The 144,179-nt window shown below is 38.9% G+C and overlaps 7 protein-coding genes across 7 annotated transcripts in view; 2 read left to right on the forward strand and 5 right to left on the reverse strand.

Moving 5' to 3' along the window:
- Positions 1 to 1,490: 1,490 nt before the first annotated feature.
- LOC309476331 (cortexin-1-like) lies at positions 1,491 to 3,730 on the forward strand. Its single transcript, XM_082139626.1, has one exon. It carries the CDS (start codon positions 2,366 to 2,368, stop codon positions 2,627 to 2,629), a length of 264 nt encoding a protein of 87 aa, XP_081995752.1. The 5' UTR covers positions 1,491 to 2,365; the 3' UTR covers positions 2,630 to 3,730.
- Positions 3,731 to 6,054: 2,324 nt separating this feature from the next.
- On the reverse strand, positions 6,055 to 72,394 carry LOC309475945 (fibrillin-2-like). The gene is given in 67 exon segments (XM_082138929.1): positions 6,055 to 7,807; positions 7,942 to 8,101; positions 10,119 to 10,350; positions 10,440 to 10,559; positions 10,755 to 10,883; positions 10,991 to 11,107; positions 11,751 to 11,873; positions 11,983 to 12,108; positions 12,249 to 12,455; positions 13,070 to 13,195; positions 14,307 to 14,438; positions 14,528 to 14,650; positions 15,888 to 16,007; positions 16,208 to 16,333; positions 16,420 to 16,482; positions 17,025 to 17,177; positions 18,567 to 18,692; positions 19,445 to 19,564; positions 20,630 to 20,758; positions 21,720 to 21,836; positions 21,922 to 22,047; positions 23,650 to 23,775; positions 23,858 to 23,983; positions 24,121 to 24,192; positions 24,279 to 24,428; positions 24,944 to 25,069; positions 25,317 to 25,442; positions 25,527 to 25,595; positions 26,439 to 26,600; positions 27,418 to 27,540; positions 27,803 to 27,925; positions 28,455 to 28,580; positions 28,688 to 28,810; positions 30,114 to 30,236; positions 30,326 to 30,451; positions 31,382 to 31,507; positions 31,584 to 31,706; positions 33,057 to 33,182; positions 33,558 to 33,633; positions 33,636 to 33,689; positions 33,691 to 33,710; positions 34,389 to 34,517; positions 34,611 to 34,736; positions 35,728 to 35,955; positions 36,421 to 36,546; positions 36,627 to 36,677; positions 37,275 to 37,412; positions 37,948 to 38,067; positions 38,144 to 38,269; positions 38,428 to 38,553; positions 38,945 to 38,998; positions 39,113 to 39,388; positions 40,390 to 40,512; positions 40,744 to 40,869; positions 41,734 to 41,853; positions 44,490 to 44,630; positions 44,719 to 44,931; positions 46,516 to 46,668; positions 50,731 to 50,856; positions 54,108 to 54,233; positions 55,529 to 55,726; positions 60,278 to 60,373; positions 60,620 to 60,715; positions 64,824 to 64,922; positions 65,599 to 65,681; positions 70,026 to 70,324; positions 72,066 to 72,394. Coding segments are annotated over 66 exon segments (8,652 nt in total). The 5' UTR covers positions 70,202 to 70,324; positions 72,066 to 72,394; the 3' UTR covers positions 6,055 to 7,432.
- Positions 72,395 to 98,344: 25,950 nt separating this feature from the next.
- Positions 98,345 to 112,694, forward strand: cers4a (ceramide synthase 4a). Its single transcript, XM_082139231.1, has 11 exons — positions 98,345 to 98,478; positions 99,483 to 99,662; positions 102,363 to 102,480; positions 103,410 to 103,528; positions 103,613 to 103,670; positions 104,853 to 104,903; positions 105,783 to 105,875; positions 105,960 to 106,088; positions 111,691 to 111,797; positions 111,922 to 112,078; positions 112,195 to 112,694. Coding segments are annotated over exons 1-11 (1,206 nt in total). The 5' UTR covers positions 98,345 to 98,476; the 3' UTR covers positions 112,387 to 112,694.
- Positions 112,695 to 113,188: 494 nt separating this feature from the next.
- On the reverse strand, positions 113,189 to 117,128 carry LOC309476011 (kelch-like protein 24). Its single transcript, XM_082139085.1, has 3 exons — positions 115,171 to 117,128; positions 114,164 to 114,572; positions 113,189 to 113,875 (listed from the first exon to the last, which is right to left on the reverse strand). Exons 1-3 carry the CDS (start codon positions 116,177 to 116,179, stop codon positions 113,569 to 113,571), a joined length of 1,725 nt encoding a protein of 574 aa, XP_081995211.1. The 5' UTR covers positions 116,180 to 117,128; the 3' UTR covers positions 113,189 to 113,568.
- Positions 117,129 to 117,253: 125 nt separating this feature from the next.
- rad23ab (RAD23 homolog A, nucleotide excision repair protein b) lies at positions 117,254 to 127,766 on the reverse strand. The gene is made up of 10 exons (XM_082139226.1): positions 127,327 to 127,766; positions 125,636 to 125,717; positions 125,380 to 125,459; positions 124,253 to 124,527; positions 124,126 to 124,172; positions 123,928 to 124,055; positions 122,737 to 122,890; positions 121,156 to 121,313; positions 119,324 to 119,473; positions 117,254 to 118,735 (listed from the first exon to the last, which is right to left on the reverse strand). Exons 1-10 carry the CDS (start codon positions 127,393 to 127,395, stop codon positions 118,622 to 118,624), a joined length of 1,257 nt encoding a protein of 418 aa, XP_081995352.1. The 5' UTR covers positions 127,396 to 127,766; the 3' UTR covers positions 117,254 to 118,621.
- Positions 127,767 to 128,455: 689 nt separating this feature from the next.
- calr3a (calreticulin 3a) lies at positions 128,456 to 132,820 on the reverse strand. The gene is made up of 9 exons (XM_082137603.1): positions 132,626 to 132,820; positions 131,972 to 132,073; positions 131,646 to 131,849; positions 131,429 to 131,523; positions 130,540 to 130,749; positions 130,290 to 130,403; positions 129,689 to 129,832; positions 129,056 to 129,148; positions 128,456 to 128,967 (listed from the first exon to the last, which is right to left on the reverse strand). Exons 1-9 carry the CDS (start codon positions 132,714 to 132,716, stop codon positions 128,761 to 128,763), a joined length of 1,260 nt encoding a protein of 419 aa, XP_081993729.1. The 5' UTR covers positions 132,717 to 132,820; the 3' UTR covers positions 128,456 to 128,760.
- Positions 132,821 to 135,055: 2,235 nt separating this feature from the next.
- The window catches only part of LOC309474946 (uncharacterized protein), a gene marked incomplete at its 3' end in the record, with an annotated part of 99,198 nt that continues 90,074 nt past the window's right edge, over positions 135,056 to 144,179 (reverse strand). The window contains exons 2-3 of the mRNA XM_082137564.1: positions 135,875 to 136,186; positions 135,056 to 135,387 (exon numbers count right to left, since the gene is read on the reverse strand). Coding sequence (XP_081993690.1) covers positions 135,056 to 135,387; positions 135,875 to 136,186 — 644 coding nt within the window. The remainder of the gene's footprint in view (positions 135,388 to 135,874; positions 136,187 to 144,179) is intronic.

A 144,179-nucleotide genomic window follows, 5' to 3' on the forward strand; every position in this document is an offset into this window, starting at 1 on the left:
TTTTTTAATGAATTATTATTATTAGTATTTTTGTTTGATTTCTTCTTCCATTATGACGTGTTCTCTGAGTGTTTGTCTCTGTTCAGTGAGTCTGATGAAGCCCTGATTGATTAAGTCCAGTTGATGAAGTGGCCGAGAGAGAGAGAGCGCCACACAGATCTTCACATCTTCCTCTCATTCATCATGACACTGAGACGCGTCCATTCAGCGCCAGCCACTTCTGTGCCCACCATCCATCTTTCCCCTCGTCTTCGTCCGATCGCTTTAATCACGCCGTCGCTGTTCAGCTTTAAGATAATCGTCTGCTGACATTTCGTATCCCGTGATCCCAGACTAGCGACAGCCTAACTCGTATTATTCATGAATGGTTGTTTGGTTTCCTCCAACAGTCGGCTAATGCTTCGTTAAAACGCCTCACTGACGGATAAAGACGACATTTACAACACACAGTTTTGCTGGTATCACCGTTTTGTAATCAGTTTCACCGTTACGCAGAATGTCAGGGTAATTATGGGAGTTTTGATTGGATTCGTTGAAACACTCATTCACTCTATCCTAATGGATGATTGACTTTCTAAAGCCTCCACATCATTAACATGATTAACACCGTACTGAAACACCTGCTATATGTGGTTTTCATGTCCTTTGCCCTCTTAGTCTTTTCTGGAAATATGACTTTTTATAGCATATCATATATCCGAAATATTCCATTTTTGAAGAGAAATCTTTGACTTATTTCACTCAGGGTTATTTTAGTTAACTGGGCCTAAAACCATTAAAAAAAGATTTTTTTGTTGTTGTTTGAAATAAAATAAATATAAAATATATAAAAACATATTTTATTTCAGCTAGTTGACATGGCAATATTTCTCTTTTTCATTTAGTTTAACTTGATCTACTTAAACTAAAACTGAAATAAAAATGGTATAGACATATTTTATAAAAACAAAAACTTGAAACTTGTTTTATAAAAATGACAAACACAACAAAATGACTGAAAGTTTAAAATAAAAACGAAAAATATAAAACTAACTCAAAATATTATAACACTGATTTCACTTTTATATGGTTATATTGTTAATGTTTTATATTTACATTGATATTTCAAAATAATTACTCTAACGCATGCTTACTTAATATTTTGTATGATGGTTTAAAGAAAATGTATCTGTGTGTCATTTGTATTAATATTCCTAATACATTTATTTATATGGATATAAATTGAAATGGTTCAAATATTTAATAATACATTATTTTTCAGTTTAGATTAATATGCATTTAAAAACATGTTTTTGTGTGTTAATTTAAATAGTGTTACTTACAAGTAATAAATAGTATATAAAACATGCCTTGATTATTTCTTACTTGAGTTTTTTTTCTTCAGAACTTCCAAAAAACTAAACATGAAAAATGTACTTATTTTATATATTTTGTGTTAAGATTCAGTAGACAGTCTTTTAAGGTAAAAAGCATATAATCTTGCTTCACTTTGAGGTTTTGGCTAGGAACAGTTAATAGTCATGCCACTAGGCTGAATTAAATGTTGAATATGTGTATGTTGTGTGTTAACAGGTTGAAGTACAACAGACCAGAGGCCAAACACACTGCAGCGAAGGCGTCATTTCCTTGACTCTGTGCTGTCCGCCTACATCTGATCCCAACCCGATCGATAGTACCAACCTTGCAAGACGTTTCTGTGTGAGAAAACGCGTTCAGAGGCAAGCAAGAAGGAGCAGATCATCCGATTTACCAACCTAATGGACAGACAGCAGCTCACTAATCAAACTGGCTCTGAAAACGGCTCATTTAATGCTCGCAGCGGTTCGCATGTTGATCTAGTGCCCTGCTGATCCGATAAGGTGCCTGAAATTCTTCTGTCTGCCACTTTCTGCACAAGCCAGAAATGAGAAACTTGCCGTCGGTGCAAATTTTGCTTTAGTGTAAAGTGGCGCCCAACGTGGGGCACAACACCTGCATACCGCGTCCCATCTGGATCCAATTAGCCCTAGCCCTGCAGCGAAGAGCCACGAGGAACGAGTGTGTGACTCGAGTCCCTGCACGCGCTGCTGTTTTTATCCACCGTGGCAGCCTGTTGTGTCATGTCCCATCGACTTGCGCCGTGCCACTTGAGGGTCAGATCAGATGTGACAGGTCTGAAATAAACAGGCCTGTCGTTTTGAGCAGCGAAGTCCCGGATTGCTCCACTTGTGTCAGTTTGCGTGTCCGTCACGCGGGCAGAAGTGTCGGGAGGGTTGACTTTGGCCTCGGTTGTCCACATCGAGGTCACTGTACCAATCTGGCCAACCTCTCAGTCCAACCCACCCTCCAGACAGCTTGCAAGTTCTGCCGTCGCCCTCCTTGGAGGATGAGCGATGTGTCCACACTGGACTATGAGCTGCTTTTGCCGGGGCCTTCGTTCGCTGGGGTTCCCAGCAGCCCACCTTTTGGAGGAGACTCCGAGCAAAGGACGGCCTTCGCGTTCGTTGGTCTCCTGATGCTGTTTTTGATTTTCCTGTTGGTGCGTTGCTTCCGGATATTGCTGGATCCCTACAGCCGAATGCCCTCTTCCTCTTGGACCGATCATAAAGACGGCTTCGAGCGGGGCCAGTTTGACTATGCCTTGGTGTAGTCACATGACCGAGAGAGCCTTAGCCCAACCTGTAGCTCATGGCGCCGACTACGCCAAAGGCAAAGCACCTTGAAAGTCGCGCATACCAATTGCGTCAATGTACGCTACTTTCCCAACACATCTTAATTAACAGGGTCGTCCATTTCTTCCGCTGTAGCTACATCCTCAGGACGGTCTACAACGAATGCACGCGGAGCATGAAGTCAGTGGTTCAAGGTGCCCAACACGACACTCACTGTGAACTGTTACTACCCTACACAAAGTCGACGACTGTACATATTTCATTGTTGATGTAGATATATCTTAATTGTAAAAGATGATGAATCTTCTCAATGGACCTTAGTAGGTGGCATATTTAATTTAACACAACTGAAAATAAGGATAGATGATGCACCATCGATCGTTCAGCCAATGAAACATTGATCAAAATTTATTTACAAGTACAAATAGGGAATTCAGTAACACTTTTGTGTTAAGAGGAACTTTAATAGTTTAAAAAAAAAAATATACCAACGCATTTCGGCTTAATAGCCTTCCTCAGGGTGCACAACAGACACAATGCATGAAGATTTTAAAACATCTACATTTCGAGTTACTCACACGAAGAAAGTTAAAAACAGTTTACAAGCTCCACTCAAGCCGTCACTCTAATAGGTGAAAAAGGTTAATTATCAAAATGAAACAGTCACCCAATCAGAACACATCCTCATCAAGTTTGCATGTTTTACCCATTTCTACATTATAAAAAATTGAGTCATCAAATAACAAGGTCACATCTTCCATAAAAAAAATAAAAAAAGATTCATACAATAAACATCACAGAAACTTAAAGACAAAAGTACTCATTCATACCTTCAAAGCCTCTTTAGTTTTTTCCTCACATAATCAGTGTTTCCATTTCTTGTACTGTTTTATCTTTTCAATACCAAGAAAGAAAAAAGATGATATTTTATGGTTACACTCACAAAAAAGTCTTGCAACAGGACTCTTTCGATCCTTTCCATTTATTGCACTTCTATGTTCTCTTATCCTCTCTTTTAATGAACAAGATTTTCACATTGAATCATAAATCAAATTTTTTGTCTTACATGTTATAAAACTCTTTATATATATATATATATATATATATATATATATAGGACTCTTATTTCCAAGATGATTAAAAAACGTAACATTATTATAATTTTTTTGTAAATTGATGATTACCACATTTGAAATGACCAAATAGAGTTTGACCTAGAGTTATTTTGTGATGTTTGTTTTGTAGGACAGGCTTTTACAGCTCTATTTTTTATATTACTGGCCCTTTTATAAACAATTACTGGTACCTTATTAAATGTCCCATTTAGTTTTGGATCATCTTTAAGAACACACCAATTCTTTAATACAATATCTTTAATATTAGTTGTTCTATGAGTATATGCAGTGCAGAAAATAAGATCTGGATTGACTTGAGATATTTTGATAGAATTCACAAGCATATCTCGACTGGCAACTGGTTGATAACTGTTGGTGTGTAAAAGTGTATTTCTGTCTGTAGGTTTATATGTATAAACATAACTATGTATTTAGAAAAAAAATCCAGTGGACAAAAAAAAAAAAATGAAACCTAAAAAAAAATTGTAAAAAACGAAATTGTGTTAAATTTTTTTACGATTACATGATTTAGGAACGTGAGACCTGTTGAGCCATAAGTTTTTATGAAATTTGTTCATGAATCGAACAATTGAAAAGTTTAACGAACAATTTACACCGAAATCTGTCGCTAAATTGTTAATCACTGCATTTGAATGAAGAAATTGCGCAAGAAGCGGATTTGCAAACAATTTACACTTTGTTCTACTCGTGTTTTATAAACCATTTCCACCTTCACAGCCTCATTTTTTGTTTGTGTCAAATAAAATATGCCATCTACCCTGATTATGGTCCATTAAGTATGATTTTTGTCTATTTAGCATGATCTTGTGCTAAAAACATCTTCAGCGTTGTTGGAAAGCCCTAGGATTGTCCAACATACCTGCTGCCTTCGACAGATCCACTCTAAACTCTGTGCTTTATATTTCCTGAGGATTTGGAACAAAAAAAACCCCTTTAAGACTCCAGAACTGAGTGTCAATCCTTGTATTGCCTTTTAGACTCTTTCCTGTCCTTTGTCTTCTTTGACTAGATGTATATAAGCCATATGTTCTCGTATCTCTAAGGTGTTCGTGTCTTTGGTTGTTTGTTTGCCAATCTGCCGAGCTCTCTGAATCTGTCGTGAGCTAAGAGAGCGTTAGAAACTAGTGAAAGCTTTATTTTTATATCCTGACTCAAGATTTGGAGTTCCCTTTTTGCTAACGTGTCATCTCGAATTTGTTTCTGTCATTTGGACTTGATGTGCAAAGAGTGCTAATGTGCCAGGAAACGGATGAGCCTGCATTTGCTTTGTGAGTTTTGTAAGTAGATTGGATATTTTCCTAATTCCTTTTTGTCTGAAATAAAAACTGAGTTTATTCACTTAAGGCTTTCTGTATCTTCAGGACAAAGTGTGCCGAAGTGCCTTCCACTCCCCGGAGATCAATAAGCCATTTCTACTCCGATGCACTCGCTGAATCTCTTCAACTTGGCTAAAAATGGCTTTTGCACGCAGAGAACAGAAAGACAAAAGGTTTAAAAATATAACCCATGTTTTATTGCCATTTGTTGTTTCATACAGATGTTTACGAACATTGTGCGGATCACTCGGATCTGACAGATGGATGCATCCAATCGAAAACAGTATAAAAACAATGCATTTTGAATTACTCATTAGCAGTGTTCTGGGTGCTCAGGTTTCTCCGTCATGGATCTTTATGGCTCAAAAAATTCATACAGACGCCGTTATCAATGCAACTTAGAGATTTATCAGAACTGACATTTATCCTGAGCGACCTGGTCCACTTTCTTTGGTCTGAAGTTTGTAACTCAACACCAGCTTGATGACTATTTCAAGTTTGCTGTTGATTTTTGACATACAGTACAGTCACGCACATTCGCTCTTTTACATGTAGTGGCATCAATAAAAACAGAAAAGATATGTAAAGTATACAAAGTTCCCATGTTAGACAAATGGTTATGCATAAATATAGCTCAGGCTGTCATACAGTGCAGTTACTTTGATGTTCAAGAAACTATTTCATCATTCTAGCACCAGAACTTGTATATGTCCAAATTACTTGTTTAAATCAAATGTCCTGAAGATTAAATTCAGGGCACAGCCTTTGAAAACAGTCCAATGTTGCTGATCGTCGCAGTAAACAACAGTATTATTCAAATTATGCGTTCAGATGATCGATGGACAGGCTCATGTAAACAGTGACGTCTGTCACGTAGTGCTCAGTGACAGTTAATTAAGGACGCTGTGATCATTAATTGTCCGTCTTCAGAGGAAAAACAAAGTCAACAGCTCTTAAAGGCTATTTATCTAATGTTTACAAGTAAATATTTGGTTTGGCAGTCTTGATGCTCAAGAATACACAAAAAGAAATACAAACGAAATCTACATTTCACTTTAAAATATACAATTTAAATTTTCAACAAGCTTTGATAGTATTGATTTTTTTTTTTCAGCATTGAGACAGTACAAAAGACAATCACACAAAATAAAAAATAAAACACAAAAGACCTTTTGAAAAAAAAAAATGTCACGTTTGAAATCCACAAATCAAGCATGTTCGTAGTACAACGGAAGTTGGAATCATAGCACCTTGCGATTTACTGAGAAACTAAGAAACGAGGGTCGTTTTTTTTCCGTTCCCACACTGAAGTTGAAAAGTTGTGTTTGCATGTCCACATCTGGAGTGTTTCGGAGGACAGCTTGCCAAACAGTCCTTATGTACCATTGAGACCGCACGTCTCCAGCTGCAATCAAAAATGGCATCTGGTTGGTTTACCCAGCAGGCTTTCAATTCTCCATTCATATATGCTCTGTTTGCTCTGTTTGTGTCTTTGCCAAATACAAAGACGAGCACTCTGAGCACACAAGTATGGAGAAGAAATGGTTCGAATTTGTATGTTCGAATGTTTGTTCTACATCACATGCATATTCGAAAACCCTTTGGGTGTTGCCATTTTTGGAATGAAATTTCCCTGATTTAAAAACGCAGAGGAGTCCCAGTGCAAATTGAGCGTTTAGCACAACTCCTGTCCTAACTGCTGTACGTATATGTGTGTGAAATGAGGTAACGCGATGTGGCAGCTCATGCAAACACTCCAGAAAATCCCAGAAACCTAAAAGTACGTTTAGTATCAGTTTCGAGAACCATAAGCCGTTTGAACGCTCAACTCTCATTTAAACCTGAAAAATAGCCGTAGTTGCTACAGTCCTTTCTGTGACCTCTTTTTTTCATCGTTAACAGTACAATACTGGACTCTAAATACTGAATGGAATAAACTTTGACCCCAGTTTGCATTGAGATAATGAGGTGTGTGAAAAGTCATATTTTTCTTCATCATCTATAATGCAGTGTTTTATGTGCACTAAAGACTGAAATGTCATTTCATGATAAATTTGACCGTTTTGTAACAGCCGTACTAAAATTTAATCGTCCTCACGACTAATATTTCTGATTGTCTCTCTTGTAAAAGTGGGTGCTAATACTAGTGCTAACGCACTCCTGCTAATTTAAAATGGTATGTGTACATTTTCCACCAAACTTGGTAGAATCAGTGGGCGTTGACATGAAAGGATGGCAAATAAAAACAAATCCGAAACATGGCGGTAAATGGAGACAGTTTCTCAGAGCTTACGCCCTGCAGTGAAGGGCACGGGGTCAAGGGTCAGTCTCAGTGCAGGTGGACGTGCAGCTTGATGCGCAGTGCATCACCGATCTCGCCCAGCAAGTAGTCGCTGTCATGCTGGTCCTCCAGGTCCTGAAGTTTGCGGGGACCAAACAGGCGCAAGCTGGCGATCTCCAGGCGGTACAAACCTGGAGTGGGTGGTTTCCGGCCCAGCCGCAGAACGCTCTTCCCGTCGCGGCGCTCAAGGATACGGAAGTGTTCGCCCTGGTTTCCGTGCGTTATGACGTAGCGCACGCGGTGCTCAAGTGGCTCCAGAGCTGGAAGCAACTCAAGAAGGGGTTCCTTGTTTTGTAGCTGCGCCAGACTCAGGTTCATGGGGATGGAGGTCTGAACATCCATGCTGGCCATGCTCACCGTCTCCTGAGGGCAGAATAGAACAGGTTGAAACTCTTGATATACTTTTATACCCTTAATTTAGAGTTAGAGATAAGGTAAGTGATAGCAGAGTGTATGTGGCCATAGTGTTAGCAACACAACCACGGCCTCAAAAGTACCTTGAGCTCATTATCACCAGCATTGCGCCTATGACGGCCTTTCTTTCCCAGGTCACCATTGATCTTGCATTCATAGCAGGCCTCCGGTGAGAGTGACTCTTCGTCATCCCCTCCCTCCGAGCCGAACTGACCCTGGAAGCCCACTCCTGTGATGCAGTGCCTAGAGAAGAAAAGGGTGAAACATTACACTTGCTTTAATATTACATTTAAGCCAGTGATTTCCAATCCTGGTCCTAGAAGTCCAGAGTTTAGCTCCAACTTGTCCCACCATATTTGGGGGAATTTTGTAGTCATCCTGAAGACCTTTATTACCTTGGCTCAGGTTTTTAATTGGGGCTAAACTCTTCAGGACAGTGGCTTTCCATGAGCAGGATTCAACACCCCTGGTTTATTCCTTGCCCCAAATAGCGCACTTAATATGCTTTCTCTACCTGCATAGCTCTATGGAGACCACAAGATCATAGATTATCCCGTTTTATGGTCCAGAAGGGTGCTTGCACCCATGTTAAGACCATGCTAGTGCAGACTCCTGCTCGACAATCTGTGCGTCATCAAACTTGGACAATGGCCTTCGGATGAGACGTTAAACCGAGGTCCTGACTCTCTGTGGTCATTAAAAATCCCAGGATGTCTTTCGAAAGAGTAGGGGTGTAACCCCGGCATCCTGGCCAAATTTGCCCCTTGGCCTCTGTCCATCATGGCCTCCTAATCATCCTCATATACTTATTGGCTTCATCACTGTCTCCTCTCCACTAGTAAGCTGGTGTGTGGTGGGCGTTCTGGCGCAATATGGCTGCCTTCGCATCATCCAAGTGGATGCTGCACATTGGTGGTGGTTGAGGAGATTCCCCTCCTTCTATGTAAAGCGCTTTGAGTGCCGAGAAAAGCGCTATATAAATGTAATGAATTATTATTATTATTATAAAGACTTGACAAGGGTTAAGGTTGGAATTTATTCACACTTTCAGGCAAGCAAATGGATCTATACTGCATTGTAAAAGTATGTAGACATCCCCTTCTAATTAACAGGTCTGGTCTGGCCTACTCCAAGGCGAGACCTGAACCTTCTTTAACACGTTTGGAATGATTTGGGATGTCAATTACAAACCAATCCCTTACAAAGATCAATACCAGACATCACTGATGCTGAGAAAAGTGGAAGCTGCCAATGTTTCTGAATGCTGATGCTGAGAAAATTGGAAGCTGGCAATGTTTCTGAATGCTCAAGAAAGTTTAGGTGTCAACATACTTGGCTATATAGTGTATGTTAAAACAATTTGAGTGTCCAATCTTGTTCCTGAAAGACCACCTTCCTACAGACTTTAGCTCCTGAACTAGCAAATAAAGGTCTTTAGGGTTACTAGAAACATCCAGACATTTGTGCTGGAGAAGGTTGGACTGAAACTCTGTATAAAAGCGGCCCTCCGGGAGCAGCATTGGACACTTCTGGCATAAAATGAACTCTGTAGGAAGGAAATATTTGAACATTGCGAGTTAACTGGATTATCTGAGTTTAGCTCCTGAACTAGCTAATGAAGGTCTTTAGGGTTACTAGAAAAGTCCAGGCATGTGTGCTGGAGAAGGTTGAACTGAAACTCTGCATAAAAGCGGGAGCATGATTGGACACTTCTGGCATAAAGTAAACTTACAATGTTCAAAACGAACCTTCCTATAAAGTCCAGACATGTGTGCTGTAGAAGGTTGGACTGAAACTCTGCATAAAAGCGGGAGCAGGATTGGACACTCCTGGCACTAAGGCAAACTCTGGTAATCCAGAGTTAAATTGCAATTTTTAAATAAGAACCTTCCTACAGACTTTAGCTCCTGAAGGTAGGGTTGCTAGAAAAGTCCAGGCATGTGTGCTGGAGAAGGTTGGACTGAAACTTTGCATAAAAGCGGGCCTCCGGGAGCATGATTGGACACTTCTTGCATAAAGTAAACTTAAAATGTTCAAAAAGAACCTTCCTATAGACTTTAGCTCCTGAACCAACTAATGATGGTTTTTAGGGTTGCTAGAAACGTCCAGACAGGTGTGCTGGTGAAGGTTGGACTGAAACTCTGCATAAAAGCATCCCTCCGGAAGCAGGATTGCACACTCCTGGCATAATGAACTGTGATAATCCAGAGTTTAACATGCAATGTTCAAATGAGAATAGAACTTTAGCCTAAATACTCACCCTTGTCCTGCTCGGTAGAAGCCTCCAGGACATCCGCACAAGTATCCGCCATCTGTGTTGGAACAGCCATAGCTGCAAGGGTTATTGCCCTGGGAGCATTCATTAACATCCTGGCAGCCGCCAGCAGAAGACTCAAAGTCGAAACCTGATGGGCACACGCACTTAAAGCTGCCCAGAGTGTTATAGCAAGACGCCGACCCACAGAGTTGGTTCCCGGCACATTCGTTCTCATCTGGGTGAAAGGAAGACAGAGAAATTAGCAATCCGCAATGAAAAAACTGCTGTGCTTTTATGTTGCGTCATTCATGCAGAAGGACTTACCCACACACTGGTTCCACTGGTAGTGTTGAACGTAACCCTGCGGGCAGCCGCAGCGATAACCTCCCAGCATGTTCTGGCAACCGTGTTGGCACCGGTGGTTTCCGCCACATTCATCAACATCTGTAAGAAACCAAAAAAAAAAAAAAAAGATCATAAACTGATCTCAGGTTGGCATGTGCTTCTAATATAGCCGGGTTGGTTCTAGGGTCAATCTCATGAATAAACATTGGGGTCATAGTATGGGCCCTTAGCAAGATTAGTGCCAATACCATAAGCGCAAAAATATTTAATCTGAGCCCAAAATGGGAGACTAACCATCACAGTTGTGTCCAGTGTCGTCCAGAGAGAAGCCTTTCTGACACTCGCAGTTGAAGCTGCCGGGAGTGTTCAGGCAGGAGGCGCGGGAACCGCACACATTTGGCTGATTGCCGCATTCGTTGTTGTCTAAGAGATGAAGCATGGGGGCAATTTTAGCTCCAAATGACCTGCTCAATTATTTAGGCTCTGGGCTAGGCATGTTAGCGGGGCGGTTTTGAGTTCATATCACTCACCTATGCAAGCCGTCTGGTGCTGCGTGAAGCCCGTGGGGCATTTACAGGTGAAACCACCGATCGTGTTGACGCATAGGAACTGACAGTTGTGTTGCTTGGTTGAGCACTCGTCCAAATCTGGGAAAAAATAAGTAATACAGTCAATTGTTCAGTTATTCAGACACATTCAACATTTCTCACATTATCACTATTTATTCGCTATAGTTTAGAAAATGGTATTCAAATATGACAAGAACTCAGAGTTATCAAATCAGTTGGTTTTGTCCATCCTTCTGTTAGACTGTCTTACAAATGAATTATGTTGAATATCTGTCAGCTCTTAAATTTAACTACACAATTAGATAATACCAGTTTAGCTCAACCAGTTACCAAGCAATGCTTCATTTTGTTCAGTCTGTGTGTAAAAAGATCACATTAGCAATCCAAGAAAAAACACATAACATGGTCAGATCAAAGTGTCTGAATAATTTTTGGTTTATAAATGTCACTGGTAGTCACTGTATGAAGAATTTTTGGGTATAATATGTCACAGTTCACTTTATTTTACTATCCTCACGTACATAAATGAACTATAGTGTCCTGCACCCACTAGTAAAAAAATTAGATCTGGTGTCTGAATAATTTTTGTTTTGACTGTATTTCATATTAGCACATGTTTTGAAATTGGGTTTGTCATTGGGATGGATTATTACTAGGACTAGATTTATAAGCTGATGTTATCCCGACAAGTAGGAATGGTACCCATTAATTATAAACTAACCTTTGCAGGTCTTCCCATCAGGCTGTAGGATGTATCCTCTGGGACATGAGCACAGGTAACTGCCTTCAGTGTTCTTGCACAAGAAGTTACACGGTTTGGGCGACTGAGAGCATTCGTCCATATCTAATTTAAAAGACATCAATGGGAAAAGGCATGAAGTATTACAATATTTAGCTGATATTGCATCAAAAAACAGGCTTAATATGGGTTACAGTGAGCGAGGACAACGTACCGACACAGGAAGTGCTAGTAAAGTCATTGGTGTAACCCACGTTGCAATGGCAGCGGAAGGAGCCGACACTGTTGATGCACTGGCCGTTCTTACACAGGTCGGGCATCACCTCACACTCATTGATGTCTGCAAAACACATCCAATATGGTAAAAAGATCCACATATACAGTACATGTCAAATCTACCAAAGGAATGGCTACTGAACATCTTTTGCACATTGCTGTTGTATGAAGTCTCTCAGAAGAGTAGTGTGTTGTGTCTCTGACCTCTGCCGTCAGTGGTGTATCCCGGGCCGAGCGGACACATCCTCTTGTACTGAACGGTGCCGGGCAGAGGACACAGCTCACACAGCGAGCCCCATCCTCGACCCCCGTTACAGCAGCACTCAGACTTGGTGACGGTGTTTCGGTTAGTGGACGACTGCTGGCACATCGTCTGCAGGACCTCCGTGAAACAGAAGCCCTTCCTGTTATCTGACGACAACAAGAGTTCGAGAACAGTTAGACAACGGGAGGAATCAGCTACTGTCAAACCAGACGCCTTCAACATTTCTCACATTCAGTTATAAAATATGACAAGAACTCAGAGTTATAAAATCAGTTGATATTTGACTGGTTTTGTCCATCCTTCTGTTAGACTGTCTCACAAATGAGTTATGTTGAATATCTGTCAGATGTTAAATTTAACAACACAATTAGATAATACCAGTTTAGCTCAACCAATCACCAAGCAATGCTTCATTTTGTTCAGTCTGTGTGTAAAAAGGTCGCATTAGCAATTAAAGAAAAAACACTTCAGCAAAACATGATCAGCTCAAAGTGTCTGAATAAATTTTACTGGTAATCACTGTATGAAGAATTTTTGGTTATAATATGTCAGTTTATTTTGCTCTCTTCACTTAACATAAATGAACTATAGTGTCCTGCATCTACTGGTAAAAAAGTATCAAAAATGATATCTGGTGTCTGAATAATTCTTGGTTTGACTGTATTTGATTCGAATGGATGTAAAACTGGTGATTCAGTTTCACGTGAACACGTGTGAGCCGTCGCCGTCAGCTGCGTTCTGATTGGCCGCTTGTTCTTACCGATGCACTCAGTGCCCGTGGAGCTCGACTCGAAGCCCTCGTTACACTCGCAGCGGTAACTCCCCACAGTGTTCACACAGCGGCCGTTCTTACAGATCCCAGGCTTACTGCGACACTCGTTCAGGTCTGAGAGAGAGAGAGAGAGAGAGAGAAGGATGATCCAGTGATCTGAGGAGGCTTATGCAACAAGAGAGCTGGCTAATGCACAATGTGCATACTATGTAAAAGTGACAAAATTACTTGAAATTTGAATTATATCAAGCAAGCAATACAGAAAATGGTTTAGATAACATTAAATAAAAATATTAGAGATTTTAATTGCATAATATTGCTCAAAATATTACAAATTATGATGATTATAATTTTATAAATAATATATACATTTTATTTACTGTGATTTATTTTATATGAATATTCCATTAAATATTATATATTACTATTATTACCCTATTCTAGTAAATATAGTTTGACAAAATGCAATAGTTACTGCATTTATTTTCTGAAGACTACGCATTTACTCTATAAAAGTGACAAAATTACTTAAATGTTTTAATTATATCAAGCACACAGTATAGAAAATGGTTTTGACAACATAAAATAAAAATATTCTAGATTTTAGTTGCATAATATTGCTCAAAATGTTACTTAGTAATAATAATAATTATATAAAATAAAATATGATTCATATTGTATTTGCTATTATATTCATATATCATAAATGAGTTAATTTTTATATAAATGAATTACTATTATATTTTTGTTATTAATATTGCATAAAATATCAGATTATTTTATTTTATAAATATTCTTAAAATACACATTCAAATTTACCCAAGTAAATATAATTTGACAAAATACTATATTAACAATAATGCTACATTCACTGTTACTCCAATTTTCTGAAGAAAAATGTGAGTGTTTGCTCATGCTGAAATTGTCACCACAATGTTGCTGTTGCTATGCGGTTGCTAAGATGTTGCAAAATGGTTGCTAAGGTGTCCTGGGTGGTTGTCAAGTGTCAAGTTTCTGTAATATAGTCTGTAGACATGTATTTTTAAATCCCGTTTTAGGTGGAAATTGTAAGTTCACTTGAATTATCGTATATTTTTCCAATGACAACATAGAGGCCTCATTCTATCTTTAGAGCCTCTCTTAGTATGTCAGACACATTCTCTCTCACACACACACACACACACACACACACACACACACACACACGCGCGCGCTGGTTTCTCACCCATGCAGCCTTCTCCATCAGGACGACGGGTCATGCCCGGTGGACAGATGCACATGAAGGTGCCGATCTGGTTTTTGCAGGCCATGCCTCTGGACGCACAGTCATCGAGGCCTTCAGCGCACTCGTCCTGGTCTGAGGTGAGAGAGTATGAATATGAATATGAATATGAATATGAATATGAATATTTCCGTGCTGTGAACAGGAGTGGAGTCTGGTCTCACCTCGGCACATGCGGTTGTCGTCGCGCAGCACGTATCCCGTGGGACACATGCACTCGTACGAGCCGAAGGTGTTGACGCAGCGGAAGGCGCAGAGGAGCGGGTTCACAGCGCACTCGTTGATGTCTGACACACACATGAACAACAGTGTGAACTATACTGACAGAGAGCAATCTATAATCTATATATAGTTGTTGTGTTGTTGTATAGTATATCTTCACAATTATGCTCTATCTGTCTATCTATCTGTGTGTCTATCTACCTATTGTGTATCTATCTATCATGTATCTATCTATCTAGCTATCGTGTATCTATCTATCTATCTATCTATCTATCTATCGTGTATCTATCTATCTATCGTGTATCTTTCTATCTACCTATTGTGTTTCTATCTATCTATCTATCTATCTATCGTGTATGTATCTATCTATCTATCTATCGTGTATCTATCTATCTACCTATTGTGTATCTATCTATCATGTATCGATCTATCTAGCTATCGTGTATCTATCTATCTATCGTGTATCTATCTATCTATCTATCGTGTATCTATCTATCTACCTATTGTGTATCGATCTATCTAGCTATCGTGTATCTATCTATCTATCTATCGTGTATCTATCTATCTACCTATTGTGTTTCTATCTATCTATCTATCTATCTATCGTGTATCTATCTATCTACCTATTGTGTTTCTATCTATCTATCTATCTATCTATCTATCTATCCATTGTGTATCTATCTATCTATCATGTATCTATCTATCCATCTATCGTGTATCTATCTATCTACCTATTGTGTTTCTATCTATCTATCTATTGTGTATCTATCTATCTATCTATCTATCATGTATCTATCTATCTATCTATCTATCTATCTATCGTGTATCTATCTATCTACCTATTGTGTTTCTATCTATCTATCTATTGTGTATCTATCTATCATGTATCTATCTATCTATCTATCTATCTATCTATCTATCGTGTATCTATCTATCTACCAATTGTGTTTCTATCTATCTATCTATTGTGTATCTATCTATCTATCATGTATCTATCTATCTATCTATCTATCTATCTATCTATCGTGTATCTATCTATCTACCTATTGTGTTTCTATCTATCTATCTATCTATCTATCATGTATCTATCTATCTATCTATCTATCTATCGTGTATCTATCTATCTACCTATTGTGTTTCTATCTATCTATCTATCGTGTATCTATCTATCTATCTGTCTGTTGTGTTTCTATCTATCTATCTGTCTGTTGTGTTTCTATCTTTCTATCTGTCTGTTGCATAATTGTGTTTTTTTTTCAGAGTATATATTGTGAAACACACTTTAGCTCATATCTAGTGTACCTTCACAGGTCATCATGGGTCCGGGTTCAAATCCCTCCTGACAGGAACACTCAAATCCGCCAGGAACGTTTGAGCACGTCCCGTTTCCACAAGGGTTTCCGATAGAGCACTCGTCCGTATCTGGGAAGAGGACAAATCAACCATCAGCTCAAGAACCATCATCAAAGGTGCGCTTCACAAGACATATGACTTATTGGGTTGATAGTTGAAGTGGACAATCCTCTTGTAACTATGGGATTTGAACCTACATCGTTCCCGCTTTGATCGAGGAGAGCGAACATGCTTGTGTGTTTAGGACATTAGTTTGCAGGGGAACTCACCCACGCAGTTGACGCCGGTGTAGTCCAGGTTGTATCCGAAGGGACACTCGCAGCGGAACGAGCCGTCGGTGTTGATGCACAGGCCGTTTCCGCAGATTCCCGGGTTCTCCACACACTCGTTCATGTCTGTGGAGGCAGAGATGACGTTATATCACCAGTGTTGGTGGAAGGAGAAGTGCTTTAGTTGGCAGAAGTTGAGCAGGTTTTCTCACCCTCGCGTCCTCCAGAGCTCGGGACGGCCTCGTGACCGTAGGGACACAACGTGTGAAACGCAGCTGCGGGTGAGAAGGGACAAAAACATGTCAAACACACACACAGAAGATATTCTCATGTTTATTAAAATATGGGAACATGAAAAATTGATCTTGGAAGAGTTCAACATGCTAAAATCCAAATTCTATAAAACTCTTTTTCCAGATGTTTTCTATTAAATGAAATGATGAAATTTAAAAACTACTTTTTTAGACCAAAAATTATTCAGACACTGTTTTGCTGAAGTGTTTTTTTCTTTTCTTTAATTGCTAATGCGAATTTTTTACACACAGACTGAACAAAATGAAGCATTGCTTGGTAACTGGTTGAGCTAAACTGGTATTATCTAATTGTGTAGTTCAATTTAAGAGCTGACAGATATTCAACATAACTCATGTGTGAGACAGTCTAACAGAAGGACGGACAAAACCAGTCAAATATCAACTGAGTTTAGATGTTCAGTTTTCATGTTCTATGAGTTCTTGTCATATTTTATTAACATTTTCTAAACTATAGCGAATAAACTGTGATAATGTGAGAAATGTTGGTTTGAACTGTGACGTACCCTCGGTCTCGCGCGGGCACAGTTCGCAGGGGTCGCCCCATCCCTCTCCGGGCATCAGACTGCAGCAACACTTGGCTTTAGTGGTGTTCAGTGGTTTGGGCACAGAGCATTTACCCGCTTCAAAGCGCGTGAAACAGAAGCTCTCGCGCGTGTCTGAGGGCATCAAAACACACATTCATGTTCATTATAAACCAATAAAACACCATACTTTACATACAGAAAATAACCGCTATAAATGGCAACGTATTGTATGAAACATTGGTAACACTCTATATTAGCTGACATGAACTAACAATAAAAAGACAATCTAAAGCATTAATATTATCAACCCTTAGTAATACATTATTAAAATTATTAAAAGTTGTCTGTAATTTTTTTTGAAGTCCCCTTGTGGTGAAAATCCAGCGTTTAATGTTGTTTATGTGTCTATGTGGTGTTTTTAATACGCTTTAAGACAAACCATGTGTAAGTTCATAAGTCGACAGCATTGCTGAGTAAAACTGCAGTGAACCAAAGACAGTCTCAAACACACGCTTTGAAATCGCTGGTGTTTCTGACGTCACAAACTACCTTGTAACCAATCAGGGGTGCGTTTCCCGTACAACTATATAGCTCGCTGCTTAACTACCATAGTACGATGCATCGTTGGATAAATCAACTAGCTAGTCACGACTGTTTCCCGAAACCGTCTGTCGCAAAGTATCGTTCAACCACGTTGGTTTATGACGTCTCGCACGTGGTGGACTAATAACTTATTTTAATTAATCTGTTTAAGATCGAATTAACGCTAGATTTTGTCATATAAGTTACAGACATGGCATCTGAAGACCATTTCTAATTTTTCTCAGTTATTTTGCTTTATTACCAGACTCAATATTTGGCTCGTTCTTACATAGTAGAGCACGTTCGCACATGCGCAGTCTTCAAAAACGGTGCTTTAAATCTCTTGACAAACTAAAAGACATAAATTACATTTGTATGTATTCTAAATAAATAACACGGGTTGTACTGAATGTCAGCTTGCTTATTTTGCTAAAGATAAGGATTTATTCAGTCTACATCTAATGTAAACTAGAAACTATGCTTCTAACGACAGCTCGAGAGCTGTCGTTCCAACCACACAAGTTTGCGATGCCGTTTGCGAACGTTCGTTTGAACGATGGTTTCGGGAAACACCAAATCGTTGAACTATGCTGATAACGACGGAACTTGCGACCATAGTTGGCTAACGATGCTTTCGGGAAACGCACCCCAGATCAACGTGTGATCGTCAACCAGTGGATCTCTGAGCTGAGTGAGTGAGTGGAGGCGGGGCTCATTTGCATATTCATAGAACCGCACATACTAAATGAGACACAGGTGTCGAGTTACAATCAAGCTATTTTAAGGCATAAAAAAAAAAAAAAAAAATCCAAAACAGATTTCTGCAATAAAAAACACACTCAGAACTATTAAATAAGATGACAGGAGTCTGGCTTCGCCCAATCAGATTTCAGAGACGTCCTGTTCTCCAGGAACGTGTGGATGGGCGTGGGATCTTACCGAAACAGCGGCGCCCGTTGTCGGACAGGACGAATCCGGGCTGACAGATGCACTGGAAGCTTCCCGGCGTGTTCTTACACGAGCCGAACTGACAGATGTTGGGCTCCACGTTGCACTCGTTGATGTCTGAGGAAGAAGAGCACAGAGAGAGAGGTGGAAGAACACACAGATCACGATGACAGACGATCATGTGTGCAGGAGGTTTGTAACTATATATCGTGACACAATATATCAACAATGTAACAATGTCGTGTCACAATATATCAACAATATAACAATATATCGTGACAATATATCAACAATATAACAATATATCGTGACAATATATCAACAATATAACAATAACAATATATCATGTCACAATATATCGCATTACAAAAATGCAACAATATGTATTGTGTCTAGTTCACCCAAAATGAAAATGACTGTGCATTCGAGTTTTAGTGTCAGTACAACGTTAAACTACTATATATAATGTTGAATATAATGTATAATAATGCAATGGGGGAAATATTTGTGTGTCCTGATAATGCCAGATGTCTGATGTTACCAGTTAAAAGTGCTACATTATTTTAAATATATCTAGTCAGTGACAGAGATCAAGCATATATTCATCTACAATAATTCAGTATTTTCAGCTTCAGCTTCAGAATCATGAATATTGTTATTCTGGTGTCTCTATTGTCCTGAGCTTTGGGTTTCCAGCACCAAGTTCAAGACTATTCATTTACACACAGTGTATCAAATTTAGCATTTTAATCAACAGCACATTTTTTGTTAACATTTTGTCTTGGAGTATCACAATAATATCGTATCGCGAGTTCAGTATCGTGATATGTATCGAATGGTTACACCCCTAGTAAATACATCACTCTTACCCACACACTTGTCGTTCTGCACCTCGTATCCCGCAGGACAGATGCAGCGGAAGGATCCGTCCAGGTTCTGGCATGTTCCCGGCTGGCAGGCGCCCGGCAGCGTCACACACTCGTTGATATCTGACCCGTCACACACATATACACCGGATTACACACGGATCCATGTGGGGAAGCTACTCCGAAACTAGCTAACCGCATTACACAATAATCAGACACTTTACACTGTATATACACTAATCAACATTTGAAGTGGATCAAAACTTTTCATCAAAGTTATACATGAACTTTGAACAATACCAGATCTTGTCTCAGGACAACTTTGATGAACTTTTTTGATCCACTTCAAATGTTGACTACTATATATATAGTATATATAAAGTATAAAGCTTCTGATTATTATATAACATTTAATACCTTTACACTAGGTTCACTTTATATACATCAAATAGTTACAAATGGCAACATATTTATTATTAACAAAAATATTTATAAATAAAATTTATATGCATATTATATGTTTATGTAAAACATTCATTTATGCGAAATACAATAATAAAACATTTGCAAAATATCAATATTTACAGAGTGTAAATTTATAAATAGTTTAAATATTAATTTAATAAATAGTATTTTATTTGTAAATATTTACCTACTGGCAAAATATATAAAACATAAAAGACATGATATATATATATATATATATATATATATATATACAATATATATATATATATATATATATATATATATATATATATATATATATATATATACATACATACATGCAGTGTGTATCTATATTTATATAAATTCATGCTAATTAAACTAATAAAACAACAATAAAAAAATAATTCAATTGCAAAATAATATTTTTTAAAAAGTACTTATGAACAATTATATTTTATGTATAAACTGTAAATATTAATATTTATTTTGCTAACATAAAAAATAAAAATAAAACATTGCTGTGTAAGGACTCTTATTTTAAAATAATAAGACTTTTATTTTGTCACAGTATAACTCAGTGTTTGTTTCCCCTGGAGATCTGCTAGCTCTTCCCTGATGGACTGTATGGATCTTTAGGTGTAATTAACTCTGTTACGGTCAGTCTGCAGGATGAACTGGAAAGGTTAGTTGGTCAATAGGAAGGTTTTAGGGATCTATGGAAGGTTAATCGGCTCTTACCGACACAGTTCTTGCCGTCCGGCGTCAGGTTATACCCGTCCAGACACAAACACCTGAAGGAGCCCATGCTGTTGATGCACTGGCCGTTTCTGCACACCTGACTGGAGTGAACACTGCACTCGTCGACATCTGTCAATCACACACACCTGTCAGAACTCTGACCCCTCCGCTTTCATGAACTACACACAGTCTGATGCTAAACCCACAGTTACTAGTAGAATCAAAGATGAATGAGGATCAATACTGTGAAACTTCATGTTCATTAACATCCTAAATAATATCCAACATGACGTTATCTTCGCCGTTTACACTGCACATTATTGGCTCACACACAGCATTTAGCATAATATCTCATATTTCAAAATCCTACATTTTGGATTTTGCTTCTTAATTGAGTGCTTATACTAATTAGACATCCTTAATGCCAACATATATTCTCTCTTTGGCTTTTTAAGGGGCATTTTAGCCGATGAAAAGGCAGAAAGCAAGAGAATTTATATTATATATTTATATTTATTATAAAATAGATTTTCTCTTTAGATATTTTGTCTTAAAATAAATGCACATGCTTTGTCTTTTTTAGTAAATATTTTGTAAAAAAAAAAAAAATATATATATATATAAAATGGATAAATGCAAAAATATATTTTCTCATTGGCATTTTAAAATGCATTTTAGCTTAAAAAATGCAGAAAATGTAGATTTAATCAAATAAAAGCAAAAATATATTCTATCTTTGGCATTTTAATGGGTATTTTATCTTAAGAAAATGCAAAAAGCATGAGCATTTATTATATTAAATCTTTTGTAAAAAATCTTAAAAAAAAATAAATGCAAAAATATATTTTCTCTTTGGTTGTTTTATCTTAAAATGCGCCGTGACCCGCTAAATGGCCGGTAACTTAAAAATGTAGAAGCCAAATTGGCCGGTGAGTGAAAAAAGTTAATTTCAAACCCTGGTGGCAACATGTTAAGGCCATGTAATTCATGTTCAAACAGTAGTGTAAATGTGATTGGTGTGATTGCTGTGATGGCTGTGATTGGTGTGATTGGTGTGATTTTGTGATTGGTGTGATTGCGTGTGACTCACCCATGCAGTCGTTGTTGTGCGTGAGCTCGAATCCGGGGAAGCACAGGCAGTTGTACGAGCCCACGGTGTTCTTACACGTGCCGTTTCCACACGGCTGCCGGTCACACTCGTCGATATCTGCCGGACACAATGACATCACAGTCAGGATCCGCGTCAGAGCGCTTCCCGCGGGAAAAGCAGCGCGGCGTGAACGCTCACTCACCCATGCACATGGTCTGGTCCGGCGTGGTCTTGAAGCCGTTGTGGCACAGACAGCGGAAGCTGCCCTGAGTGTCGATACACTCTCCGTGACTGCAGACGTTCGGGATCTCCTGACACTCGTTGCGGTCTGAGGAACAGGCAGTTCACTTGCATTCATATTTTTCAGTTTCATTTTTAGTAATTTCAGTATGTGCTTTTGTCATTTTATTATTATTATTATTATTATTTAAAAATATTTAAGTATTTTAAGAGCGTAGACTCTCTGAACAATCATTTCACTTGTTTTCATATTTATATATTTTTTTATATTTTTCATTTTCATGTTAGTTTAAGTTAAATTTTTAGTCATTTCGTTATGCGCTTTTTCAGCAGGCGTTGGTTCCGGAAGTTTTTTTTCTCAAAATATTTAAGTATTTTGAGAGAGTACACAATTATGTCATTCGCAGTGTTTCAGTGGAATTTTCTGAACAGCATCATGGGTAATGTAGCTTTTCACCACGAATTCCACTGTTGAACGCGATTATTTTAAAACTAAGTTGAAATAATGAGGGCTAAAAAAGGCTTTTGAACTGAAATAAAGCTGAAATAAAATATAAATATTAGATGAAAAACCCTGGCAACTAATTGAAATAAAATGAGTTAAAATTATTAAAACGGAAATAAATTAAAGCTAAATAGAAAAAATACAAATACAAAAGAATAAAATTAGAAAAAAGGAAAACCAAAAATATAAAAATAAAATAAATATTATAATAGTTTTTAAATTATATAAAAATATATTAAAAGTTCTATTTTAGTAGTACTATTTTACACTTTACAGTTAAACAAAGAGTTTTGCGAGAAAATTTTTACACAAGTGCAGAAACAATTTAGTAAATTATAACAGCTTCAATTATTTTATTTAGTTTTATTTATTTTGCCGCATTTTATTATGACACTATCTAGCGCATTCTGTTAAGGCGCATTTTATAACGGTGCATTCTATTACGGCGCATTATGGCACATTCTATTATGGTGCATTCTAAAAAGACATTCTAATGCATTCTATTACGGTGAATTATGGTGCATTATAATATAGTGCATTCTATAATGGCACATTCTAGTGCATTCTTTTACGGCATTTTATAATGCTGCATTCTATTATGGCACAGAGTATTCTGGTGCATAATGGTGAATTGAGATCAAAACGGCAGAAAAAGTTAAGTAAATTATGACTGCTTAAATTATTTTATTTTGGTGCATTCTATTATGAGCCTCATTTGCATTAAAAGGTGTTTTTCCTCCGAAAAAATGGCAGTAGTGTTTAACACTTTATAATACAGACACTGCAATATAATACCAGCACAGATAGTTAAACGAAGAGTTTTATAATGGTGCGTTCTGGCGCATTCAATTATAGTGCATTTTATAACGGTGCATTCTGGTGCATTCTAGCACGTTCTATTATGGCACATTTTATAACTGCGCATTCTATTATGACACATTCTAGTGCATTCTATTACGGCGCATTATGGTGCAGTTTATAATGGTGCCTTCTGGTGCATTCAATTATAGTGCATTTTATAATGGTGCATTCTATTATGGCACATTCTAGTGTATTCTAAAATGACACAATATAGCGCAGTTTATTATGGTGCATTGTGAGCAAAATTGCAGAAATCGTTGAGTAAATCATGAGTGCTTAAATTATTTTATCATGCCGCATTCTATGATGCCGCTGAAGACTCACCCACACACGCTCCGCTGGGCGACAGCTTGAATCCGGCTGAACACTCGCAGCGGTAGCTCCCGGGGATGTTGATGCAGTTAGCGTTGCGCTGGCACAGGTTGTCGCCGCTATTGCACTCGTCGATATCTGTGGTGGAAAAAGCCCAGAAGGCGTTGAGTCGAGAAATACGAGAACAATCTTTGGTAAAATGCGTCAGGAGCGTCGTTACCTTCACATATGAGCAGGATGTTGTTGTAGCTGAAGCCCATGGGACACTCGCAGCGGAAGCTCCCGATCTGGTTGATGCACACGCCGTTAGCGCAGAGGCCCGAGATCTCGCGACACTCGTCGATATCTGGAAAAGTTTGTGTGATCAGGAGTGCGTTTCCCGTACAATGACGTAACTCGCTTACCTTTCATGGTACGAGACACTGTTGAAGAAATCAACAAGCTAGTCACGTGAAATGTGAGGTTCAGGTCGAACTCACTCACCGATAGGTTTTCCAGTGTGGATGTCGATGATGAAACCAGGAGCCAGATATCCACACAGAAGCTGGTACTCGGCTACAGGAGACAGAAATACACAGATCTGTGTGAATATTGAAACTAGCAGCAGGTTCAGGTATATCTTCCCGTTGAGAGACACTCACTGGTGGCCGGGGTCGGACAGGCCTCACACGGTCTGTTCCAGGCTTTGCCCACGTTATACGAGCAACAGCACATCTTCTTGGTCATGTTGAAGGGCAGCTCGTTCTCGCAGGTGTCGTTGAAGTTGCGATAACACACGCTTTTCCTCATATCTGCACATCCAGGACATCCAAAAGTACACAAAATGACTCCAAAGGCCCCCGATTAAAGGGATAGTTCACCCAAAAATGAAAATTAGCCCATGATTTACTCACCCTCAAGTCATCCTAGGTGTATATGACATTCTTCTTTCAGACGAATACAATCAGAGTTATATTAAAAAATGTCCTGGCTCTTCCAAGCTTTATAATGGCAGTGAATGGGTTTTTGTTTTTGGAAGTCCATCAAGTGCATCTATCCATGATAATGCACTTTTATGATGGACAGATGCACTTTTATGATGGACAGATGCACTTTGATGGACTTCCAAAAACAAAAACCCATTCACTGCCATTATAAAGCTTGGAAGAGCCAGGACATTTTTTAATATAACTCTGATTGTATTCGTCTGAAAGAAGAATGTCATATACACCTAGGATGACTCGAGGGTGAGTAAATCATGGGCTAATTTTCATTTTTGCGTGAACTGTTCCTTTAAGAGCCAGAACAGTAGATGGCGAGGTCTTACCCATGCAGTTGTTTCCTCCGTTGACCTGCATGTATTCGGGTGGACAGACACAGGTGTAGTTTCCCAGCGTGTTGTAGCAGGTTCCCGGGCCACAGATGCCGATGTGTGCCGTACATTCATCAATATCTGTGTGAGAATCGGTCAAAAATATCAGTATTCAGCCACTCAAACCACTCAAACTCTGGTTGCTCCCTTTTGTTGATGTTTGCTGAAATTCAGATTATTACATAAAATATCAATTTAGTATAATATTTAATTGAAATATTAATACAAATATTTAGTTAAAAATCATTAATTCATAATAAATGAATTGGGGTTACTAAACATGAAGATAAATGGATGGAATAAAGGAGTTTTCAGCAGCTCAGATGACCTTCACAGATGCGCGTCTCCTCGTTGAGGTAGTATCCGGCGGGACACTCGCACTGGAAGCTGCCGAAGGTGTTGACACAGTTTCCCCCCTGACACAGGCCGGGCAGCTCCTGGCATTCGTCTATGTCTGATGTGGGACAGAGAGAGAGAGCGTTATTACTGCAAACCCCCCAGGCTTCATCCCGCTGCCCGCTGCCCGATCCACACTTACCCTCCAGGATGACCGTGATGGGGTTCGGCCGGAAGCCTTCTCCTCCGGGACACAGGGTTTTGTACTCGGCTGTGAGGAGACAGAATTCATCAGGGCGTTTGCTCATGTTTGCTCACGGCACAAAGACTCTGTTTGGGGTTTTCCACTGTCATGTGTTTTTAAATGGTTAATATAGAGTATATGGTAACACTTTACAATAAGGTTTAACATTAGTTTACTGCTTTAGTTAACATGAAAAGTAACTAAGTAACGCTATTAGTTACTTTTTTTGGGAGTAACACAATATTGTAATGCATTACTTTTAAAAGTAACTTTCCCCAACACTGTTTGGGAGAGATTCTTCTTTTTTAATACAGCAGTGAGTGTGTGTGTGACAGCAGTGAGTGTGTGTGTGTATGACAGCAGTGAGTGTGTGTGTGTCCGTACAGGAGTTGACGAGAGGGCAGTGAGTGTGTGTGTGTGTGTGTGTGTGTGTGTGTCCGTACAGGAGTTGACGAGAGGGCAGTGTGTGTGTGTGTGTGTGTGTGTGTGTGTGTGTGTGTGTGTGTGTGTGTGTGTGTGTGTGTGTGTGTGTGTGTGTGTGTGTCCGTACAGGAGTTGACGAGAGGGCAGTGAGTGTGTGTGTGTATGACAGCAGTGAGTGTGTGTGTGTCCGTACAGGAGTTGACGAGAGGGCAGTGTGTGTGTGTGTGTATGACAGCAGTGAGTGTGTGTGTGTCCATACAGGAGTTGACGAGAGGGCAGTGAGTGTGTGTGTGTGTATGACAGCAGTGAGTGTGTGTGTGTCCGTACAGGAGTTGACGAGAGGGCAGTGTGTGTGTGTGTGTGTATGACAGCAGTGAGTGTGTGTGTGTCCATACAGGAGTTGACGAGAGGGCAGTGAGTGTGTGTGTGTGTGTGTGTGACACATACAGGAGTTGACGAGAGGGCAGAGTTCACACGGGTTGCCCCAGGCTCCGCCCAGCGAGCAGCAGCAGGACGCGCGGGTCACGCCCACTCCGATCTCAGCGCTGCAGGAGATCCCGCCGTCGCCCCGGTCCAGAGTGTCCAGGAAACAGTTTCCCACACGCGTGTCTGTCCGAGGGGAGAGGATCACGGCTCTTTAGTGTCGCGCGTATCACAGTACATGAGAGGCATGAGGAGGGGCGGGTATCGTTTCAATTTTATTGATTCCTAATTTCGATTCCAATATGTAAAAAAACTTAAAAACTTAGATATCATTCACATTTAGTCTTATTGTAAAACATTTAATTGTATCTGAATATCATGAATAACAGTCAACAGGCTAAAGAACACTTACACAAGTACCACAGAAAAACAACTAGCCGAACTAATATAAATGTAAAGCATTATTAAAGACAAGTAAACCCTAAGGAATTAAAAAAGAACAAATAAAAAACTAGCAATCACAACTAATAGATACAACTGAACAAAGAAATGACTGAAATAAACAGTGTTTTAAGATTTCCAGGTGTTCAGGTACAGAAACTGTGATCAAATGTGAAATAACACTGCACTTTATAAATAAAATATACATTACAAATATGCTTTCAAAAGTTATTCAGTCAAGAACGAGTGCATTTTCTCTTTATCTTTTGTAGTTTGATCAGTGTTACTATAGAGACGGCGTCAGGAATATTAGGCTGCTGTCACTTTAAGAGCTGCACAGATCCAGTATACTGATACACACTCCTGCAGAACTGAAAACAGCGCGCGTCTCTCTTGAATGGTTAAAGTCACATTGAAATGCTCACAAAGGAATCAATCAATAAGAGGAATCGAAATGTACATTTTATTTACATTTTACATTTTAAACAAGTATCCGATTCCTGATTTGGAAAGGATTTTCGACTCTCAACCCTAGTAATGAGGCGCTGAGTGTGTGACGTACCGACACAGCCGACTCCGGACGGGTTGAGCTCGAAGTCCGGCGGGCAGTTGCACAGGTAGCTCCCGGGCAGGTTCACACACACTCCGTTGATGCAGTTCACCGGGTCGAAACACTCGTTGATGTCTAAGGCAGACGGAGACAGTGTGAGACAGAACTGAGAAATAACACACACTCTCTGTGTTTCCAGTGGGATTAGAGGCCGTGACAACCGAAACTCATTCAGTGCCTCTTCTAAGAATAACATTATTACAGTTAAGTTATATATTAAATTACACAAATAAATACTGTAGATGAGGTTCACACTGAGGCACTTTTGTAGATGTTTGCTGAAATGAACTGATGATCTGCAGGTTGAAGATCGTGTGTGTGTGTGTGTGTGTGTCACCTGTGCAGTTTCCTCCACTGCGGTCCAGCTCGTAGCCGTAGTCACAGACGCAGCGGAACATCCCCGGCAGGTTCTGACACGACCCGAACACACAGATGTTCTGGAAGTTGCACTCGTCGATATCTGACGGAGGACACACAGCGCTGTGAGTGAGTGAGAGTTACTGTAGATGTGTGTGTGTGTTACTGTAAGTGTGTGTGTTACTGTCGTGTGAGTGAGTGTGTTACTGTAGGTGTGTGTGTGTGTTACTGTAGGTATGTGTGTGTGTTACTGTAAGTGTGTGTGTGTGAGTGTGTACACAATGTTTTTCTATCCCAGTGGGGACTTCAACCTGAATGCACACAGACTCATAGTGACGTGTGTCACAGTGGGGACCTAAATGTGGATCTCCATGAGGAAACAAGCTTATTAATCACACAGAATGAGTTTTCTGTGTGTGTGTGTGTGTGTGTGTGTGTGTGTCTGATGGGTAGGGTCAGTGTAAGGAAAGAGAATATACAGTTTGTACAGTATAAAAACAGTACAGTGAGTGAGTGTGTGTGTGTGTATGTGTTACTGTAGAGTGTGTGTGTGTTTGAGTGTGTTACTGTAGAGGTGTATGCGTGTGTGTGTGTGTGTGTGTGTGTGTGTGTGTGAGAGTGTGTGTGTTTACCCTGGCAGGCCTTGCTGTCCTCAGTCGGGGTGAAGCCCATCTCACACTCGCAGCGGTATCCGCCCGGGGCGTTCAGGCACTGGCCGTTCTCACACAGATTCACGTTATCCGCGCACTCGTCCATGTCTACAGGCACACAGACAGGAATCTCAACCACATCTCAGAACAATCGTGTGATTTCTGTCTGTTTTATAGGATAATTGCACTGTAATAGAGTCAGGTGTGAGCTGTACCGGAGCAGGTGAAGCCGTCTCCGTTGAATCCCTCTTTACAGGTGCAGCGGTACGAGCCCGGCGTGTTCATGCACTCGGCGTTGGGGTTACAGTTGTGCTCTTCAGTGACACACTCGTCCACATCTGCAGAGACACAATCAGAACTGAACTCAGACTACGTTCAGAGCAGAGACTGGAAAAAAAGATGGACGACCCCATTCACTCTCTTCTACTGGTGAAAGTGAAGCCTCCTAATATGTCCTAATATGGCGCAGACATGATTTTGCGTTTAGTAAAACGTGAAATGGAACTGCGATATCAAGGCCCCGCCCACACTCTCACACACACACACACACACACATACACACACACACACACACACACACACACGCAGAAACTGTTAGCAAAGTTTACTGCAGAGCAACTCATTAAGTCAGTGTGAAATAAACAGTTATAATAATAATAATAATTCATTACATTTATATAGCGCTTTTCTCGACACTCAAAGCGCTTTACATAGAAGGGGGGAATCTCCTCAACCACCACCAATGTGCAGCATCCACTTGGATGATGCGACGGCAGCCATATTGCGCCAGAACGCCCACCACACACCAGCTTACTGGTGGAGAGGAGACAGTGATGAAGCCAATCAGTATATGGGGATGATTAGGAGGCCATGATGGACAGAGGCCAAGGGGCAAATTTGGCCAGGACACCGGGGTTACACCCCTACTCTTTCGAAAGACATCCTGGGATTTTTAATGACCACAGAGAGTCAGGACCTCGGTTTAACGTCTCATCCGAAGGACGGTGCTCTTTGACAGTATAGTGTCCCCATCACTATACTGGGGCGTTAGGACCCACACAGACCACAGGGTGAGCGCCCCCTGCTGGCCTCACTAACACCTCTTCCAGCAGCAACCTGGTTTTCTCAGGAGGTCTCCCATCCAGGTACTAACCAGGCTCAGCCCTGCTTAGCTTCAGTGGGCAACCAGTCTTGGGCTACAGGGTGACATGGCTGCTGACAATGTAGTTATGGACATGTAGAAATTAAAGAAAATCCCCCAAAAGTCCATTGGTGCTTCAGTGACTTCATTTAGAGAAGCTGTCAATCACAGCTGTCAATCATGACGTCACATTCCCGTTAATCAAATAACTAACTAAGAACAAACTTATTTAAAAAAACGAACACTTAAACTTACATCAGCGTGATCAAAACTACCTAAAATTATCGAAAACATCTTCGGAAAAAATTTATTTGAGGTGTAATTTGATTGTTTAGTTTCGCTCGTGTCCCATTAATCTTGATGGGGAGTCGGGGTTTATGAGCTATACTGGGACCAGCCACCAGGGGGGCGATCGAGACGCTTTGGCTTCACTTTTCAGGACTTGTGCGGCACGCTTGGTTCAGAGAGGAACGTGACCCTGATGATCGTTTGACACTCACCGATGCATTTGATCCCGTCTCCTTCCCAGCCGTCGCGACAGCGGCACTTGAAGCTCCCAGGAACGTTGACGCACGCCGCGTGCATGTCGCAGTTATGAGCGCCGATCTCACATTCATCGATATCTGGAGAAGAAAAAAATCACTTCGTACCAGCAAGCATGTTCCAAAAACCAGCCTGACTTAAGCTGGTTTGAGGGTCTGGACTCTCGTACCTGTGCATCCGGTGGAGCCTTTCTTGACGAAGTATCCCAGCTGACAGTGGCAGATGAAGGATCCTTTAGTGTTCTCACAGTCGCCGTGGAGACAGATGTTGGGGTTCAGGTCGCACTCATTGACATCTGGACCATAACATCAGGAAATGATACCAACAAACAGCACAATATCATTAGTAAATACTAGAATAAAAATATGTTACACATAAATAACAAAAAAATGGATGAAATAAAATATTCATAAAAAAAAAAATATATATATATATATATATATATATATATATATATATATATATCAAGATGACTTAACAATATAAATTATTTCATAAAATGTAATTATTATATATATTTTTAAATAATAAATCAAGATGTTTAAAAGTAAATTAATCAAATTAAATAATAATACAAAAAACAAATCAAGGTTACTACACATTAAAATGAAGTAATACCCAAATTATTTTATTAAAAGTAAATAAGTACTTAAAATAAACAAATTGATCCAATTAAATCATTCATTAACAATTCATTTATAAATAAATGTAATAAATTATGCAACTTTTAATTGAAAGTAAATTACACAAAAAAACACAAATTAAATAATAAAAAATTTAATAAATACATAAACGCATAAATAAAATAAAATCAATAAAAGAATGTACATTTTAATTAAATGTAAATTACTCAAACAAACAAATTAAATAATTTGAAAAAATCATAAAACAAATCAAAATGAAATTATGTGAAATGATTTACTTAAAAGTAAATTGTTACTTGTAATATTTTTTATTATTTAATTAAATCTAAACTACACTAACAAACAAATTCAAATTATTTAAAATAAATTACTTTTTTAATAATTTAAAAGTGATATATAATCAAACGTATATATAAGTTTAGTCTCTTGTCTTCACACACGTATGAACTGAAGTTACACACTATAAATATATTAAATTACTTTAATATTTTTATATCATTTAAAGGTCTACACAAACGTGTGTGTACATTGCGTGTCTCGTCCTCACACACACACATATACACTGATGCTGTGTGTCTCACCGATGCAGGTCCTCATGTCCATGGAGGCCATGAACCCGTCGTAGCAGAGGCAGCGATATTCTCCGGGGATGTTCGTACACTGGCCGCCGTCGCAGATGTCGGGAGAGTCTTCGCACTCGTCGATGTCTACGGAAAGAGCCGAGGGTCAGTCTGAGAGGACGTCCCGTGTGTGTGTGTGTGTGTGTGTGTGTGTGTGTCTCACCGGCGCAGGTCCTGAGGTCGGGCATGAGCGCGTAACCTTCGCTGCAGCTGCATTCGTAACTTCCCTCTGAGTTCGTGCAGTGTGTGTCGCAGCCGCCGTTCATGATGGTGCACTCGTCGATATCTGTCACAAAACACACTTTCGTTAGTGAGTCTCCTTACAGAAGGCAGCATGATTACTTATTCTTGTTTCATAACAGTAAATCACACAAACAAACAAATAATATAATTAATACAAAAATTAGCGAACAAAGCAAGATTACTAAGCATTAAAATGAAATAATATAAAGTTGAATACTTATTTGTTTTTTAATTCAAAGTAAATTACAATTACAAAAGTTCAGAAGTTTGCGGATGTTTGAGGATGTTTTGGGATATTTCCGGATGTTTGGGAAGGTTTGGGGATGTTTGCAGATGTTGCTGGATGTTTGGGAATGTTTTGGGGAAATTTGGGAATGTTAGTGGATGTTTGGAAATGTTTTGGGAATGTTTGGGGATGTTTTAAAATGTTTTGCAGATGTTTGGGAATGTTTGAAGATGTTTGTAGATGTTTGGGGATGTTTGTAGATGTTTGGGAATGTTTGATGATGTTTGGGAATATTTGGGGATGTTTGGGAATGTTTGAGGATGTTTGCAGATGTTAGGGATGTTCAGGGATGTTTGGGAATGTTTGAAGTTGTCTGAGGATGTTTGCAGATGTTTTGGAATGTTTGCAGATGTTTTGGAATGTTTGAGGATGTTTGCAGATGTTTTGTGGATGTTTGGGAATGTTTGCAGATGTTTGGGAATATTTGAGGATGTTTTGGAATGTTTGCAGATGTTTGGGAATGTTTGCAGATGTTTGGGAATGTTTGCGGATGTTTGGGAATATTTGAGGATGTTTGGGAATGTTTGCAGATGTTGGGAATGTTTGCAGATGAATGGGAATGTTTGCAGATGTATGGGAATGTTTGAGGATGTTTGCGGATGTTTGGGAATGTTTGCAGATGTTTGGGAATGTTTGCAGATGTTTGTGGATGTTTGCAGATGTTGTGGGAAGTTTGCAGATGTTTGGGAATGTTTGCGGATATTTGGGAATGTTTGCAGATGTTTGTGGATGTTTGCAGATGTTTGGGGAAGTTTGCGGATGTTTGCAGATGTTTGGGAATGTTTGCGGATGTTTTGGGGGATGTTTGGGAATGTTTGCGGATGTTTACAGATGTTTGAGGATCTTTGGGAATGTAAACAGATGTTTGGGAATATTTGGGAATGTTTGCGGATGTTTTGGGGATGTTTGGGAATGTTTGCAGATGTTTGGGAATATTTGGGAATGTTTGCAGATGTTTGGGAATGTTTGCAGATGTTTTGGGGGATGTTTGGTAATATTTTGGAATGTTTGCAGATGTTTGGGAATATTTTGGAATGTTTGCAGATGTTTGGGAATGTTTGCAGATGTTTTGGGAATGTTTGCAGATGTTTGAGGATGTTTGCTCACCCACACAGCCCTGTCTGTCGGGCGTCACCTGGTATCCCGTGTTGCAGGAGCACTGGTAGGTTCCCACCATGTTCACACACTGACCGTTCTTACACAGGGTATCGCTCAGCTGACACTCATTCACATCTGAAAACAATTATAATAAAGTAGAGAAAAAAGGTTTGATTTATAATATATTAATAACAATAATAATTTATTTTAATATTTTATTTTAATACTATAATTTAAAAAAAAATCTATTTAAATAAACTACTAACAAAACTAAGAAAATAAAAGATTAGTTTTTTAATTAAATATGAATTGGTAAAAATATGAAATATTAATAAATGGAAAAAAAAATTACTGGATAAAGTAATATTAAAGTGAAATGATATAAATAGGTTTTTTAGTTGATAAACAGAATGTATTCACACACATACTCACTCACTCACTCACTCACTCACTCACTCACTCACTCACACACATATTGAGTAAATGTGTGTGTGTTTGTAGCTTGTGTACCTTCACAGGCAGATGCTTCAGTGCTCAGCTGGTGTCCTGGAGGACAGTCACACTCATAACTGCCCTCAGTGTTCAGCACTCATAACTGCCCTCAGTGTTCAGACACTCGCCTCCACGACACAGCAGAGGGTCCCCGCTCACACTCGTCCACGTCTGAGGGAGGAGAGACAGAGACAGAGAGAGAGAGAGAGAGAGAGAGAGACAGAGAGAGAGAGAGAGAGAGAGAGAGAGAGAGAGAGAGAGAGAGGAGAGAGAGAGAGAGAAAGAGAGAGAGAGGGGAGAGAGAGAGAGGAGAGAGAGAGAGAGAGAGAGGAGAGAGGAGAGAGAGAGGGAGAGAGAGAGAAAGAGAGAGAGAGGGGAGAGAGAGAGAGGAGAGAGAGAGAGAGAGAGAGAGAGAGAGAGAGGAGAGAGAGAGAGGGGGGAGAGAGAGAGAGAGAGACAGAGAGAGAGAGAGAGAGAGGGAGAGAGAGAGAGAGAGACAGAGAGAGCGAGAGAGAGAGAGAGAGAGAGAGGGGAGAGATAGAGAGAGAGAGAGGGAGATGAGAGAGAGAGAGAGGTGGGCTTAGTCAAAATAGCAAACATAAAGTTGTCACTGTCTAAACCCAGTTGTAACTAAATAAGCCTATCAAAAGAAGGTCTTTCCTGAAGGACTTTTTTTTACTTTTAAAACAATTTAATTTACAGACACTAAGAAATCAAACCAAAAAAACAAAACAAATAAACAATAACAATTCTTATTACCAATGAAATACCATATTCCCTGATTCACTTGTAGTCACAGTAAAGAGAGCGAGAGACACTGTGACTGTATAAAGGCCTCTGGTGTCTCACCCATGCAGTTCTTCATCATCATGAAGCCGGACTCGTAGCCGTCGGCACACTCGCACTCGAAGCTGCCCGGAGTGTTGACACAGACGCCGTGTCCACACAGGTCAGGAGAGATGGTGCACTCGTCGATATCTGCCGGATGAAGGGGAACCGCGTGAGCCATGCACAGAAACACATGGAGTGTGTGTGTGTGTGTGTGTGTGTGTGTGTGTGTGAGATGTGGACCTGTGCAGTTCCTCTCCTCCATGGTGAGGGCGAAACCACTGTCACAGCGACACTTGAAGCTCCCGATGGTGTTTCGGCACGTCCCGTGAGTGCACAGGCCTTTGAACACCTTACATTCGTTCACATCTACAGGAGAAAACAGGCTTTAAGACAAAGTCCCATCTTTCAAACGCTCAGTTTCAGTCGCGCAAGTACAGCCTCTGTGTCACACGAGTGCAGCGTCTTCCTATATCTGAAGTCTTTGAGTATGACATCATTATCACACACTCACAAATATGAGTAATCTTAAATTATACTGTCTGATTTGTGTATGTCAGTGTGATTGTAAAAGTGATATTTTGACAAAACTGCAGAAAAATCTGTAAAATTGGTGTGCAGATAAAGGTAAATAATTTGGTTAAACTTTATTTTAAGGTGTAATTATATATTTAAATACTGTGTAGTAATATAATAATTTCTTTTAAATACTATTTCTGTTAACTTATAAACTGTAACTTTGGGTATAACTTAACTAATAAAATAAACTAATAAGACTAATGTTATTTAATTATAAGTGAAGTTTTAATAATTGAGCTAGTTTTAATAAAGTGTAAAAGTTTTGATTTAAAGACATATTAATCTTTAATAAAATTATGTATTATGCTGTTGGTAACCAAAAAAAATCTACATCTAAATCTATATCTAAATATATAAGTACATCTAAGTACATTTTTATATAATTTTAATATACTTTTTTTTTTTTTTAAGAAACATTTTTAAATTTTAGGTAATATATATATATATATATTAAAGTTGTAAAGCCCAAATATAGATAATGCATAAAAGAATATGCAATAAAGAAGGATAAATAAGTGTTATTCCCGATGTTCCCAAACTTCTTGGTTCATTGGTTCAGTTGAAAAAAATAAAACAAGAAAATATTTTTATATAAAATACTTATTTTAGGGATAGTTTGGTCTTGTCTGAAAATAATCATAATCTTGTGTTTTTAAAATGATCGTCTGAAAACAATGTTTTCAAATGTTGATGTATAATATCGGCAATATCCAAAACAGTTATCGTTATCACATCGGTCAATATTTCTATATACTTAGATAAATCTCTATGAATAAATGACCTTTATAGAAGGGTCTCCCAGTCAGGATGTCTCCTCGGTTGGCGATCCCGGGTCCACGAGGGCAGATGCTTTTATATTCGGGAGTGTTTGGTTTGGGACACGCCTCACAGTCGACGCCCCACGCCGCTCCCACCGTACAACAGCACATATCCGCCCGGTAACGGCCCGGTAACGGCTCCACGCACTCGTCCTCGTCCCATTTCATGTAACACTGCTCGCTTCGGATGTCTGCGGGACACACACAACCAGTTTACATCACTGCTTTGGATCAAGACCTCCGTTAGGGAAAGTTTGATTTAGTAAAGCCAGGTTCACACTGTACATTTTGGCCGTCTGAGATAAATTTATGCAAATCCTAAAAGATTCCTCTGATCCTATAGGCTAAAATCTGAAGTCTTTGATCGTTAGTTTGACATGTTCACCGTCAGCCGATTAATGACCGTTACGATCGAATTTGACCTCAGATAAAATTCAAGAGAAGCCATGACCAAAATGAACGTTAAAGATTTCTTTGTAGCCGCCATTTCAATCCCGCGTTGTAATGCAGCTCATATCACTAAACACGTCATTGATTGATGATGTAAAACTTTAATAAATCGCACAGTGTGCACCCGGCTAAAGTGATGATGATTTTTATACTTTTGTAAATAAGTCAGATGAAATATTGAATATATAAATGTTCAGTTCACAGACCAACACATGTTCGTCCGGCTCCGTCCAGCGTGAGACCCTCGGGACACTCGCACCGGAACGAGCCCTGGGTGTTCACACACCGGCCGTTTGTGCACACGCCGGGGAACACCTCACACTCGTTAATATCTGAAGATGGAGCAGAGAAGTTATGCATCGTCATGCAGCGCACCAGGTGAATGCAGCAAGGGATTGTGGGTAGCACGTACCTTCACACACAAGACCTTTCATGCGAGCGAAACCTTTCGAACAGGCAGGATCTGTAGACATAAGGTCAAAAACATGTTTAATAAAAACAAACACTCGTCAATACGGTTTACTATGTGTATGTGAGCGTGTTTTTAAGATAATGATACTTCGGAGACAAAATCACAGCGAAATGTATAAACAGCATATGTATATATATGCTAAAGTTATGTGTCAAATAATTTTCAAAAATACATGTATTTAAATTTTTTTTAAATGATAAAAATTTGTTATAAATTATAATAAAAATACACATAAAATTATATATATATAAGCAAAAGTCATATATCAAATGTTAAAAAAAGTTTATGTATTCTAATATAACTTATAATAAAAAATGAAAATAAGATTATATATAAGCAGGTTATATATTAAATATTATATTTTTTTGTAAGTGATAAAAAATATATATAAATTATAATAAAAAATACAAATACAATTGTATGTATATAAGCAAAAGTTATATATAAAAAAATTTCAAACATTTATATATATATATATATATATATATATATATATATATATATAAAATGATAATTATATAATTATATTTTTATTTTCTTCAATTGTGTAATATATCATGTTTTGGTTGTTTTTGCATATGAACTAACCAATTTCACAGCGTTCACATGGGCTTCCCCAGGCCGCCCCCAGCGTAGAGCAGCACTCGGACTTCAGCGTGGCCCCGTTTATATTCACCTCACAGCGGCCGTCCTGGATGTTCAGCCAGCAGGTTCCTTTCATGCTGTCTGCATGAGGCAAATACGTGCAAGAGAACCAAGAAAGTGTGACAATGACAAATGGACGTTGTGACATTTGAAGCGACTCCCCTGTGGAGAATCGATGCATTTCTGCAGATATATAAAAACCAACTTGGATATCTAGCGGGATGAGATCACAGTGGGCATTCATCCTGAAAGCACAAGCGCGTGACCTATTGCCTTCATACTCCATTAATTTCAATCAAACGATGTTCAGTTTCAGACAAAGAATGAAAACCGCCTGGCTAGAAATGGATAAAAGTAGCAGACTGTTATCCAGTTACCTTTAAAATGGAAATAAACAACATTGACATATGCTAATGTCGCACAATAAAAAAAATTTATAAAAAGAAGTGGTTGGTTGCTTGTTTAGCATCTTCTGTGCAATTTTTTAAAACATTTTATAGCCACTAAACTATCCATAAGTGATTAACCAATCAAAACTCGCTGTGGACACATTTCTGCTAGCATAAAACCGCGTTGTTAGCATATGTGCTAGCCTAAAACGAATGTTCGTACTTACCTACGCAGATGGTGTTGGTGGAGTCCAGCTTGCTGCCGTGGGAACATTCACAATTGAAGGAACCGGCTATGTTGCGGCACACGCCGTTGATGCAGGGGTTGGAGTCGCACTCGTTGATGTCTGAGCGAAATGTATGACATTATGATATAAATTTATGAAAAAAGATACGATTTTTTTGTTTTGGAGTCGGAGTTACCTTCGCATGTCTCAGAATCGGCTTTGAAGGAGAATCCTTTGGGGCAAGAGCAAGTGTAACTTCCGGGCGTGTTTCTACACATGCCGTTGTCGCACAACAACCGATTCACCAAACACTCGTTAATGTCTGAAATATGCGCAAAAAATTCACGAAATTAATCAAACTACTTTTGCTAGGTGTTGAGCATGTTGTTCAAATGTTGTTCAAAATGTATTTTGTACATAAAACAAAACAGTAGTAGAAGCTACGTCTTGCGTAATTAAAAAAAAAGTAACGCAACTCACCCACGCAATTCTTTCCGCTAGTGTCAGACTCGTAGCCGATGTTACAGATGCAACGGTAGCTCCCGCGCAAGTTCTCGCAGATACCGTTTTGACAGATGTCTGGATCCAAAGCACATTCATTGATGTCTACGAAGAAATCGAATACAGTTTGTTAGCATTTAGCATTCGCAAAGAAGTCAAATACAGTTCGTTAGCATTTAGCATTTGCAAAGAAATCTAATACAGTCCGTTAGCATTTAGCATTCGCAAAGAAGTCAAATACAGCCCGTTAGCGTATAGCATTCGCAAATAAATCTAATACAGTTCGTTAGCATTTAGCTTTCGCAAAGAAGTCAAATACAGCCGTTAGCGTATAGCATTCGCAAATAAATCTAATACAGTTCGTTAGCATTTAGCTTTCGCAAAGAAATCTAATTACTGTGATTACAGTTCATTAGCATTTAGCATTCGCAAAGAAATCTAATACAGTCTGTTAGCATTGGCAAACGTACTAGCATAGTAGCGAAGACAGACTTACCTCGTCCATCTGCTGTGATTCCAGGTCCACTGCTGCACACCGCCTGAAACTCGGCTGAGGACAAACAAAACACGTTAGCTACCTGTTAGCACACAAGTCAAAGCTAACGTATGTTTCGTTAATATTAAAATATCGTTCTGGACTGGAAGGTGTATCCCTGCAGTCTACCTGAGTTGAACGCCGGGCAGGGTTGGCAGGGTTCTCCGAAGCCGTGTTCTGGGTTGGCGCAACAGCATTCAGACTTCGTCACCGCCCCGGGGAACGGGCGCGAACACGTGCCCATCTTTATTGCGCCGTAACATGTGGTGCGCATGTGGGTATCTATGCAGACACGCCCGTCCACGCCGATGGCCAAGCCTGGCGGGCACTCACAGCGGAAAGAGCCCTCGGTGTTCATGCAGCGGCCGTTCATACAGATGCCCGAGGTCTGGCATTCATCAATGTCTGTCAGGGTGAAACGGAGGAAATGGCGTAGAACGTTAGCAAACAACACGTCAATAACAAACGGTCATGAGATGAGCACAAACGACATCTGACTTGACATGAAAACTAGCCTCATATGTCTTGAGGCATTAGGTTTGACATCAATGACAACAAATGTCATTGGTTCTTGTGTCTTAAGACTTGTCGCCAATTGACGAACATGCACCACTGATGTGCATATATATGTGAACGCAAATTAGATTTGTTTTTTTTTTCAGAGAATAACAACTTAAATTTTGGTCATTAAAGACTTCTTTGACAAATAGTCACCAGATGTGAGAACCAAAGATGCATCACATCAGATTTGATGTCAAACTTGCAAAAAATGCACAAATTAGATTTTAGCAATTTGCCATCTGTTTCTCACATAAAACTATCGTATGAGAGATTTTTTTTTTGAAAATAACGACTTAAAGTTTGATCATTAAAGACTTCATTGACAAATGGTCACCATTTGAACCGAAGACGTCGCAAGAAGCGTTACGTAAGATTTGACGTCAAACTTGCACATGCAAATGAGATTTTAGCGATTTCTTGCACAAAACTAACGTACGACTTCAGGAGACTTGAAATGTAGCGATTGAATAGTTGCACTGAGGGAACAATTTTCAAAGAATAACGACTTAAATTTTGGTCATTAAAGACTTCATTGAAAAATGGTTACCAGACCAAAGACGTGTGACGTAAGATTTTATGACAAATTACGTCAGATTTTAACTATTTACCATCTGTTTCTCACACAAAATTTTATTTTAGCGATTTTACAAAACTATCATATGACTTCAGAGGACTCGGAATATAGCATATAGACTCGGAATATGCCACACAAGTTACTAAACTATTTTCTTGGCACTTTTATTTAGTTGTTTTTTGGTCATTTTTTGGCGATTGACAGACATGAGGGTGAGTAAACCATTTCTGGGGTTTAATAATCCGTCAAAGTAACTCCCACACATGCTCACCGGTGCAGTAGCGTCCATTGGGTGCCAACGCAAAACCAGGTTTGCAGATGCACTTGAAGCTTCCGTCTTCGTTGATGCACATGCCGTTGAGGCACATGTTGGTGGTGGCACATTCATCATGGTCTGGAGGACAAGAAAACACCATTAGACTATAAAAACAAATGGTGGATATTGAGTCGTGTTTATTTGTCAAAGTCATTAATGAAAAACTATTATGTTGACCTTTTAACACCCTCCACCAACCTGTGGTGTATATATAAATAAATAAATAAATATATATATATATATATATATATATAAGGCTATTCAGATTGCACAACCAGAGTATGTTAAAGTGGCAGTTTAAGCACTTACCAACACAGTTCTTCCCATCAGGGCTGATTTCAAAGCCAGCGTTACAGATGCACTGGAAACTTCCATCGGTGTTCACACAGCGTCCGTTTCGGCACATAACACCGTTCACGATACACTCGTCAATGTCTGAAGCAACAGGAATGTATTAGTAACAGTGTCCACCAGAGGGCGCTAGGCCGTGTAAAGTTGAAATTGTGGCCATTTAAAGTTGAAAAAAAAATTATGACTGACTTTGAAATAACCATGAAAATTCATTGAAAATGGATTATTCACATTAAACTGTCATAGTCACATTATTTGGTCATTTTTTTGTCTGTTTAGTGTGTAACGCAAGATAACTTTAAAAATGTCGAATGTTTAAAAAAAAAATTCAAGTGTTGCAAATAACATTAAAACTATTAAAAATTATATTTGATAACTAAAATAAAGTTGAAATTAAATACAATATCAATAATAAATAATAAATATCATAATTTAATTAAAAAAAAACTAAATAACAAAAGCACAACAAAATTACTGAAACTTAAACTAAAATTAAATTAAAAACTAAAAATATAAAAATTTAAGTTATTTAAAATATTAATAAATACTATAATAGTATAATACTAAATCATATAAATAATACTAAAATAAGTAATAGCCATCTTGCCTTACAGAATTAAAAAAATATCTAAAATTCAAATTTTTCTGAAATAAAAATATGTATTTACTGTCTATGTAGTATTTTAAAAAAAAAGTGTTATAAGTATAATTGTTAGTTATAGTTTGAGTAAAAAAAAAATGCTTAAAATATTTATAAGAAAAAAAAATGATAACAATCTAGGCACGAAGCATGAAACTAAATAATGAAATAAAAAAAAATATATAATTAAGGCTGTTTTTTAGCTATTTTTTGGGGGGGTTTTCAAACCTTTTAAATGTAAAAATGTTTGGCATTAAACGAGTTTTTGGCATAAAATAGGTTTTAGACCAGAATAACAAGCAACAAACCAATGCAGGCCTGTTTGGTGGGCGTTCCCTGGTATCCCTCGTGACATTTGCAGTGATACGATCCTTGCGTGTTGACGCAGTCTCCGTTCACACACGGGTTACTGTTGCACTCGTCCACGTCTGAGGGTAGAAGGCAGATGTATGAGAACCTATAAGCACTATTAATCAATTATAGTTGAAGTTGAAATTAGTTGAAATTCTGGCAGTCAAGCCTGATGTTTTCCAACCACTACAACCCACCTACAGATGGCAGCAGAGGACGCTTTAGACCATAGCAGAAGCAGAAGAGTAGACAAGCTTTGGGACAAACTATCACGTCATAAATGGTGTCTTTAATGGTTGCTCTCGGTCACTTAGTTACACGCATCCTGTCACGCAAACTGACCTGTCAATCATCTTGTCAAAGATAAAATCCTCCACATTTCATTTCCTACCGTATCGGAGAGAAATGCAGAATCACGTTGATCTGCAGTCGCGGGTCTTTCATACGGAGACTCTCCTCATTAATGCATAATGATGCATTTAAAAGTTAATGGCCAAACGGATCTTTATAATAGTCCACATTGTTATTGCAGATGAAATATAACACGGATAACATTAAATAAATATTTCTCTATCAGGTTAAACTTTGATTAGTCACTCAAAACTTTATCCAAACCTCTCACCATCGGTCGTGCATATCCGCCATGTTTTGTAGTTTTTTTTTTACACTTTTTACTCGTGTTTGTAGTTCTGAACTGAATCCTCCTCCAAAACGCAATGGATTGTGGGTAATATTATCTGTTATAGTGAGTATGAATCCACACTTCTGAAAATCCACCGGAAATAGTAGACCATCCGGGGACTTCTGACCTACTCTTTTAAACATACTATGCTTTGGGACACACTTATTTGGATAGTATGGACATTGAGACGCACGGCATGTCTATATTTGTCAGTTCAGGAAACTTTTTTCCTGACTTTTCGGCCACATCCACACGAAGCCAGAGCTTTCCCTATCCGATCTTTTTTCCCCTCGTTCTAAAAAAAACTCGGCGTAAACACGGCGTCGTCTCAATAAATATCTGCGTACACACGAAACCACTGAAACCATCATCGTCCACATATACGGATTGGCCATACACACGAAAACGCAAGGGTGTCGTTTTCAGATTTATCCACACTGGGATCCAGTTTAAAAAAATAGTGCCTTTCCACTGCACACGACAAACGACAGCCGTCGGACCGGAAGTCATTCATTTCCATTGGACAGTAGTACGGGAGCTGCGTGGAGCTCCGATCATATGCGTATGCGGTAATTTCGGATCCGATTTGAGCTTCGAATGCATTGAAATATCGGAACTTCTGCGGCCAGACCGAATGCGACCGGTCGACCGGATGTGAAACTATGAGCGTGAAGATATAATTACCAATATTTTAACACTTTAACGTCATTATGTAAATGCTATTTATGTAAAATGTCGGTTATTAATAATTATGGAAGAAAAAATTATTTTATAATTATTAAATCAATAGTTATATTGATTAGCTCTATAAAATCTACTATTTTTTTATTTTAGATGTATTGAGGGTCATTTGTTTAGTGTGGATATATTAATGCATGCATTACATTAATTAAAATCATTGATTTTACCATTGAGAATAGCCGAGGGTAACGGTTGCTTCACGGCCAATTTCAAAGTTCCGTGCGACTGACACTAGGGGGCGAAATGCGACAATCGTATGCGAATGTCGTGTGCAGTGGAAAGGCGGCTTTAGGCTCCCAAAGCGCCGGATCCGTCTGGACGAAACGCCGATACGATACAAAATTCGTACGTATACAGCTAAACACGTCTCCGCGTGGACAAGGCATTAGATGCAAATGATACTTAGGGCCCTATTTTAACGATCTGAAACGCAAGTAACTTTGTGGGCGGGTCTTGGGCGCTGTTGCTATTATACCAGCAGGATAAATGACTCTTGCGCCCGACGCAAATCTAAAATGGGTTGGTCTGAAGTAGCTTCATTACTCATAGGTGTGGTTTGGGCGTAACGTGAATAAACCAATCAGAGCGTCATCTCACATTCCCTTTAAGAGCAGGCGCGCTTGTTCCATGGCGGTTTGCTATTATAACGGCGGATTTGCCAGACGCACGCCAGGAGCAGTTCACAGCCGAGGAGACCGACGTTCTCGTCAGGGCCGTAACACACAGAGAAGTGACATTGTATGGGGATGGAGAAACACACCCAAATTAGCTTCGGTTAAACAGGTGTATAAAAATTTGGGTAAATGTGTAAGCTAGATTTATGCCTAGGCCTATTTTTTCACATCTTCACTGACACAACAATGATTTCCCTCATGTGTTCATATTTTTCCTTGTAATAATGTATGATTTTCTAAAAATGAGAACTGCTGCGTCTGTGTGTAGATGACACACTACATTGGCACACACTACATTGATTATGGCCAAGCATGCGCCCTTAAAATAGCATCTGAATAACATTCGCAACGCGCCACTGACTTTAGACGAGGTTTTTCCTGGTCAGTGGCGGAATTGTTTTCTAAACCTGCAAAATAGCACCAGGGAACGTTTGCGCCGGAACACGCCTCCTCTTTGTGCTGAACCACCCCCGGAAGCGCAAGTTAATTTCCTAGTTTACCGACGTGCGTCTGTGGAGGGAAAAGTCCGCTGTGCGCGGGTGCAAAATAGGAATGATACATGCGTCGGTGTACAAAGTCAATTGCGCTGGGTGCAAGATAGGGCCCTTAGACTCACCAATGCACTCCCCGCGCACGTCCTGCCTGTATCCCATGTTGCATTCGCAGCGGTAGTTGGTCGGCGTGGGAATGCAGCGGCCGTTCAGGCACAGGTTGGTGAAATGCTTGCACACGTCGATCGTGGTCTCGTTCAGTTGGCCTGAGCACAAACGAAAACACACCGCTCATTTCTCAGCTTCGAACACGCGAGTCATTTCACTGGGAAAAATCCGGCAACTTCAACTCACTGATTTGAATTTTCTGGCCATTTCCGTTTCCGTTTCCGTGTCCGTTTCCATTGGTGTGTTCGCCGCCGTAAATGTAGCCACCGCCGTTGTTTCCGTTCTGCGACGGCCCTTTGCCGTAACCGCCAATGTTCAGGCCGCCGTTACCGTCGTGGATGCCGCCGCCATTGCCGGTGCCAAAAGGAAGCCTCTGGATGCACAGTCGCCTGTATTCGTCTGGAAATCAACAATAGACACTGTAACAAGATGCTAATTACAGGAAGACATCGTTTTTTAAATTGCAATTTACAGTCAAACCAAAAATTCTTCAGACACCAGATATAAATGTATATATTTTTTTAGTTACGACACTATAGTTAATTTATGTAAGTAAAGGTTTTGCTAAATAAAATAAACTGTGACATATTATACCCAAAAATTCTTCATACAGTGACTACCAGTCAAATTTGGGACCAAATATTATCCAGACACTTTGACCTCTGACTATACTTTGCTCAAAGTTATCGGACATTATCAAGATGAATTTGTTCTGACAGTTTAACTCTGAGTTCTTGATTACCTTTTTCTAAACAATAGCGAATAAACTGCGATAATGTGAGAAATGTTGAAGGTGTCTGAATCTGAATTTTGGTTGGATTGTATATCATGTTGCAATTGTGCCTACTTTGAATGCCAACTAATACATTTTATATATGTTGCTCAACTCAACATGAAAAACAAGTAGGTAATGCGCAGACTGAGCTCTACTTGTACACTGAATAAAAGTTGAAAAATCGAGGTGTTAGCCGCAGATTTGGCAGCCGTCTGGCTCGCGCATTCCTGCGGATGAAACATGACGGTGTCAAAGAGGAGGGAAGAGCGTAAAACACTCGGGTGTGAAGGCGTGGGACTGAAAGAGAGCGTTTTATTATCCTGAGAGAAGATCGCTCTGCTGACCTGACACGTGTTTATCGTGATTCTGCAGTGAGGTACAGCACGTCTGGAGCGATTCTTCAAAGGGTCAAACATCAGAAGAAATTCCTCCTTTTGAAATGATGTTTTTGTTGTAATGCGGTCCGAGAAGAGTCAGCACTCATGACAGGATCATAATGTCATTTAAAGTTTGTGCGGTTCAGAACTACATTAAAATACCACATAAAAACTGTATTGATGCACATCCTGTTGAAAAAGGGAAGTCTGGGACTTTAGAAATAGCTAACTAACATTTCAACCGTTAACTACGCTACTTGCTATCGCTATTCAGACGTCCTCATTCAAGAAACCATTTTATTGGACAAAATGCAGGATGATGTCATCAGTATTTTTGGAAATGTACTAATTTTAATACTTTCTAACTATCTTTTAGGGGTATGCTAGCATACAGATGCTAGCCTTAAAACTAACAGACATGAGTCCCAAATGACATGTTACACACTACGCATATATTTGATAAGGTTATTTAGTCATTCAACACCAGCCTGTTAGCCCCTCCCTCTTGCCTTATAAGGAAAGCTGTGACAGTTGAGCGCATTAGGCGTCCAACATTCCACAACATTCCATTTCCGGTTAGTTAAGTGCATCATTTAAAGTGCACTTTATCTTTTTGGAATGTTCAGAATTTTTGGAATTTTCAGTATGAACAGTGGAATCTTCACATTTCACACTATTTATACTACAAACGGCACAGAATAGGGGATAAATAAGCTAACTGGGATGCCATTAAAAAGGACTAAAAACTTCTAAAAAGTGCTGATATTAGCAATAGTAGAAGTAACGTTTGACTTAGCAAACACTGCTAGTGATTAGCATTAGCCTACTCACCAGATCCTCTGACGGGGCACATCTCTGGGATGTGTCCGAGGGCCCAGCAGCGGCCCGTGTCGCAGCAACACTGTCCTTTGGTGTACTGACCGGACAATTCAGCCGCGCAGCGGCCGTTCGCCAAAGACGAGAAACACGTACCGACCCGATGATCTGTGACAGAGAGCGAGAGAGAGAGATCAGCATACTATGCATACTGTTTACAATATGTGAATTTTATACCGTAACACTTTACAATAACGTTCATTAGTTAATGTATTAACTAACATGAACTAACCATGAGCAATCCATTTGTAACTGTATTTGTTCATCTTTGTTAACGTAACGTACAGTTGTTCATTGTTAGTTCATGTTAGTTCACAGTGCATTAACTTATGTTAACAAGATTTTAATAAAGTAGTAGTAAATGTTGAAATTAACATTAACAAAGATTAACAAATGCTGTATACGTGCAGTTTATTATTAGTTCATGTTAACTAATGTAGTTAACCAATGTTAACTAACAAACCTTATTGTAAAGTGTTACCTTTTATACTATATGTGACCCTGGATCACAAAACCAGTCACATGGTATATTTGTGGCAATAGTCAACAAATACATTGTATGGGTCAAAATTATCTATTTTTCTTTTATGCCAAAAATCATTAGGATATTAAGTAAAGACCATGTTCCATTAAGATATTTTGTAAATTTCCTACCGTAAATATATAAAACATTTATTTTTGTGACTGAATGCAGCACAATCGCCAACATAAATGGAGAACTTTAAAGGAGATTTTCTCAATGTTTCGATTTGTTTGCACCTTCAGATTCCAAACCATACATCAATGAAAAGCTTATTTATTCAGCTTTCAGATGATGTATAAACCTCAATTTCAGAAAATGGACCCATGTGACTGGTTTTGTGGTCCAGGGTTACATATACAGAATAAGTTGTTTATAAATTCTACTATTCAATTGTGCATTAACCTCCAAATACCAGAAATGCTTTTCTCGAGAGTACAGTCACACTTCACAGGAAGTCAGGCCCATGCATGCCCTTTACACAGTCCCCTAGCAGGAAGTAAATTTATGAGGTGGGAGCTTGGGAAGGCCACTGGGGGACTAAAAGCATGGATCGGGAACAAGGTTGAGATAGGACGCTTTAGCCAGTCAAGGTCAACGAGCGGGCTGGTTGAGACCGGGTATATACTAGTTTGCATACAATGCTACATTAGTGCTTCTGAACCATGTGGAAAAGGAGGGTGAAAGTCGATTAACTCGGCTAATGAGCCAGCACTCTGCCATAAATCAAGTCCATGTGGAGTAATCTTGGCCAATTACGTCGGACACAAGAAACCCTCCGTCTGGAGGTTCCAGGCGCTCTCTCCAGAACTACAACCCCCTGGGATCGACCCGGCCGGGGGGTTTCGCAAGCGTGGTGATGGGAATGCTGGCTTCAATTGGAACCAGACCTTCTGACGTGAGATTTCTCGTGTTCGTACATGGCTCGACGGTGCATTAACGCTGATTAGCGTCAGGCTAGATGACTCCCTACGGCCTGGTTCTGTGCGATACAGAGCACTAGCCAGGGGGGCGAACGCAAAGATAGCACAAAACTTTTCCGCCGTTGGTTTCTGGCCTAAAACAATGTCTGAGCAGCTAGTTGGCATTTGCAGCTTCTTTGGAATAACTTGCACTGATGAAATGCTCACAATGGCTACGTCTACCGATGCATTTGAAAACGACGTCCACGCTAGCGCTTTCCAAAGGTTTCTCATCCACACTGAAACATCGGTAAATGCTTAAATCATCTTCCTGTGCATGCGTAAAATGCAATAAATTGGTCAATAAATACAATTATTGGTCTAAAACACAAATTCCCTCATGTTTTGCAATTTTTTTGGTCATTTTTGCATGAATGCAATATGATATGAATGTAATATATTATTTTTAACAACATTATCAATAGCAGGCACAACAATACCGATATAACTATAATATCTATAGGTATAAAATGTGTCGCATGACTAAACATCCGTCATCGTTTTCGAAAACCTCAGTTTTCACAGTCCGCACTACAAAGCGAAAACGGTTTTAAAATTGAACCACTTAGAAGAGCGTCAGTTTTCGCAGGACAAAAAACGATGTCTTGGTGAGGACAGACGGCCAAAATGTGAAGAAAAGATGCATTTTCAGATGTTTTTTTCAGTAACTAATAACACTCATTACGAGAGTAATAGTAATGTGGTCATATTTGATTTCATGCCAAATTTCCAAATGTTCCAAAATCTCCCAAAAACATTTTTGGCTTCTTACTACAATCTTTATTGTGTATGTCAACAACATCCAGAAAAACATCCAGATTGCCCGTGTTCTCCACCATGACGGGATCCATATGTTCACTAAACATTTGCTGCAAATCCAGACGGGTTTCTGGGAATGTATGAGGGCCACGTCAACGCGTCATCCAGGGCCGGTATCTCACGTTTCTTTATTCGCACCCGGGGACCTGTCGGATCAGGGGGTTACGAGAGACATATGGGCTGGCCGGAGTGAGAAACTCAAGACGGCGTGTATAAAAAGAGATGGATATACACAGATATATATAGAGAGAGAGAAGGGAGTGTGAGGGAAAAGGGACAGTGAAGGGAAAAGACAAAGGCCCTGCCAGAGTCAACAATGTCTTTGCCTCACTGTACTGGAATGTTAGCAGGAGGAAATAGCATCCATGTGGCTGAATTTTCACCATTGTCCTCTGATGATTGATCCCCGATTGAGACCCGTTCGCCAAAAGAAACCAACAAACTAGTCTGGTTTCAAACTAAAGAAAGACTAGTTAGTCTGGATTCAAACGGTTTCCTTTGCACAAGTTTTTAAAGGCGACATTTATTACTACATTTATATTTGCCAGTGACGTCGACGGAAAAGAAAGTTGATTTTTAAGGGCAGAAACAAGCCGAATATATTTTGCAAGTAAATTATTTGTAAAACCAATAATAGTGTTGTAAACTTTTTTCTTAAGAATCATTTATGCAGAGGTTTGCTCTGCTTGTGTTTCCCAGAAAGTTTTGATGGAAGTTTTGACAAACCTTTTTTTCTTTTTGTAGGACAACAATCATTGTAAGATGAGCATGAATGAGATATATTTCGCCCAACAGATGTCAGACAACCCGGGTTTTTTAATTAATTTCAATTCGCAATCATATCCTGCACAGAGAAATGTCCTTGAGCAAGATATGTCCTTATTAATGCAACACATGTCTGAGGTTTCACTTAAAAAAAAAAAAAAAAAAAAAAAGGATTTAAACGTGTTTTTTTACAGCCTGATGCTAAAAGAAAACATTTTCTTATGTAATTACATTTTATATTAATTAAATTTTTATGATGAATTTCTAACAAACACTTTTTTTTTTATTCTTATGATGAAATTCTTATAAACTATAAACTTTTTAATACATTAATGATGTTAGTAATAGGAAACCAATTTGTAAAATAAATGTTTCTAAGAGCACCGGATGCAATGGCAAAAATATTGTCAAGTCATGGTTTAGACAAACAGATAATCCTAACCTAACCTAAGACTATTAAAAACATTTCTGTTAACTGCAATAAAAAAATGTCAATAAGTTTTTATTGAAAAACTTTAAATGAAAATGAAAAATGTTGCCTTAGTTTAAGTTGAAAATAAGTTGAAGTTGAAGCACTAAAATGATTAACTCGAAATAAAAAAAAACTAAACATGAATTAAACCTAAATGGCAATAAAAAACACAAAAAAACGAATACAATTATAAAATAATTAACATAAAAAAAATAATTAAGCTGATTCAAAATATTGATAAACCTATAATAAAACTAAACTAATACTGCTGAACAAACTCAAACTCACATTATTGGTTGAGCAAAAGTTTTTTAATAGGGCTGCTCAAAAAATTGCACTTTCATTTGGCGCCACTAGGGGTGCAGAAATTAAAAAGTTGATCTAAAAAAATTACTCATCCAGGTTTATTTAGATTTTTAAACCAACAGTTTGGTCGTGTTTGCTGGTGAAGTTACTGTACGGTGTTATAAACACACTTACACGGGCTTGAAGTGGTTGACAAAAGCGTACACAAGTTCATCCTGTGAGTCACACAGGCAGGTGATATGAAGCACGGCTCAGATGCGGCCCAGCGTGAGGTCACGGGAACAAGCGTGTGTGTGTGCATGTGTGTGTGGATGAAAGAGTCTCACCGACACATCTGGAGCCGTCTGTGCTGGTGATGTATCCCCGCGGACAGGTGCACACGTAGCTGCCGGCGGTGTTGGTGCATTCTCCGCCATCACACACGCCGGATATGATTGTGCATTCGTCGATATCTGAAACGGAAACACGAAGCAGTGATGCATTTCTAAGTTCTTTTATGACCCGCACTGTAAAACATTATATGATCAATAAGTTATAGCAACATATGTTTTTACATTCCTTCAACTCATCGAAATAAGTTAAGCGATCTATTTACTTTTTTTAAGTTTCACAAGATTCAACTAATTTTAAGTCAGTTTAATGCAATTTAAGTTGAAATTACTTAAACATTCAAGTTGATTGTACTTAAAAATGTAAAGGCAGCAACTTTTTTTAACAGGGTCACACTTTATTTTAAGGTGTCATTGTACCAGTGTAATTAAGTACTGAGTAATATTAAGCAACTACATGTACTTTCTATAGGGTTAGGGTAGGATTAGGGTTTGGTTGAGGGTTAGTTGCATGTAATTATGCATAATTTACTGTTATTACTATGGTAAATATACATCTAACAAGGACACTGTAAAATAAAGTGTTACTGAACTTAGTTATTGTGATGTCACTTTCTGTAATGCCATCATAGGAATTATTAATTAGCTGTCCTATGAATTAAGAACTTTTACATTCTTCTGATGCCACTGAAAAGCCTTTGTAAATTCATAAGATGTGGCAAAAAGGTTCTTCTATGACATGAGAACTTGCAGCATAAGAACTTAAAAAGGTTCTCCGATGCCGTCGCAAGAACCTTTTTAAGTTCTTATCACACACTCTGGCTCTTTCAGAAGTCTGGGAAGTATAACACCACAGTCTTCCAGTAGAAACCAAACAGAATGAACCAAACAAGAGGAGACGCACTTGATATTTCTGGCGTTGTTGTTTTTTTGTTGAGGAGAAACATCTTAGAAGCAACTCTCATTTACATAAGATCTCGTTTGTGGTTTTTCTTTCCTGTGGGAATCGATTGGTATCGCTCGGGACCTCCTCACGGTCCATAAAGTGACTACGGGCGCTAACTCAAACCGAAGGTCAACAGATGTTAAAGCGTTTGGTTGGTTTGTATTGCGTGTCATTCTTATATTTATACACACGTGCAATTACATTTATTTAGTAAAATTATATGTGGACGTTGTGTGTCGGGTTCGTCGCATGAGATTGAGGCGGGATGTGGGAAGAGCATGAGGAGCGATTACGTGTTTGATGTGTTCGTGTGTTGGAAAGCGGGAGTCACGTTGTCCCACAGCAGCTGAAAACGGCCCTGCTGAAGTCATAAAAACCTCGGCAAAACAAACCCGCTCGTCAGCGGAGCCCCAGAAGCGGGACCAGACTTTACTCAGGGCGTGTTGAGAGGGGAACGTCTGCTAATGACTGCTGGAGAGCGTGCTCACGTAATTGTACATCAGGAGAGCACTTTTTGGGGTTTTTGCATTCATTGATGAAATGTATTTGGTTCTGCTCTTCATTTTAAAAAGAGAGAAGGAGGAAAAAAGATCAAAAGCATAAAAAAACTTAACCTTTTAGCACCATTATTTGGGTTCCTTGACTAGCTGACAATTATCTGGACTAAAATGGTTCAAATTAAAGGTTCTAAAAGGTTTTTTTCAGCATAAGAGAATATTTTAAGTTGTAATAATGAAATATAGTCACTTTTTAATCCTTATGATTTCATAAAAACAGTTATTCTATGACATCAGAACTTAAAAAGGGTTATTCTGAGTTCTTACAATGTCATAGAGTAAACCTGTTAAGTTATTATAAAGCAATTCAAGAATATAATAATTAATTACATGTACTTACTATAGGGTTAGGGTTAGGATTGGGGTTAGTTGCATGTAATTATGCATAATTTAGTTATTACTATAACATGGGTAACAAGGACACTGTAAAATAAAGTGTTACCAAACTTAGCGTTACTTAGAGCTACTTTCTCTGAAACGATCTGCAGTTGGTGTCTCCTCACCACTCCTGAGAAAGTGCCCTGTAAGCAGTACGAGGTATGCCTCATGCCGTACCTCCTGGCCCAGGGCGAGACTTTTTCCACCACACCATTGTCTTGTAATTAAGCGTCCCACAACTACCACCTGGGGTTTTTTTTTCCACCCTCCACGCAGCTTCAAAGAACAGAGGAGCACTTCTATTCCAACCCAAAGTTCAGGGTGTTTTAGTGATCACTTGAGCATCTAATTTGCAGAAGTTTCTCTCTCGTTTCCTTGAGAAAAAAGTCTACATGAGCCTGCAGACAGAGGTCTGTTTCTTCTCCAAACCATTGTTTTAGTAATGGCCACGTCATTCGGGTCAAAATGTGATTAGGAGATAAACTAATAACCTAGAGGGTCAGGATTCCCTCTGCCTGGCTGACTGGAAGCGTGCCAAATCTGATCATTTTACATACTTAACTCTTAACTTACAATTCTGAACATGTAGAAAACTGTGGGAAAGTAAAAAAAATAAAAATAAGTTTCACTCTTCCCAGATGCATCTGTGAGAAACGATCTGTAATCTCAATGTATGTCAACAACTGACTCGTTTGTGTTTCTACTCAGGAATTTTATGACAAACATCTCAGACAAAGTAGATACTTAAATGAAACATGAATCAAGTCTCCAAGTTAATGGAATTAAGAAACAAACCTCTGAGCAGAATATTATACTTCATACTCTTTTCATGAAAAGACCGCTTGGAAAAGGAGAATGCAAGCTGTAATCAATGCTCACATTTGCCATGCAAAATAAAATAAAATAATAATTTTGAATAAATTCATTTTTTTAATACAAAGCAATATAACACATATTTTAATAAATAAAATAGGTTCTAAAAAAATAAAAATCATAATCTGGTAGATATGGAATAACCTTTTAGCTAGTATTAAAAAAAGCTGTAATTCACTATCTCTCTCTTTATCTCTCTGTCTAGGTTTTATCTTAAATCTCTTAAAAGGCAGGATTGGATCCAAGAAGCGCAGACCCCCGCTTTACAACACGGCTGTTTGTTTTCACTCTGCATTGTTGAAATTCCACTCGAGCGGCACTATCTATTGTTAAAGATGGACCCCAAGAGGAAAAAAGCACTTGGTTTTTAATCCAGTAACTTAGTCAAGCAGCTACACCTGACATTTCCATGCCAAACCAGCCTATTTCCAGCCAATATTCAATTGGAAATCCACTGACGTCAACATTTCATGCATGTCAACATTTTGGAAAGCTTACAATGTCAACGAAACCGCCAAGTGCATGACTTTTCTTTCCAGTTGTGAGTGAGTGAGTGAGATCATTATCATGCTTCATGCTGTTTTCTGACAGGTTTTGGGTTTGTGCAGTAAGTGACATACCTTCGCACTTCTGGTTGGTCTCACTTTGCCGGTGACCCGCGGGACATTTGCACTCGTACGAGCCCACGGTGTTAATGCAGTTTCCTCCAGCACATAGTCCTGGGACGGCCTGACACTCGTCCACGTCTGACAGGGTGAGGAGAAGAGCGTAAGCAAACACATTTGACCCATATATGTAGTCTGAACACTAGTTGTAATGTATTTTCATTGTTTGGAAAGGAAATACTAATTTCGACAACAACAGCAGCATCTACTGCTCTTAATTGGAGATCTATTGTGAGTTTAAATCACTTTAAGAATCTTTGAGAAGGTTAAACATGTGTCATCTTTGTTCGCTCACAGTCTGGGCATTTTCTCATTGTCTGAAGTCATCCCTTTAGGACTTCATGACACAACTACAGATATTCGGTATTGTCTGGGTTGAACGGCACTTACGTATCTGGCTGGCTCCCAAAAACTGCATTTATCTGTTTTGCCCTGTTTCTTTACATTGATATAATTGGCAGGCCTTAACCTGTATCCAATAAGCACAAAACCATCAGGTCTGTCTACTAATATCGTCCTAAAATAGTTTCTTCTGTTAAATGCGATTGAACGCAAAGAGACTCTGGAAAGCTCAGTGCACGTTACACAAATCCCCCCACATGTGTGTGCTTTGTACTCTAGCCAGACAGACTTTTGCAAAAGCACTCCGTCTTTAGGCAAATCCAGGCCAGACTTGGAGCTGTCTCTTATTTTGTATATTGAAAGGGGGAAAAGAATAAAAAGGAAAAGTTAAAGAGGAGACATTTATAATCACTGGGAGGGGCGTCTTTGAGATGATATGTGAAGTCTGGGTGGCATTTGGTATTTTGGCTCGCAAAATGTTCTCTGAGGGCGAAGCAAATGGACTGTTTTTTTTGTTTTTTTTACTGCAATGCTGTAGAATCTGAGTTGTTATTGTTAACTAAAAACTAAAACTTTTATGCTATAAAACAGCTTGCAAAGGAAAAGCTGACCAAAAAACACCTCTGTTAATGTTTTAATCTTGTGATAGTTACCTTACCTAAATTCATGAGCAAAGTGAATAAGCTTTATAATGTGTAACAGACCTTGAGAACAGAATTCAATCATGTACAATTATGTCCTTGAAAATCAAACAACACGCCCATAATTGTAAATAAATGTGACAAGCTATTATATAATCCCATTTAAAGTATCCCTAATGGAAGTCTTCTAAATATTTGACGCTACTAAGAAACACAATGGGGACGTGTCCTTTTGGAAATGGACTGGAGTGGTATGGTTTACCCTAGACAGGCCATGTCTTAGTGTCATCTGCCGCGTCAGGCTGGTCATTAGGGCAAGAATTCAACAAACATGTGAGCCAGACACTGAGAAGGAAAGAGCTATTTGCTCAGATGCAAGAGGGAATGTCTTACCTTGGCATGCACCAGTGCGGATGTTGGGTATGAAACCCCTTCGGCAAGGTTGGGGTTGGGCAGGGCACATCTCACACGGGTGACCCCACGCTCGCCCAATGGTGGCGCAACACAGCGTCTTGGTGCACACGATACCACTTAGCTGACCCTGGCACATCTGGTTGTTGACCTGTGTGAAGCACGGCCCGGTCCGGTAGTCTGATTGTGGGAGAGATGAAGAGATGTTGGGGAGATCAATATATACATGAATAAAACATTGGGATGTGCAACAACAGCTTTTTCACACGAGCCTTTCCTGGGGTAAAATACCATCTCAAAACCATTAGTCAACATAAAAACAGCTTAAACTAGCCTAAAATGGTGTGCTGTACACTAGTTTCCACTAGTAAGGTTGGTCCAGTTTGGTGGTACTTATTTGACTAGCTAGCTTGAATAAACCAGCAAGCCACCATAGCCTGACAAAACCTTTCAATGATACGACAAGTCAAGCGCTAATAAGCACTATGTGACTAAGGAATTAGGACAAGAAATCACATTTAACAGGGGTTAAGAAAGCAAAGAATGCTGGCAGACAAATCTTCTCCATCATGCAGCTGTTTCCAATGCTGGAGGTCGGTCTGGGAATGCTCTGACAGTGATTCTCTTTCACTCTTATAATAGGATAACTAGATGATAGCTTGGAAATTTCTGGATGGTATCAATAATGGCAATTTCCATGACAAACCTTCTTGTTTTTTTGGCTGAGGTTGAAATGTGGGATAGTGGTACTAGCACTGTTTTGACATTTGGAGATTTGGCAATTTGCTTAGACTTCCTTTGTGCTGGTTGCCAATTGAGACGTTTCAATCTCATTAACGATGTTTTGAGCTTCAAACAAACCAATTCAACACTGAAATAAACTGAGCATTTAAGGATCCAATCATTTCAGTGTTTAATAAAACTCATCTTAAGCTCAAACAAATGCCCTGATGCATCTTCCGAGTGTTTGCTAGTATGTTTTGCAAACGTAATTAAACGAGACCCACATATGTTTGGGGTATACTGTGAGAGTTGGTTTACTCTGGCGGGATATGAATGAGTTCCTGACTCCATGATTTCCCCAGTCATTCCTCAAGAGAATGAACAAATCTTTCCGTATCCTTCATAATATTGAATGCGAAACAAAAGCTAAATCATATATCCATAGCCGGGGGTGGGGGGGTGGGGGGGTGCTGGTGGGGGGGGGGGGTAGTGGCACTAAGAAAGTAGGTCAAGAGGAGAAGAAAAAAAGGAAGAAGGACTATAGAGATATCCTCCTCACGTGTCTTTAAATCCTTTCACTGTCCCTTCAACTCGTCCCTTCTGCGTTCCCCTGACCTGACCGTTCTTCCTGGACAATTTGAGTCCAGGAATGCAGGTCCTCTCCAAGTTGAGGCGACCCACTGCGAGCATCCTATGAACATCTGGGATTGATTAATTGCGCCTGGTCGGTACTATGGTGGGACAAGCTAAGTCCCAGATGTGGCCATGCATATCCAATACTCCAATTCATCAGCCTCTCTATATTGCAGCTTTGTCTCTTACTGTGAGTGATGATATTCATATGGGTAAAGCCTTCAGGGATGCATCTATAAAGTCAAAATCATCTTGATTTATGGATTTGGTCATTTTGCAAGTTGGGAAGAAACAAATCTAGTGCTATAGGTGAGTTTAAGTGTCTATAAGCAAAAACAACCTAGGGACTTTCGACTTGTAGTGGATCACATATAAATAGCAAGTTACGTGCATGAAGTAATTTAATTTGTAAGTCGCTTTGGACAAAGGCGTCTGCTAAATGACTAAATGTAAATGTAAGTAAAGTTGAAGGGTGGATGTTTCTGGACATCTAAGTAGTTAGGGTTAGGGTGGAGGACTACATGGATGCCATAAGTTGCTCGGCAGTGAAGGACAAATGAAGAAGGTACTTAGAAACGTCTGTCATGAGAACATCCTTTAAGCTGCTCAGGTCTGTCTAACAAAACTTTGATCTGCAATGAAACTGGAGCCTGGGAGTCTGAAAGCTCCAGCCAACATCAGTCGGAAGGCGTCGCCTTGTTTGAATCAGCCAACTTCAGCACAGCACCGTTTATACGTGCACAAAGCCAGAAGAATATACGCAGTGTAACACGGTAGGTCCACACTAAAGACGGGTCTCTTTTGAGAATTGAACATTTTTGAGATTGCAATCTCCAACAGCAACAGATCTGCAAGGCAAAAGGGAAACCGGTTAACCTCAATGTCACGTTGGCAAACTTGGAAGTAATGCACAGACCTTGCTTCCCAGAAGTAAGCAGACTCATATTCCAGAGAAGGGGGGATGTAATGTAACATTCGGAAGTAATTTTGCCTTGATTACAGTTCGAGTGGCTTGTCAGATCAAAACCATTCACCTACACCCTATCCCACCAAACACTCACTCACCTCTACTTTCCGTTTAGTCACCAGTGTTTCCCTGCCAGCTACGTCTGCCAACTACTTAGCAGCGTTGATTATCATGAATCATGAGGCAAGATGGGAAAAAAACGATGCCTCAGGAGGTAGCTGATGTGTGGCATTCACACTTGTCCAAAGATTGGGTGGCAGCGTAATTTGGCAGGAGGAATTCCAGCTTTCTTCACACTCCAACGACTTGGCCTGTTTTTATCATCCCCAGTGCTAATGGACCGAAAGGGAGTAGACTGTCATGAAAGACCTTCTAAGATATGAAAAATCAGCCAAAGGGAAGTTAATCTAGTCTGGAACGTTAAGCCTTGGGGACCAGCTGCAGGTGGAAACCTCAAACGCAGCCAAAAACGTGCTCAAGAGTCAATGACTGGGAAAAGTCACTCGCTCGCTTTGTTGTGACCTATTTTGGTTTAATCAGAGTACACACCAAGATAAGAAATGTGTTTTCACTTGGGGAGAAGCAGAAGTTCATTCACGTAGGTCTGAAGAAAAAAAGGGGGGTAGAAAGGAAACATTAGATGCACAAGCGTTCCGGTGAAAGGCTTTGAATTTTCTCAGACGGACCAACAAACTCTTTTACTGCTCAGTGATTTACAGTATGGCTAAATAAGACAGGCAATCTCTTCACATCTTATCTCTGTCACACACATCCAACAAGCCAAGGTTTCAACAGTTTTATGACTCCCAAATGAGTCAGTCCACAGCAAATCCACTGAGCCTCAGTCCTTAATACATTCATTCATACTCTTGTGGTTACAGGAGGATTAGTCACGCTTTATTGCTCGGAAAAACCTTTTTCTCTAGAATCCACTGCATCAAAAAAAAAACAAAAAAAAACAATAGCATCTGTGCCAAAACAGTGGTAATTGATGCAACTTAAATGGACTTGTGACCACAGCCTTGAGCAAAGTTACCCTTCGACAGTGAAATGAATACTATGCATATCTTTCTTCAGTGTGGGGCACTGTAAGTGATAACACAGAGCACACGTGGCTAAACGGAAAACTAATTAGATGGGACTAACACCATTCTCACCGTTAACTTGCTTAACTCTCCCTATAAACCGTGCCCGACTCACAGCTGAGCTTGCACTGTGTTTGCAGAAACTCTTCTGCAGACGACTGACTTTCCAAAAACGCCAGCCAACTATTGTGCTGCACAGTTTTCAGGATCCAATTTCTTTGTTACTACCTCTTTCTTGGAAGACTGTTCTGGCTTCTTTGTAAGAACCAAATAGAGCGACTGACATCAGGCCTTTTGCGAAAAACTGCATCATCTTTTTGGAAGTTCATCAGTTGTATGAAATGCAGTCCCTTGATGATTAACAGGAGTGACTGAAAAAGGCTAAATAAAGATTTTTTTCTCTGCTCTTTAACAATGAAATGTCTAATTGTTTGGTGTGACGTTTTTACAACCTAGAAGCAAGGACCTTGAGGGGGAATCTGGGGGTCTCAGAGACGAGGGTCTGGACTGAATGAATCTTGTCAGGTGGCCCAGGAAGGATCTGCCATGGCAGCTGGTGTCCCATGGATGGTGCTCTCTCCGTGTGAAGAGATTTGTTTGTACTAGTTCAGGCCTGGCTGTGTATACACAGCTTGGGTCTCCATTTCTTAGAGAACCCCCCCACCACCACCCTTACTTGTCAGGATAGTCTATGGCTCCACACAGAAACATTCCCTTGTCATTTCCACCCTACTTTATCTACTGCCAGATGTCTCCCAAACTTTTCCACCTCCCCGTGTTGGGTTTTCAAAGGAAACCGGCCTACGATTGCACAAGGGGGCTTCGTGAAGGGGTGGGGTTACAGAAAGAACCAGACACAGGAGGGTGGGGTACCAAAAAAGGGCTTAGGTATTCGGTCTAGAGTGCCTGGGGCGCTCCTCTCCCACAATTCACATGGCCTGATGGGAACTGCCTTTACGGTCCTTTCAGTCTGTCATTTTCTCATAACTCCAGCCAAGGATTTCACCTCTGATAGAACGTCTTGAGCACCCATGAGGGAGGCCTTTTTTCCGCCCCAGATTACCTCATTGTTCCAGCTCTGAGAGATGTGGCCACAATGTAAACTGTAGCATTAATTTCACACTAGCTACAGTGAAGGGGGGAAGCACACTGACTCAAAACTACTGTAAATAACCCTTCTGAGCGTTTCTGGGTCACATTGACACACTGTTACCACATTCTTGAAGCAGGCCTGAGACGGTAAACAAACCGCACATCCTCACAGACGTCAACACAATTAAGAGTTGAGAAAATATGAACTTTGGAAGGATAGCAGTGGCTTACCTCTCTCGCACTGCGGTCCAGTAAAACCATAGACGCAGGCACATCTGTTTGGTCCAATACAACGGCCGCCGTTTTGACATCCGCTCTCACACACAGCTACAGAAAGCAAAATTGGTCAAAATTGGACTCATATGAATAATATTTATTTATATTAATAGTACAGTGATCCACAGGTTGGAAGTTGAAGTCCTCTTGCATTTAAAGAAAGATATAGTTGGGTTCAAATGCATTCTGAGATCTTTCGTGTCAGTAAGCCCAACTCTTGTGAAATCATCTATTGTTGTGTGTGTCTGTTCAGGTATGTGCTGATGTCTGGACGTTCTGAAAAGGAAGTTCACTTACGCTGTCCACAGTGATTTCCTGTGTAGCCCTTCTGGCACGAGCAGGCGTCTTCATTACAGACCCCTCCATTCATGCATCTGACGCTGCAGGACTGGACTGTACAGAGACAAGAGAGGTGATTATAAACCATCTGGAGTGCTCAATATAACAATGCACCTTCCAGCAGCCAACTTTAGGAATCAGAAATACCCCAAAAATGATACAGTGGAAAATCTTTGATTAATTTCCATGGATTGGTTCAAACTGCTTTCTAATAAACTTGGTATTGTACACTATGAATATTGTTGCATCTGTGACGAATTGCACTGAAAATAAAGTTGGTGTAGGGTTTACTTTAAATCATATTTTACTCAGAAACTGCTAGTAAATTTCACAAATAATTACAAAGGAACAGCAAGTAACACATAGAATTAAACATGAACATTTGAAGTAAAAAAAATGAAATAGTACTTTCTTGTAAAAATGATGTTTATTTTAAAACAATGTTATTATGTTCCTCTATTGTAAGACGCTTTGGATAAGGAGGAATTCGCTAATGCACATTTGTAAATGTAATGGAATTGATTCAAAACTCTGATTCAGTGATTCTTTCACATCATCACTAAAACATATTCACTAAAGTTTCCATGAGGTATTTTTCTTGCATTAAAATGTCTTTATTTCTAGAAAAACAGTGTGAGAAAGGCTTTTTACACCAGATTATATTTCTTCAACTGTACGTTTGCCCTTACACTGATGTACAGAGTTTACTGTAACTCCCTCACTTATTTGATTCAGTCATACTTACAGAATGTATTGGAGAAAGACCTACTAAACTTCTTATTTATTGTCTTTCCAATATCAGCAACTCCCAATTCGAATTCCTGGTAAGAGTGATTTTACTCGGCCAACAAAAACCTATTTTCATCCTGAACGAGTAGATTAATTTTCCAGCAATTTTCACGAAATTGGAATTCTCTCGGCACAGACAGAATCACTTAGCAAAGAATCTTTCAATAGAGTTTGTATAATTGCGATTTAAAATTGCACTCAGAAGAAAAAACAGATGACATAAGCACAACTAATCATGGGATGAGTTTTAAAAAAGATTGATGTTCCCAATTGGTCGCATCAAAACGTTGCTCTTGCCAAGCTCTTTCTTTCTGTCTAAACAAAGGCAGCGTGCCATTACCTTTCAGCCCAAACATAATTCAACCCACTACTTATCACAGACAAAGATATGTAAATATAACAGTTTCTCATTTATTCCTTTCATCTTCGCCTGCCATGACCTAATCCTTTTAAATGAACGTAAAAAAGAATAAACCAAAACAAGAGGGTAAAAGTTGAAAGTTTTTATTGTCAAAATTCGCCTATTTTTATTTGATTTCACATGAAAAATCCTGCTGGATGGAGATCAAACATGTTTTTTTCACTGATGGCATGCTTTCAACAGCAAGGCCTGTAAATGTTTGCGCACTGGCCGTGTTTTCCTGAAGCACAGGAAATGACTTCATCGGCTAGACCTGCTGACGGCCCCCTACAGGTGGACGGGCGACGCTCTCGCTCGCTGACCCATGCTAAGTGAGCTGCACGTGCTGAAGCGCTCACGCTAGCACACACACAAAACGGGGCTCCCCGAGGCTCCCACCCCACAATGTACCTCTGTATGCAGCAGTCACATCTGTCAGCTTTTTACAAGCTACGCTGACGGCAGGAAACATGAGCGCGGCCGAGGAACAGAGGTCCTTTATGGCCTCTCTTTCTCGCGGTGGCCTGTCAACGTCAAGTTCACGTCGTGGAGCTTAAAAGGAAATCGAATAGTTGCTCGATCGATAGCGTTGTATCTCAATGATACAAAAAAAACACTGATTTTAAGTTGAAGTATTAAAATAACTAAAACTGAAGTGAAAAATGCATACTATAAAAGTATATTAATTATACAAAAATAACATTGCTAACAGTGGCTTAAATTGAGACGTATGGTAATCAGACACTAATGATGAAGAGAAAGAGGATAGCACTGTTTTGGACGCTAATGACTACAGCTAACATTCGTGTGGCGGCTTGTTATTTATGGAGTAATTGCAGATTCATAACTGACTCATAAATGTGGCCGCTCCCAACCACTGCAGACGGTACGCGGTCGGGTAGGCGTAATGACAGCATTACCGATCTCGCAAATCCCATAAGGCTGCCAAAACAGAGTACAAGCGTATGTTTAGCATTTGCTTTCAAACAGACAAGGAACTGGCAGCTAAATCAGATGGTCAATTTCTCATTGGCGAATAAATTGACTCTGGTTTTACAGCTTACGAGACCGAAACCTATGGTTTGGTGCATTTGGGTTTATTTGTCTATGACCACATATTCCGGGCATTCGCTGAGAAACGGCTGGACGCCGCTGGCAGAGAGCAAGTGCAGTAAGAGAAACCTGCGCTAATGCTAAACACCTCATCCATGAATAACCAACAGTCATTACTTTTCCCAGTGCCATCTAAACACAATCAATCACGTTTTTCTAAGTCTGTTGTAAAAAAAAACGCTTTCACCAGTAGACATATGGTCTCAAATTTAACATATCTCAACAGAAAACGCTCTTAGCTTGACATTAGCTAATGATTCAGTGGACGAAACACTATACGCTGTCAGAAGAATTTCACAGTATTTCCAGCCATCTGTATCTCTGCTCAGTTTCAACTCTTAACCTGATAAATCACTGAAAATGTCAAAGAAAAGTTTCAATATATGACAAGCCCTTCAACCACAAAGGAAGTAAGCAGTGTAGAGAGAATCATTAAAGAGGACCTATTATGCTCTTTTACAAACTCTTGATTTTCCCCATATTCTCCATTGTCTCCAGCTCCTCTCTTCCCAGTCTGTCAGTAACGCTCTGTTTAGTTCCTGTCTCTATGAAGCCCCTCCTTCTGAAAAGCACAATGTGCTCTGATTGGTCGGCTGGACAAGTGTATTGTGATTGGCCTAGCTCTTCGGGCGTGTTTGGGAAATGCCACGCCCCTTACCCTAACTGCGAGTTTCAACCATAGACTGTAAAAAAATATGGACGTAGTGTCCGTGACGTCACCCGTAGGTTTCTGAAGAGCATTTTTGAAGCCCATTGACTCTCTTTTGGAACCTGTCTCAAGCGGCCAGTTGATGAATTGCAGTTTAAGTCACTTCCGTGTTGGATTCAAGAGAAAGACCAAAAGTTTGTTGCTTGGTTTCAACACACTACTAAAACCCCTTTCACACAGCGCTTTGAACCCGGGAAATTGCCGGCAAATTGCCGGAGTGCCTTCTGTGTGAACGCAAACACGACCCGGGATTTATGCCGGGATCGATGCCGGGTTGGGGACCTAGTAACATTGCCGTGTTCAGTCCCGGAACGCGCGCTGTGTGAACAAAAGCCGTAATAATGCCGTGTCGTAGTGATGACACTGAAGCCGGGATCGTTCGCCAGCTGTGAAACGGTACGTAATGCGCAAGTTTATGATCGAATCAGAGAAAAAAATGCACAAGCGTGGTTTCTCGAGAGAGAAATCGCAGCTCATAAGCAAACTTAAGACGCTGATGAGACATTACAAGTCACATCGATGTCACTTGTCTTTACGGGATTTTTACGGGTTGTGTGTGCTCTGATTCCGGAAAATCACTCGCAGTGTGAATGAACCAAAATCAAACGAACCCGGGTCACTTTATCCGTGTATTTTCCGGAATCTCTGTGTGAAAGGGGCTTTACTAACTCAACCAGGTCCCGCCCTTTATTCTGCGTATACATTATTTCAATGAGGAATAATGTGACGTGTTCGTCCTCAGAAGAAAACTCAAGACTACAAAGTTTCAGGGAGTTCACGAAGCAGTGACACTGATATAGAGAATAACTCCCGCTGGAGGGACTTTGTGTAACTTTGCAGAGCTTTTTCATGCTCAAACAGCAACATTACACACTAAAGAAAGTTGAAAATGTGAAACTGCATAAAAGGTTCGCTTTAAAAAACAAAACTAAACACATCTAAAGTCAGAGCTGTAAAGTCAGAGCCCTAGCGGTTAGAGCGCATGTTCCAAACGTTGTTAGAAGTCATTTTCAAATCATGTTTCTCTATTTCTAAACTATGCCTATGAATAAAAGCACCAAAAAATGCAAAATTAATGCAATTAACTAGTCATAATGTTTTTTTCTAATGGCCCACAAAGAACAAAAGGAGACGGAAATGACTGAACTCACCTGCGGCCGCCCCACAGCTAGGGGCAAGATGACCACTGGAGCATGTACACATGTTGGGCCTCGAGCAAAAACCATCCCCACACGAGTTCCTACAGATTGCTGGAGAGACACAAATATTCATGAGAAGTGCTTAGCAAAGGCCTTTTGATCTGAACAGAGATATAGCACAGAAGAAGAATGCATCTTTAGGACTAAGATGATTGGCTGGACTTCCAGCCTGGTCATATCTGGTTTAGCAGGATGGTTTTAGAGGGGTTTTGGTCACTTCTTTAGGTGGTAAGGCTGGGTTTAAATTAGTTTTTTCCTTCACAAAAGATTTTGGCTATGTTTAGTATGTTCCTATGCTCCAACTAGAAATGCAGTGCACGTAATATGCATTTTTATATGCATGGAATATAATAATCATGTTGTTTTCCAAGATGGCTGGTATTTGAATGGATGTAAAAACTTCATTATTTTTGGAAAAGTTAATTGTTGCACACAAAAACTTTAAAGTAGGCAGTATATATGCATCATGTGCATTTATACTAAACATAGCCTGGGTCTTGGTGGGTGTTTCCCTTATCTTCCTAAGCTAAGCCTTTATCTTTGGGGTGTTGTGTTGTGGTTTAAGGCTTTGGGGTCAAATCCCCTGCTATCATTGTAGGCACTTAACCACAGTTAACCTAAGGCTAAATGCTAACTCTGTGGTGAGTGTACTGTAAGTGAGTAGATAATTGTTCAAATGGCATCTTTGGCATGCAGCTTTATAAAAATAAATAAAACAGATACTTACGAACTATACACTGGTTTCCTGCGGGAAGTGTTTTCCATCCTGGACAACAATAGGAGTGAAAGCGGGAACCACATACATTGGGCCTGAAACAATGGAAACAAGTCCATTAAATTACAGAAAGCAAATTTTAATCATGAACATTTCTCAGAAACATACAACACGATGAAATATCTGCAGTCTCAAAGACCTTCTGACCCTTTGCAATAAATCAGGCTCAATACATACAACGACCCCAAAAGATTTTCCCGGGAAACAACATAAAAAGAGTTTGTTTTGAGTAGGACCATAACTAAACTTCCTGAGAAATATTTACTAAAGCCACTCTTCTGTTCCCAAATGCGTTCATCCATTAGCTGTTTTTTGGCAACTTTCTCACAGAGACAAAAGCGTCTGTCTTAGTCATGATATGTGTGATTAATGACAGGACCAAGCCCAAAGTTCAGTGCTTCTCATGAACAAACCCTGCACCATGTTATGGGCCTCACTGTTTAGTGTATATGACTTGATCCAGGACGACTAACTGGTAATTGACAGCTTGAAGGCAAATCGCCCTCAGAATGTGTCGTTTTAGCGGTTTCTTTCCAACAAGCCCTTAGAATCTCTGTCAAACCTGGACACTCACTGTGAAAACAGTTTTATTTCTATCAGCACCAAGTTAAGCCTGCCGTAAATGGACCTTTAAAAAAAACACAAAGTACATCTGTCTTTCTACACACATGCATAAATTCCTTTCCTCTACAAGTCAAGATGTTTACTAATGTCAGTCACCTGGGGACAACCAGCTGTAGTTTGAATCTTTTGATGGATTTCAAAACGCATTGCCAGACGACACAACCACTAACAGCAAAAACCAAGAGAGATGTGGAGGACCTGAAAGAGTAGAGGCCAACGGAGGGCTAGATGTTGGAACATGAAAACGGAAAATGCTGGGGAAAGGGCAAAAATCAGTGGGAGGTAAAGAAAACAAGTGGAAGTGAAGAGTTTGGGAAAAGGGGGGGTTGGGAGGTGGGCCGTTGAAAACAAAAGCAGCAGCGGAAATTAGACCAGAAGATGATGAATTATCAGCAGTGTGGAACCAAAGAGTCTTTTTTCTCATCTGGAGCCTGAAAAATTAAGTCTAAAACTCCTGCAGGATGACGACAAGAAGGTTATCCCTGGATGCAAACCAATCTCTTCGTTCTTTAATTCAATGCTTTTCAGTGTGTTCACATTTCTTTCAGCTGGAATACTGTTTTGGGTGGTTGTGAAGCAGTGAATACTAGAAAGCAGAAAACAGCTTAGAAAAATGCATTTCAAACATGAGCTCCTTGTGCAAACTATTAAAATGTACCACAAATATACCACTACTAAATGAAGAACATTTACAGCATCTCAAACACAAACCGGCATCTCAAAGAGAGATATAAATTGTTAACGGGTTATTTGCCACGAGGCAAATACCTTGGAAAGACCATGTGACTTCTTCAGCTAGATGGATTAATTCATTTCACTTCACTAGGTCAAATCCTTTTTCATTTACAGGGTCTACCAGCCCTCGAGCAAGAGATTTGCAAGCAATTCTTTGGCAAAGATCTCCGGATAAAGCAGGTCAGCTTTACGACTCTTGAGCCCTAAAAAACCCTCCCAACCTGAATTCCAGTAAGGCAAAAGGTCAGGACAAGACTGAGATAGGAAATCGGGATGCTTTGACAGCCGGTTTTCCGTGAGGTCATAAAAACTGAACAGGAGCTCTCACTGAGGCTTGTGGGATATCATGGAGAGGGCGCAGAAAGATAGCACAATTCTATCCCACCGGTTACCACTCCTAAAGAGGTTAAAGGTCACTTTAGAGACTTTTTCTCCCAGCCCCCGCGATTGCTGCTAACTCCAGTCCAGAGCCAATGACCAAATGGTTGTTTTAACATTATAAAGATCCCAGTGCGTAAAGCCTCTGGATCTCTAAGACCTTTTCCTTGTCCAACTTGGCCTGTTTCAAGCCCCTGGCCCTAATGAACTCAAATCACACTGCCGTCTAGACTATACACTTTTAATGAAATGAGGAAAGAGGAGGGTCGCTCCATATGATTTCATGCATAAAAACCATGTGAGACTGATGTCTTTCTTGCCTAAGCTGGTCTACAAGACACTTTGGAGTTCTGGAGCGACTGATGGTATCGGGAATAAACAACAGAAAGCAATTAGCTCTTACGTTTGTATTGTTTGGTACAACAATACACTGAGTACATTTGATAAGACGATAAGAATTTCTGGGCATGCTTTTATGCACACATAAGGATACACTTATCAGATCTGCGTCTTCCTTTCCACTAGTTAGATGACAAACCCCACTGAAAAAAAGAGAAACATACGGCTTGTTTTTTTCAGTTGGGTATTAAAATAAATTTGGCCCCATTTCCAGGGGCTATTTTTCTGTTCATATTCTTAAAGTATTTCTACAAAGAACAATTCCATAACAAAATGTTGTTGGCTTCAACCAAGCTCTTTGGTGTCCAAGAAGGATTGTTTTCCTTTGACTGGCATCTTCTTTCAGCTGTTAAAAGAATATAAATCCAAGACAAAGAACTCAGTCTCTCTTGGGATGCAAACATCAAGCGTTCTGGAAGAACTCAAGCCCATCTTTGCAGTTCAGTGGAGTTGACATTGCCTCAGAGACTTGTTGAGAAAATGAAGAGAAACCCTGGCCAAGCCACTTCTAAAAACATCAACCATGAGCACGGTGCCTGGCTTTGTACTCATCAAAACTTGTCAGGGTTGGCATCGATAGACGAGAACCACATAATCATAATCTCACCCCAAGCCCATTGCTTTTACAGCAGTCTCCCAGACTTTACCTTCATTTAAGAGGCCCCCAAATGCAATGTGATCAGACTCCTCAAAACTGACAGCCAAATTATGCTTATAGCAAGGAGAGCCAGTAAGCTTCAAATCACATACTGTAACTCTCTTAAACTGTCTGACCCTGGATAACATGGCTTTCTTGGTCGGTGACTCTGCAGTTGATCAAATGTGCAATTTTGTGCCACATCATTATAATCAGCGCACTTAAGAAACATTCTTACACTGTGTTAGTATGTAAATAGGATTACAGATCGTGCTTAGAAGAGATTAGACCTTTCTTTACGACAAAACATTTGTATGAAGGGTCTTAAGTTCAGCATCTTGCCTTGAACAAAGGGAATTGTTAGACGGGAACAATCTGGAAACCATGCAAGTCCCTACATCCCTTTGGGCTAGTTTGTGTTTAGCATTGGCTCTCAAAAGGGCACTGTGGCACATTTCTCAATTGACTTGCTGCCACCTGGTTCTGCTTCACCGCCCGGATCAGATTCTCCCTCTTAATTTACCTGGAAAACTCACTTTTGGGTGCGATACAGGTCATTTACCATTTGTCCCACTTATGGAACTGGTGTACATGTACAGAATGTCGCTATTGTTTCTGGAATTCAGTATGTACTGGACCGCTACCCACAGTGCTAATCTTGAAGTTTCTGTTTGACCTTGCTAGATTTCTTTCAGACCTAAACTGTAAACCCCTTTCCTGATTAAATAAGGATCCTTGAATTGAAGACATGTCTCTGTTGTGAAATGCTCTTTCTCACCTCCTTGAAAACAAATGTCCCTTGTTGGACCCCCTCCCCGAGTAATCAGAATACCTCATTTCCTGTTGCAGTTTGCAGGGGAGTTATAAGCAAGTACAGATGAGAGGATGATTGGAATAACCGTTTCGAACATATGAGGGCAGCGCAACACAAAACAGCCATTGTTTTCCCCAAAATTAGAAAAATACACAGCTTAGGCTTTGTGGAGACAAATGCAGATGCATAGTTTGAGAGGCACTGGAGGGCTTGAAAAAATATCTATCACACAATCAATCCGCTTTCAATATATTTTTAAGCGTGTTTACCTCAACTTTCAGCAGAAACTTGAGACCTAAAACACTATGCATTCTTCTAGAAGTTATGTAGACGTAAAATTTGCGATGGCCAAACAATGATGTCTTTCAACAGCTTAAGTTATCAGTAGGAAATGACACTCCTGTTGTCATGACCAACATATTGAGGCATTTCAGAACTTAAAATTCCTTCACAGCAGATTCACAACACTCCAACACATATGTTGCTTTCTTAGAGACCAATCATGCTTTCAACCCAGTTTGGCTCTAGCCCAAACAGCACAGCAGGTTGCAACAGAAATCTACTGCAGCAACAAACAAAAAAGGCATTTATTGCACTGTCTGAAGAAACCTATGCTAGCTTTGAATTCAAGCTTTTAGGATGAGATATACCAACCCTGAAATTATTATTCTGTATTTCTGGTAATAAAAGCTGAGTTAAACCCTCCGCCTCATGATTAAATCATTAAAATGTCCACTTCAAGAATGAAACTGACAGAGAACAGGAGCAGGACGTGACTGAAAAAGCTCTTACCCCCTGAGGGACTCCTGGCCTCTCCGACGGACCCTCTGTTGCACCTCCCCCTCGGGTTTTCCAGTGAATCGGCTGGCCTGGATGTCTCCATCTCCTTGTGCCTGCACTGAATAGGCCGTGGCCCACCAAACCGCAGCCCATCCGAGCACCACCTTGGCCAGCTTCCACACTCCCATTGGCCCCTGCTGTGCGACTCCTTAAGCGCCGTTAAACGTGTCTCACCCACAGTAAAACTCTTCCTTTCCAATGAGCTCTTCAGACGTGAACTTGTGTGATCCAAGAGCACTCCAGGCTGAAGGCTGTAAAAAGAGAAGACAAAATGCTTACTATTACCTTTGCATTCTTATATTCATTCTCGTTCCCTTTACTGCTTAGTCTATTTGGCGTATATACAGTGAACATACGAACAAATGTGCCCCCTCATAAATTTAGCCATTAAATCGCCCACGGTCGATGATGGAGTTTTTTATAAAGTGTAGTATTATTCCAGGCAAACTGTATGGGACTTTAAGCGCCAGCCAGCATCCTTTTACAGGCCCACTTAGACTGTCTTAGTGTGCGTTCGCTGTAGAAATAACCAACTCCTGGCCAAGACTGGACTCCTGGATTTGTCCTCAACCGGCTCATTAAAACTAAGATTTTAGGGTAAATAATGGGCCTCAAAAGATTTAGAGCCATGGCAGAAAGGGGGTGGCAAAACAACACAGTGAGATTTTACGGTTTTCTTTTCAGCATGATATATTTGTGTTAAGGAACAACTGCAAATATAAAACCTCTGCAAAGTGCTTAATAAAGACATTCTTAACAAAGGTAAACTGGATGTCTCCACAAATCTTTAATGGTTTTCCATATTAAAATGTATATCTTCATTGCACTGTAAGTTGCTTTTGCAAACATCAAAGCCTTAAAAAGGTTGGTTTAATGAGAAGTTAGTTAAATTACAGTACTCCATCTAAGATGACAGTCTAGTAGTAAGTCTGAGAAGGAAAGTTTGAAGAGTTTTCAAGTTGGTGGATATGTTGTGTGAATAAAAAAAAAAATATATATATATCAAAGAGGAACAACCTTATATTATATGTGCATACATTTATATTCTGATAAATACTGAATTTGCATACTTTGAATGCAAAGTAGCTTTTGATCAAAACATCAGCAAAATGAATACAATATTGTTTTACACCAAAAACTGCGTCTACTTGATAAAAGTTGGTTTAATGAGAAGATTATGATAAAGTCTGTTAAATCACAGTTCATCTAATGATGACAGGTCTGGTAAATCTGAGAGGGAAAGTCTGAGGAATTTTCAGGTGGGCGGTGCTAATCGCGACGCGAACAAAGAAGAAAAAACCCATCAATGACAACAATCCACTTTCGAAGGTATTATGAATTACATCGTCCGCTTTTCAACGCTTAATGACGTCAGACGCGGTGACACAATTCAACATCTTCTACTTTAATTATGACGTTAAAAAAATGACAGCACGTGAGCGTTTCCTTTGTGAGGAAAAGAAAAAAAAGTAGCAAGAAAAAAGTTGAGTTTGCTGAGTCAAACGCGTTCACGATGGTTTACACACATTACGACAGATTTCGCGATTACATTATAAAGGCTTCCAATATTCCGCTGATAATTGTTGTAATTTAATCTATTTTCACGAACATCAATGGGACAGTTGCAGATGTAACGCGTTTAAACAGTTTAAAATTGGCTATTTCTAACCATCTCATTGAAAGTTACGTTTTTTTTGTTTTTGTTTTTTCATATTTAAAAACTTTACAACTTTTCTCACCTTAAAACTTAATTTCTCTTCCGTCGTTTACCAGAATAATACCTTTATTCGAGTTTTAATTGAGTTAGCCGGTCAACAGACTGTAGGGAAATTACGTCAACAAGGTCTTTTTTTGCTTCAAATAAAAATTTTCAAAGTAGCCAACTTCTTAATCACATTTAAATTCGATATTTCCTGCATTTTAAATTAAAATCGGGGTGCATATAATGCGCGCTTCGTTGCATAAATAATCAGGAGATTGAAGCCGAAATACCTCAGATGTCTTGGAATGCCTGGAGGAGTCCGTTATTGTCACGGGATATGTTCCCCTGAATGGAAAACTGCACTGTAGCCCTTGTGAGAAAGAGAAAAGTGAGTGAATTACCCTGATAGGTCGAGGGGAGGTGCTTTGGTTGAAGAGGAGGGGGTTTGAACCCACTGACTGTCCCCCTGCACTGCAACCAACCATTATTTACAGGACTGAAAGCCTGAATGAAAAAGAAAAGTTAAGTATATGATTTACAACATTTCTCCTACAGTACAAACAATACTGAATTGATGTAGTAGATTGATTGATTAACTGAGTTGCTATATAAATAATTAATGAAAAAGTAATGAAAATGTACAATATATATATATATATATATATATATATATATATATATATATATATATATATATATATACATTTTGTTTTATACAAACTTTATTTCCATAGTACATGCAAAAAAAGTTGCCTAAAGTTGTTTTTCAGTTCTTTCTTATTCTAAACTTTATATATTGCTATGGCTCAAAAGCCAAGATTAAAGGTCAAAATCTGATGGAAGGTCATTCAGGCTCAATTTAATGTTTCAGCCAAACAAGATGAAAAGCTTTGTTTTCTCACTCTGTTTCGTTCTTGCTTGCCTAATTTTAATTGGTTGTAAAGGATGACGCGCCGCCTGGGTGGTCAAACAGCTGAGCGCAACCCAAAGCGAGTGACAACGTTGTTGGAACTGCAGAGTCCGCAGGTTTGGAAAACATAGATGCCTTTGTTGTCTGAGCATTTATATGAACAGCCTCCATCACCCGTTCATTTGTGTTCGTTTTATCTCTCAGAAGGGAAAAACTATGTTAAAATAAGTTAGTTCCCAATGTCATAAAAGTTAATGGAAGAAATCAGCACGCAACTGTGTTTGAGCACATCTTGTGATTAAATCGCCTACGTCATGTAAAATACATGGTCGTAGAAATGATTTGTGGCGTGTTTTCCGATCCCCCTCGCCCTCGGGATTGTTTGCAACGAAATGAGATAGGAGCAATGTTCTTGGCAGAGACGTCTTTCTCCAAGACCCACACGGCTCACCCCTAAACAGAACCACATTGTGCGCTGAACCCGCTTTCCCTTTCCTTTTGACTCCCCCTCAACATCTGACAGGTTGTGTTGAACAGTATGTTTGCACCCAAAGAGGATGCGACATGTGGCGCAGAGTCTTTCCAGGAAGATGATAAAGAATGAGACATTTTCTATGACTAATCTCATGGTTTACTCTGGGGACTATGAAAATCCTAAACACTGTCTGCTTTCGATTAATGTAATAATTAGCAAGCATCCCAGCTAACAGGGAAGGTTCTGGCAAAGTTCTCTCAAAGTTATGAACAAATGTTCTTCCATTAACGTTAATAGAACGTTCATTCAGTTATCTGGTGTTTAATAACGTTGTCAAAAACATTTATAGGTCGTCTTACAGTTTTTAAATGTTACTACTTGTTTCAGAACGCTCAGAGAATATTCAAAAGTAACATTCCAATAATGTTTGCGAAATGGAATGTTCCCGTAACTTTCGCATAACCAAGAAAAAAAAAACAAGTTTTAAATGTTCAGAGAACATACTTTTTGGTTTTTGAGTAAATCCATATTTAGAGTTCAGAATTTCTAAAAATCTGTTCTCAAGATGGGTTAAAGAACTTTTTAATCAAAATTGCTTGTGTTTTTTCCGGCATATTTGTTAGAAAGGCAATAATTACGAGCAGGATTTGAGGTGGTGTTTTGCTGCGTCTGGAGTCTGTCCTAGAGATGGTGTATTGATGAGGGATGGCAAATACTACGCAAACAAGATGATGATCCAGTTGTTTTGACCATGGTAAAGCCTCTATTTCACTCCTCCATTAGTTCTGTCGATGCTGCTTCGATTCAGATTCTGCATCTGCGTCATTGTTTCACCATTTTTTGTTTCAGGATTTAGTTTTTTTTTGGAGTAACCGTTTCATTTTGTGAGGTTCCTTTGTTAGGAAACCAGATACTTCTGTAGATCCTGATATATGAAAGATCTCAGCTGAAATCTGTTATCGGTGCGTCTAAGAGCATCACAACTGAGGGAGAAGCGAGACACCGCTGTCATTTATTTTGGAAAGATGTTTGATTCAAGCCACATGGGGAATGTTATGCACATTAGTTCTGTGCAAGCTATAAGCATGCACATATGTTCAGTTTACAGAGAGTTTCTTCTTTGGTGGACATATCTAGGGTAGTTAAAAAAGTGAAAGGGCCTTTCTTTCCTGTTTGGATCATGAATCCTTTGCAATTTGACGTTGTAGCCTTGACTCACATAACCATAATATGCCCCATCTTGTGAAGTATTGAGTCACTAAGGTTTGGACTGGGTCCAGGTCTAGGTTTGTGGTGGTGACCACAGGGGTCAGGGTGGAGCGTGACTCAGTTTTGAGATGCTCCCTGTTTGCAACCCTGCGGTCTGGCGTTAAAGCCATGGAAGAAACATCTTGACAGTATAAATTAAAGCATCTTTGTGGATATGTTTTAAAGAGGCCATATACTGCTCTTTTACAAAGTCTTGTTTCCGGGCTCTACTAGAACAGGTTTTAATGCTTGAATGTGGATTATTTTCCGCATATTCTCCATTGTTGCAGCGTGTCTCTTCCCAGTCTGTCAGTAACGCTCTGTTTAGTTCCTGTCTCGATGAAACCCCTCCTTCTGAAAAGCACAATGTGCTCTGATTGGTCGGCTGGAGGAGTGTGTTGTGATTGGTCAAGCTCTTCGGGTTTGTTTGGGAAATGCCCCGCCCCTTACCATAACCGCCAGTTTCAACACACTACTAACTAACTCAACCAGGCCCCGCCTCTTTATTCTGCATATTCATTATTTAAATGAGGAATGTTGTGACATGTTCATTTCCGTAAGAAAACTCAAGACTACAATTGAGGCGTTTCAGGGAGTTCAGAAACAGTGACTCTGATATAGAGAATAACTCCCACTGGAGGAACTTAATAACTTTGCAGATCTTTTTAATGCTCAAACAGCAACATTACACACTAAAGAAAGATGAACAGGTAAAAAAGCATTATAGGTCATCGCTTTAAATGAATAGTTAATAGTAAAGATGTAAGTGTAATGTGTTCTGCTAAACATCTTCTTTTGAGGAAAGGTTTATAATGACACAAGGGTGAAGAACTGAAGAACTTTGTGATCATCGGTTGAAAGAATCCACCATCTCTCATAAAGTCCTTGAATTTCATTCTGTTTGTTTCCCCAAACATCAGAGGAGCACTAAACTCACCGCTATTTTTGGGAAGCAGCTCTTACGTCACTCTAATTTCTGGTGCTTTAACACCTCGAGAACCCTTTGTTCTTGACTCAAACACCTTGTTCTTTTTTATATGTATAATGTTTCAGCAATGCTAACCTCACCTTCCTTCGAGGCAGCTGTAGACCTCCAGTGATGTAGCAAGGTAAGAATGCACAACTTCAAAGGCGGAAAGGAGGACAAAGGCAAGCTGTTTTCAACCTGTGTCATCCCGTAAAAACGGAAAAAATAAAAACAAATCAAGCCGTGCTCCAATGCCAAACACCATCACGTGCCTTTGAGACATTAGTGGGAATTGCATACGTGAGAACGGCTCCTGCATTGATAAAACGTGTTATATGTGATTGCTTCAAATTACCAAGTGAAGGTGCGTGACAGACAAAGATGACTGAGTTTCAGAAACACTGCAACAAGTTCCCAGAAGGCAAATCCATGGTCCTACTCAAAGCTAGAAATGTTGAGTAAAGGAAGAAAAGGGAATTGGCAACGAGTTGGAATTCCAATAGAGCTGCTCGGAGCGTCTGCTTGTGAACTGCACCCCGTGCTAATGGATTTCAGATGTACCATGTCTTGCACTCTCAAGCGCACATAAAACATTCTGTCGTACGGGAATCTAAGAAACGGCAGGAATTTACTGCACGCAGCCATACCAAAACCTAAAGATGTGTACGTTCTGATGCTATTTGGGGAAAATTGAAGACTTGAACGCATTAACACCCAAAGACTTTGCTTATTCTAAGTGGTGCTCTCTTTCCCGTTGTGTACTTTGTACATTGAAAGAGAGATAAACAGTGTTCAAATCACTCAGTATCCACAGGTAGGAAGGAATCCAGGCAAGTGTTTATTAAAGCGTGTGCAACATCTCTAATATGATGCACATGTCGCATCCTCACAATTGTGCACAATCGCACAAAATGAGTCCCATCACTAGTTGATGTCTTGTGTTGATGTCAAACTTGGTGCAACGCGTGCGTCTCCTGCCGTATTTGAATGTTTTTCAGCTAATTCATTCAAGGCACCTTGTGAGTCTATAAAGTTGCGCCACATTTATTTTCACCAATATTTGAATGTGCAAAAATGAGAGCCCTATAATGTAGGAGTACATTTTCAGTGAAAAACTACTTAATTGTCAGGCTGTTTCTCACACAAAGCTATCATATGGTTTCATATGACATTGAATAAAGTGTGCAAGTCGCGAGAACTACTTTTTTTGATACTTTTTATGTTTCATTTGTCCTTTTAAAGCCTTATTCTCTTGACTTTTGTTGTATGGAAAAGAGCAGCTTTGACATCCACAACATCTTTCCTTTTTGAACATGATGGTGAGTATATAATGATTTTGTACATAATATAGTTGCACTGTTTCTTTAAATGCGCACTAACACTCATTTGAATTTGTTCTAGATCATCAGATGGGATGTAACATTGTCTTAGACGTCAAACTGAACCAGTTTACTTAAGGCACACTTTCCAAACGCTGTCTTAAACCAACGACAGCTGTCTTCTGTTTCGGAAAACACAAGGAATCACAAGGTCATGAGGTTGGTAAATATCCAGTCCTGATTAGAAATACTCTGCATCAGTGTTTTTTCACGGACCATCCTATGTCCAAACACATCTCCACCCCAGAGAGAACACATCCATTCACACCCTCAAAAAAACCACAGATTCATTCAGATAAACGCCATTCATGCAGGGAACGAAAAACCACTTTGACTCCTTACTTAATTTGGTCATTAATCTTTTACAGATCGGATGTGCACTTCCAGGTTTGGATGAAACTTTCGCATCTGCAGTTAATTTAGAAGATTTGAGGACGTTGATCTCCATGGCTTCTTCTTGATAACGCAAATCCAATCGCTAGAGCAAGTGCACAGGGAGCCATGCTAAAATAACGATTTGCGCTCCAGGGAACCAACTTGTCTTGGTACACCCCGAATGTTTTTGGTTTAACCTGACTGTAAACTTGTCATGTAAGTTTTTTCCAGTAATAATTCATAATCATCTGCAATGTTGTTTCAACGTTTGGGTCTCGAAACACCTGGTTCCATTTGGGAAACAGTTTTGTCAGCATGTGTCCCGCTGCGGTAGAAGTGTGCAGTCCCCAAAACTTGGGTGAACTTGTGTGCAAATGTGGATATCAGGTTTCAAGTATGGTCTTGTAGGTCCGTTTTTGTTTTTTAGTAGGGTAACAGATATGTTTTGACTATATTTGACTGCAGACAGTGACCCTTACCATGCGCAACGCCCTGCTGAGGACCTAATCCTCACACATTCCTCTCTTAAGTCCAGTGAGATAGCATTTAAGTGTCTTATATGTCCATTACGCAGACATTTACTCTTTGTAGGGAAGCTTTTGTCAAAGGTTTCAGCATTTGGAAGCAGAATTGTGTTTTCTCACTTTGTATTTCATGCTATTAGTGGCCCATCAACTGTGGCTACCTCACACTTGCTTGTAATACATCTAATACTTTCTTAAAAAGGCCATTTTATGCCCTTTTACTAGTCTTGATTTTGTTTTGGGGGTTATCTAGAGTTGGTTTTCATGCTTGAATGTTAAAAAAAAACATTATTTTTCCCATACTTGACACTGTTGCAGCTCCTCTCTTCCCAGTCTGTTAGTAACGCTCTGTTTAGTTCTTTTCTCTATGAAGCCCCTCCTTCTGAAAAGCACACTGTGCTCTGATTGGTCGGCTGGAGCAGTGTGTTGTGATTGGTCAAGCGCTTTGAGCGTGTTTAGGAAATGCCACGCCCTTTACAATAACCGCTAGTTCCAACACACTACTAACTAACTAAACCAGGCCCCGCCCCTTTATTCTGCGTACAAATTATTTAAATGAGGAATATTGTGACGTGTTCGTTCCCAGAGGAAAATTCAAGAATTCAACGGAGGCGTTTCAGGGAGTTCAGAAACAGTGACACTGATATAGAAAATAACTCTTTCATGCTCAAACAGCAACATTTACACAAAGTTTAAAGTTGAAAATGTTAAAAAGCATAATAGGTCCTTTTTAAATTAGATGGAGAGAGGGTGGTGTTGAGACTATGAGAAAGCTAGAGCGAGGGAGTCATTTAGATCAGCATTAATAAACCTGGACGTGCTCCAGATCTCTGATTATTTACACAGCGGTTCCCCATCTCAGTCACTCCAGTGCTGGTTGTTTACATTGAAAATGACCCAGAAAATATGGCTCAGTCAGTGGCCACCAGACCCCCTTATGGCTGAGGTGAAAATGGCGTCACAATTCATGCAAAAAGACATTAAAAGCAAACACAAAGATGTTTCTTTTCCAACACATAAAGCTAAAGCTGTGAGATATTGCAAACTAAGTGGGTTATATAATGCCACTGGAGGAATCTACTAAATGGGAGTAGCGTAGTTGGGCTCTGAACGGATGAACCTCCAATAGCAAAGAATATGCTTTGCCTAGATGGTATTCAGATAAACTGGAGAAACTTTTGTACACGTCTCCTGTTTCTGCTGAGAGAAAAAATCCCCTACTAATCTCTGGAGTTTCAGAAGAGATCTTAACAATGGCTCAAACTGTTTAGATTTCCCAAGATACCAAAGTCTGCAATCAAAAAAACTTGTTTGCAAGGACTTTTGTCACTAGCTATGTTTCCAACACACTGTTTTTATGCACATCAAGTATCATGATGGAGTGATGGAAACGGCAAAGTGCAAAAAAAAAAAAATAATTCCTTAATTTGCAAAAAGGTTTTTACGCTTGCTTGAGGTGGTTTTTGACTTGTGCGAAATAGAGTTAATGTGAATAATGGGAGATGGAAACGCATTTGTCGAATAAATTCTGCCGTAGTGAACATTAAACCCACATGACCAATCTGCTGTTTCCGCTGATGGTGTTGTATATACTGTTGGTTACTAGGCTACCAATACCACCGTCATTCCCTCAAACAACTTGATGGAAACGCACCTAAGTCGCCTTTTTTGTTTTGTTTTTGTGAACTTACCAAGCTACTGTAAACTTCTACATAACTTTAGCCTCTCTATCGCCATCTGTGGTTGGAACTGAAAATTGCAAGTTGTTTATTTGTCCGTTATTTTTTACTTCTACATATTGTCATAGTTTTTACTGTTTATGTACACTATGTAAAAACAGAAGGATGAATGGCGTAAACCTGAAATTTCCCAGACAATCTGACCCTATATAATATCATATGCTTTAAACGGTTACGGGCAGATTTGGTGGAAAATTTCATGTTATGCAATTCATAGGCTCACAGAAACAAAGTTTTTAATTCTGTTTCTTATGTTCTCACTCAATAGTACATGTTTTACTCAATAATGGTAGTTTTTCTTAAAAATACTTTTTTTTAATTATTAAAAAAATAATGAAATTCATAAGTGAATATGAACAAACTTTATAAGTAAAAATGTATCATAGTGCACCTTTAAAGATCAAATTGTCTAAGGTCCTATCTACATTAATTTTCATATTCTCAATGTCAGCAATTGTCTCTTTTGTATTTAAAAAAATAATAATTTCTCTTAATGATTTTTAGGGGAAATACTGGATCTTGGTTTGCTTGGTACCCAGTACTTTAAGCAACAATTGCATGGAACTCAACGGTTTCTAATAGCACCCTTAATAGATAATCCTTAACAGCCCTAAATTACTAGTTCCAGCACAAGTCAACGCAGTGGAAACAGCACCAAACAGCCTCTTTTATGGGTGTGAAGATCAAGTAAAGCAGGTGTACCCTAGACAAATGGATGGACAGCCTGGAATATCATTACGGACGGGAAGAACAGATGCTCGACGGCTCGATAACCAACACATCCTACCTGTGCCCACGGTCTACGGCGTTTCCTGCAGCTGGTTTTAATGCAACTCGCCTCATAACACAGGAATGAAAGGTCAGTGTTTGTGGATTGACTATTTTGGTACTTTACCCAGTTAACAGTTTACAATTGCAGGAACATTCCATTTTGCAAAAAATTATGGGAATGTTACTTTTGAATGTTATACCAACATTCTAAAACAACTAAAGTGACATTCTAAAAACGTTTGATGAACGTCCAACTAAAACGTTCCATGAATGATATATAGATAATGTTTTTGTGCTAACGTTTTAAGACCTTTGAATGAACATTCTATTAATGTTAGTGGAAGCACGTTTGTTCATTCCTTTGAGAGAATATTAGCCAAAGTTCTGAGAACGTTATGGCCCTGTTAGCTGGGTATTAAGGGATACTGTAAAGAATGTACTTTTTCACCAAGCTGTGATAACCTCGGATCACCCAGAGATAAGGTAAGGACAACAGTCTCATGCTCAAGACGTCAAAATGAGCTCAGAAACCATTCCCCCTCCCCCTGGACTTGTGTGGTCACGTTTGGCGCCATTTTGTAGAGGGTCAGTTTTGCTGAGAGTCAATCAGGAGGCCAGCTGTGTTTGCATGTGTCTTGACAACTATGCAGGAAACCCAGTGCATCAAACCCACCAACACCCTTGTGCAAACACGCCAAACACAAGCACGGTCACAGGGAAATAAAGTGTGCAAATAGTTTGGAATATACAGCCTGGAGTTTTGTTGTTGTTTCCTATGTAGTTCACATATGTAGTCCTTTGTTTGGATTCAAGAGGATGTTTTATTGCTCACAAGCTGACTTGATGAATATTGACTTTGTATTTGGTGTTTCTCCGACCATTAAAACTGACCACAATTGACACCAACTACCACAATAGTTGGAAGAATTTGATAAGAAGTGTCACTGCTTGAGACATTTTCTTCTGAAATGCTATAAGACATTTATATACCGCTTTATACAATACAGATTGTTAACAGTTCATGTTGCGAATATATATTCTAAGAACATTTTGCTTACTTTCCCTTTAAGTTATAAAAACGTTATTTCGAAATGTTCTTTGAATGTCCCGTTTTTTAAATGGGAACTTCTATTAAAACTTCTTGGTAATGTAAACGTTTGGAGAATGTTCCATTTTATCACTTTCCAAACATTATGTGAATGTTACTTTAAGTAGTTCAAACATCCAACTAAATGTTTCAGGTAAAAATAAAATAAAATAAACTTTCTGTGAATGATGTATAAATGTTTTGAGAACATTATTAACTTGACTTTGAACGAACGTTCTATTAACGTTACTAGGAAAACGTTTTTTCATAACTTTGAGAAAACCTTTCCACAAAGTAAGCCAAAGTTCTGAGAATGTTCCTTGATAGCTGTGAAAGTTAACAAACTCAACTTCAGCTATAAAGCAGCTCTAGAGAAAGAAAAGATTGTCATTATTCAGCTCAAGTATTGATTTTAAGGAAGAAAAGAAGAGATGTGGGATTATTGGGGGTCTTTTTCTCTGGAGGAACGACTTGTTCAAAATTCATTTGCTTTTCCATAATTTTTTTTTTTTTAAACGAGATATTGAGGTGCTCTGCTTTGTGACTTTCTATCCCGTAAGCCTGGAGAGAAGACGGCGCTCAAAGACAGAGTCAAACGTCTGTTTGCTTAGCATTAGCAAGTGCGATCCTGTCAGGCTAGGCCGCGGAGGAGCGGCACCTCTGTGGGATTCCCAGGCGGCTGCTTTGAAGTCAAGGTTTGGGAGTTTGTGGACGGGGGTGGATCCGTTCGTCGACTGACGGGTGAAGACAACCAGCTGTTAGATGCCCCACACTGGGATCATTCTGAAGTTCATAACCTTCTACTGTATGCTGTAGTTAGATCTATGTAGATCTATCTGTCTAGACGTTTTTCCATCCATCCATCCATCCACCCATCTGTCTATCTATCCATTTATCTATCTATCTACTATTAACGTTAATTTTATTTATCTATACTTTTACTATGTCAAGAAGTCCCATTTCTGTCTGTTTGTATTTCTCCGTTGGCAATTTTAGGAGAAACATCTGAGCCGGATATGAATCTGCTTTCTCTGTGTTTGTTCCTCCACGTGGCTTCATTTGGGTTTGATGCATTGGGTTTAAGATGATGCTTAAATGAAACATAAATCCAGATCTCCATTAAATCTCCTGAGCTCTAACAGAGCAATCTGAGCACTGGCATTTTCTTCAGGGAGATTTTCGACATATCCCCAACATCAATATTAGCAACATTAAGAAAACAGCCATTGTTTTAGAAGGTGTGTGGTCCCTGAAAGGGAAGTCTCATTCAAACATGCTCTCAGCCATCTGGTAGTTGTTGAAGTTTGGCTTTTGATTGCATTCTGCCGGCTCTGGAAGCCACAGCAAGCCCAGTGCAGCATGGGATACATTTAGCAGGGCACGGCCACTTAAGATGGGAGTGGAATGCAGTCTTCCTCAGCGAAACTCACTCTCGGCCGGCACGGAGAGGTCATTTTTCAAACCGATGCCTAAACAGACTTCTCGCTCTGTTAAGGTTAAGCGTGGCTTGCGTTCAAATGACCGAATTCCAATACAAGATTGAATGAGCCCGAAAATTTGGATGAGTTGAGAGTGAGTCCTACGTGAAAAACTGTATAGTGGTGTGACCTCTTTTCTAGCAAAATATGAAGTTTAATATTACCGTTCGTCATTGGGAAATATAACTCAGGGTGCTTTTAGATGTATTTTGTAACACTTTAACTGTTTAAAATCTAATGCTTTGACTTTAATTGAGATCCATTGGAAACTTGTTTCCACCTCAAAATAAAAAAAATTATTGCGACTTCTCATAGTTGCGACTTTTATTTCTCATTGTTAAGTTGTGACTTATTTCCTAATTGCATCTCTTATAATTGTGACTTAAAATATTAAATATGCAACTTTATATCTCACCATTGTGACTATTTCTCCTAATTGCATCTTTTTTTATCTTACAATTGTAAATATTTCTCGTAAATTTGCGACTTTATTTCTCACAATTGCGACTTTTATTTCATGTAGTTGTGACTTTTCTAATTGCAACTTTTTTCCTCACAATTGCGACTTTTATTTTTCATAGTTGCGACTTATTTTCTAATCGCAACTTTTTATTTCACCACTGTGATTATTTCTCACAATTGCAACTTTTATTTCTTGTATTTGCAACATTTTATCTCACAACAGTGATTATTTCTCGTAAATTGCAACTTTTTCTCCCAGTTGCTGCTGTTATTTCTCGTAGTTGTGACTTATTTTCTAATTGCAACTTTTTATTGAACCATTTTGATTCTTTCTCGTAGTTACAACTTTATTTCACACAATTACGACTTTCTGACTTTCAGTCTTGCTGCAGTTTTGACTTCATATCAATATGACTGTGAAAACAAATTCTAGTGCCCGATAATTATATATTATATACAAAATATAAAGTTAAGTTTATATGCGTTTCATGAAAATGTTGCCTGTAGTTGGTTAGTTGTATGGCTGAGCAGGAATGTGATTCCTGCGGTTTGTCACCACACTTCACCTCATCCTGTCTCTTCATTTCAGTCTCGGCCCTTATGAGGTTTACAGTAAAGTGAGATGAATTCCTGACCGCGATCAGGCACGTTCTGGATATCTGTGGAAACCCATAATGAAGAGTGTGGGGGGGGGGGGGGGTGGGGGGTGGGGGGGGGTGCAGGTTAGATGGGGCAGGATATAGATGCCGTGTCCTGCTGATTTGGGGTTTGCCTGTGAGTTGGGAGTTGTCAATTGGGCCTTTTGTTGCAGGGTAGCATCTCAATGTTGTGTGTGGCCGCTAATGAGGAACTGATTAACACCTTCCAATAACAGCTGAGACAATCCACCCCCTGCAGAAAGCCAAGGGCAACCAAATTAACCTTGCTCAATAAACTATCAAATGTTATTTCTGAATAATCCTGAGTCACCCGAACCACATCAGGGTTTTCCCAACCAGGGGCTAGCGGACCCCTAGAGGTTCATAATGAAACTGCAGGGAGCATGTGAGATTGTGATAGAAGTATTTTAAATAAATAAATAAAATAATTAAATTAAATCAATGACATCTTATAAAACATTTTTATATATTTTTTATTTTAATTCGTTTAATTTAATTATTTTGATTATTTGCAAATAATATAAAGATTTAGTGATGTTGATTGAAAAATGTTTTACATTTTATTATTATTATATATATTATTATTATATTATTTTTAAATGTATTTATTTTACATAAGATACCAAGAAAGTAGTGTCTTTTAAACAAAAGTGGTGTTCCCCATTTATGCTCTCTTAAAGGTTACTAATTTTGTTTTGGAGATCTTCTACAATAGGTTTACATGCATAAAAAAATTAAAATAATAAAAAACACTTTTTCTCATAATATACATTGCTGAATCAGCTCTTTTCTCACAGTGCTGAAATGGTTGAATAAAGGAATCGGTCTCTCTAAACCGCCTTTTCAAGAGTCTACTCTGCTCTGATTGGATGACCCAGACATGACCCAGTCTGTTTTGATTGGTCGACTCTGCTCTGATTGGTCAGACAGCTCAGTCTGTTGTGATTGGTCTACTCTGCTCTGATTGGTCAGACAGCTCAGTCTGTTGTGATTGGTCTACTCTGCTCTGATTGGTCAGACAGCTCAGTCTGTTGTGATTGATCTGCTCTGCTCTGATTGGTCAGATGTCCTAGTCTGTTTTGATTGGTCCACTCTGCTCTGATTGGTCATAATAATAATAATAATAATAATTCGTTACATTTATATAGCGCTTTTTCTGAGACCTCAAAGCGCTTTACATAGATGGGGAAATCTCCTCAACCACCACCAATGTGCAGCATCCACTTGGATGATGCGACGGCAGCCATATTGCGCCAGAACGCCCACCACACACCAGCTTACTGGTGGAGAGGAGACAGTGATGAAGCCAATCAGTATATGGGGATGATCAGGAGGCCATGATGGACAGAGGCCAAGGGGCAAATTTGGCCAGGATGCCGGGGTTACACCCCTACTCTTTTTCGAAGGACATCCTGGGATTTTTAATGACCACAGAGAGTCAGGACCTCGGTTTAACGTCTCATCCGAAGGACGGTGCTCTTTTTGCAGTATAGTGTCCCCATCACTATACTGGGGCATTAGGACCCACACAGACCACAGGGTGAGCACCCCCTGCTGGCCTCACTAACACCTCTTCCAGCAGCAACCTGGTTTTCTCAGGAGGTCTCCCATCCAGGTACTAACCAGGCTCAGCCCTGCTTAGCTTCAGTGGGCAACCAGTCTTGGGCAACAGGGTGATATGGCTGCTGCCAATATGGCCTAGTCTGTTGTAATTAGTCAACCAGCGTGTGTCAGAAACGAAAGCGTATAAGCATATCTGAATCTCAGCACTCGATACACAGTGATACAAATAGGAACAATGGATTAATCGTTTAGAATCGCTAATATTAAAAAAGCATAATGGGGCACTTTAAATAAGAACCCCTTTTGTCTTGACACTGTTGACCTGCTAAACTCTATAAATCTGCCTCATTATATTAATTAAGTAATACACTGAATCCAAAAAAAGACTTTGTGCCAGAAAGCTGCTGCATGACTGCAATCCTCCTCATACCACAACTGAGTTTCCACACATGATGGCTATTATCCTCAGGCCGGTGTGTCCTTGTAAATGACTCAGTTGGAACAGAATTAACTGCTTTGATAATGATAATCATTCATGAAATGACAACGAACGATGATCTCACGCAGAGAAGACCTGAGATCATCTGAGGACAATGAAAGACTAGGGCAACAGCATGTTGTTACTCTGGTCTTTTTGATGGTTAAATGCTATGACCAAACCAGTTAACGTTTACAACAAAACCTCATGTCTGTATTGAGTACTTCCTGTCTGAACAGTCCTGGGTGTTTCTGAATGACTATAGTGGGGCTAGACAAAGAATACATTTTCAAAAAAAAATTTAATGTTTTTTTAAATAAGTCATTTTTCAAGTGGACAACTAAACTTCAGATGCATTTAAAAATCGATTTCTGTATCATTTTATTGTTATATTTAACTACACTGAAGAAAGAAAAATACATTTCCATGATACTATGTATTGTGGATGGATATCACAGCATTGCTCTGTAGTTGCTGGGGTTTTTAGAGTGGTTTTAACATGGTACTATGCGGTTGCTAAGGTGTTTAGAGTGTTTTTAACATGTTACGATGCGGTTGCTAGAGTGTTTAGAGTGGATTTAACATGTTGCTATGCGGTTGCTGGGGTGTTTAGAGTGGTTTTAACATGTTGCTATGTTGTTGCTGGGGTGTTTAGAGATGCTTTAACATGTTGCTATGTGGTTGCTGAGGGGTTTAGAGCAGGCCCGGATTGGCTAATCGGGAGCACCGGGAGAATTCCCGGTGGGCCGGTCTGTTTTATTGGCCAGGAGGGCCGGTGTTGTCATGGCACTGGGTTGAATGCTTTCCCTATAGGCTCCAGTCATAGCGCAGCCCCACAATTTTTTTATAATTATTTTCTCGCAGCCCCACAAAACATAAATAAAGTCACTTTGTTAGAGATGTGCGAACAAAAAATAAGAGATACAAAACATGGATAATAATAGCCTAGGCACAAAGGCGGCGCTGAAAAGGCCAGAATAATAAAACATCTCTAGAAAAGCGGCCAAATAGCCTACGAGTCAGGGCCGTACCGACCATTGAGGTAATTTTTCCTGAGTGTAGCCTATAATGAACATTGTGAAATAATTGCCTAATATTAACTAATTTGGTGCTGCAATGATTCGCATATCGCGACGATAACCGACCTCATCATCTGAGCTGCTTCAGCACTCAAACACCGCTCGTCAGAAATGGCAAAATGTTTGATATGACCGATCAAAGCAAGCGGGATTTATGTTCACAGAAGCGCGAGCCGCGGCCGTGCGCGAATCCCAACGCGACACTTCACGAGATAAGGTGCACGTTGCTAAACTAAACAGCTGTTTTACGATAGAAATTTTAAACGACCGACATAAATAATCACTTTGCAAAGACTGTATCAATCTAAGCTCAGCTTCAGGAAGGGGAGATTTACAGGTAAAGATAAAGAAACTGAGAGAAGAAGAAGGAGATGGAGATGAGAGAGGAGAGCAGGTAGAGCAATTGCCTATTGCATAATAATGAGAATAACTTTATTACAATGGATTCCTATTTAACACAGATGTTCTTTGCCAATGACTGTGGAAAAATAATATGCCCCCGAACCCCCTAGATCACTTTTGGGACCTCTGTATTTATAAAACCCTGTGTACTGATATTGCACAGAAAAGAAAATTATATTTTTGAAAAATACAATGAATTACAAGGCTGTACAGAACAGAGCACTATTGCAGACTTAGGCTCAATCCCAATTCACCCCTTGGCCCTTGACCCCTCCGTTTTGCGCGTTCCCGTGAAGGGGTAGGGTTGTCTCGATTCTCTTTTGGTTGGAGGGTTAGGGGTAGGGGGAAGGGCCAGATAGCCCTTGGAAGATTGGGCCTTATATACTGAGGGTTTAATTACATTAATTTAATAGTCAGTCGGGAACTAAAGTGGGCCGGTCTAAGGCATGAAACTCCAGGGCTGAAAATGAGTCCCACTCCGGCCCTGGTTTAGAGTGTTTTTAACATGTTACTATGTGGTTGCTAGAGTGTTTAGAGATGCTTTAACATGTTGCTATGTGGTTGCTGGGGTGTTTAGAGTGGTTTTAACATGTTTCTATGCAATTGCTGGGGTGTTTAGAATGGTTTTAACATGTTTCTATGCGGTTGCTGGGGTGTTTAGAATGGTTTTAACATGTTGCTATGTGGTTGCTAGGGTGTTTAGAGTGGTTTTAACATGTTGCTATGCGGTTGCTAGGGTGTTTAGAGATGCTTTAACATGTTGCTATGTGGTTGCTGGGGTGTTTAGAGTGGTTTTAACATGTTGCTATGTGGTTGCTAGGGTGTTTAGAGATGCTTTAACATGTTGCTATGTGGTTGCTGGGGTGTTTAGAGTGGTTTTAACATGTTGCTATGTGGTTGCTAGGGTGTTTAGAGATGCTTTAACATGTTGCTATGTGGTTGATGGGGTGTTTAGACTGGTTTTAATGTGCATAGAGTGGTTTTGACATGTTGCTATGCAGTTGCTGGGGTGTTAAGAGATGCTTTAACATGTTGCCATATGGTTGCTGAGGGGTTTAGAGTGGATTTAACATGTTGCTGGGTCTTCTGGGTGACAGAATTATTATTATTATTTTTTACAAATTCATGATAGCATTGTTGTTCACTTGCATTGCTAATTTGAAATGTATAACTGATATTATTGATTGATCTTGATATCTTTCTTTTGGATGCTGTACTTGTTTGCCCATAGAAAACAGCTGCTGAAGATGTTAGCAAGATGGCCGCCAAGTGACGCTTGACCTTTTTTTCTGTGTGGTAAGTAGATCTCTGTTGTCTGTGAGGATTTGAAAGTGAGCCAAATAACAAACTATTTGTTTTTTAATAGAATTACAACCATTCCTTGTAAATTAGAAGCAGGACGGGCTTCTACAGTAAACATTCGCTGAGTGATTCATGATGTACTTGTTCATTATATACATTTTGAACAAAAAAACCTTCCAACTATCCAACATACCGGCTTTACCCATTAAAACCAAGATGGTTCTGACAGCTTGCCATATATCTTAGCAGTTGTTAGGGTGTTCTGAGTGGTTGCTAGGAAGTTGTTAGGAGTGTTTATGGCTTGTTGCTATGACCTTGCTAGGTGGTTGATGGGGTGTGCCTTAGATGTTCTGGCTGGTTTCTGGGGTGCTCTTATTGGTTGCTAGGCTGTAACTAAAGTATTTTGACTGGTTGCTAGAGTGTTTTGGCTGTGGTTTCTTGGATGATTTGGCTGGTTGCTAGGCAGTTTCTAAAGTGTTTTGGCTGGTTGCTAGCTAGGTTGTTCTAGATGGTTTCTAGGGTGTTCTGGCTGGTTGCTAGGCAGTTGCTAGAGTGTTTTTGGCTCATTGCTTGGTTGTTCTAGGTGGTTTCTAGGTTTTGACTGGTTGCTAGGCAGTTGCTATAATGTATTGGCTGGGTGCTAAACATGCAAAAGTTTTGGCTGGTTGCTAGGTTGTTCAAGGTGGTTTCTAGGATGTTCTGGCTGGTTGCTAGGCAGTTACTAGAGTATTTTAACATGTTGCTGGGCAGTTGCTTGAGTGTTTTGGCTGGTTGTTTGGTTGTTCTAGGTGGTTTCTAGGGTTCTCTGGCTGGTTGCTAGGTAGTTGCTAGGTAGGGTGTTTCTAGGCTGCTTTAATGTTTTTAGCTACTTTCATCTGTGTTAATTGTCACTGAACATTAGATTATTTCAATATGTGCATTTTTTGGGACAGAATGACCATGAACTTCATCTCCCTGTCCCTGTTTCTCTTCAACACCTCCACAAGACATTTGCTGCCTCCGCAGAGAGGATAAGACTTGGACATATTGGCTGAACATGCTGGAAACATGAGCGGGGGGTTTAGTCTGAAAGACCAGACTGGGTCGTATCAGTTTAGATTGTGTCTAAATAAATCTTTGATGTAGAAAATACCAAAATATGAAATTGATTTAGCCTCTTTGGCCTCCTCGTTTGTTTTTCACTGAGCAAATAAATCTCACAATCAGAGACATCGCTTTGGCATGACATTACAGAAACACACACGGCTCACTGCTGAAAGATTGCTTGTTTTTGTGCAATACACTAGTATCATAAACTAAACAGCCAAACAACAAGGTCTTTCATGCTTTGATTGCATCTGCCAACAAAGAAACGTGACTTAACAAATGTGGCATTGCGCCCTCTGCTGAAACTACAGCAGACGTGCAGCCATTAAAAATGAATCTATGGCTTTGTTCAGAATACTCACACTATTCCTGCTGTATTTTTCTTTATACTTGCATCCCATAATGCAATTCTCTCAATGTCTCAAGTATAAAGCAGAAATAATACTGCAAAAAACTGCATTTTAACTGGTTCCCTTTCAAGGGAACTCGCGTTGCGTCGAAATTGACGCTATGGGGAACGCTTTGCGTGATGACGTCTTGAAGCACATGTAAAATCAGTCCAATGGTGTGGCGGAACGTCAGAGGCGGGTGACGTCACGTACCAGGAAGCTATAAAAGCCAGCCCGAAACAGAAAACTAAAGCTTTCTGAGTCTTCAGTTGCGCTCTGTGTGAAATCTGACCTTGTTATTTGGTGTTGTCTGTCTATATTGTATTATATATATATATTCAGAACTATGGCGAGTAAGCAGCAGCAGTTTAGAGTGTGTGTTCACCCCTGCCCGCGTTATTTAACGAGTGGGGATACTCACACTCTTTGTGTTGTCTGTTTGGGTGAAGAGCATGCCCAGTCAGCACTCGAGGGTGCTGGCTGTGAGCATTGCGATGCGCTTCCTATGCGTACGCTCAGATCCCGCCTGGCTTTAGGGTTAGGGTTAGGGTTAGGGTTAGGATCGCGTTCCCCAGGGCTCTGGTCCCGCCGCTGCCGAGGCACGGCGTCGATCACAGACCTGGGGTTCGCAAATGGATCTATCAGTGGATTTTGAGACGGGCTCTGCCTTATCTCAGCCTCTTTCTGATAGATCCAGTGCCTCTTATCAGGGTGTGGAAGCACGCGTTGCGGTTTCTTCCCCCCCGATGGAGGCACCAATACTGCAATTGTCCAGCTCTGAGGAGTTGGACATTGTTAGTATTGACGCTGAGTCTGAGGATTCGCCACCTCAGTCTCATGCATTTGAGGAATTGCTTGATGTTGTTACAAGAGCTGTCGAGCGATTATCTGTTGAGTGGCCAGAAGATAGGCAGGGCGTTCGTTCGAAAAGCAAGCTCGACGAACGTTTCCTGTTATTAAAGGATTGGTTCAGTTCAAAGTTTAAATTTCCTGATAATTTACCCCCCCCCCCCACACGTCATCCAAGATATTCATGTCTTTCTTTCTTCAGTCGAAAAGAAATGAAGGTTTTTGAGGAAAACATTCCAGGATTTTTCTCCATATAGTGACTTCAATGGGGTCCAACGGGTTGAAGGTCCAAATGCGAGTTTCAGTGCAGCTTCAAAGTCTCGACACGATCCAGCCGAGGAATAAGAGTCTCATCTAGACAAACCAGCGGACATTTTATTAAAAAATAAACATTTATATACTTTTAACCACAAATGCTCGTCTTGCACTATAGCTCTACGATGCGTCACACATTACCTAATCATGTTGAAAGGTCAAGCGTAACATAGAAAGAACCAGTCGTTCCCTGCCGGTGCGCCGTTACAGGGCGACGAACCGACTACTCAACAGCAACACAATCCAGAAACCAGTCTCGAGAGGCTGGTACCTCTAGTAGAATCTTTGACAGCGTGGAAGCTACTGTCAAATGTTTCTCGTTGGGTCCTGCAGACCGTGGAAAAAGGGTATCAGATACAATTCTAGAAACGCCCACCTCGGTTTATGGGGGTCCTGCCCACAGTGGTAGGCCCCGAGCAGGTTCTGGTTATGGAACAGGAAGTAAACACTCTGTTAGAGAAAGGGGCCATAGAATATGTTCCTCCCTCCAACAGGGAAACCGGGTTTTACAGCCAGTACTTCATAGTTCCAAAGAAGGACGGGGGATTGCGTCCCATTTTAGATCTTCGAGTTCTGAATGAGTCAGTCATGCAGCTCAAGTTCAAAATGTTAACATTGAGACAATCGTGCCACAGATCAGGTCTGAGGACTGGTTTGTCACGATAGACCTCAAGGACGCATATTTCCATCCGTCCGTGTCATTGGAAGTTCCTGAGGTTTGCTTTCGGGGGCAAAGCATACCAATATCGAGTTCTTCCATTCGGCCTGGCTTTATCACCCCGCACTTTCACCAAATGCGTGGATGCAGCTCTGGCGCCTCTGCGCCTCCGGGGTATTCGCATCACGAACTACATCGACGATTGGTTGATTTTAGCTCAGTCGCATCAGATGGCCGTTCAACATCGAGATGTTGTTCTCGCCCATATGAAAGAGTTGGGGTTACGGCTGAACGCCAAGAAGAGTGTGCTTTCTCCATTTTAGAGGACCACTTTTTTAGGCGTGGTTTGGGATTCAGTGTCGATGCAGGCGCGCCTGTCACCGCCACGCATAGATTCCATCCTGGCAGCTGTAAAAAGTGTAAAGCTAGGCCAGCTACTCACTGTCAAACAGTTCCAGAGACTGTTGGGTCTCATGGCAGCAGCTTCCAACGGGATACCTTTTGGACTGTTGCACATGAGGCCCCTGCAGTGGTGGCTCAGGACCAGAGGGTTTTCCCAGAGGGGCAACCCATTTCGCACAATCAAGGTCACGCGGCGATGCCTACGTGCCTTGGTTATGTGGAAGAAACCTTGGTTCCTGTCCCAGGGCCCAGTGCTGGGAGCTCCTTGTCGACGCAAACTGCTAACGACGGATGCTTCCCTCACGGGTTGGGGAGCGATCCTAGAGGGTCGCTCATCTCAAGGTCTGTGGGAAGACCATCATCGTACCTGGCATATCTATCGCCTAGAGATGTTAGCTGTCTTCCGGGCTCTGAGGAGCCTTATCACAGGTCTCAGGGGACACCATGTGTTAGTGCATACGGACAACACGTCGGTAGTCACCTATATCAACCACCAAGGGGGTTTGCGCTCACGCCCATTATCCAATCTGGCACGCCATATCCTCTTGTGGTCCCAGGGGAAGTTGCTGTCACTCAGGGCAGCCTACATCCCCGGGGTCCAGAATATAGGAGCAGACACTCTGTCGAGACAGGGGCCGAGGCCCGGGGAATGGAGGCTCCACCCCCGAGGTGGTGGAGCTGATATGGACGGAGTTTGGCCAAGCATAAGTGGATCTGTTTGCGTCTCGAGAGACGTCTCACTGTCCACTTTGGTTCTCCCTCACGCATCCAGCTCCTCTGGGACTGGATGCTATGGTACAGACGTGGCCGAGGCTACGTCTGTACGCCTTTCCCCCAGTTGCTCTGCTCCCGGGAGTTCTGGAGAGAGTTCGCAGGGACCGGGTTTGCCTGCTTCTTATAGCCCCGCGCTGGCCGGGCAGAGTATGGTTTCCCGATCTTGTGTCCCTCCTCGACGGGCCTCCTCTGGAGCTACCCGTCAGGAGGGACCTTCTGTTCCAAGCAGGGGGCTCGATTTTTCACCCCCGACCGGAACTGTGGAACCTGTGGGCTTGGCCTCTGAGGGGGCCCAGCTCATAGAGTCAGGTCTCTCAACTGAGGTTGTTGAGACCATTCTACAGTCCAGAGCTCCCTCCACGAGGAAACTTTATGCCCTGAACTGGAGAGTATTCACCTCTTTGTGTAGTGACCGTCGGTTGGATCCAGTCAACTGCCCAATTGGTACAGTTCTGGAGTTCCTGCAGGACCGGTTCACTGCAGGTCTGACCCCGTCCACTTTAAAGGTTTATGTGGCGGCCGTAGGTGCTTACCACAGTCCTTTGGGTGGAATGTCTGTGGGGAAAGACCCTTTGGTATCTCGTTTCCCTCGTGGCACTTGGAGGCCTTCTGTCCTCCTCCCTTTCGAAAAGCGGACCAGGAGGCGAATTATTTGCTTTGCCCTGTTCGGGCGTTAGACGCATATGTCCACAGAGCTGCCCTGTGGCGGAAAAGCGATCAATTGTTTGTATGCTTTGGGTCCCCTAACAAGGGAGGTCCAGTGTCTAAGCAAAGGATGAGCAAGTGGGTGGTTGAGACTATCTCACTTGCTTATGAGGCGGCTGGGCAGCCTTCTCCTTGGGCTGTCCGGTCGCACTCTACTAGGAGTATGGCGGCCTCTAAGGCCCTTATATCAGGAGTATCTTTGCAGGATGTTTGTGATGCGGCAGGCTGGTCCTCACCGCACACCTTCGTCAGGTGCTACTCTTTAGACCTAGACTCTACTCCAGGGTCTCAGGTTTTGTCTTCCTAGTGCTGCTCACTTGATTTCACACAGGACAGACATTTGTAGCTATGGTGGCGTTGGTATAGACGTTCCCCATAGCGTCAATTTCGACGCAACGCGAGTTCCCTTGAAAGGGAATGCCTCGGTTACGACTGTAACCTCGGTTCCCTGAAGAGGGAACGAGCGTTGCGTCGCCTTGCCATATCTCCTTCATGCCTGTCAGCACGACTTCAGACTCTACGAGGCTTTCGTTTTCTGTTTCGGGCTGGCTTTTATAGCTTCCTGGTACGTGACGTCACCCGCCTCTGACGTTCCGCCACACCATTGGACTGATTTTACATGTGCTTCAAGACGTCATCACGCAAAGCGTTCCCCATTGCGTCAATTTCGACGCAACGCTCGTTCCCTCTTCAGGGAACCGAGGTTACAGTCGTAACCGAGGCGTTTTCTTGACTCATTATTATAGACTTCAAAGAGTAAAAACTGATTGAATTTATTTCCCAGAATTAATTTTGACTTGTTATTATTTCCAGAATATAAATAATGGCACTTACCGAATTAAGGCCCGTTTACATCAAGAAAGATAAATATGGCTGTGTTCAAAATCACCCCCTATACCCTCATTCGCTATTCCCTACATTACTCCACTAATATAGTCCACTTGAAGGAGTGAATGAAAACGAGAGAGAGACAGTGCAGGAAGGGCTGCTGCTTTTGCATAGTTTGTGCTTGCTGTTTAATAATGAACATCGTGCGCTTGAAATTTTCGAGCTCTTTAAAGCAGGATGGATTCTGATTGGCTGTTAATATTTTTATCGTTCATCAGTCGTTCAAATCGTTCTGAAAGTGATCCCAACCATATAGTTTCACTGTATCATTATAGTTGTGGCTATTCTTTAAAATTTAGAATGATTTTTAAAAAATATATTGTTATCGTCCTTGGTGTGAACGGGCCTTTAAAAATGCAACATAATAAAGTATGTGTGTTTGAAATGCTTATGTTAAACATACTATTTTACAAACAGTGTTGAGTGTGTACCAGCTAACAAAAATATGTTCTTATAACGTTCCCATCAAGTTATGAAAACGTTAAGTTTGAATGTTCTCTGAAAACTTTAAATGTTCTAAAAACATGTTTTATTGGTTATTATGCGAACATTAAAAGTGCAGAAAACGATTTCTGAGAAACACTGCTGATATTTGAAATCACCAAAACAAACACGGCCCTACCCAAAAGTATCACACCCCTCTCTTGATGGCTCCACCCCCAAATTCACAAACATGCTATTCAACACAAGCACCTCCCCCCTCATGATTGAACACGCCCCCTTACTGCTGATTGGCTACAAGTGTGTTTTTGTGCTCGGTCCGATCCACTTTCAACAGCGTTTCTCAGAAATCGCTTACTGCGCCTTTAAAGGAACATTCCACTTTTTTATTCTACAAACATTACTACAACGTTACTTTTGAAAGTTCTCTGAACATTCCGCAAAAAGTAGTAACATTTAAAAATACATTTGATGAACGTGCAAGTGTATTCAGATAAATAACGTTTTGAGAACTTTATTAAAGATAACTCTTAAAGGGATAGTGAAAATGAAAATTAGCCCATGATTTTCTCACCCTCAAGCCATCCTAGGTGTATATGACATTATTTTTTCAGACGAATACAATCAGAGTTATTTAAAAAAATGTCCTGGCTCTTCCAAGCTTTATAATGGCAGTGAATGCCCGTTTCTGTCCATAAAAGGGCATCTATCCATCATAAAAGTGCATCTATCCATGATAAAAGTGCTCCACACTGCTCTGGGGGGTTAATAAAGGCCTTCTGAAGTGAAGCGATGCGTTTGTGTAAGAAAAATATTCATATTTATAACTTTATAAAGTAAAATAACTAGCTTCCGGCAGACGGCCATTCGCATCGATTTACAGCGAAAGAGTAACACTTGACCTGACGCACCACGTAATGATGAACGCGGAAGCGCAGAGGATTGAGCAAAACAAAATAACTTGCGACTTGGCCATAGGCCGTCTGCCGGAAGCTAGTTATGTTAGTCAACAAAGTTTTAAATATGGATATGGCTTGAGGGTGGATAAATAAATCTTGGGCTAATTTTCATTTTTGGGTGAACTATCCCTTTAATATTACTGGATAGAATGTTTGTTCATTACTTTGAGAGAACCTTGCCACAACATTAGCTAAAGTTCTGAGAACACGCACTGTTAGCTTGTGCAGTATGTGCAGTAGTATTCCTTTCATTTGTCACATAGGAGGTGTAACATCATGCAAACATTGCATTGTGGGAAATAATCTTCCATGTAGAAAACTGGATACTCTGCACACTATACTACATACTGCAGAATTAGTAGGCCGCACTCCCTGCTGTTGTTTGGCTTCACAGTCGAGCGGTTTGGCCTCAGCGCTCGGATCGCTGGCATTATTAGAGGTTTGCCCACAAAGACATCCTGGCACTCCACCAGTTCCCTACTTTATACTACTTGTGACCTTGTGTTTCCTACCATTAATCTAAGGGGCTGATTTTTATTTATTTTTTTAAGCTCGCATGGCATTGTTTCCACAGTATGCAGAACTGCAGCGTATACTCTACAAGTACACTGAACTTTCCAGCAAACCAGATTCACCCGTTAACACCCTGCAGCTGGAGATCTAAGGTGGTTTTGAGAGTGTGTTGTATATCTGTGCAGTTGCTATGGTGTTCAATTCAATTGTTGTTCAATTATTGTCTTCTGAGTGACTGCTAGGCAGTTGATGGAGGGTTTTGGCTGGTTACCAGGCAGTTGCTAGAGTGTTTTGGACTGGTTGCTATGCTGTTGCTAGCGTGTTTTGGATTGGTTACTAGGCAGTTGCTTTAGTGCTTTCATTGGTTGCTAGGTTGTTCTAGGTGGTTTATTGGCTGTTTTGATATTAGGCATTTGCTGTGTTTTGGCTGGTTGCTAGGCTGTTGCTAGGGTTTTTCAGCATGTTGCGAAGAGTGTTACCACTCAGTTACCAGAGTGTTTTGGCTGGTTACCAGGCAGTTGCTACAGTGTTTTGGCTGGTTAACAGGCAGTTGCTACAGTGTTTTGGCTGGCTCTTAGGCAGTTGCTAGAGTGTTTTTTGGTTGGTTGTTAGGCAGTTTCTAGAGTGTTTTGGCTGGTTGTTAGGCAGTTGCTAGAGTGTTTTTTGGTTGGTTGTTAGGCAGTTTCTAGAGTGTTTTGGCTGGTTGCTAAAGTCAGTTGCTAGAGAGGTTGGCTGGTTTATATTTAAATTACATTTATAAATTACATTTGAAGCCAAATTCGGCTGGCATTATGGAAACAGTGAATCCATATGTACAACATTAAGGCCGTCCTTAATATTTTTGATGTTTACATTGGCTTTTAGCCACGTGTTAATGCTCTGCAGTCTGGGAAAACATGCATATTAAAAGCCAAATAAAGCATACGCAATGCACTTTACAGGACTGTCATTAGATGGAACAAATGACCTGTGCAAACCTATGTTTTCAGAAAGATGGAGTGTGTGCTGTTGACAATATGCTTAAGAGATGTTTTCAACAATTAATAAACATGTTGTTTCCTCCTTTTGAAATCCCCTCTGATATGAAAACTGACAGTAGATGGATTGTAAGGAGCGAGACAGACAGGACTGACGGACATTCCTCTCTTAATTGACACTGTGAGTTGGCAGAGCTTCTAAACTCCTGTCAGTCATTTTCTTGGCAGAAACACTAAACAGGAAAAGGGAAAAAATATGTGCCATTGAGACTTTTGATTTCAGCAAAACCAGATCCTGCTTTTAGAAATCCCGATCTTTAGAAAATTCTCGCAGTCAGTCAACACACGTACAAAGATAGATAGTGTTGTATGTTCATCTATAATGGTCGATAGGGGGCGTCTATACTGGTGTTAGTGGAAAGCAAAGCACCTTACAGTCAGCACTCAGCATGATGTTTCCTTTCCTCCCTGATGGAGAGAAAGACGGAGGAGATGCTGCTTCTACTGCTGAAATCTCCCGTTTCTCTGGCGTTTTCATGGATTCTCGCGACTCTGGGATAATTTCATGAATGCAGGACCAGTTTTATTCGTGGAAGCTCCTAAAAGACTAAAAAGCAGAGGTCGATGTGGTGGATGAGAGTTGATGTCGTCGACACGGTCGCGCGCATTTCTACGAATTCGCCGGAATTCTGCGCGAGGGATTGTTTTTATTTCGATGTAGAGCGATCATGATGATGGATGCTGTTATCGAATAACTGGATTGATAATAATAATAATAAAACGTATAAAGACGCTTGAAGAGGCCTGTGTCCTGCTTTAACCGAAATCATCACATCATCATTGAAGCATGTAGGCTACTGTAGTAAATTACTTTTTTTTAATTATAATAATCGCGTAGATGTAAATTACTAACATGCTCGTTGTTGTCTTTATAAAAACGTATATTATATATTTGATCTAATTTATTTAAACTCAACTGTCAGAGTGATTCATTCATCACTGCAACTGCTTACAATGAATTTTTAAAGCAGTATAGTTCATAAAAAATTAAAAAAGACTATTCTGTCATTATTATAATTTTTTTAATATAAAGAAGTATATTAGGCTGATATTGTAGCCTACCGGCTACTGCTGACTGAATTATCTGTCATCGGTAGATGTTTTATCTGCTGTAATAAGTGAGCATCCTTTTATGACTTTCACCTTATATTGTTTTCTTTTCAACAACTGAACGTTCTTAATTATTGTCTTATAATATGACACTGACGAAGGCAAAGACCCGAAACTTTTGTCAACTTTATCTCCTGTCTATAATAAAAGATTTTTAGAGTGCAGACTTTTTTTTGTTTTGCATTTCTTATTAATATTACAATAAGAAATCGCAAATAATTATGGTTTTATTTTTATTTATATCCCAGATGATTTAAATTTTTTACGACTAATATGTGGCATAGTTTATTGCGATTTAGTCTGATTTGTTTTAAATACTCCTGAAAACTATTATCGACTAATCGCTGTGCAGTCATGACGTCATGAAGGCCGTTTAACCCTTCGCGGGGCTAAAATGAAAGTAGAAAATATGTTTCTCGTTATATTATATATTTTATCTATTTTATTTAAACTCAGCTGTCGGAGTTATGCATTCAACACATAGCAACCGCTCAAAATTTACATTTTAAAGCAGTAGTTCATTAAAAAAAAACAATTCCGCCATTATTAATTATTATATAGAGTTTGTGAATTATATTGTTCCAGCTACTGCTGATTGAATTATCTGTGTCATCGGCAGATGGTTTATCTGCTGTAATAAGTTAGCAGCCTTTTATGACTTTCTCCTTATACTGTGTCTATAGGGTTGAGGAACTTGTAAACCAGTGGATTTGGCGGCAGGACTTCTGGCTTCCTCCTGGCGTCACATGGAAAGATATCGCAGACGGGACATCAGACGGAGGTCGGCATCCCGTACCCCGTGACCTGCTCATCTGCCTGCCCTTGGCCCTGGGTTTCATCGCCCTGCGCTTTGTTTTTGAAAGGTCGACATCAATATCATGTCTTCATTGAATGAATTATGTTTAAATTTATTACATTACTGTAGAACATAGTGCTCTGTAGCTTTAAATTAAAGCTTGCTTCTACGCATGCGCAAGTATGTGTTACGGTGATTAATTTAATGTTTGCATGTTGAACACCTGCATCTCCACCAGTAAAGATATAAGTTGTTAAACTAATCTTTGCCTTACCGCTCGTCATTCAACAGTTACATTAATGCAGAGCATTATCTAAGTAGGCACAAACTCTGATTGGTCCTTCATAAATACACATTATTTATTTATCTATCTATTGTTAATGAGAATTAAGCATATTTCCCACCCAATACTCCGATCATATTTTGATTTATTTTTATACATTCTCAGTGGTCTTTAAATGATGATTATGCCGTTTTTAGCCAAAATCACAAAACCTGTGCCGTTTTCTGGGACTTCGCTTCAGCAGAGCGGCAGTAGCTCATTAGCAATTCGCCTCTGCGTTGTGGGCGGAGCCGTTGGCTGAAGCGAGATACATAGGCAGCAACAGCCTCTTTCTGTCTTTCTTTCTTTCTGTCAACACAGAAAACATTTCATCACTGGATAGTTTTTTTCGTTTAATTAAAGTGTTGTTTTATGTCAGCTGAATGTCCGGAACGCTTTTCAGAGAAGATAAGGCAACTTTTTAAGCACAATTCACACCCAGCGGCAATTCAGAAAAAGAAAAAAAAATCTCCGAATGCTCCACACGAAACTTTGGTCTTCCGACCTTTTACCACCGTGTCGATTTATTTTGATTAATATGTGCGAGGGAGAGAGAGCAAGACAGCGCTTAGTTTGGAGACGGTGAGGTCTTGTTTACATTTTCGCCTGGCTCCGAAGAAAGAGAGTGCGCGCGCGCGCGTCCGGGTCTCTCTCTCTGCTCGTTCTTTCAGTTATAAACATGTCCTGTCACAAGCGCAGCAGTTCATCTACATTACTCACCGATCAAATAAGACTTTGGCGGGACAAAAAATCACTTTGGCGGGCGCTAAAACAAGTTCAATGCAGGAAAATTCATGCGTGAATTTAACTGAGTAGTACATGACCATGCACTCGCACAAATGCGACCACATAAAATTTTAACTCGCACATTCTCAAAAAATGGTCGCAGTCTGGAACCCTGGAACGTAATCCATTCATCTCTCACAGCAACATGTTTTGGTAAAGCATGAAAGCTAATACCAATATCTCTCCTCTTAGCATTGCAACCCGCTACCGCACATTGGTATTGATCCACCATCGTCTTCTCTCTACTCCTGAACCTGACCGGACGGGGCGGGCCCCGCCCAGTGGAGTTACTACGTCACAACTCCAGTCTATTTTAGCCGGCATTTTAGCGTCTGCTACTGATTCACAGCCATTTGAATGCAGAAATACTCAGAAATACAACTTTGAGCTTATTTTTCTCAAGATATGTCCTCTAGCATAAGAAAAATGCCACAAGAACATGTTAACACCTAGAAAAACATGATTTTCATCGGAGTGGGTCTTTAAAGTAATGCAAAAAAATATTATTATACAATCATTATAAAACAGTACTGTCCATAATAATATATCAGCCAATCATAAATCACCTCAACTCTTCCAAACTCCGCCCTAGCAACCATTGTCGAGCACCTTAGCAACCAAAATCCAAAGAGGGATATCTTCCATTCTCAATGTCACAGACGAATGGGAGTTGGTTTATATCATTCATACTGACAAGTAGCCTTTGGGGATTCATCATTGGCAGCTCCCAAGCCACTCCCTAGCAACCAAACAGAGTACCCTAGCAACCGTTTAGCAAGACCTATATCTCTGCATCAGACCATCATATAGAGATGGGGGTTGGCTCATTTGTTTCGGTTGGGAAACAGACTGTAAAGATCACCATGGTAACTGTGTATTCACACCCTAGCAACCGTTTAGATCCACCTAGCAAACATATTGCAACATATAGAAGCCATATTTCAGCTCCACAACATCGTACAGACATGGTTATTGGCTCGTATGCAATCATGTACAACATTGTAGCAACTATCCTAGCAACCGAGTGGCGAGTTTTGCCACTGCAAGCACCACTCACATTTTCTTCAGGAAATGTACATTCTAGTTTTTAATAATATAAATTTTTTAACCATTGACGCAAAACTGTTGTGCAATGTGAAAACAATGCCAACCAATCAGAAGATATTTCATGTTAAATGCATATAAGAAGCAATATTTTGGACCAATGAGTTTCGCTGTGGAGTTTCGGCTAACAAGCATTATGCAAATCAACAAAAATGTTGCTTGTCTAAACAAAATTAAATTGAACAAAATATGCTAAATTAAATTTTTTATTGATTTCCTTTGGTTATGAGGTGAAGGACTCGCCCTTGACAGTTACATTCACCATTATTATAGAGTTGTCAAGTTTTTTTCCCCAGTTTGTCTGGATGAGCGGCTCAAGCGTAGACCTGTAGAAAGGATGCGACTCTCTCCAGGTTACAGCTGTTTCTTACGTCCTCCTGAAACTAAATCTTGATCTTTAATTATCAGATGGTCCCCAACATCTGGGTCTCCACCATCTTGCGTTTGAGTAAAGATCTTGAGTTACGGACAGCATCAGCTGTCAAAAATGTATCTTTTGCATTTGCTGTGAACCCCGTCACTCTCTTAACAAAAGCCACTGTGTGTGTCCCGTAGGGTTGTGGCGTTGCCGCTCAGCCGATGGTTGGGAGTCCGTGACAGGGTTTGGGTTCATGTCACGCCTGTCCCGAAGCTGGAGGCGTTTTACCTGCAGAAGAAGAAGCAGCCGTCACAGGTTAGTGAGTCACGTGTGCACCTGTGTGTGCCAAGAGTGAGATATCGAATTCTGTTTATCAACATCAGAGGCTCTGATGGCACTGTTACACCTTACATAGGCAGCTGATGACGAGTATAAAAATATGTTGCACACAAATATTGGGTACAGTTATGCATTTTTTATTAAATATAACTGTTTTATCAATATTTTTCGGTAAAAAATAAATAAATCAACTTTGGTTATTTTTTGTTGTATTTGTGTTGCAATGCATTCTGGAATTCCATTCCATGTATTTTTGAAAGCAGCAAAACATATAAGAATGTAATATTAAACATTTATAAAATATTAATAATTTATAAAAAAATATATAAATAACTTTTTAGTCATTGTTAATGATTATAAAGCATGTATAATAAGATAATTAATAATCTAAGATAATTATAGTATAGTATATTAATCTTAGATAGTTATTAAATTCTATTATATTTTCTAGTAAATAATGTATATCAGTATATATATATATATATATAATAAAATAAAATAAATTTAGTCATTAAATATTTAAATAAATCATTAAATACACTAAATAGTTATTAAAAACATTGAAAATCATTACATTTTAATAATTATTCAATCAGACAGATTAATAAATGTCTGTTGTATTTCATTTTAGCATTAGTTTGCATTCATTTTATCTTTGGATTAATTTTTCATTTAAGCAAAAACTTGTGTGATATATATATATATATATATCTGGGTCTCAGATATATATATATAAAATATATATATATATTATAGTAGTGATAATATAATGAGTCTCAGTGTAATAATGGATACAATTTTAAAATATATTTCTTTTAATATTTCCTCTAATTTTAGGGTAAAAAAAGAGCACGGTTTGGGGAAAGGCCCTTTTAGTTTGACAGTGTCTGTGTGTTTTTCTTCAGAATGATTTGGTGGTTCTGGAAAAGCACTGCGGACTCACTCAGCGCCAAATCCAGACCTGGCTGCGTCAGCGCCGGAACCAGGACAGACCCAGCAACACCAGGAAGTTCTGCGAAGCTTCGTACGTTCACAGATTTTCTGCCTAAAATGAGGCCACATCATAATTTGTGACTGGTTTGCATTTGATTTCTGTCTGGTTTCTCAGGTGGAGGTTTGTCTTTTATCTCATTGCGTTCTCAGCTGGTCTCATCTCCCTGATTAATGTGAGTTTCTCCAATGAGATACTATCTTTCTAAAGCATCTTACCAATTCTTTCCTCAGAATCGAACCCTTCATGATCACCTTTGCAAGTTAATATAATGAAATATCGAGATGTGTCTGACAATTTCAGAAAATGTTTTTATTTTTAGCATTTCATTTGAAAACATTTTTCTACACTTTCAGGAATTTTTCCCACCATTTGTGAAATAATTTTGAAGTAATTTTTTGTTATCATGAAAAATGATTTCTTTAAATTAAGACACTACTTGCACTATTTTGCTTCCATAAGTTGTCTTCTTTTAGACTTATGGAAAGAAAACATCCCAAATACAAAAAAGTTTTTATATTACTGCAATGGATCTATTTGCGTCTGTAGATTTCAGTTACAATACATAAAGGCCGTTCTCTCAAAATGAGTTTTTTTCTCCACTTCAGTAGCACTTATACACACCAAACCTTACAGTTTTAATCCCTTCTATATTCTGAAGGTTTTTACTGAGGGGTTTGTTGATACGGTATAGTTCACCTGATTTATATAACATTTAACTCCAAAAAATATGGAGAAAATGTATTTTTTCTGGCTGTTGACAGTATTTTCTGATTTCTGGACAGATAAAAAGAGAAATCCAGAATCTCTTCTGTAAAAACCTTTAACTCTAACATGTCAACAAAATCAAACAATATTTTTGAACCTGGCTTTATCCAGTGTTTAGATTAATGTTCTGGAAATGTATGCAAATTAGTCCATATTGAATTAGATCATGCGTAATTTGCATATTTAAATATATAAAATAAAATCTTGTATTAAAATAAATAATAAATTAATAAACTGGGGAAAGTATGGTTGTATCTAATAGTTCAAATGTTTACCCTGTTCACTTGTGATGTCTTGCCTTGAGAAAGTGAAGAAAGTAAAGAAGTTAAGATTTTTTTTTTGTTTAAATATTTATTTTATTTAAAGTTAAATATTTCTAGAGATAACTATCTATCTATCTATATAAAAAATGTAGTAAAATTAATAAATAAATAAAAAATATTTCTTAATAATCTCTAAATTGGTGGTCCTTTTATGAATAATAAATTGGTGCATGTTTACTCCAAAGTAAAAAAGAAGTGTTTTTGTAATCAAAACTTAGCTTTTGCACATTCTCATTTAATAATTTTTGTCAAATTATGTTCTTCAGACCCCATGGTTTTGGGATCATCGGGAATGCTGGAACGGATACCCAAGACAGGTCCGTAACAAACGCCTCTCAACACACACTCGCTTCCTGTGAACAATCCCAGGAACTTTATTCACTCTGTAGAGCTCCTTTGTAGGAGATTAGGCAGAAATCTGAGGAACTAGTCAGCGCCGCACCCTACGATACCATCAAAACAGTCATGATTCATAGCCAGAAATATGTTTATCTCCTTAATGAAAATAAAAATCTTTTGTTTTCAGAAATTAAGGATAAAATGTTTCTGTTAACTTGCAAAATCAACCTTTCACTTGTTTGAATATTGGTGTTAATCTAAAACTAAATAAAAAATGTTTTTTTTTGTCAAGACAAACTTTGACGTTGGCTTAATAAAGGCGGCGAAAAATTTAAGTAGTTAAAATTTTAAGTTTAAAGGTTTAAATCTTTTAATTCTAAAATTGTTTTATGTTCGAAATAGATTTAAAAAGTAGGTTTTAAGGCCAGAAAGAAAGATACATACATACATACATACATACATACATTGATGGTAGATAGAAAGATAGATCCATAGATAGATAGATTCATAGATAGATAGATAGATAGATAGATTCATACATACATAGATAGATACATAGAATCATACATACATAGATAGATACATAGATACATACATACATAGATAGATACATACATAGATTCATACATACATAGATAGATACATAGTACATACATACATAGATAGATACATAGATTCATACATACATACATAGATAGATACATAGATTCATACATACATTCATAGATAGAGAGATAGATAGATGAGATAGATAGACATATTTTTTATTATGTTAAGCCAACATAATAAGAGGAATAAAATTCATAGTTGTGCTTTTCCAGATCATATTGTCATATTATTTCTGATTTGATCTGTAGGCCGTAGCAGAAGCTCAGTACTGGTATTACATCATGGAGTTGTCCTTCTACCTCTCGCTTCTGCTCTGCGTGTCTGTGGACATAAAGCGCAAAGTAAGTTTGACTCCTTCAACATGAACTTATAAGGATCTTATAACTGATAAATTGTGCTTTGTGTTTTATTTCCTGGTTGTGTAGGACTTCAAAGAGCAAATCATTCATCACATCGCCACCATTTTCCTCATCGCATTCTCGTACTGTGCGAATTATGTACGAGTGGGAACCCTGGTGATGCTCGTCCACGACTCCTCGGACTTCCTGCTGGAGGTAAATCGTTAAATTTGATTGGCTGCTCTGCTCTCAGTCTTAGGATACATTAGTCAAGTCAAGTCAAGTATATTTGTATAGCGCTTTTCACAATACAGATTGTATCAAAGCAGCTTCGCAGTATTAAATTAAAATAATACAACAAGGTTTGTTTCTAGTGGAATTTATTGATTGATAAAATTAAATCAAATATCCCCAAAATATCCCCAACTGAGCAAGCCAAATGCAACAGTGGCAAGGAACCGAAAAACTCCATCAAGTGACCTAATGGTGTCCTAAAACTCCATCAGGTGACCTAATGGAGAAAAAAAAACCTTGGGAGAACCCAGGCTCAGTCGGGGGCCAGTTCTCCTCTGGCATTTATGAGCTAGAGGCCTGATTTAACTGTAAGATTAAAAATATTATATGAATGCCTGGCTGAAGAGATGAGTCTTTAATCTAGTTTTAAACTGGGAGAGCGAGTCTGAGCAACGAACAGTATCAGGAAGGCTATTCCAGAGTTTTGGAGCTAAATGTGAAAAAGATCTCCCTCCTTTGGTGGTTCTGGATATCCTAGGTATGACCAAAAGCCTAGAATTTAGTGATCTTAAAGAGCGCGATGGATTATAGGGCGATAGAAGATCCGTTAAATAGACTGGAGCTAAGCCGTTTAGGGCTTTATAAGTCAATAGCAATACCTTGTAATTAATACGGAATTTTATAGGTAACCAATGTAGTGATGATAAAATCGGTGTTATGATCATATTTTCTTGATCTCGTAAGAACTCTAACAGCTGCATTTTGGACTAACTGTAGCTTGTTTATTGAGGATGCAGGACAACCAGCTAATAAAGCATTACAGTAATCCAGTCTCGAGGTCATGAATGCATGAACTAACTTTTCTGCATCAGAAACTGATAGCATATTACATAGCTTAGCAATGTTTCTAAGGTGGAAAAAGGCTGTTTTTGTAACATATGAAATATATGTTACTGTAGAGGATAAAGTAACAGGACATCCTATGATGTTAAAGTTGTATTGTGCGAGGTTTTGTGGGCGGTTTTTTGAACCGATAAGTATTACCTCTGTCTTGTCTGGATTTAATAAAAGAAAATTGCGCGTCATCCAATCTTTTATATCTTTAACACACTCTGTCAATTTGGATAATTTAGCGTTTTCATCCGGCCGTGATGAAATATATATTTGAGTGTCATCAGCATAACAATGGAAACTAATTCCATGTTTCCTTATAATATTTCCAAGTGGCATCATATATATTGAGAATAACAGAGGGCCTAATACAGATCCCTGCGGCACTCCATAGTTTACTGGAGTTATGATAGATTTTTCTCCATTTAAATAGACAAAATGGTAGCGGTCAGATAGGTATGATTTGAACCAACTTAATGCTTGTCCTTGAACACCAGTATAATTTTGTAGTCGATCTAAGAGTATTGTGTGATCTATAGTATTGAACGCAGCACTAAGATCAAGTAAAACTAGTATTGAAATACAGCCTTGGTCAGAAGCTAAAAGTAAATAATTTGTGATTTTAACGAGCGCTGTTTCAGTGCTATGGTGCGGCCTGAATCCAGACTGAAATTTTTCATAGATATCATTTTGTTGCAAGAAAGAGCCCAGTTGAGCGGACACCACTTTTTCTAATATTTTAGACATAAATGGTAGATTTGAAATGGGTCTATAATTTGCTAGGTTATTATGATCTAATTGTTGTTTCTTAATGAGAGGTTTTATAACTGCCAGTTTAAATGTTCTTGGAACATGACCTAAAGATAAAGACGAGTTAATAATATTGAGGAGAGGCTCTTCCACTACAGGTAACACTTATTTCAGTAGTTTAGTTGGTATAGGATCTAATAAACATGTTGTTGTTTTAGATGAAGTGATACGTTTATTTAACTCTTTTTGTTCTATAGTTGTAAAGCACTGTAATTGTGCTTGCGGGGTGATAATTGAGGCTGAATTATAAGGCACGATTGAAGATTGAACGTTTACAATTGTGATTCTGATGCTTTCTATTTTCTCAGTGAAGAAGTTCATGAAATCATTACTACTGAACTGTAACGGGATATTTTGTTCGGGTGACGTCTGTTTATTTGTTAGTCTAGCCACGGTGTTAAATAAAAACCTTGGATTATTTTGGTTATTTTCTATTAGTTTGCGGAGGTGCTCAGCCCTGGCCGCTTTTAGGGCCTTTTTATAACGTGACATACTGTCTTTCCACGCGATTCTAAAGACCTCTAAATTAGTTTGTTTCCATTTACGCTCTAAATTACGGGTTTCTCTCTTTAGAACATGCGTAGTATTGTTATACCATGGTGCTTTATTTTTCTCTCTGACCTTTTTTAATTTAATGGGTGCAACAATATCCAATGTTCTAGAGAGAATGGTGCTCATAGTGCTAGTTAGTTCTTCTAGTTCATCTGTTTGTTTGGGTTCAGGCCGCAGCTGAGACAGATCAGATTACAGCAGTACGTAATATGCAAGTTACCATGTAATGGTCAGTGACATCATCACTTTGCGGTATAATATCTATATCGGTTGGATCGGTTCCATATGATATAATTAAATCGAGTTTATGATTTAGACGATGAGTGGGACCAGTGATGTTTTGCTTGACCCCAAAGGAGTTTAATAAATCTGTAAACGCAGCCCCTAACGCATCATTTGAATTATCTACGTGTATGTTAAAATCTCTAACAATTAATGCTTTATCGACGTTGACCAATAGATCGGAGAGAAAATCTGCAAACTCTTTTAGGAAATCAGCGTAAGGCACTGGCGGTCTATATACGGTAGCCAAGGCTAGAGATAATAGGGATTTTTTTTCTTACATCTAAGAGCGTAACATTTAGTACAAGTACTTCAAACGAATTAAACTTGTCAGATTTCTGGGATAGTCCTAAAATGGTTCAGGTCATACTTAGATGGGAGAGGTTATTATGTGAGTATAGGAGACCATAAGTCTGAGTGGACATCCATGACATGCGGAGTCCCTCAAGGCTCAATTCTTGCGCCACTCCTGTTCAACCTGTATATGCTCCCAATGAGCCAAATAATGAGAAATAACCAAATTGCTTACCACAGCTATGCAGACGACACACAGCTGTACTTAGCCCTATCGCCTAACGATTACAGCCCCATTGACTCCCTGTGCCGATGCATTGACGAAGTCAACAGTTGGATGTGTCAAAACTTTCTTCAATTAAACAAAGACAAAACTGAAGTTATTGCGTTTGGAAACAAAGATGAAGTTCTCAAAGTGAACACATACCTTCACTCTAGGGGTAAAACAACTAAACATCAAGTCAGGAATCTTGGTGTGACACTAGAGTCAGACCTTAGTTTCAGTAGTCATGTCAAAGCAATAACTAAATCAGCATACTATCATCTGAAAAATATTGCAAGAATTAGATGCTTTGTTTCCAGACAAGACTTAGAGAAACTTGTGCATGCTTTCATCACCAGCAGGGTGGATTATTGTAATGGACTCCTCACTGGCCTTCCCAAAAAGACCATAAGACAGTTGCAGCTCATACAGAACGCTGCCGCTAGGATTCTGAGCAGAACCAGAAAATATGAACATATCACACCAGTCCTCAGGTCTTTACACTGGCTCCCAGTTAGATTTAGGATTGATTTCAAAGTATTATTACTGGTATATAAATCATTCAATGGCCTAGGACCTCAATACATTGCAGATATGCTCACCGAATATAAACCCAACAGATCACTCAGATCATTAGGATCATATCAGCTAGAAATACCAAGGGTTCACTCTAAGCATGGTGAGTCTGCTTTTAGCTATTATGCCAGCCACAGCTGGAACCAGCTTCCAGAAGAGATCAGATGTGCTCCTACAGTGGTCACATTCAAATCCAGACTCAAAACACTTCTGTTTAGCTGTGCATTTACTGAATGAGCACTGTGCCGCTGTTCGTCCGACTGTTTGTACTGTACTGTATTTTACACTCTATTTTTCTAAACTGTTTTAATTATTCTTATTTCTTTTAATTATTTTAATTTCTCCTATGTCAGCAGGGCATTTAGCCCGAAACTGTAAATGCCCACTCAGAAGGTGATAATGTGAAAGTGATTAATGTGGGTTTGAAAGTAGAACAGTATTTAAATGACGATATTAAAGTTTTCGTCTGAGAAAGAATGTGAACGCAGTGCTAAAGTGCTAAAGAAAGTGAAAAGAACGTGTGAGTAAATGAGGGAGAAAAGAAAGTTAAAGGAAAGTTGATAGATGGAAGTCGTAAGAATATTGAAGGTTAAAAGAAGGTTGAAAGATTTAAGTCTTAAGGGAATCCTTTGAAAGAAAGATCTATAATAAATATTCTTTTTTATTTTTTAAAAGTACTGTATTTTATTTTATTTTTCTAAACTGTTTTAATTATTCTTATTTCTTTTCATTATTTTAATTTCTTCTATGTAAAGCACTTTGAATTGCCATTGTGTATGAAATGTGCTATATAAATAAACTTGCCTTGCCTTGCCTTGCCTTGTCACCTGTTTTCTGGGTAACATTAAGAATATCTCTATAGATTGTTGCAACACCGCCGCCACGACCAATCAGACGGGGCTCATGCTAATAACAGTATCCTGATGGAGTAGACTCATTTAGACCGAAATAATAATTTGGTTTAAGCCAGGTTTCAGTAAGGCAAAGTACATCGATGCTATTATCTGTGACGATTTCATTTACAATAACTGCCTTAGGTGTGAGTGGCACGCCAGACCTACATCAAGATGTTAGGTCTGGAAACTCACCATAGACACGGCTCAATCCGAGGGGCGGGATAAACGGCTGTCTTTCAAATTCCCTCTGCACGCAATAGGACAGCGCTTCAACCAACCAGAGCGTTTTCCCAACAGCGGAGCTAACGTTAGTTGATAGATTCAACTTTTTCCATATCTGGCCGGCAAAACGACGAACACATCTTCCTTTTTTTAAGAATGACTTAAGTGCCGTTCTTTGCTCTTTTCGTCGCGGACAAAGCCGATTCGAAAGACTGTTCTCCAGCAGCAGCCATTCTCTGTTTTCAAGTCGCAGCCAGGTAACCGTCGCAACTCTGTCGTCATATGTTAAGCCTGCCCCGCCTACTCTATAAGCGACGTGATTGGCCTGACCCAATTTAGGTTTTTGCAGCTTGAAAGTCTATGGAGAGTTGCTAGACTACCCTGGAAGCAAAATACATTTTGCTGCCGCTAGGGTGCGTCTAGATTTCTAGGCTAGCCTTAGGTGTGAGTGGCAGTTAGTGAATTAGTGATACAGTTGAAACAATAGTTTTATGGTTCCAATTGGCACTTAATTCAGACTTGTGTTAATTCAAATGGCCACAATATTAATCGCATAAGTTTTTACTGTAAAAATAGTTTTGATCTTGTCAGATTTATTTTAGAAGTTGTTTCAGGTTCTTTTTGCTTCAGGGGTAAATAAATACCAGGAAATACATTATAGATTCACAAATTCCCCTTAATGAAAATTAATTTTCCTTAATAGTAAAAGAATGAAGCACATAAACGACCTTGACTTCCATCAGTTTATCGCTCGCATAAATAACCAATGTTTCATCTTTGTTTAATTGTTGATTTGCAGTCTGCTAAAATGTTCAATTACGCTGGATGGAGGAAGACGTGCGATTCCCTGTTTGTCATTTTCGCTGTGGTTTTCCTGGTAACTCGCCTCGTGGTTTTCCCATGCAGGTAATAACTTCATCGCATCGCGTATGAAGGCACATTTCATTTGAAACGTTGATTTTGAATACATTCTTCTCAAGTATGAGATGTCCAAATGGCTTAAAACATTACTTATAAACTTCATTTTCAGAGTTATCTATACAGCTGTGGTGGATTCATTGGACGTCTTTCTTCCGTACTCTGGTTATTATTTCTTAAACGGCCTATTGCTGGTTCTTCAAGCACTGCACATCTTCTGGGCTTGGTTGATTCTTCGAATGGTTCACAAATTTGTCTTTTTAGGCAAAGTAAGTATCAAAGTTGCTATCTCTTTAACTTTTTTTCTAAGTGTTACAGAATAGTCATTTACATTTTTTTAAGTGTTTCGGAATAGTCATATAAAAAACGTCAACGTGTTTTTAAGGTGGAACGCGATGAACGGAGTGATGAAGAGAGTGAGGTTGATGAAGATGAAGTTGGAGAAGAAGAGTGCAGCAGGGAGCAGAAAAACGGTGCATTTAACTCAAAATTGGCATCATTAGCCAATAACTGTGTTTTGAACAATTTAACCAATCAAAGACGAAAAATGAATAGCAGAACGCCGAAAGCCAGATAGTAAAGCTACTTTATGATTTTTTTTTATGTTTAAACATATTAAATGCCCTCCACTCCTCTTGGCTTATCTTGTTTGTCAAGGTCTAACTTTGATTTCAGATTGACAATGTTTTGGTTGTGTGATTTGAAGAAACCTAATGCACTGATTGCATAGAACAAATACTTCTACTTGTTTGCATTATTACATTACCATTAGAGTATACTGTATTTGATATGGGTTCAAAGCGCTGTCTTTAATTGGTTTAATTAAAGTCAGTCGAATTAATCAAAGTGATGGTTGTGTAAAACTTAAACAGTAAAATAAATAGATTTTTAGGGGCATTCTTTTTAAGTACTTTTAATAGAACAAAACATGGATATTTCAGTCTTCTAAGTTGTGTGAAAGTGTGAGCTTTCTGCAGTGGCTCTTGTTTTTCTAAATGGGCATTTGTGGACCACTTAGAAAAGACTTAGAGCGCCATCTAGTGGTGAAATATCCAATTGTCTTTGTGATTTTGCTACTGTTGCAAGGAACTACTGGGGCTTGTTGTTTTGTAAGATAGCCTAGTACTTTTTGTTGTGCATTGCCTTACTAAACAAGAAATGCGATGATTTGTGCATAGAAATCTTAAAAGTAAAAGTGGGTAGTGGGATTTGAGGAGTCCTATGTAGACCCCTTAATTTTTTGATTATTGAATCTGCTCTAAGGGCTAAATGTTTTTGTTGTTCTGCATAGGGCTGGAAATGTATTCATGTTTAGAATACATTCACACACCTAGCCTAAGTTGTTTATTTGCACCATAGCCATAAACTGAGCCTTTGTCCGAAATCTGTGCATCTGTCCTACACTGTTTCACTTTTGTTTTAAAATGACCTGTGATTGTTTTTGTATGTTTAGTTATTGGGATTTTACTGTGCTCTGATTTCATTAATACTAACATACTGCAGATGTTATTTAACTTTTAACGATGACAGAAGAGGGATATATTATGAAATAAGAACTTTCATCTTTAATACTGTGTTATTATTGCATACTTGTTTCTCACTCCACTATTTTCTCTGTGACCTTTTGAATAACAATAAAAATGTTAAGAACAATGATCCTCATATAATTAATTATCCCCAACCTTGCTCAACAAACTGTTTCTGTATTTGGTTTATTGTATGTCATTTGGCTGAAAGAAAGAACCGTGTTAACATGGCTTCAGAAGGGATTCACATGCATTGTGACAGAACCTCTTATGGGTACAGGACAGGGTATTTTATCATCAATTTCTAAGCAAGTGTCAATGTAAGGGTCCAGTAGGATCATGTTTGGTAATGTTTTGTTAATCTTCCTCTCGCTCAGTATGTAAATCTGCCCTTTTACTGTGGCACAGCCTGTGAAGAATTTGTTGTCCAGACAGTCCTCTTGAAGAATGGTCCACTCGTCTGTGTCGATGTCTAAGCGCAGAGCCTGTCCTCCCAGCAGATAGAGAGCACCATTGAGCTCTGTTGCAAGAAGGTCGTAACTGGAAAAGAAGTACACGTGTACAAAACTGACACAGGACTGGTTGAAGTGGCATCTGTGCATTGCCTGAAAACAGGAGTTGAAAACTCTGGCCCTCGAGGTCCATTGTACTGCAAAGTTTAGCTTCAATCCTTATCAAACAAACATGCCTGTAGTTTTCACGTAATCGTGATTTTTTCAGACTTGTTTGATTTGTGTTGGAGCTCAACTCTGCAGGGCAGTGGACCGTGAGGGCCAGAGTTGCCCAACTCTTCCCTAAAACAAGTTGGACACAATTTCATTTACTCACCGTGGGAATGGAGAATATGACACCACGTCCCATTGGTCAACCTCTGGCCTGTACCTCTGAATCCCACTGTAAACTTCTCCATTCTCATCCAGACCACAGGCCACGTAAATACAAGTCCCCAAACTGACAGTAGCCGCCCTTTCCACAGCCCTCACCATGGGACTGACGGCGTCCCATTCTTCTGCTCCCAGAACCAACCTCTCGACGTCAGCCACAGGTCCCTCATCCATGCTACCGCCAAATACAAACAGCTTGAACTCCAGAGCCGCTGAGCAGTGGCTGTGTCTGGACTTCTGCATCGCCGGGCCGTCCACCCACCGCTCATTGGCACATTGATAAATGCTCACCCAATCCACGTTGTACCACAACACATCCCGGAAGTAGCCTCCAGTCACTACTATGCTGTCCCCTTAGAGAAAGAAATAGCATTTAAGATGGGGAGGACAGTAAGACAAAGAATGTGAAATAACATCCCTATTCTGTTCCTGGAGATCTACCTTAATGCAAAGTTCCCAAATCAAACACTTAAACAAGCTCATTAAGATCAGGAACACTCAATAGTTACAAAACAGGTGTTTTGGAGCAGGGTTGGAACTGAACTCTTCTGAAAGGAACTCTTCTTTTGCAGGGATGGATGGGATTGGCACCATCCACGTAGGGATGAAACTGAACTGATACTACAACTGCATTTCTTTCTTATGCGTTCTTCCACAGAGAACAAATAAAGTTGTTTAACTTCAAGTATGACTGCACAATAACTGGTAATAGTTCTGGTTGGCTATTCATATTGCAAAGCATTTTGGTTATACGCTGTTCTGTGCTCATCCTCTTCCACAAGTGTAGTACTTTTAATTGATTAGATCTACAGGAACAGGTTTGGGCACTCCTGACATAAAAGACTTATATTGGGAAAGGCATGCAACACCTGATCAACCAATATTCAGATAGGTCATTATGCTAACAACTTGTGGCAGGTTAAAATGTATAGGGCCAGATGAGGTTGTTACCTACTGCAGCCACGGAGTACTGCGTGAGACACTTCTTTTGCAGGGGTGGATGGGATTGCCACCTTCCACTGTAGGGGTGGAACTGGTACAGCAATTGCTCTTCTTGCTCATGCGACCCACCGAGAACAAACAGAGTTTCCTTTGAACGAGTTCTAGGGATAGACCTGCCCATAGTCCAACTACTGGGCAAGTTATCGTTCAGTCTACAAATTAGCTTAGCACGTGGGTCTGAACTGTTTATCTTGGTCAGAAGATCAGTAATGTAGGGAAGACTTAAGCACTCAGGCCTAACCAGGCCCACTAGTTCCATGAAGTCTTCTTCCCGACTTGGGGCAAATGCTGCCCAGCGAAGGGCCACATCAAGGACCAGGTCTTCCCTGGGAATGCTTAAGTTGTCGCTAGCGAGGAGGTCGGCAATGCTTTCCTTTGAAAGGAACATAAAGTCCTGCTCGGAGGCTATGGCAGGTAGATGGGTCAAGGCTACTTCCCTTGCTGCGGCGTAGAGGTCCAGACAGCCAAGCTGCCAAGCATATGCCATCATTCCCAAACAGTTACAAAGATGCAATTGCCTTTCCAAGAACTTACAGCAGAGTAGCCGAGCCCTGTCCAACTGAAGGAAGTCGGCAGCCTCCAGAATATCAAGGACGTTCTTTCTGTCCAGGGTCAGCTTTAAGTTCTTTGTGAACTCCATTAGGGTGTGGAACTGCCGTAGTCCAACTCCCTTAATCTCAATGTGCTTCCTGGTGCTCTCCCGACCACCGCCGAAGAACAAGGCTCGGAAGTAGGGACTCAGCTGGGCCAAATGCTTGCGGTTCACAAAGAATAACTCTCCCTCCACTTGGAGCACTACATCAGGAGCGACAATGACAGCATGCTGGTCCTCCTCAATGAAATCTTTCTCAGTTTCTGGGCTCCGAACATTGGAACCTACTTCTTGCTTTACACAAGCCATGATTGTGCACTCACCCTCCCACCACTTGCTTCTCTGTTGAAGCGAATCATGTGACATTTATAGCCTTGCCCTAGCCTGTCACATACTCTCCATGGGAATGGGGTCAGCAAGCAAAGGAATACAAGGGCTAAATATATCTTGGGTACAGCGCTAGCAATGCCTGACTTCAAAAAGCACACAAAATGCTTTCGTGAATATATTAAAGGACATCTTTTTCAAGGATTATTATACACGGCAAGGCTGAAGTCAGTCTCCACATCAAGGTTTGAAATGTGTACGTATGCAAGATTCAAGTCAATACTACAAGGGGTAGATTTTGGACAACTGAACAGCTCTAACCCATATGAGGATTTTATTTTGGGAAATATTGATGAATACATTTTTTTTTTTAAATATCTATATGGCTCAAGAAATAAACTCCTTTAGAGAATACACTTCATGGAGGGTTTCATGTATTTTCAATAAATATGCATTAAACTTTTAGCATTTTGTGATCTTGTCACCATTTTATAGCATCAACTGACTCTTAAAAACAGAGTCATTTAAACAACTGCACAATTGTAGCCTACCCTAAATCTTGGATACATCCTTACATTTATTTGTTTGATTTCACTGCAATGTTTGAATACAAGAATAATGCAATTCAATGTTCATACATTTAACTTCAAGTATAACTGCACAAGAAATGTGTAAAGAGGACATATCACAAGTGTAATTTTGTTTTCGTAACTCTAATTTTCCTTACCTGATAAAAAAAGTTTGCCATCTCCCCGTCGGGGAATCAAACCCCGGTCCCCGCGTGACAGGCGGGGATACTTACCACTATACTAACGAGGAGCAAGCCATAAACTCAGCCAATAGATGGTGTCAAGAACCTATGATGTAGAAATACACAACATTGACTGGAACTGGCATTATATATTTTTTTATATGGGGTTATCAGTGTTTTACAGGAATGCCATAGTATTCTTTGAAGTATGACTTAAATACTAAATAGGAACTCCCAATACCAATACAATATAGTATCAACTAAAGTATTGTAGTTCATTGTGTAAGTGTTTTAAAACCATTTTGTCAGTTTGATTATGGATCATTTCTAATGAACGAGCAGTATCCAATTGGAAACTCCAATGAAGCTTTTTAAAAGCAATTTATTTCACACACCACTAAAACAATACATTCATAAACCACTCAGCAAACCTTTTTGTGCTTGAGATCAAACTCTTCCATGTTTACTTTCTGCACACATCAGATCCTTCGAGACAAAAAAAAAGGAGAAAGAATACAAAATGCTGAAATAAAAACTCAAAACTACATCACATAGTGTAAACAGGACTCTTGCCTGTACCTGTTAGAACACTCATTTTTCAACCACCTAGATAAAAATAACACCTTTCCAGCACTTTTAACTCTATACAAAGCAAACCCATAGGAGCAGGACACATCATTTATATAAAAATATATGCATTCTGCATCCACTTTAAGCACTGCACTGTAATTTCTTCCATTTTCAGTTTCTAATTTCGTTTGGCACTGTCTTAAGTGTACAACAGAGACCAAGACAACACTCTTTTTTTTTCTCCTTCACTCAAATATGTACAAATATTTAAATTACATGTATGCATATTTTCATGAGGTTTTAGAGACGCGCTGAGACACTCGATCACATTCAGTTGCTTCACTACATAAAGTACCTACGATTGTTGCAGCATTTCGGGCTCCGTTTCAAAACCACTGCACGAGTTTCTACTGCATACCGAACTGGTTTTATGTTGGAACTTTAGACTGTAAACATAACAGAAATTAAATCTAGTTAAGTAGCCGACTGAAATCTCAACCATCAATGCTGTTTTTTGAACATGGGTTTAAAAACACCAACATCCCCATACAGTGGGTTCACTTCTAATATTAACGTAGGAGAACTGCAAAGGAGTTTGGTGGCATCCACTGAATGAAAGCTGGACAGGAAATTAAACATTAAAAATGATATAAATTGGCAGTTAGAGACGTCAGAGTAGACGCCATATTTAATTTGACAGACTGTGAGGCGGACTCGAAAATGTCTTCCAGAAGAGAAACTCAACAAAAATGGCCTCAACGCCTTGTTTTCATTGGCGACAAACTAAATTTGGCATCTACCCTGACTGAACCGCCTATTTATTAATACTGCAATTGAAAAACATGATTCTGATGGCAAAAAATGAAGCTTGAGAGAGTTTTTTTGGCTGGGTTTTAACTCGCTCGACACACACAGCAGTGATAGCAGCAGAAACCAGACAGACAACAGACACCCCGTCGTGGAGGATCGGCTATATCTATCAAAATAAAACGCTGTGCTGATATATAACCTCACATCATGGCTTCAGTTTAAACTCCATGACAACCATCATGGAAGATCAGTCGACTTTCTATCCGCTTCAGCGCACACATTCACACACAACGCACAACATGCGCACGCTCCGCCGTCGTCCTCAGCGTTCACTCATCGTCCTCAGCGTTTCACTCATCGTCAAAGTTCTGCTGGAGCAGGAAGTTGGCGGCGAGGTTCTCGTTCTTCTCGCAGGCGAAGTAGGCTTGGATGACGAGTCCCTCGGGAAACCCCAGAGCTTTTAACTATGAAACATAACGAGATTTTAAGATTCTGCAAAAACTATTATATATTAAAAGCATGTGAATTATAATAAATTATAATACAATATAATTAATAAACACATTACTATGACTATTAAATACATTATTTTAAATTGTTTTAGTTCTGCTTTTTCACAAAACAACTACATGACCATTAGAACAATAAAATATAAAAATAAAAATGTGTGTATAAATATACTACCTTTCATTTTAGATGCGATAATCGCAATTAATCGATTTCGAAATGATTAATCGCACATCAGATAAAAGTTTGTTTATATGCGTGTGTGTATATATATATATATACACACACACACACATGTATACACACACATATTTATATAAATATGCATACATATAGTATGTGTGTGTACAGAGACACACACACACTATATAAACAAACTCTTATGTTAGATCACGATTAATAGATTTATATATATAGTGGTGTCAAATTTTTTGTGTGAAAATTCCATGCCACCAGCGCCACCAAATGTTTATCTTGTCCAAACGAATGTGTACGGCAGACATGACAGTTTATCTTCAAGAAAAGCGCTGGAAGTGTTAGCGCACCCTCTCGATGGCTTCCTTCTCCTGCGGCGTGACCTGGATGTAGTTCCTCTGTGGTTCGATGGGAGCTTCAGCGACTCCGGTGGCTCCGGCCTCGACAGCGTGCGGCTCGTTCAACATCTGCACGAACCGCTCCTGATGCTGCGTGATTTGCTGCAAACACACATATGAAAAAATGCTAATAAAGTGACGCACGACTAATAGAGCGCAACAGTCTGGTTCCGGACATAAAAACTTAAATAGGTAAACTTATTTTTAACAATAACTTATAAACCTTATTTTGAACCCTCTGGTGCTCATTGTTTAGGGTCACACTCATACACCTCAAAGTTAACTTTTTTCCAGTAAAATCAATGTAATATATGTTCGTTCTAAAATATTTTTTATTTAATATTTTTGTATTTTGAGGGAATATTATGGTACTAAGTAATATTTAAGCAACAATTACGATCAGTTTGTTTCCACAATTTTTATAGTAGAATAGAATACAATTATTATTATTTATTTTTTATGAATTTCAATGATACCCAACATCATGGCTTTGAAGATTTTTACAAAATTTCACATAAAATTTTACGGCGGGAAATTTTACATTTGTACTGTTACATTTTTTGTATTTTTTAAAGGACCTTTTAACCTTTTCAAATCATGGCCATGATTTAAAAAATATATATATATATCATATAATTTATTATTTTGTGTTCAAATAGCAAGTGCCACAAAAGTCACTAAGTGTTATACAATTCAGATTAATTAAAAAATATATATTTATAAAAATAAAAATACATTTTAACAGTGGAATAAGTAATAGCGATTCATTTTTCCCACAATTTTTTTAATAGAATTCAATTAATCCTTACATAAAATAAATAAATAAATAAATAATAATAATATTAATAATAATGATAATATATATATATATATTAAAATACATTTTCAATTAACCCCATATGTGCCATAAATGTAATGTCTATAGTTTATATACACATAATCAACAACTTTAAATACATTTTTTATTCGATGTAATTTGCAAAGCTTCATGGGATTGTAGTTCTTATCCTCACTAAAAGACTTTTTGTTGCCTTTGGCTTGCTCAGTTGGGGATATTTTGGGGATATTTAATTTAATTTTATCAATCAATAAATTCCTCTTGAAACAAACTTTGTTGTATTATTTTAATTTAATACTGTGAAGCTGCTTTGATGCAATCTGTATTGTGAAAAGCGCTATACAAATAAACTTGACTTGACTTGACTTGACTTAAAAGAGTTAAAAATTTTGTCCGATTTTAAAATTCTTTTTTTGCTTCAAATAAAACTTTGTAATGGCAAATTTCATGGCTTAAAATTATTCACCGGAGACTTTTTAAAAAACCCTATGGGAAAAAGTGAAAGGAAAAAATACTTCCGCTTTAAAAGTGGTCGTGACGTCAAAACCCGGGAGACTAATTCACCACTGGTTAAGCTCGAGATTTTTCTAAAGGTTTTTCTACTAGGGTTTTTCCAATTTAAGAGTAAAATAAGGTATGTGGTAAACGTAAGTTAATTTTAATTTTATTTTCGGTTTAGAAGTATTGTTCAGTGTTAGTTCATGTTAACTAATGTAGTTAACAAATTTTAATATATGGGGCCTTATTGTAAAGTGTTAAACCAAAAACGTTATTTATTTCAGCTAGTAGCCAAAGTTGCAAAATTTCACTTTTTTTTTTTTTTTTTTTTTGCAAATTCCAGGACAACAGCGGAAACCAAATGTTTAACTAGTCCAAACGAATGTGACAATTTCCCAGTTGTCACCGCAGCACTCTATTGGACGGGAGCCGGCTGAGCTCCGCCCACCTGCAGGAGTTGCGGGTTGTCTCGGCCCAGTTGCTGCAGCAGAGCCGGCAGGAGCGTGGGGTTCTGCTGGATGATCTGCCGCATCTGCTGGAACTGCGGCTGGTTCCTCAGGAACTCCAGCGGGTTCGCCGTCACCGGCACGGATCCGGGCTCTGCACCTGCTCACAGTATAGAAAGGGCTGTACAGGAGTCTGGCCCGAAACCAAAAATCAGGGAAAAGTGAAAAAAACAAAAAACGCATTTTCTTTGTTTTGTACTTTGTATTCCGTTGTGTCATTTATGTGCCTCATAATGGGAAAGTAAAAATAATGTCAATATGTGTTTTCACTTCAACGTTTCCTTATTGTTAATGCTGTTTGTGTTGATAATATGGATACGTGTTTGCGTTACAATTCAGCAAAAATCAACACTACGAAAAACACTAAAAAAGTCACGTAAACACATAAAACCTCTATTATTGTAGACATTTAAAAAAAACTTCAAAACATAACAAAATGACTAAAATTTTTACTTTTTATTTAATTACTAAATTACTTAAAAAAAGAAAATGTAAAAATAAAAACTATTTAAAAATATCAACATATTACATGTATCAACATATCAAATATAATATTTATTTTATCGAGTTTTTAGGCCTAATAACATCTGGCAAAGGGACTATCAATGAAAACTAGCCTTCGGGCTATTTTGGATACATTTACATTTATGAATGTTGATTATTGTACACTTTCCTTTCTTGAAATAAATAAATAAAAACTATAATAGTATATCAATGCTATTAAAATGACTAGCTTGTCAGATACTAAAAAATAATAATATATGAAATATGAGAAATTAAAAAAACATCAAAGAAATGTTTTTATTTTGTTCCAACTAGTTTTAGGGACTGTTCACTGAGGTGCAAATAACTACAAGTATAAATAGTATCTAACATTATTTATGCTTAGTGTAAATAGCATTTATCGTTTTTGTTATGCCTGTTTTTACACTTATTTTCAGAGCTGCAACTATTAATTACAATCCATTTAGAAAACTAACAACCAAAAACATTTATTTGTTTTGTTATACAGCAAAGTATTCAGTTTCAAGTAAACTTTGAGTCTAAAATTTCATCAAAGGTCTCACATATTTCATATTTTAGTCTAAAATAAAGGCTTTCTATTAAAAGTGTTGACTCTTGGAGAATTGCATGGAAACCAATGGGGTCCAACACAATCGCATTCACCAAAATGTGTACAACCTTTCCAAAACACATCTATGCCTCAATATTTTGCATGCACATTCATGACCCTAAATGAGTACAAATCACCAAATTAAAAAGAAGAAGTAAATAGTTTAACCAGTGTTTCAAACAGTTTAAAAATCGAAAGTGCAACACAATAGGATAATTAAGTTAAAAACACATTTTCCTCATCAGGTTGATTTAAAGAACACCAGAAAATCCAAGTGAGCATTGAAATAGTCAAGACTCCTCCATCAGCTGTGCTACCGAAATAACATTTTAACGAATCAGCAAGAACGCGGCAGCTGCAGGGCAAACTACCGTCTATTTCCATGAGTCCTAAACAAATGGCCACTCACCGGCTCCGGCTGCGGCGGCTGTGGTGGCGGCGGTGGTGGCGGCGGCTACGGCGGGTGGAGGCTGAGGTCGCTGTGGGGCGGGCGGGGTGGGGTTGGACACGGCAGTGGGCTGAACTACTTCTTGTGGAGGCTGCTCAGATTCTGTGGGAATACCCTTGAGGAACGGACATTAGCGGACAACTCGTGAATTTGTGTGGTTTACAAAGGAATAACACTCATATGTGAAGTCAAACAAGGTGCCATAAGTCAACATGAAATGTCTTGATCCCAAAAATGAAATTACTTCTCAATGTTCCAATTAACACTTAAATGCATTTATGTTTCACCAATCATTATAACATAGGTCTTTAGCAACCCGGATCTATCTCTAACACAGATGGATCTCTAACTGCCGCAATGGTATAAAACACTCCTGATATTTTAATAACAATTACAAAAGAATAAAAATTAAACATATTTTGTTACTTTCTGGAATTTGGAAGGGTTTAATTTGAGCAGATGCTTTTTACCATCATCACTGTAATCGCCAGAGCTCATTAATATTTATTTAAATAATTTAAAATAATTGATCAATTTAATATTACAATTCATTTTAGTATTAATATGAATAATTATCATTATTACTGTCGTTATTTATGCCATTCATTATTTACAAGTGTTTATGCAACTTTGTTTGGTGATATAAATGGTTGCAAATGTATTAATTAATTTTATTATTAATTTTAATATTAATAATATTTTAAATCATGTAAATACTTTACCTATTCAATATTATATTTTAGTATTAGTATTAATCATTGTAATTATTACTCTTTTTGTTATTTATGCCACATATATATGTGTGTGTGTGTGTGTGTGTGTGTGTGTGTGTGTGTTTGTGTTAAAAATAAGTTGTTTGGTGGGCTGACTGGTTAGCATGGATGTAAGACACACATTTAAAAAGTCGTTTTTTTATTTTTTTTATTGAGTAATTATCCAAACAATATTAAATAAGCTACTTTACCAACCAAAAGGACCCAATCTTGAAAAGTTGAACTTATTTTCTGGAAGAATATCCTGTTTCACTCAGAAACGTGTAACATTCCAAAATAAAACGAGATGCAAATGTCATTTCATGTTGCCTTTAAGCAAACATATGCCGTTTTTAAAAACATTTTTCTGGTAATAATGCATAAAACATACAACTCTTACCATAAGCAGGTACTCCACGGCTCTGTCCGGATTGTTGAAACTTGCTCGTAAGGCGGCGATGACCTGTTCCCTCTCATAACCCATTGACATGATTTCCGTCACCAAATTCTCATACGCTTGACCCGTAACTAAAAAAACGACAGATGTTAATGTCAAGTTCATGTCTCCTATAGAACAAAACAAATAACCCAAACTTACCTAGTATGGATGCAGCTGCTTCTAAAAGACCCAACTCATCTATAATGCTGCACAAAAGAGACAAATTAAGAGATTTTCATTCTTTTTAAGAATAAAAAACTTGCTTTTTTTGTGGGCGTGGCCATACCTGGCTTCTGACTGGGCGATGGCCTGCTCTTCTTGGGCGGCCTGGTTCTCCTCTTCTGAGATCGGAGCAGGAGTCGCGCTAACAGTCTCGGGTGTTTCGGCAGCAGCCTCCGAGGCAGCAGGGGGCGCTGTGACGGGCTCTGGCTCTACAGGAGCAGGAGCAGGGGCTGATACAGGCACTGTGGAGGCGGCAGGAGTCGTGGGCAGATGGACGGGGGTTTCGGCGAGGGACGCACTAACGGGAGCAGGAGCTTGTGGCGGTGTAGCAGATTTAGGCTGTAGAAAGAGAAACAGGACTGCACAGAGAACTACTAGCTATGTTTGCATTCAAAGTTGCAAATTTAACTTTTACGAAATATTGGAACATCTGCGAATGAAGCACCGTTTCCATCCCATGTGTTCGAGAGAACAAAATCGCCATTTTCTGAGAAACTTGCGCAAAGTATCAATAATAAAAATTAAAGTTGCGGCAACCGGCGAACCCAATGTGGCTCTTCTTCCCCCCTACATAATATATGTTGTTTTTCCAGTCGTGACGTCACAGAAATAGAAATCGTTTCCAAAAGTTAGAATAAAAACTCTTTATTAAGTGTCGCGTCTGGTTTGCGCACAGACGAAACGCAATAATCATCGCTGTCATGTTTTCTTTGCGAATGCAATTGTGCGAGATGCTTCTGGGAGAGATTAATACCAAATCATTTTGGTGACAGAGCAACTAAAACAAAATTTGAGATGCTGTGCGATGCAATTGGTCCATTTGTTAGTCGAGCTATCCAATCACATCGTCTGTTGAGTTTTTTGTTGCGCATCGTGAAATTTATTCTGTAAATGTTTTTCCATCGTAGTTTATGCACGTTTATCGGATAAAAAAATTATTCGACTCAATTAAGCATAAATATTTTAGTTTTTTATGTGCATGCATTTTTAAGATTTTATGCACATCTTGATGCATCTTTATGCAGTATCCCAAACTTCAAAAGGAAAATACGTGGATTGAAACATAGCTACTTTACGAATTTAAAGAAAGAATTCTGCTCAGGTTTTTAATGGAAGTGAAGCATTTCATAAAAATGCAAAGACCCGATGAAGAAGGCAATGAGAGGATTGCGAGAAATAAAACAGCCTTACCTTTGTAACCATCACCACGACAAAGTTCTTCTCGTCTATTTTGTATTCTTTTAGAGGTATATCATCATTCAAAATTTTGCCTGCGTTTTATGGACAAAAACACAAATGTCATTTAAAAAAAATCTAAAAGCATCTTATACGAGATTCACACAAACCAGAATATGCTGCATGGAAAAGCTAAATATGGCATAATATTTCAGCTTTGCAATACCAGAAATAAAAAATGTCCAACGAAAGAAGAAATTAAGAAACAGACCTGCATAGATTAGTTTTTGACCGACAGCTGGAAAAGCATCTTGCCCCTTTTCTTCCTCTATCTTTTCTTTAAGAGCCTTTACCTGTATTCACAATACACAAGGACATTATTTCATCAGATACATATTTTATATATGTATGTCAATAATATACAGTGATGTTTAAATACTAGAGGTTTATTTAGGGTTTAATTCAGGTATTTTAAGGTTTTATAAGTTGTTATTTTTACTGTAATATGATGAATTATATTCCATTATGTTTGGCTATATATTTCGTATTTGTGCAGGACAAATGTCACTCTCATATCTTTCAATACAATTCAATATTGTGGTTTAAAGGACAAATATGACTCATGAACTGTTTGCTTATGAAATCAGGCTATGAATGATCATGTGCTTCCCAAACTATCTTAAATATCCAAAGTAATGGATTCATACAATCACAAGACTGGCTATATACATGGGCACTTGCTGAGTCATTTCATCATCATTTCAAAATCAAAATCATTTCATCTAATTTCTTTGCTCAAACACAGTCAGAATGATATTGCATTTTGCTCATTAGCTGATTAGTTTCACCACAAATTATTTCAAATTGCAAAGTTGCACAATTATAAAAAAAAATCACAGAGACACATTAATCTGACTCCATTTTATAAAAGTTTTAAATATTTTATAACATAATACAGTCCATGTCAGTAATCAATAAACCTAGTCATTCTAGGAAATTCAGAAGCATGGCAAGCTGTTTTAATATTTATCCCTAAAATCAAACCAACATCTATATGGCTATTTTTCATTAGACACTTGTGTGTATTTCAGTTGATAGTTAGTAGCATACTTTGCATTTCTAATAGTAAGATTTACTGAATATTAAGTATAAATAGCCATTCTTACTAGTTATCACTTATGGCAAGTAAAAGAAAAACTAGTGAGAAAATAAATGTTACTAGTCACAGTTGGGATACATACTGATATCTACTAAATAAATACTAGCATCTAATAAATAAGGACTAATAAAACTGGGAAAGATACTAGTCACTACTGGCAAAATGTATTATTTATATATATATATATATATATATATATATTATATATATATATATATATATATATATATATATATTTTTTTTTTTTTTATAGTAATACTAAAAGATGTACAGGCAACAATACTAGTTGGTGTATAGTTAACAGTGAGTTCGATGGGAAAAATTTACAATTTGTGTGACAATTAAATAGTTACTGGTCGGGATCGTAAGTCGTAAAGGAACAAGTACGAGTAGTGTAATACTAATAAATAAGAATTAGTGACTAACTTTTGGGATAACTACTAGAGTACTAGTATCTAATGAATAGTTACCAATGAAATACAAAAATTATATGTGACTAGTAATTAAAACAAGTAACATAAAATGCAAGTTAGTTTAACCGAATAGGTGTTAAACCTGCTTGCCGTAGACGAGAGTGTAAACAGACCGTTGAAGTGAACAACGCGACCGTTATCTTCAAATGAATAGCCGTTAGAATGTGCGGCTGAGTGACGTCACCTATTCTAGTGTATTATTCTACAATGACAGCGGATGTCCGCGCGCGCGACCCACATGTATCAGCAGCCGCCCGAGGCCGCGGCGTTTCCCAGCGCGTTATGCCCGCGCGCTGGCGTGTTTACACGGGCACAAACACGCACACTTACCGTCAGCTCCTCGTCTATCTGCACTTTAAATGTCTGCTGCTGGAGCGTCTTCAGAGTGATCGTCAGCATTGTGTTCGAGCGCGAGACCCCGCGAAAACAGCCTCGGAAGTGTCCTGAATGAGCGCGTGTGGAGATGTGACTCAGCTATCTTCGGCAGGGATGAGCGGCTGTGTTAGTGTTACGGGAAGACGCCATCTACTTGCTGAATAGGACAAGACACGTGGACGTACGGTGACCCCAAAGAGCCTTTTAGACGTTTAGAAATATCGGAATAAATACTCGACATGTTTCTAGAACTTTCCTCAGAACTATCTTCCCGGGGTCAGTGACAAACAGGGATGTTGGAGACGACGAAAAAGACAGATCTGTCTTAAACACACATTAACATTTCTTATAAACTAAATATAATCTATTAATGTGGGCTATTTAAAAAATAATAATAATTGTACAACATTTTTAACGAAGGTTTCGACAAGTATAATCAATGTAAAACAAAAAACACGTCTTGAATGACTATAAACGATGTGTTTATAGTCATTCAAGACGTGTTTTTTGTTTGTTTTTCCAGTATGAGCTCATTTGACATAAAAAAAAAATATTTGATAAATCGTAATCATTACATAAATCAAAATTATGAGAGTTTAAATTATGACAAGATGAGAAAGTCAAAATTATCCAAAGTCCAAGGTATAACATAGTACTACGTATGCCATTCCACGTTATAATTACGAGATTAAAAAGTCTAAATTATGATTTAAAATTGACAAAAAGTCAACATGAAAAAAGAGGGCATAATTATGAGTATATAGTCTTAATTATGGGATAAAAAACAAAATTATGAAATTCAAAAAGTACATTTTAATGGGACTTTGTCATTATGTCAGGAAAGTTATACAACGCTTAAATCCTCACCAATAAATATTTAAATCATGTAAATTCTGAACCAAACTGAATAACACATGCTTTAATTGTTTTCTTTACGTTTTTTTTTTTTTTTTTTTGAGAAATAAATTAATTACTTGCGTTGCACTTAATAAATAAAACTAACACTTTAAACCAAAAATGCAATTTCCAATTTAACATCCACATACTGAGGCAAAATTTTGGGAAAAAATGACCCAGACGAGGATTTAAAAATAAATCATTTATTTAAAAAAGTGCAAATCCAACATATGATCAACATCAGAATTTTTCCCCTTGCACGACTCGAGACTGAACAGAAAACCCAAACATCTATTAGTCTAAAGTTTAACAGGCCGTACTATGAACATGATGGGGACATGGGGTGGGGCTTCTAGCAGCAAAACCAAAAGAAATCTGAGTTTAGGGATGCGACATGTGACTAGAAGGGGCGGGGCCAAGAATTCACACCACATTTAAAGAAAAAGACAACAGAAACACATCAGATCTGCTCATTCAGGAAGGGATTCTTCTTCACAACTCGTCTTTGGGGAGCGTATCGTCGTCACCCTCCTCTTCCTCCTCAGGAGGTTCTTCTGTGTGCTCTTCCTCCTCTGGCTCATCCTCCTCATTTTCGTCCTCCTCGTCTTCCTCATTATCATCCTTCTTGCTCTTTTCCTCATCTTCCCGCTTCTTCCGTTCTTCCTCTTCCTGTTGGTCCTTCATATTTTTTTCTGGTCCCTGATACAAAAACACAACACCGGTAAGACGCACATCATCAGAATTTACATCTAAGCACATTGCTGTGGAAATAAACCCAATGTATTACCTTCGTTGCACCCCATGTTTCTGTACCAAATTTCTCAGCCTCCTCAACATCATCGGTGATCAGGAAGTTGTCAAAGATGGTTCCAGATTTCACCTGCAAGAAAGGTAAACTACTTATAAACAGTGATTTTTGTGAATCTGAGATCAAATTTCCTGAATCATTCACCATTTAACCACAAAATCATTACAAAAAGTGCAGTAATATATCATTTATTGAATTTTTTTTTCTCTTTTTAATAGCAAAAATAAAATAATATACCAAACATAATGATATCTTGTTTAACAGTTGTGTGTAAGAATTTGGTAAGACAAAGGCAGAAAGCTTGTTTGTTTTTGCAGAAAAACACCCCCTCAAATTATCAATAAAACTATAATAGTATATCAATGATACTAAAATAACACTGGTAGGATATTGTACCTCTAAAATCATACCTAATATGGTAAATGTGACCAATTTGCCACAATTTCGGAAATTACCAACACAAAATCAGCCATTTTGATTGCAAAAATACCCTAAAAAAAAGTTGTCAAATGTCTGGTTAAATTTCACCAGTGAAACCCAAACCAAATCTGTTGAAACCCTACAACTGACCATTATGATGTTGATTCAACAGCACACCAATCTAAACCATACCTGCCAAAGATCCAGTCCCAGAACGCCAATCTTCTCGAATTTGTAAATGGCGTCGTCTGCCTTGTACTCGGGGTTGTCGATTTCAGGGTGAATCCAAGTGCCTTTGTAGTTGGGGTTGTCGATCTGTTTGGGTTTCCACTCGCCCTACATCAACAAAACTTAGTTAGATCAGTTGGTGAAACTGGTTCCTGCATAATAATAAACAATCACTCAGGTGTGTTCCCAAAAAGCATCGTTAGCCAACTATGGTCACAAGTTCTGTTTTAATCGCGGTAATGACAGAACTTGCAATTATAGCTGGCGTCGGGAACCGCACCCCTGATCGAGATCATCAACCTTTTACCTTTAAGATCACTTAAAATACAGCAAATTGCAGAAACAGTCCATGTGATGTTGATCAAGAGCATTAATCTCTCTCAAAAAGTCCAAACCTACTTTGGATTGAACCCAAAATCTTCTGCTGGCTGCCTACCCTTCCGGAAAGACCAGCCTAAACTGGTTTTAGGTGGTCTCCCAATTGTCTAAAACCATTCAACTAGACCAATTCAACCACTTTGTGGCTTTTTTGGTTGAGCTTAATATTAGGACTGTGGTTTTGTACCTTGTACTCTGGGTTGGGGATCATCGCAGGTTCCCATTCTCCGTCCATGTCTTCATCCCAATCGTCTGGTTTCTTGGCATCAGGGTCGGGAATGTTCTCAGGTTTGTCCCAGTCCTGAACCGCAGGGATATACACTTTTAATGCACCATTGGATTAACGTCTAAGAACAACTATTTTGAAATATTACACAGATTTCTTGCACGCTATGATGTGCGGATCAGGTTATGGTGATTAACGATTGAAAACGTACCTCAGGTTTCGCGTCTTCAGGATCGTCGATTTTCGCCCGGTCGTCCCAATCATCGGGCTTCTTGGCCTCTGGATCCTTGATCTTTTTGGGAGGAAGTAAGTCCCAATCTTCCTCCAGAGAGCCAGACTCAACCTTCTCGTTGTCGATTTTCACTTCGTACGTCTGGTCCGGTCTCAGGATCAGCGTGTACAGGTGTGTGAGCTCATCGTCCTGACGGGTGCAAACAAAGCAAATGAATTATAACGACTATGATGTCATTTTGAAATATTTTAACTGCCATTTGGTGCACATTTTTCCCATTCCACATATCAATCAAGTATCATTCGAAAGCTTAAAATTCATCCGGTGAAAACCAGACATTGTGCTACCATGAAAACAGTACTTTAAAACCGTTTGACAGGCTCCTCCCACTAGTGGGCGGTGCCATGTTTCATATTATAATTTTAATTTGTAATTTTATAATCAAAATCTTTCTCTAATCTTGACAAAACACATATCGTCGGGAGTGTCTGAGACTCAAGGTTCCACATTTGACGAATGTTTCGTGAGATTGTTGATTTGTCACCCGGTGGCTATTTTTGGTACAGCGCCTAAACGAAACCTCAATTTTTGTGATACAAGCTTCAAATTTGGTGCACATCTTGGTAAGACTTATGGCTTTGATTTTCAGAGTCCAAATTATTTTATAAACCATATATTTTGCATGAAATAAAAATTGTTTAGTACAGTACATTTGCTTTACAATAAACAAAGTTCGATTTTCTTTTTTACACTTCCATTTTTTCTGCAAAATGTCTTCTTTACCTTAGGTCTGTATTCAAAAAGTTTGGATTGTGCATTTTCACATCTATGTACAAACAGTTAAATTACATTTTGTTTTAAAACATACTTTGCATTTGATGTCCTTCTTGATTAGGTGATTTTGGCCTTTGTAGTTGAAAATGACGTGAACTTTCTTGGTGCTGTAGCCACAGATGTCGGGTCCTACAAGGAAGGTTAAAAGTCAAAATGACACAAAGATAGTGAAAGTATATGCCAATGTTGTGCTACTTAGTTTTTCCACCTAGAAACCCAACAAAACGTCATCTACACCAACCATGGCTTACCGAACATGATGTAGTACTGTGAATCGCCGTGCATATCGGTCTGGTCCAGGTCGGCGGGGAAGATTTTCACGTACCCACCGCCGCAGTCGATCTTCTGCTCGTGTTTCACAGTGAACTGGATCACTACCGGTTTACCCTCATTACTAAACGAGTCAAAGCGACTGGACAGAGCGTAAAACCGGGCGTCTTGAGTTGTCTGCAAACCTTGAAGGGGAAAAAAACATTGCATTAGAAGTCATCTCACATTGACTATTCAAATTTTCTTTAAAGATGAAGACATCTGCATAAGCAATTGAGCTTCGGTGAAAGAAGCCGTGACCTCTGACCTTTATCAAGCTCAGCATCGCCGTAGAATTTCCCTGAGGTCAGTTTCCACTGGCCGTAGTCGGCTTTGTGTTTGGATTCGACCCATCGGCTTTTCCAACCATCTGGAGATACAAAGTTTAATAGCAAGAAATCTTTTATATAGGCTATGTATTGTTCATCATAAGCCATTACATGAAAATATTTTCAGGCTGGAAATTGAATATGGGTGCATTTAAATTATGCAAATAATTGTAAGTTAAAAACAACAGATGTGAAACTCTAATGCCTTAAACTTGTTTCTAAGACGACAACAGTTTAATGGTCTAAAAAGTGAACTGAAACCAAAACTTAACACTGATTCATTAAAAAAAATTAAATTTGTTGTCATAATCTATGAGTAAGTATGCATTAAGATACAAATCTGAATCATTTTCACAAATCATGTATTCTTAGCATGACATATAAGTTGTATAACAGTGTAATTTGCAAATACAGTAAATGAAAGTGACACTGGTGAAATGATACAACTGGCTTTGATCACATAAATGCATGAAAGTAAACTTGCTCAATACATCATAAAAATACATTATGTTGACATTATTTGAAGAAACACATATCTCCGTGAAATAGTGACTGTGTCTGATGTCATGCACGATCAAAGAAGAGAGATTTACCTCCATCCAGAAATTGTTCTTTAAAATACACATCTGTATGTACAGTGAAAGCCAGTGCAGATATAAAGCACACGGCTGCAGCGACCCGCATCTCTGCACTGTTAAAGGATCTATATTAAGATTAAGATCCTGATATAATAATGAATGCTGTTCGAGCTAATGCTCAGTGAAATATGGCTCGGTTGTGTTCCTGCACAGATGGCTGAGACTCATTGGCCGGACACGCAGCCAATCAGAGGAGACCACGAGTGAAGAGTCAGCGCTGTGGGCGGGGCTTCTGCGAAGCACGTGATTGGAACACGGAGGAAGTACAAGCATTACTTTCATGGACGTAGTCATAATAAAGTCACGTGTGGTACAGCGTTTTAAAGTGAACATGGAAGATATTTGTTTTTTTTTAATCACAATTTATTAATCGTCTATTTTAGGAGTGTCCCAAGACCCAAATATTTTGGAGAGAACTCAGTTATTACTTACAAAGAAAAGCTGTGATTCCTGTTAACTTTGAAGAAGTTGATGTTATACTAAAATGTTTTTCATTTGATGGTGATAAAAATCTTTTGTTTATATTTTATTTAATTATTATGATTGCCTGTTACTATATTCATAAAGTCAAATGGAATGAAAAAATGCCAAATTTTGAACAATTTAAAATTGATATTAAAATATATTTAGAAACAATATCCAAATGTAAAAACTTAAAAGCAAGGAAAATTACACGGTACAAGTTTTTTTTTTTTTTTTGTAAAATGCCTTTCTTTTTCTCTCTTTCTTTCTTCCTTTTCCCCCTTGTTTACCCCTGACATTTTTTTTAAATAATATTTTAGCTGTATATGTTGTTTATACTGGAATATATTGCAAAAAACAAACTAGATAATGTTTTTACAGATATAGGCTATAAGAAAAAAGTAGAAATAAAGCTGTATACGGTACACTGCTGAAATATTTCAAATATACATAAAGTTTGTATTCCTCTGAATAAATCATGAGAGACTCTTGAACCTCAGAGTGAGAAACTTTATTGATAAAGGCAAGAAAATACATATGACAAATATACAGCAGTAGAAAAGTGAGATATGAGTGTCTCTCTATTCATTTTTTTGTATCTGAGAGAAATATAAACAATAACGTGACACTGTTAAAATCTGACACTGCAAGAGAGCACAAACTCAAATAATCATCAGTATTTTTTATGAAAAAAACACTAGAAGAACAAAAACACACTTGAAGAACCTTTAAAGTTCAGCGTTCTGCTTTAGATTTCAATACTTCCTGAAAAAGATGAACATAAAAAGCCATAAATTAATAAATCTCACAGATACTTATATATGCAAAATCAGTTTGTGAGAAATGACATCATCAATCATGTACCTGATGTGTGAATATGTGCTTGATCTCGTTCAGCTCTTCTGGATCTGATCTCATAAACCACAATAATGACAGTAGCCACGCCCACCAGAGCAGAGAGGACCAATCGGATCACAGCTTCAGTAGGACCACAACAGTGGACAGAGTCTGAGGAATAAACACATCAAACTGAGATCAGATCAGTCAATAAACACTAATATCAGCGCTGACATCAACTAATATTTCTGAATACACAGAAATCCCATACAGAAAAAAAAAATATTGAAATATATTTTAAAGTGTCAAAAATATATGTGGCTTATATTCCAAATACATTGAAATATATTTGCATTGTTGTTCACTTTTATTTATCATTTTGAAATATATTCTGAAATATAACAAAATATATGATGTTAAGTGTGAAGTATATTTATTGGGCCAATTTCAAATATTTGCATACATTCCAAAATATATTTCTTTTGTTTATGGGATATGATCAAATCTAATCAACAATCTAGTCCAAGTGAGTTTTTATAAAAATTATATGTAAATAGTATATAAGAATATTTGAAGGAGAAGAAAAATGATCTCTACTCACCATAGACAGAAACTCTGAATGGTTTTGATGAGAAAAATATTCCTCCAGGAAACATCAGTAGTTGATAAACTCCAGCATGTTCAGCTCTGGTGTTTGTGATGGTCAGAGATCCAGTTTGATTGTCCAGCTTCAGTCTGTCTCTGAATCTCCCATCAAGAACATCATCATATACAGTGATTCTTTCAGGCCATATATTGATTTCAGCTATTAAAGTGTTTTCATCTCCAAACCTCCACTGAATCACATCATCATCCTCTATTTCAGTAAGACTAGAGTTTAGAGAGACTGAATCTCCCTCCTTCACTGACACTGACTTCACTTCATCTGTCAAACACACAGAGAACAAACAGAAACAGGGTTTGCAAAGATTAATACTGTTAAATCACTTTATAATGGTTTACTAAATAGTTAAAATTAAAATTTGAAATAAACAATATAAAATAACCAAAACAAAATGTTGTATGAATTAATTTAAATTTGTGTCATTAAAAACAGGTGTAAACGTTTTTGAACTCACCAAAGACAAAGAGCCTGAATCTCTTGATCTCACTGTTGATCTGTAGTTTATAATATCCTTCATGTTCAGTTGTGGTGTTTGTGATGGTCAGAGATCCAGTTTGATTGTCCAGCTTCAGTCTGTCTCTGAATCTCCCATCAAGAACATCATCATATACAGTGATTCTGTCGGCCGTTACGTTGATTTCAGCTATTACAGTGTTTTCATATCCAAACCTCCACTGAATCACATCATCATCCTTCATTTCAGTAAGAGGAGAGTTTATAGTGACTGAATCTCCCTCCTTCACTGACTCCAGGACTGAATCATCAAACACACACACACACACACACACACACACACACACACACACACACACACACACACACACACACACACACACGCACACACACACGCGCACACACACACACACACACACACACACACACACACACACACACACACACACACACACACACACACACACACACACACACACACACACACACACACACACACACACACACACACACACACACACGCGCACACACACACACACACACACACACACACACACACACACACACACACACACACACACACACACACACACACACACACACACACAGAAACAGGGTTCATCACAGATTAAGACGATCACTTGATATATTATAAAAGTAAATATTTTAAAAGTTAAAATTGAAATGAATATCATCATTAAACACCAGAAACAAACTGAGTTTGAATTAATAATTGTATCTTTGTGCTGATTAAAATATAAAACAAGTGACACTGATATTTAACTCACCAAAGACATAGAGAATGAACCTCGTGATCTCCCTGTTGATCTGTAGTAGATAATCTCCACCATGTTCAGTTGTGGTGTTTGTGATGGTCAGAGATCCAGTTTGATTGTCCAGCTTCAGTCTGTCTCTGAATCTTCCATCAAGAACATCATCATATACAGTGATTCTGTCGGCCCGTTTATTGATTTCAGCTATTACAGTGTCTTCATATCCAAACCCCCACTGGATCACATCATCATCCATCATTTCAGTAAGAAGAGAGTTTATAGAGACTGAATCTCCCTCAATCACTAACTCTGACTCACGAAACACTCCTGAAGAACAGAGTTTTTCACAGATTACAGTTTTTTCCAACTGCTTACACACAAAATCTTTTCATGTCACACGATTTTTGAAACCTCTCACTCAAAGTGCAAAACTACATACCAAATCTCCAAAACCATAAGCTATTTCTCAGCCTTTGACTCAGTTTTCAATTGCATTAAACACTTTTTTCAAAACACTACACACAATTCTCTACCTAAAACACAAAAATCTATCAGAAAGTGACTTGCTTTCCTTTTCCAAACACAACCAATCAAAATGCTACACTTATTCACCAGGTCACACAGACACACTCCTCACATGTGCAAACACTAATTGCTTAACTGATCACTAACCAATCACTGCTTTACTGTATTATATAGGCCTAAATAGGTCAAAGGTCAGATGATCTGTTTTGAACAATGGATTCCTGGGACCCCCCGGGGATGTGAAATTAATAATATTCTCCTGCAGTTTAAAGACAAAAGATGAAGAATGAAGAGAGAAATAGATTTATATGGAACAATAACTAAAAAAGACACTTTCACTGTAATGTTTAATGACACACTAAAACTAATGCTGTTGAGTATCTGAGCTTCATATTTACATTAATTTATTTAATCAATCAGTCAATCCATAATAACTGAGTTTTGAATTCAAACTTGATCTGATAGAAGAGAAAAAAGAAAAGAAAGTGTTAGTATTAACTTAATGGAGGAAAAGAGTAACAAGCACCACTTAAATGTCCAGCCCGCAGAAGACACACTTACCCTGTAACTACATGAACAAGAGTATATTTCTCCAGTATTTAAGCAAAAGTTGCAATAGTTTTAGTTCTCAGTGCACTTTTGTTAAAAGAAAGTCCTGTATAAATGCACAGATATGGACCTATATTTTTTAAAAGCCTATATGTATTGGTATACTGTTATTACAAAACGGTTTGCAGTGTCTGTTCTCGCTATATTGCTCTCAAATGTAAGATTGTTGTATTATAATAGTAGAATAAGTAACTCTTAGCTCTAAAATACCGACAGTATAAATAATTTGTTAATTCTTCTAGTTATTACCCCTTTATTCCTAAAACTTTACATGTTAATTACAGAAAGTTACACTGTAAATTAGTTTTAAATACGCAGTTCTTTGCGGGCTGTAATCTAAAGCGTTACCAAGCAAACTCCAGCAGCTCGAGCTCTTACTAGAACCAGGAAGTGTGATCATATTAGCCCGGCTCTGTCAACACTGCGTTTGCTCTCTATCAAACATTGCATACATTTAAAAATCCTGATGATTACTATAATCTACTATTACTAAGATCAGAGTTTAGAGTGACTGAAATAAACAATATCATAAAACAATGAAAAGAAAAAATGGAGTTTGATTAAATTTTTTCATTATAAACAGGTGAAACCAATAGTCTATTTAACCCTTTCACGCGTGATTCTGACTGAGTGAGTTTATCAAGGCGACATTTATTTTAGAACGTTTCTCCATTATTGTTTCCATGGCGAACCGTCATGATCTTGATTTAAAATGTGAGATGGCGCCGCCATGTTTGTTTGCGCCGCAGTTCAAATTGTCTGAAGAGTTTGAATCTTGACAGTTATGTGACATCACTGAACATTCCAAATCCCAAATGTGGGACCGTATCACTCAAAAGGTTTACTCACTGCGGACATAGAGCCTGAACCTCTTGATCACACTGTTGATCTGTAGTTGATAAACTCCAGCATGTTCAGCTCTGGTGTTTGTGATGGTCAGAGATCCAGTTTGATTGTCCAGCTTCAGTCTGTCTCTGAATCTCCCATCAAGAACATCATCATATACAGTGATTCTGTCGGCCATTACATTGATTTCAGCCATTAAAGTGTTTTCATCTCCAAACCTCCACTGAACCCGATTATAATCCTTCAATTCAGTAAGATCAGAGTTTAGAGAGACTGAGTCTCCCTCAATCACATTCACAATCTCAAACTCAACCCACTCATCAGTCACTTCATCATCACCAAACCCTCCTGAAGAACAGAGTTTTTCACAGATTAAAGCTTTAAAATCACTTGATGTTGGTTTGATGAAGCTTCACTAAAATACTTTTAATCATGTAAATGTGAAGTGATTAATATTCTGCAGAAGTTCAAAGACAAAAGATAATGAATGAAAAGAGAAATAGTTAAACAGTTTTATATAATCAAGTGACTTTAATCTCAAATAAGAGTGTTTTCTCTAAGCAAAATCACACATTATTTGTTTCTATAAGAGAATAACAGTGAATGTTAATCCTTTCTGACTAATTTAACCAGTAATTTATCACATCAGAACAGAAACAACTGAAACCAGAAAAACACATTTAAAACTCACCATCCAGACGCCACAAACACAAACAGAGCAAAAGTAATTTGAGAAACATTTTCTTCATCGGTTCACTGAAAAGCCCACGATAGTAACTCTTAATGTCTGAAACACTCAGATTGCTCTGAAAGACTGAACTGAGATATTTATCAGGTTGTGTGTGAATCCTCCCCCAACCTCAGTTAGTTTCCGCTCACACATCCGTCTCCTTTAACATCACGAAAATCAACAAGCTTTTGCTGATCTCACATTTTCAAATGAATTCTGGCCCTGAATGAAAACTAATAGCAGAAGAGTGAAATATTGGATTAGATATCTGTATCTACTGGTGTGTTATTTAGTGCTGAGAGCTGTCAATCATCTTTGACCTCTGACCTGTGACTCTTATTTGACTGTTGATGGATTCACTTTATTTCAGTGTAAAGATGTTTTGTGTGGAGTGGAATGACTCAAAAGCTCTAAATCACATGTATAATGTTTGTCTGTGTTGTTACTACAAAATTCATGAGTGAACATTAAAGGCTGATTTATACTTCGGCGTCGGACCTACGCCGGAGTCTCTACGCTGTAGGCAACGCGTTGGTTTTCATTTATACTTCTGCGTCGTTGTCCGCGTTGACGCACAATTACACTTGCAGAGGGAGCATGTGAAACCCGAGGGAGCAGTCCTAGCAGACCAATCACAGCGCTTGCGTCCACGTAGAGTTGACGCGTTGTTACATTTTTGGAGAGGTGCATGTCAGGGTACGCGCGCTACACACAGCCTACGACGTAGCTACGGCGTAAGTTCGACGCAGAAGTATAAATTGGGCTTAAGGCGAGACACAGCAGGCAAAAACACCGGAGGGTTTTTACAGGTCAATTTTGAGATTTTTGGATATTTGTCTTCAATAACATGTCTTCTTTCAGACTTGTGGTGAAAAAAAGTCTGAAATACACATTTAGGTCTTTATTTTACTAAACTTTGTCTGTTACTACTGTTTTGTCCGACTCTTTGTCTGTCGTCTGTAGATTTCTCATAAATTCAACAAAAGTTGGCGTTCTTAATCAACATGCCGCTCCGTGATCTCTGTCTGCTCCCTGTCATCACACACACCGCTAGAAAGCTCTCTCTCTCCTGTACAATGCTGTCGAAATATGGCCATTTCCTTTTTATCAGCAACCAATCATGAAAGTAAAAGGGCTGAATTTCACAATCTCATTGGCTGATGATAAATCTTTAAAGCCTGTTTTCTCAAAATGACCTTTCTCTCATACTCCAAGTCCGAAATCTCCACTTTAGTAGCATCTATATACACCAAACTTTCCAGTCTTGTTGTTACGAACTGCTCCGAGACACGAAGGTTTAGATCCAAATGCAGCTTTATTTGAGGGCAATCCAGAGGCGTAATCCAATGTACAGGCAAGGGTCATACACAGATAGGCAAGAAAACCAAGAGGCAAGAAAACCAAGAGACAAGAAAACCAAGAGACAAGAAAACCAAGAGACAAGAAAACCAAGAGACAAGAAAACCAAGAGACAAGAAAACCAAGAGACAAGAAAACCAAGAGACAAGAAAACCAAGAGACAAGAAAACCAAGAGACAAGAAAACCAAGAGACAAGAAAACCAAGAGACAAGAAAACCAAGAGACAAGAAAACCAAGAGAATGCTCAGAAATGCAGTGTAACACTAAAACAAGACTTCGCGGTGAGTGAATGAATGAACATGGTATAAATAGACTGAGACTAACAGGGTGATGGGACACAGGTGAATGTAGTCAGTGATAATGAGGTACAGGTGACTGTGATGAGTGATCAGAGATGATGAGTCCGGGCAGTGAGTATGGGAAATGTAGTCTGAGAGTGAACGTGAGTGTCTGATGTGGAGTGCCCTCTGGTGGCTCTCAAAGGCACTCCAGCTGGTGACCCTTACACTTGTACCTAGTTATATTATGAAGACATTTACAGAGGGATTTGTAAATATATTATTCCTAGCCTGATTTATATAACATTTTATTCCAAAAAACATGGCGAAAATAATTTAAGGCTATTGACAGTATTTTCTGATTTACAGGATAACAAAAGTATATATCCATAAATCCCTCTGTAATTTTTTCCCCATCCAATATGTAAACACAATGAAAAAATAAATTTTAACCTTGCTTTATCCAATACTCAGATTTTGTTTTTTTAAATGCAAATTAGCACATATTTAATTAGATATTGCCTAATTTGCATATTTAAACATTAACCCTTGTGCATTGTTCAAATTCACTACCCTTTCGTTATGTTCGTGGCTGAAAACAGCCACTACTTTAAACTGCTGTAAAAATGTATCAGATAAATATTTTTTTCATTTTTTTTTGCATAAATCTATTAATCAACCTCAGTCCTGATCAAAACTACTAAATGTTTAAAAAAAAATCAGGATTTTAACTCTTTAATTGCCAAATTCATAAATGATGTCACTGATTTTGAAAAAAAAACCCACACAAAATGACTTATTTTCAATATAAAATGTGAATGTGGACTGGATTTTTTTTTTTTTTTTACCTTTTATCACAGTCTTGGACATGTCAAAGATTAGAAACAACATTAGTTTTGATGTATTGTTAGTTTTTGTGCAGCATCAGATTTGAACTTTTTCTCCCTCATTTACTGTTCGTGGCTGTTTTTACCCCATTGACTTCCATTATAACCACATTTTTTAATTGCAAAGCCATAACAACATATAATCATGCATTTTTGATTGTTGGTGGTTTTCCCTGTTGGAAAGAGGTAAAATTTGTCATTTTTACTGTTGATAACCAGGTGGCACCATTAACCCTTAAAATAGGCCCGTGCAAAAAAAAGGCCTGTGTGTGTGTGAGTGAGAGAATATGAGTGTTACTCCCCTCGAGGTTTAATAAAGGCTCAAGTCGTTCCTGGGATTTAACGGGCATTTATTTGGTGACAGAATCTTCAAACATGTCTTGGCATGTTCCTTTATGGCTACACATTTCCATATTGCCGTCAGAACTGGTATAAATAAAACACAGAAAGCATAAATTAACCTTAAATTCGTGACATACTTGCAGACAATACTAAACAAAATGACATAGAAAACAAATAAACAAATTTATGCCATGTAAAATAATATCTTAATTGGCTTGTTACAAACACAGTTGCGTAACAGATAAATAAATGACAAAGACAGAAAATATACCTCATTGGCCGCATGAACCCGAGAGGGTAAACTTGGGGGGATATTCATCTTCACACTTAACCGACAAAACTTATAGATAACTTTCCAATATTCAGTCAGCAGGCTTCGCAAGCCGCAGCGCATATTTCTCTCTCTGATCTTAGCGAGTGCACCCCCGAAGCGTCCCCATAACAACAAACTATTATTTCCACACGGAACAAAAAATAAGTTCCCTCCTTTTTACACAAAGTTTTTAACAAAAAGAAATAAACATGAAATTATTATTTATTGGCCATGAGACATTATTATTTTAATCATATGATTTTTAACCTTATATATATTTATATTGTGAACCATATTTAAGTGAAATATATGAGTTGCCTTTGACGGCAGCTACAATGAGAACTCACCTTGATACGCCTGAGAAAATCAAAATATGCACCTCAGCTCTCAGAACTACATGGAGTCAGTGGCGCCTCCAGAAATGTTTCATAGGGGTGGCCAGATTGGGCCACTTAAAATCTTGGGGTGGCACACCAAAACTATAAACCATAATTTCAGAATTTTTTTCTACTGTTGTAGTAAACCGGCCTGTAGTAAACTTTTAGAAAGACTTAAGGAAACTCCTACTGATATACTATATGATGGTTTATTGTGTTATATTTAATGTTACTAATGATATAATGTGCATAGACTAATAACAGTACAGTTAACATTTTGAGTTGCACAACAATTCTGTTGTATTTTGCAATTATATTTGGCATAAGGTGTACATTTATTGCAAACAAAACAGTTACTGGGGAAAAGCAGATACTGGCAGATACAAATATATTATATTTATATATTAATGTCAAGAATTCAGAAGTGTATATATTTATATAGCCTGCACTACAAAGAAATAATATACAATTAAATTATGCTTATTTTAAATGTATTGAGCAAGCTAGGTATACAAAATATAGGCTTTTAATAATCTTTCAGTGCGCAAAACCATGATAATATGAAACGCTTCAAAACAGAGCGCACAAAGCGCGTATGCGCATCGCGGGTGCAGAATGATGTGCTCAAAGCAACATGGAGTCACAGTGTTCAGCGCTGCGCTGCACAAGTGCGCATTTAAAAGTTCACGGCACAAAGCGAAGAAATGTCGAGCGCACAAATCCTAGTGTCGATCTGTCCAACAGTTTATTGATCATTTGTTTCGCAGTTTTAAATTCCAGTTATTGTGCGTTTGATGCCGATTCATAATCCTTGTGATGTGTGTGATGTAACAAGCACACGGTAGTGAGTCGTTTAAAAACAGCAACAAACTCCAACAAAATAAAGTCATTTTATGCAAAGCCACAGCCTTTTATCTACAGATCATGCATTATAATGTGAATATATCATATTGGAGAGAGTTTTTACCGTGCATCCAACCGGAAGAGGCGCGCGCGCTGTTTGATTACTGAATGGAGAATGATTGACAGCCACAGAGGAGGGAAAACGAGTTTCCGTAAACTTTAATGATGTAAATAGACTTCTGTCCCTCACATTAAGCTATGGAATGACTTCAGATGACTTTGTCACCCAAACTGATGCGGTAGTCTTCTTCGTCTTCTTTCTTAACTTCTTTTGAAATTGTTGACCAGGGTCCGATTCGTTAAACAACCGACTGATTCAGGAACGAAGCAAGTGACTGCATTTAATAATGGGTCTTTGAATCATCTTTGACTCACCCAATTCGTTAAAAAATACAGATTCAAACAAAACACTGCTGTGTGTGAATTTCTCAGAGACGCGTGACTGCTCTTCTGTGGATTTGTTTGTAGCCTATATGATATAACTATATTCTTTGTGAAACAGAGCAAAAACAGACAAAATTGTGTCTAAGATGTAATTTTGTGTCTAATGGTGCGTTCACACCGGACGCGGATAGCGCGTCAGGCGCGAGTGATTTCAATGTTAAGTCAATGCAAAGACGCGTTACACGCGTAAAAAATGTTTTATGTAGTGCTATTTGTGCATTCTCGCGTTTGACGCGAATTTGCGTCTGCCGCCCGAGTTGAAAAATCTGAACTTCTGCGTCAATTCGCGCCGCGTTAACCAATCAGGAGCCTGCTTGCTGCTGTCATGTGGTGAAGTGACAGTTTATAATGTTATTTTATGTTTGGCCTCAATAAATTATTTTGTAATATGACTAAAATGCACAACAAGCAAATCTTTCACATAAAAACTCGATTTCAATATATGAGAGATACTCATTTTGTATTGAATGCTATTTATTCCATATCTATTCTAGATTATATGAAACATTATTATTCTAATGTAAAGACAACAAACACAAGTGTATAAAAACAAAAATCACAGGACAGGTTTCACTTTTGGAGGCTGGCTCCATTTATTATCAAAACAAAAATAAATGACAGATTAGGTGGGTGCGTGCGAGAGTGAACCTCGCGCCGGGCTGTAGAGCGCGGGCTCGACAGGCAGCGACCACTCGAGGCCGAGGCC

The sequence above is a fragment of the Leuciscus leuciscus genome (assembly GCF_965113295.1).
Source record: "Leuciscus leuciscus genome assembly, chromosome: 15".
Classification (NCBI taxonomy): domain Eukaryota; kingdom Metazoa; phylum Chordata; class Actinopteri; order Cypriniformes; family Leuciscidae; genus Leuciscus; species Leuciscus leuciscus.

What these genes read in the sequence shown, in the direction of transcription:
- LOC309476331 (XM_082139626.1), top strand. Translation starts at nt 2,366, where the DNA reads ATGAGCGATGTGTCCACACTGGACTATGAGCTGCTTTTGCCGGGGCCT.
- cers4a (XM_082139231.1), top strand. An exon ending in CTGCGCTTTGTTTTTGAAAG is followed by an intron (nt 99,663 to 102,362) that starts GTCGACATCAAT and finishes TGTGTCCCGTAG; the next exon opens with GGTTGTGGCGTTGCCGCTCA. An exon ending in GGAACGGATACCCAAGACAG is followed by an intron (nt 104,904 to 105,782) that starts GTCCGTAACAAA and finishes TTTGATCTGTAG; the next exon opens with GCCGTAGCAGAAGCTCAGTA.
- LOC309476011 (XM_082139085.1), bottom strand. Translation starts at nt 116,179, where the DNA reads ATGTCACATGATTCGCTTCAACAGAGAAGCAAGTGGTGGGAGGGTGAG. An exon ending in GTACTCCGTGGCTGCAGTAG is followed by an intron (nt 114,573 to 115,170) that starts GTAACAACCTCA and finishes TCTTTCTCTAAG; the next exon opens with GGGACAGCATAGTAGTGACT. An exon ending in TCATATTCTCCATTCCCACG is followed by an intron (nt 113,876 to 114,163) that starts GTGAGTAAATGA and finishes CTTCTTTTCCAG; the next exon opens with TTACGACCTTCTTGCAACAG.
- rad23ab (XM_082139226.1), bottom strand. Translation starts at nt 127,395, where the DNA reads ATGCTGACGATCACTCTGAAGACGCTCCAGCAGCAGACATTTAAAGTG. An exon ending in AGATAGACGAGGAGCTGACG is followed by an intron (nt 125,718 to 127,326) that starts GTAAGTGTGCGT and finishes TTGTGAATACAG; the next exon opens with GTAAAGGCTCTTAAAGAAAA. An exon ending in TCAAAAACTAATCTATGCAG is followed by an intron (nt 125,460 to 125,635) that starts GTCTGTTTCTTA and finishes CATAAAACGCAG; the next exon opens with GCAAAATTTTGAATGATGAT.
- calr3a (XM_082137603.1), bottom strand. Translation starts at nt 132,716, where the DNA reads ATGCGGGTCGCTGCAGCCGTGTGCTTTATATCTGCACTGGCTTTCACT. An exon ending in CTGAAGACGCGAAACCTGAG is followed by an intron (nt 130,404 to 130,539) that starts GTACGTTTTCAA and finishes CCTGCGGTTCAG; the next exon opens with GACTGGGACAAACCTGAGAA. An exon ending in AAACATGGGGTGCAACGAAG is followed by an intron (nt 128,968 to 129,055) that starts GTAATACATTGG and finishes TTTTTGTATCAG; the next exon opens with GGACCAGAAAAAAATATGAA.